The 101921-nt window shown below is 33.7% G+C and overlaps 6 protein-coding genes and 7 non-coding genes across 14 annotated transcripts; 7 read left to right on the forward strand and 6 right to left on the reverse strand.

Moving 5' to 3' along the window:
• Window positions 1–6882: 6882 nt before the first annotated feature.
• On the reverse strand, window positions 6883–7988 carry LOC133335497 (MIP18 family protein galla-1). Its single transcript, XM_061543772.1, has 4 exons — window positions 7785–7988; window positions 7609–7721; window positions 7059–7209; window positions 6883–6994 (listed from the first exon to the last, which is right to left on the reverse strand). The coding sequence occupies exons 1-4, from the start codon at window positions 7981–7983 to the stop codon at window positions 6897–6899; spliced, it is 561 nt and encodes a 186-aa protein (XP_061399756.1). The 5' UTR covers window positions 7984–7988; the 3' UTR covers window positions 6883–6896.
• Window positions 7989–17466: 9478 nt separating this feature from the next.
• LOC133335484 (maternal protein exuperantia) lies at window positions 17467–20789 on the forward strand. The gene is made up of 4 exons (XM_061543757.1): window positions 17467–17664; window positions 18651–18803; window positions 18870–19797; window positions 20439–20789. Exons 1-4 carry the CDS (start codon window positions 17467–17469, stop codon window positions 20786–20788), a joined length of 1629 nt encoding a protein of 542 aa, XP_061399741.1. The 3' UTR covers window position 20789.
• Window positions 20790–23527: 2738 nt separating this feature from the next.
• LOC133335501 (RING-box protein 2) lies at window positions 23528–60128 on the forward strand. The gene is made up of 2 exons (XM_061543776.1): window positions 23528–23687; window positions 59944–60128. The coding sequence occupies exons 1-2, from the start codon at window positions 23528–23530 to the stop codon at window positions 60123–60125; spliced, it is 342 nt and encodes a 113-aa protein (XP_061399760.1). The 3' UTR covers window positions 60126–60128.
• On the reverse strand, window positions 26858–36235 carry LOC133335511 (facilitated trehalose transporter Tret1). 2 transcript variants are annotated; one of them, XM_061543790.1, is made up of 7 exons: window positions 36155–36235; window positions 32568–33478; window positions 32350–32500; window positions 28641–28766; window positions 27600–28385; window positions 27254–27539; window positions 26858–27157 (listed from the first exon to the last, which is right to left on the reverse strand). In XM_061543790.1, the coding sequence occupies exons 1-7, from the start codon at window positions 36233–36235 to the stop codon at window positions 26970–26972; spliced, it is 2529 nt and encodes an 842-aa protein (XP_061399774.1). In that variant the 3' UTR covers window positions 26858–26969. The 2 variants fall into 2 exon arrangements, with proteins under 2 accessions (XP_061399774.1, XP_061399775.1); XM_061543791.1 differs by lacking the exons at window positions 32350–32500; window positions 32568–33478; window positions 36155–36235 and adding an exon at window positions 28856–28985.
• Window positions 60129–60751: 623 nt separating the features above from the next.
• On the reverse strand, window positions 60752–60824 carry Trnam-cau (transfer RNA methionine (anticodon CAU)). Its single transcript has one exon. It is a non-coding gene; the product is annotated as a tRNA-Met (tRNA).
• A 477-nt stretch (window positions 60825–61301) lies between these two features.
• Window positions 61302–61374, forward strand: Trnar-ucu (transfer RNA arginine (anticodon UCU)). Its single transcript has one exon. It is a non-coding gene; the product is annotated as a tRNA-Arg (tRNA).
• A 1242-nt stretch (window positions 61375–62616) lies between these two features.
• Window positions 62617–62689, reverse strand: Trnar-ucu (transfer RNA arginine (anticodon UCU)). The gene has a single exon. It is a non-coding gene; the product is annotated as a tRNA-Arg (tRNA).
• Window positions 62690–63400: 711 nt separating this feature from the next.
• On the forward strand, window positions 63401–63473 carry Trnar-ucu (transfer RNA arginine (anticodon UCU)). The gene has a single exon. It is a non-coding gene; the product is annotated as a tRNA-Arg (tRNA).
• Window positions 63474–64275: 802 nt separating this feature from the next.
• On the forward strand, window positions 64276–64348 carry Trnar-ucu (transfer RNA arginine (anticodon UCU)). The gene has a single exon. It is a non-coding gene; the product is annotated as a tRNA-Arg (tRNA).
• A 2478-nt stretch (window positions 64349–66826) lies between these two features.
• Trnar-ucu (transfer RNA arginine (anticodon UCU)) lies at window positions 66827–66899 on the forward strand. The gene has a single exon. It is a non-coding gene; the product is annotated as a tRNA-Arg (tRNA).
• A 132-nt stretch (window positions 66900–67031) lies between these two features.
• Window positions 67032–67104, reverse strand: Trnar-ccu (transfer RNA arginine (anticodon CCU)). Its single transcript has one exon. It is a non-coding gene; the product is annotated as a tRNA-Arg (tRNA).
• A 174-nt stretch (window positions 67105–67278) lies between these two features.
• LOC133335506 (small integral membrane protein 12-A) lies at window positions 67279–67725 on the reverse strand. The gene is made up of 2 exons (XM_061543782.1): window positions 67576–67725; window positions 67279–67426 (listed from the first exon to the last, which is right to left on the reverse strand). The coding sequence occupies exons 1-2, from the start codon at window positions 67703–67705 to the stop codon at window positions 67290–67292; spliced, it is 267 nt and encodes an 88-aa protein (XP_061399766.1). The 5' UTR covers window positions 67706–67725; the 3' UTR covers window positions 67279–67289.
• Window positions 67726–68964: 1239 nt separating this feature from the next.
• LOC133335485 (probable trafficking protein particle complex subunit 13 homolog) lies at window positions 68965–70517 on the forward strand. Its single transcript, XM_061543758.1, has 5 exons — window positions 68965–69007; window positions 69064–69448; window positions 69519–69831; window positions 69887–70015; window positions 70077–70517. The coding sequence occupies exons 1-5, from the start codon at window positions 68965–68967 to the stop codon at window positions 70515–70517; spliced, it is 1311 nt and encodes a 436-aa protein (XP_061399742.1).
• The last annotated feature ends 31404 nt before the right edge of the window (window positions 70518–101921 follow it).

Genomic DNA, 101921 nt, shown 5'->3' on the forward strand with positions numbered 1-101921 from the left:
GACCACAGAAAATTAAAATGCGTTTAGGCGTTAGAAGCGTTTAAAAGCCTTAAAATGCCTTTTTAGCCCACAGAAAATTAAAATGCTTTTTTTAAGCGTTAGAAGCGTTTAAAATTGACATCATCGTCCATAATAATATTTTTTGCAGACGAAATTGAAACCCATTTGACAATGAAGATATCAAAGGGTCTGACGAAACTAATAAATCATTTATGATATCTTTCATTATATTTTTCCTGGAATTTTTCCTTGTATTGCTCTCGCGTATGTTTCGATAGTCCTTGTTCCTGGCTTCAAGAGCTTCTTCGGACATTATACCAAGGTATCAGTTAATTGGGTGTTATTATTATTTGAGTTTGAAAACTTTCTGGGCGTGCTTCAATAATCCTAGCAATCATATGGTCCACTAAGCTTTGTAATGGTATTTCATCGAAATTATCAGTGACCGTGATGACACTAGGATAGCATTTTTTTCGCACAACGCAGTTTGTCGTAGCATGGATATATATCTTCCGATTTAAGGTAAATGGGGTACCAAAGTCCCTATATATCTTTCGATTTGCACGAAATTTGGTATAGCCTACTGAATTAGGTCCAGAATAATGTGTGCTAAGTTTCGTGAAAATCGGTTAAGATTTACAAATAGCTCCCATATATAGTTTCGCCCGATTTTAGGTAAATGGTACACCAAAGTTCCTGAAAATTATTTGATTTGCATGAATTTTGGCATAGCGTATTGAATTAAGTCTAGAATGACGTGTGCTAAGTTTCGTGAAAATCGGTTCAGATTTAGATATAGCTCCCATATATATTTTCGTCCGATTTAAGATAAATGGGGTACCAAAGTCTCTGAAAATCATTTGATTTGTACGAATTGTGGCATAGCGTATTGAATTAAGTCCAGAATGACGTGTGCTAAGTTTCGTGAAAATCGGTTCAGATTTAGATATAGCTTCCATATATAGTTTCACCCGATTTAAGGTAAATTGTGCACCAAAGTCTCTGCTAATCATTTTATTGGCATATATATATATATATATCGTAGCTTCCATATATAATTTCGAATTATTTATGTTTATTGTACACCACATAAACAATAGGTGTCTGATCGAGATTAAATTTTAAACAGTGCAGCATACGGAAGAGAGTGTGTCAAGTTGGCTTTTAATCGATTTACACAAATCTGTCCCACTGTGCGCAAACGACTCTAAACTTGCCCAAATGAAATGAAATTTAGCATAGATTCCATAAAGACATAAAAAACACATATTTAAGTTCGTTCAATTTCATGTCAAAATTCCTTTTCGGATACATATGTAGAATATACCCAAAGTGGTGAAGGGTATCATATAGTCGGCCCAGTCCGACTTTACTACTTTCCTTACTGGTTTTTAAATATACGTTTTCCATCTTTATACTTTTACTCAAAGCTAAATTGTACTAAACTTAGTACCATTTAGTACACATAATTACGCATTTTCAAAACCAACTCCATGTCTCATCCTACAATCTAATCCCTAATTTTAATTCCAAATTTTATGATTTCCGCTCACAGACAACGAAGTGTACCATATTTAGTACCATTAATTGTCCATAAGTACAAAATTCCAAAACTACCTTAATTCTGTAATTTTCCTTCCATCTCCATCCGTTAATTCTAATCCAAATTGTACAAAATTTTGTACCATTTAGTACACATAATGTCAAATTTTCCAAACTACTGACTTGTCTCAATCCTACACTCTAACTGTAGTACTAATTCAAAATTTCAGAATCACAGCTCTATCCGTTCACGCACAAAAAAAATTTTGCAAACTATTTGGTACCATTTAGTACTTTTTATACCCTTCACCACTCTGTGTTACAGGGTATTATGTCTTTGTGCATATGTTTGTAACAGGCAAAAGGAAACGAAATAGACACATGGTTCCTTTTGAGAATATACATAGAACCACTTTCTGAATCGATTTATGCATGTCCGTCCGTCTGTCCGTCTGTCCGTCTGTAGATGTTAAATTGTAAACAAAGTACAGGTCGCATTTATAATCCGATTTGAATGAAATTTGGCACAGGCCACTTATATGGCCCAAGGACGAACCCTATTGAAATTGGGAATAATCGGTTCAGATTTAGATATAGCTCCCATATATATATTTAACCGATTTAATGTAAACGATCCCTATATATCTTTCGATTTGCACGAAATTTGGTACAGCCTAATCATTTAGGTCTAGAATGATGCGTGCCAAGTTTCGTGAAAATCGGTCCAGATTTAGATATAGCTCCCATATATAGTTTCGTCCGATTTCATTTAAATGGTGCACCAAAGTCGCTATATATCTTTCGATTTGCACGAAATTTGGCACAACGTACTGAATTGAGTCTAGAATGATGTCTGCCAAGTTTCGTGAAAATCGGTCAAGATTTAGATATAGCTCCCATATATAGTTTCGTCCGATTTCATGTAAATGGTGCACCAAAGTCCCTATATATCTTTCGATTTGCACGAAATTTGGCATAACGTATTGAAGTGAGCCTAGAATGATGTCTGCCAAGTTTCGAGAAAATTGGTCCAGATTTCTATATAGCTCCCATATAGTTTCGTCCGATTTCATGTAAATGATGCACCAAAGTCCCTATATATTTTTCGATTTGCGCGAAATTTGGCATAACGTACTGAATTGAGCCTAGAGTGATGTCTGCCAAGTTTCGAGAAAATCGGTCCAGATTTCTATATAGCTCATATATATAGTTTCGTCCGATTTCATGTAAATGATGCACCAAAGTCACTATATATCTTTCGATTTGCACGAAATTTTGCACAACGTACTGAATTGAGCCTAGAGTGATGTCTGCCTTTTTTCGTGAAAATCGGTCCAGATTTAGATATAGCTCCCTTTTATTATAGATTGATTATAAGTAATTGACGCACCAAGGATCCAATAGGCTGATAGGAACAAAACGTTCTGAAATTAGTATAACCTAACCTGTGACAACTTTGTTTGAAATCGCTTAATATTTGGATAGAGCTTCCATATATATTTTCGCCCGATTTCAAGTAAATTGGGCATCAAACTCCTCATGTTAGTCAGGTTGACATCAAAGTTTGCACAACGTACAAAATTGAGCATAGAATTACGTAGTTGCGTTTTCTAGAAGTACAGACATAGCCCAACGGATGGCCTATTTATATTTGTTTGAAGTCGATTTACATACTTTATGGATAGATCTAGGTAGATTCATATTTAGATAAATATCACATATTTTATTTCATCCAATTTCATGTTAATAGTCCTGTAGTGGTGAAGGGTATCATATAGTCGGCCCCGTCCGACTTTACTACTTTCCTTACTGGTTGTTTTTATAATTAAGAATTTCCTAAACTACCTCAATCCTACACTCCAACAGGAATTTTAATTCAAAAATTCTGGAGTCCAGCTCAATCCGTTCTCAAATAATCAAGGTGTACCAAATATAGTACAATTTAGTACACATAAGTACTATGCTTCCATATCTCAATTCTATATTCCAACAGCAACCATTATTCCAAAATTTTAGGTTTCCAGCTCTCTACGTTCACCCAAATCCTAATTGTATTAAATCTAGTGCCGTTTAGTACTTTTCGTACACATAAATAAGAATTTGCAAAGATGTCTCTATAGCTCAATCTTCAACAGTAATCTTAATTTCAAATTTCAGGATTGTACTAAATTTGGTACCATATAGTACTTTTCGTACCAATAAGTAATTACCTCAATCCTACATTCAACAGTCATTTTTTTCACAATTTGAAGGCTCCAGCTCTATCTGTTCACGTAATTCCAACATGCACCAAATTTAGTACTTTTCGTACACATAAGTACGATTTTTGACAGCTAATTCAATCTTGTGCTCCAATAGTTGTCCTGATTCCGATTTTCCAAATTCCATCTCTATACACTCAACTAAATGCAAATAGTACCAAATTTAGTACCATTTTGTACTTTTTATAACATAAGTACGAATTTTTTAAAGCATTTCCATATATCAACACCACTTCCCAACCTGTATTCCATATAAAATTTCAAGATTATAGCTATATATGTTCAATATTTTTAATATATATAAAATTAGAACTAAATTTAGTAATTTTTAGTACTTTTAGTACACTAATAGGTCGGTTCCAAAAACCCTTTTGTACATTTTTCTAACTTTCCATCAGTGACCCACATTTCAAATTTCAGAATTCTAGCTCTTCCCGTTCGCCTAATACATAAGGTACCATTTTTGGTACATTTTAATACTTTTCGTACCGTTCTAGTTCGAATTTCCAAAAACCTAGCCTTATCTCACGCCTACACACCAACAACAACCCACACTCAAAATTTCAAGCTTCTAGCTTTTGCCGTTTCGTCTGGGCGATGATCTGTCAGTCAGTCACTCACTCACTCACTTAACACTAAGCTCTTTTATATATATAGATTTGTGGTACAGTATATATAGTATGGTGGTACAGTACCCTAAACAATGGATCTATACATCCTAGGAATAGAAAATAATTATATTACCAAATCCCAATATAGTAGACCCTGTGGAATATATTGCCATCAAATATCATACATTTTTCACATTACCTCTTCCGATAAATATACCATTACTGGGCATTAAAATCCCTCAACTGTACAACTCCACTTCTAATTTAATGCGGTTTTTTACCGTTACATTTTCTTCTTCTTCGAAGTACCAAAACAATAAATGCATTCTCAGCTGCCTTTGTTGTCTTTTCATAATGTCCATTTCCTTCCACATATTCCTTTGAGGCATACAATGAAGAATGTGCGTGTGAAGAAAATTTTATATTCTATATTTTCCATTAAGGATGGTCTCTATTTGTTTTTGTTCTTCTTTGTATTTTTGTTTCTTTTATTTTTACCATTGCCGCCAACCGACCAACCAACATGACCATTCTCATATTCCACAATCTGTACTTAAAATCTCTTTCTTAGGATTTTCTTCTTAATGTCGTTGCCGTCAGAATGGTCATAGTTTTTGCTTTAGGTTAGGTTGTCTTTTTTTCACCTCTCATCCTTATTTTTCTTAATTTCATTTGGGTTATTTTATTGAAAGAACGAACACGTGTGTGTAGTTACGTTCATGTGTGTGTGTGTTTTTTGGTTGCGGCTGCAGTTTTTATTATTACGCTTGCAAGTGCATTATACTTTAATTATGTTAAAAGCTTTCATTACTTCGTTCTTTTGGTTGTTGGTTGGTATTCTACTAAATTTTGTTCGCCAGCTCGCTCGATTTTTTTTTTGTGACTTCTTTTTTTGGTTTCTCACATAAAAGTTCTTTAAACTTTATGGAAGTGGGCTAAAGGAAATAAAATTTAGATATCTTCTTAAAAATTGTTTTGCTGTGGTTTTGTTTGATCTTCTAGCAATAGGTAGAACAATTCATGGAAATCCAATTTATAAGAAAGTTGATATAAGAGAAGAATAAAAGAATATGGAAAGGGATTTTTCCCAAAAATGTCTTATATTCCCCAAATTGGCTGGAACCATTAAAATAAAATAAATAAAGGGCTCGTCTTTATATAAGGGTTATATCAAACATAGACCGATATTAAACAGTTGCTGCCTTCGCAAGTACGTGCACCCCAGATAAACACCATTAGGCAGGTCGTAAAACCTAAAAATTGTCACTTTGTATACACCAATATTATATTGTATAACATAATCATATTGTATTGATTTGATTACACAATTAGATAATCGTAATTCTCTCTTCCATAATTTTCACTTACAAAAATGACAAATGACAATTTAGACATTTATATTGGAAAAGAGAAAAGGCTATATCAAGACCGATATATCCCATTTTTATCATTATTTGATTAGTTACACTATATGTGCGAAATATCAAACTCTATTGTGATTTATACTCCCAAAAAAATGTGTGTGGAAGACCATAAATTTCCAAGCACACCAGCACGCAATTATCACAAAAAACACTAACGGATCATCAGGTCCCAAGTAAGCTTGGACCACATGTGTTACAACTAATTTGATGGCGATACAGGTTTGTTCAAACGGCTGTCATCTAGCTGGACAGAAATTTTTAATATCGAAAGTTTCCTATCAAGACAATCAGATTTCATATGAAAAATAACGAAGATATTGTGTGGTTCCATTTTTAAAATTCCACAAAGTTCCAACATTTATTCAAGGTACTGTACTGGTTTCAACATTTATTCAAGGTACTGTACTGGTGATAAATACATCTCAACTCGTCGAATTCGAAGTGAACAAACATTGAATGCACACACATCTCTGCAAATAACCAAATAACGTACGCGAAAATCGTATTATTGAAACTATATACACTTATTATAATTGTAAAAAAATATTGCAGTTTTATAGTTTTATTAATTTTTCTTATCAAAAATCCACATAGACTACCCCTGCTGCTGCTTGTCTCTGTGATAAGACAACTTCATTCAGAAATTACGCGTGAAGCATGCCAATGAACGCCATATTGATTTAGTTCTACTTGCCTTACTCAATAGATATTGGTGGCACTTATTACCGGTAAGTCATTTTGTGTGCACACGACATTGTTTTTTTCTGTGTCGTCTTTACTAATACGACATCACTCATAAACACAAAGTGATTACTTTAAATAAAAAACAACTCGTATCAATTCAATTGGTATTACAACAAAAGAAAAACACAACTAGATAAAAAATATAAAAACAACAAATTTGTTATGGCGATTGGCGTAGTTCACGCACCAAATGGAAAAAAATATCTTAGTCTACCCCTTTCTAGGCACGTTTCAACGTGTCTTTGTAACACATTTACTACTCTAAACTAAATTAAGTTTTTGATGTTTTTAGAATTTGTGTTTCTTTTTTAATATCACTCTTCATCTTTTATGCAATTCTCCACTAATTTCCTTAAATTGGGATTTTCCATTGCCGCTGCGATTCTTTCTTTGTCATTAATTTGTTTATTAACTGCAAGAAAATACAAAACATAAATAATATTTCAAATCGCTAATCTCTAGTCTATACTACTTACTTTCTTCTTCGGTGTTGTGTGTGCCCTTTTTAATGAAAATGTCCAACTTAATGTTGTGCGGCAGACTTCTTTCCACCTTGATTCGTATACACAAGCCAATCAGTGTGGCCAAGGAACAATGGGGAACTGTGGGATTGAATTCAATGCGAACCTAAATGAAGAAAAATAATCAATTATTGCAATATATTCAATATATGAAAAAATGTTTTTGAACGAAAATATTATTACAGGCTTGGAAAGCTTATAACTCCATTTTGGTCGATGAATAAATAAACAGTTTAAAACATGTTACCATCCGCCTTAGACAATAGGATTATAAAAGATCACTGAAATCCAAGACCGTAAACGTTTTTCTATATGTGGGTCTATATTGATACTCGATTTTGATAAAAAGAAAAGTAAATTTATACCCCAAAGCCTACCTCATGTGGTATAAATACTACATCAACCCGGCACTTATCTTCAACATGTTCCCATGATTTTTCTTCAAGTGATTTTCCATGTATTTTTCAAATCGAAATGATCATCGAAAAATTACCCCAAAACTTACCACTGAAACTTTCGATTTGGTAGATGGCATTACAAATATACCATCTTCATAAATTACATTTAAATCTTCCAATGTAGCAGGTTTCTCTGGATCTCTTATTGTTCTCAAACAATCTACAACACAAAAGAATAAAATATATATTATTCATGAATAACACCAGTCACTGCATAACTTACCATAGACAGTCTCTTGTAAGTCTGTGGCATTTTTATAGCCCAATTCCTGCAGCAAGGCATCTTCACCCACATCAATGGTCTCATTTGAATTCAAAGACATTTCTGACGTTTTACTGGCCAACTGGTCTTCCGCTATGGCGGCGTTCGAATTCGTTGTGGAATCCGATTCAGACAATTTACGTTTTATAAAGGCCAACATAGTATTTAAGTAACAAAATTGTTGCAGCAATGTGGCGAGGTATTTCTTATCAGGGAATCGATATTTTGCCTGTAGTCTTTTGTATTATCTATTATCCAACTTTTGACGTAGCAATTGCACCAATATTTACCCAATTGTGTATTCGGTATGTGATGTATTTGTTCTCTATACCTATTGTATAATTAATTAAAAACAATTGAATATTTATAAATTTTTGTTATTTAAATACCTAAATACTTACTACCACTCAGCTGATGTGGTTTATTTAATTTTACAATGGCATGAGGCGAATTTAGCATAAAGAAACAGCTGTTTTTTCAGAACAGATGTTGTCGAGGCGAAAAAAGTTGATTGTTTTAACGGAAATTGTCCAAGCGAATTTATATATTGTCAAAGCTGTTAATATATGTTATTTTAATAAAAACTAAATCAAATATATATTTTAATTGAAGTTTAAAGCAGCTGTTTTGTTTATGGGCATAATGTCTATTGGTAACACTGGGTGACACACAAGATTTCATTGTTTAGAATGTGCATGTTAAAGAAAACTATCAATAAGAATAAAGATGAAAGGAATGTTCACAGACTTCGTCTTGGATTATATTGTTACGTTCTTGGATTTCACTTAAATCCCGTGTAGACGTTGTTTTATTTCCCGATACAATTCGTACCAAATAAAACGCAGGTTCTTTCGGATTACGATTATTACAATGATTTTATTCACACAACTTTACTTTGCACTTTACTTTACACGACGGTTTCAATTCGCGATCTGATTCACAACTGACTCACTGCCTTTCCATTCCCTCTATTTATATGAGCCCTGCCTGTCGCTACAGAAGTTTCTAGACGATCTGGTAACACCTAGATCACGAACAATCTAGCAATGCAACAAACACATTGAGTAACAATAACAACAAACTTACTGAGTGAACAATAACAACAACAAACTTGAGTAAACAAACTTACAATAACAACAACACATATACAGGCGAGGGAATAACAAAGAAAGAGGAATAACAACAACACATATACAGGCGAGGGAATAACAAAGAAAGAGGAATGACGTTTAACAAGAATTGTACGACAATAACAAAATAGAAAATGAAAGAGGAAATGGAAGGATGTAGAAAAATCTATACAGTGGTTGTTGTTGTGAAGTTATTCAAATAAACTGCGTTGTAGAAATTTACGTTACAATTCAAATTCTTAAATTAACGGAATTCATCTAAATTAACTTAAATCTAAAGTTATATTCGTAACATTGCCCCCCGCTTAAGCCTGTTCGTCCCGAATAGGCACAGTTCCCGTTCCGTAGGGGGTCAGCCGCTCCAAATGTACAACTTTCATCTTCGACCTGGGACTGTCGCTCCTCTGGATGCGATAAACGACGTCATTTATTTTCGTGACAATCTTGTAGGGTCCTTCCCAGTGCGTTTGCAATTTGGGGCATAGTCCTTTCTTTCGTTGTGGGTTGAACAATAGTACCAGTTGCCCTTCTTGAAACCCATCGGTATTTGCCGCTCGATCGTACCTTGCCTTCATGCGGTTGCTAACCATTTTTATTCGATGTCGGACTGCATCGTGGACTTTACTAAAAGAGTTTTGGCTGTCTTCATCTTGGTTCACATCGTCGTTTGGGGTAGCGCCGAATATCAAATCGCCAGGTAGCTTTAATTCATTTCCGAACAGAACTTTGGCTGGGGTCCGGGATGTGGAATCATGAATGGCCGATCTATAAGCCAATAAAAACTTTGGAATATGCTCATCCCAGTCTCGTTGGCCACTGTCCACCACTTTCCGTAGATGTTCTTCAAGGGTGCGATTGAATCTTTCCACCATGCCATCTGATTGTGGATGTAGGGGCGTCGTTCTGGTTTTCCTAATTCCGTAGGAGTCACACATTTCCTTGAAGATCGCTGATTCAAAATTCCTACCTTGATCGGAATGAACCTCAGATGGAACACCATAGCGACAAATCCAATTTTTGCTGAACACATCCACAATTGTCCTGGCTTCTTGATTTGGGATAGCATAAACCTCCGGCCATTTACTGAAGTAATCCATGACCACTAAGACATACCGGTTCCCAGAGTCGCTTGTGGGGAACGGCCCAGCTACATCCATTGCGATTCTTTCAAAAGGGGCTCCTGAATTATACTGCTGCATGTAGCCTCGACTCTTCCGTGTTGGACCTTTAGCTTTTATGCACCTTTCACAATTGGCGATCCAGTCGGCAATGGATTTTTGACAGCCGACCCAGTAGAATCTCTGCTTTACCTTTTCAGCGGTCTTTGCTATGCCAAGATGTCCTCCACTTGGCCCATCGTGAAACTCCGACAAGACATCTCTTATTTTGGAGTCTGGGACGACGATCAAGTTCCGGTGAGATTTACCGTCCTCACTTTCCCATTTGCGATATAGGCAGCCATCTTTTATAAGTAAACTGTCCCACTGGGCCCAATAGGATTTTAAAAGAGGGCTTTCGGAGGTAATTTCTTTGCGACTAGGTCGCTTGCCCGTTTCTATGGCCGAAATTACTTTGCCCAGAATGGGATCTCTTCGTTGTTCCGTCGACCAATCTTCACCCGACTCAAACTGCAATCGTCGGACATCAACGATATTCTCTTTGCACTCCGCCTTTGAGCAGTGCCTGTATTCTACCTTGCATGGCCGACGAGACAGGGAATCAGCATTACCGTGTTTTCCGCCTTCTCTGTGCTTGATTCTGTTTAACGGTGACTCATCGGTGGGCTGTTGAGCCATTCTTCTACCATCTTTCGTTGGAGGTGGTGACGATGACCTGGATCGTTTGCGCTTAGCTCTGCATTCGCGCGCAATATGACCTGCTTTATCGCAGTTGTAGCATCTAACCCTGGGCTTAGTCATCCCTACTAACTTTGTTTCTTCTATTACCTGCTTCATGGCGTCCTTGATCGAGTTAACGAGAGATTTGGGTTCGCAACCTTCGGTCTCCAGTTGGCGAATCTTGTGGGTCTGGGGCTTAACAATTATTCTTGCCGTCTCTTGGGCAAGGGCAAACGACACAGTTTCGGCAAACGACGCTTTTGGTGACGCATATGTTGCACATTTAATCTCAGGGTCACGTATGCCATTCACAAAGGTTTCGATTTTCATACGGTCCAGCAATGGGTGATTCTCTCCTGGATACGCCATTAGCACCAAACGTTCCACCTCAGCTGCAAAGTCTTGTAGCGTCTCGTTTGCCCTCTGTACTTTTCCCCTTAGTTCCATAAGGTAGATGTTTTGTTTATGTTCGCCACCGTACTTACGTTCCAGTGCAGCAATAACATCTTCATAGTTGCTTCTAGAAGCGACAGGAATACTCTGTATAACATCCGCAGCACTGCCCTTCAATGCCAGAAGTAGTGCAACCGCTTTGTCGCTGTCGTTCCACGAATTTCTAGAAGCCACTGTCTCGAACTGTAACTTGAAAACATTGAATGACGTAGAGCCGTCGAATACAGGAGGTTTGATTTTTAATGTGTTATCAGGAGCTCGCACCGGACCACCTTTAATTTCCAGTTCCGAAATTTTCTTCTCCAGATTCGTAAACCTGTGGTCGTGGGCCAGAAATTTCTCATCCACAGACAGAATCTTCTCGTCAACCGACTGCACTTTCTGATCCAACTCTTTAATTTGGATCTCCACGGTTTCCACTCTCCTTCCAATAACTTCTGTAATGTTTTCGAGTTTCTCGTTCATTACTCTCGAATTTTCGTCAAACATTCTACAATTCTCTGCCTTGAGTTCATCTAACTTTCTGGAATTCTCTTCGAACATACGTCTCGTGTTTTCTTCTAACTTTCTGGAATTCTCTTCGCTTCTTCTGGAATTTTCCTCAAACTTTCTGGCATTCTCTTCGAACATTCTAGCCAGCATTTCTCTCAAATCGTCAACCCTGGCAGCTACTGACGAGACTTCCCCACCGTTGGATTCGCCCATTTCCGATAAATCCACTTCATCCTTGCTGTCAAACTCATATGTATCGATGTTCATACCACGGCGCTCGAACTCATCCAACAGACGTTTTTGTAGCTCAGCCTTGTTGCCAGTAGAGGACAATTCCAATTTATTGAGCTCCTTCTTCAAGTCTTCCACTCGTAGATCCTTAAACTTCATCGTAGTATTATCGTAATCCCACTTCTGACACCAATTGTTACGTTCTTGGATTTCACTTAAATCCCGTGTAGACGTTGTTTTATTTCCCGATACAATTCGTACCAAATAAAACGCAGGTTCTTTCGGATTACGATTATTACAATGATTTTATTCACACAACTTTACTTTGCACTTTACTTTACACGACGGTTTCAATTCGCGATCTGATTCACAACTGACTCACTGCCTTTCCATTCCCTCTATTTATATGAGCCCTGCCTGTCGCTACAGAAGTTTCTAGACGATCTGGTAACACCTAGATCACGAACAATCTAGCAATGCAACAAACACATTGAGTAACAATAACAACAAACTTACTGAGTGAACAATAACAACAACAAACTTGAGTAAACAAACTTACAATAACAACAACACATATACAGGCGAGGGAATAACAAAGAAAGAGGAATAACAACAACACATATACAGGCGAGGGAATAACAAAGAAAGAGGAATGACGTTTAACAAGAATTGTACGACAATAACAAAATAGAAAATGAAAGAGGAAATGGAAGGATGTAGAAAAATCTATACAGTGGTTGTTGTTGTGAAGTTATTCAAATAAACTGCGTTGTAGAAATTTACGTTACAATTCAAATTCTTAAATTAACGGAATTCATCTAAATTAACTTAAATCTAAAGTTATATTCGTAACAATATGATTGATTAAATAAAGAAATAAGAACGGTATAAAATAGATAAATTTATATGCTCCGAAATATTTGTAAAATGTTAAATAACAAAATATTAATAGAATAATTAATAAATATCTAAAAAAATGAATTGAATCCGAATTTTTAAATTTAATTAAAAAAATTGTTTCTCATGAGTACGTACTAAAATCTACCTATAACGGTATTAATCAGTATTTTTATAATATTCTTGTCACGGTTTTAGGAAGAAAATCTAGTATTCAAATATCTGATTCAAAAGATGTCACATAAACGGAACAACTTGTGACAGTATTTGCACCTCTTCAACTACTAAACTCATATATCACCGTATTCACTGTGGACGCAACCCGTTCAAGTTGCAATATTCTTGGAGGTAGAAGAAACAGAACCAGTTAATGAATGACACCCCGCATGTATTCTGTTGCTACAACAACAACAAAAACTTGTAACAATTGTTTTTATTTAATATTTGAAATTTACGTATACAGTTTAATAGTGTACCTTTTCGAAATAGATCAGTATCAAACCTGTTTTAGACAAACTTGTTATAGTCTAAACCAGTGAGATAAATTTAGTTTAGTTTATTTTTATTTAGTGATATTTTTTCCAAACCTAGATTAAACTCGAAGCATAGTATCGGATCCGCCTATTATACCAAGATCATCGATGCGAAATTGGCGCACCTAAGAAAGACATACTCAATTTAATTAGGAAAACCGAACCTATCCGTCTATGGCAAGGGATGATTCGCCCTTGACAGGAGAGGATGACTTCCCCAACTCAAGGAGAATCAAATGACAAACCGATGCTACCGAAGTAGATGTTAGTGCCAATGATCTTTTAATTGAAGCAATGTTTTCACTTGTTAATAAATTTAAACGTTTTAATTTTATTTGATAATAAAATACGGCCCTTGGCCCAGCGAAACTGATGTTTAAATATTTCAACATCAATTAGTTTTGTTTTGTAAAAATGCTAAAAAGTGCACAAATGTACTAAAAACATATATTTTCTCATCTCTGATCATGACAGCAGTCAAGTGGTTACAAATGCAACCCTGTCAATTCACACTCTTATCAGAGTACAGAGTCAATACGACGTTGTCATTGAATAAGAAGTGTTGCTGCAATCGTGGTTGTTTATTTCTAGAACAAATTTCAACGGGATTTTTTCGGTTAAAATAATTAAAATTAATCAAAAGATAAAGAAAGTTTATGAGAAAAGGACAAAAACAAAGAGTATTCAAAGCAACATAGATTTCATCAAAGACTAAAAGGAGTGACAAGCAGTTGTTGCGGTAATAAAACCACATTTTTCCGTAAGTAATATAAACTGTTGACTCCCCCACTTGAACCGACCGACCGTTCGTTCGAACGACGACCAACCACATCATATGAGCGAGATTGATCCATGCAAAAACGCAAACGGTCAGGCAAATAAATAAAATTGCTACGTAAGGAAGAAAACCAGCAAGTCAACATATTTTTAAACGCCGCAACCAAGTCGAACGATAATAAAAACCATAGAGAGAGAAATGCCCCAGCATATCCTATGAAAATAGCTTGCTTAAAGCAGTGGGATGTGGGTGTTTTTCCACATGCAGAAATATCAACACATTTTCTTTGCCCTGTTTTGTAGTTTGCATAAAAACTACTTGTCTTGAATTATAACTATTTATTTGAGTCATAACAAAATAGGCTATGGAAATGTGCATTTATTTTTCTCTGCCACTTCAAAAATTCATTTGAAATTAGAAATTGAAAGCGTCTCCATCGTTTGAAACGTTGAAAAAGCAAGAAATAGTTTTTTTCTTTTGTTTGCGAATTGTTTCCGCGTGCCACCAACCGAAGATAAATGAAATCGAAATTGTCGACTTAAATGCAGAATTAATTTTAGTACATGGACTGAAGAAACAAGAAAGAAGGAGCTGTTGTGTGCAATTTTGGATTTCCCTCATTTACAATTTACTACCGGTATTTGTTAACCACAATTGGTGGATAGTTTCCACTCAAAAGAGAAACTTACGAGAAAACAAAACATTCCATTGGAATATCCTCTCCCTCTCTCTGTTTGAAATAGCTTAAAATCATGTGTTTGAAACGAGATAGCGTAAGTTGTAATATTCTTTTCAAATTTGCATATATTTTATCCCTTTTTGTTTAATTACTTTATTGTTGTCTTCTTGGAAATATTCCGTTATTGCTTTTAGTTCCAAAATTGCATATCATCACCTAGGTGAATAGTTGTGATCTTCATTTTCGTAAATTTATTTGTAAAACCTACAAGTATTGCATAAGACCTTTTTGCTGGTTCAAAATAGGATCTTTTCCAATTCTATTTAAAATTTTTATTTTAATAAAAAAAATTTCGTGAATAATTTATATTCACATTCGATAATTTGTGAAAAGTAATTTATAAATAATAAATATTATTGGTAAGTTTATATTTGAAAAAATAATTGAAATCAAATACAAAATGGAGATTGTGAGTTCATAAAATATTGGAATGAGATTTGAACTAAATTTTTCTTTTGTTTTTAATTTTCTAAGGCTGATAAAACAAGAGGTTCTTGCTTTAAAATTTAATATTTTATATTTACACCTAAATATTTTATTGTTAATTGAATCTGCGAGAGTATGGAAGATATTACAAAATTGTGATAAAACATACTACCAACTTATTTATTTGATTTTCTTAGATTGCAACAATAAACTGCATTGACGTGTTTTTTTTTTAATTTTACAGAAAAAAATAATTTATAAAATATTTTAAAAAGTTCTAATTAAAAAAAATTGAGTATACCTATTTATATTAATTTAAAAATAGTTTATCCTTCGCGTTTTTGAATGATCCCATGTCTATGCCTGAAGACCACTCTCTGGCATAAGCAGAAGTTATAAGCTAAGTAATTATCGGACTACAGAAGCTCACACTGCATTATAATTATATAATTATAATATATTGCCTTCTCTCTACAAGCTATGTATTTCTGAAGTCAGGAGAATGTGCACTATAGAGTGATAAATTTCAAGGTTCCATATTGTAACAAAAAATTAATGGGTCATGTTTCAAATCATTTTTATATTATTTGGCATTTATTTTTGAAGGTTATGTCTATTTAATTTTTAATGAATCCAAACTACTTTATACGCATGAAAAAAAATTTGTTTGTAAGTATAGGGCCCCGTCGAGGGCATTTTTTACATTCTTAACACATATAGTCCTTGCAGAAATCCATACTCCCTAAGATATTAGCCCACAAAGTCTTAACGGTCTTAATCCTGATTATAAAAATGTATTTTTTTGTGAAGTCCATTCTTTGATATGGGATTCCGAAATTGCCCTGATTACAAAAATATAATATTCTTATCAAATAAGTTCACACATTCCTTACACCAGGCCTTACACCAGACGTATGCCGAAAATTTTTTAATTTGTTAATAATGAGAGCTATGCAACAACTTTTCCTGCCGGAATTTTCTTTGAGAATCTCAAATTTTTATTGGAAATGTGACAATTACTGTTAACAAAAATGAAATAGGACGTAATTTTTGTTAAACCTATTTTTTAAATTTTCTAAGAGGCCAAATTAAAACTACCCTTAAAAATAGTGATGATATCTAAAATATTGTGAAATCCTCTTTAGACTTAAAATTTTACTCCGATCTGATTTTGCTCTGATATACTTTATAGGTTCCATAAGGCAGAGGGTGTAATTACTGAAATTTTGTATATACTTCTGCTGATGCATTACAGATGAAAACATCCTTTTAAAACAATTTATTTAAGTAAAAAATCGACTACTGGTGGACTATACATGTCCCTTATAGAAATATTTCTAATTTTTTATATTTATCTTCTAATAAAAGTTAAGAAGCTATTTCGTAAAATTCCATCGCAAATTTCTTATATCGGAATGTGCGAATTCAGTGGCATTGCTAAAACCGCTTATTTAAAACTTCTATAATAAACAAAGAAAAAAATATGGCAATTCCGAAAATCCCATTATCGCCTTTGGTATTGATATTGTAAACATGGGCTTCCCCATTTTCATCGAATGTTTTGTGTTTTTATCAGATTAATATTTAATTGACGGTATCAATTTTTCAGTTCTGTTGGTCTTACTACTCAAATTACTTAAATAGGTTCTCTGCCTTTGTGTAAACATTTTTCATTTTGCCTTACAAAGCAAAACACCCTTTTCGAGCTAACCAACGCTAATAACTCTCTGGTTTGGTCGCGTTTTGAGATCAACAAAAAATTATTAATAAGCACAAACTGTAAAATCCATAAAAATCATTTGAAACGGCGATAAGAGCAACAGTATTTTTTTGCACGACAATTTATTCACAAGTAAACGAAGGAACAACAAAGTTGGTCATCGGTGAGTTGTGCTCGCTCAGTGCTCTGGTGGATCAATTTCTATATTTCTTGTGGTTGTTGTCACAATTTTTGAAATTATTTCCATATTTTTATGATCTTTATGTGTTACTAATTTTTTTGTTTTTATTTTCTTTCCAGTTAATACTTTTTTAAAAATAACAGAACACATAGCTATTGAGTGTTTTGAAAGAAATTGCATTTGAAAAAGAGTAATTAATTTTGTTTCAACAAAAGAATTAACAAAATGGTCGCTTCATCTACAACACCAACAACAACAAATACAGCAGCGGCGACAACACCGCAACAAAACGGTGCTGAAACTGCTGTTGCTGCCACAACAAATGCCAACAACACCAACAATGTCACAACACCCCTACCAAAGGGCAAATACACTTTAGTTGGCATTGACATCGACACTACCGGACGCAGATTAATTGACGAGGTAAGTTTTTCCGTTCCTCCTCCAGTATACTATAATAGAATTAATGAAAATTATCTGTGTGAGTGTGTGCGAGTAATGTGCTCAGTGATCATTAATGCTAAATATTGCTCATTGGATTGTGTTTTTTAGTTCAGTGAGAACCAATTTAAAAAATTGGTTCTCACTGAAAAAGTCACGTTTTTGTTAGTTGTGTGCATTTTTTAATTGTATTTTGCTTTTCTTTATATTCATAAAGAAATTTTGATTTTTATAATAGCTTTTAGTAACGGAAATTGTCATAAGCTAAGAATAATATGCTTTGGGGATTCTAGAGTACCATGCCTTCGCGAAGAAGGAAGGGTTCACTTCATTCAAATATCTGATAATTGAAATCGACATTTTTAACGGGGAGCCGTATTTCTAATCATTAAGTAAGCGTATGAACTAGAATTGTTAAGTTCGCAGATCTTAGTATATCGGCTTCCAGAATTTCACTTGAGCCCGTATATAGCTACCAAAATCGGCTACAGTATCTAATTTAAAAATAATATTTTTTGAGGGTCTTTAAATAAATGCGTTGATGCTAATTAAATTAATATATTTTGACTAACTGCCTCATGTCTCGATTTAAAAAAAAATGGGGATTCCCCGCAATAGTCTCATTTCTAACGGGGAGCCGTATTTCTAATCATTAAGTAAGCGTATGAACTAGAATTGTTAAGTTCGCAGATCTTAGTATATCGGCTTCCAGAATTTCACTTGAGCCCGTATATAGCTACCAAAATCGGCTACAGTATCTAATTTAAAAATAATATTTTTTGAGGGTCTTTAAATAAATGCGTTGATGCTAATTAAATTAATATATTTTGACTAACTGCCTCATGTCTCGATTTAAAAAAAAAAAATGGGGATTCCCCGCAATAGTCTCATGACCTCACATTGTTAGTAGATTTGATGTCTACAACATTTTATTGATGCCATAAAATTGTATATTTTCCTTCTTTCAGATTGTTCAGCTGGCTGCCTATACTCCCATAGATCATTTTGAACAGTATATTATGCCATATATGAATTTAAATCCAGCTGCTCGTCAACGTCATCAAGTTCGTGTAATTTCCATTGGTTTCTATCGCATGCTCAAGTCAATGCAGACATACAAGGTAATTAAATGAGAGTTTTTTTTTGACAATTGTCGTCTTACTGAAATTTCCTCTATTGTTTTACAGATTATTAAATCAAAATCGGAAATCGCTGCTCTTAAAGATTTTCTCGCATGGCTCGAAGCTTTGAAAGCCAAAGATGCCACATCGCAAGGTATTATTCTATTGTATCATGAAGAGCGTAAATTCATTCCATATATGATTTTGGAATCGCTTAAAAAATATAACCTGCTGGACAGGTTTTTATTTACTGTTAAGTCATTCGCTAACGGTCTCAATTTGGCCAAGGCCAATGCCAATGAGTCCCTGCAACATTATACGCTACGAAAACTATCGAAGTTTTTGAAATCCAATGCCGTCAATAATGTTGAACTCAACAATAATAATGTAGCATCGTCCACCACAGAAGGTGCAGCTGCTGCTGCCAAAGATCAGCAGCTGCAGCAGCAACAACAACAACAAAAGACTAACAAGTCTAGTCAAAATAACAACAATGAACGTGAATTATTTGATGGAAGTGCCAGTGTGCGTGCCAAATTAGCCTATGAAGTTGCTTTGCATTTAAGTAATCAAGACTCCAAAGAAGATCTCGATTCACAAAATGCTCTCGATAAATTGTTAACGGCCATTAATCCTTATGCCCAAACCATTCAGTGTGATTTGGACGAATTACAAACACAAAACGAAAATCTGGAACGTCAAAATTCATTCCGTCCAGTATTTTTGAACTATTTTAAGTCAATACTTTACAATCGTGTGCGTGCTGTTAAATTCCGTATCATCTTGGCCGAACATGGTTATGATTTGCAAACTCTCAACGCCATTTGGACCGAGAAGAAACGTGATGGCCTTGTTGAAGTTTTGCAGGCCATTGAAGAGCTCAAGGATGAGGATAAAACAGAATTGGCTGATTTGTTTGATAGTTATTATGATCCAGCCAAGACGACTATTAAACCGATTGTTAAACCACTCAATCGTTCTCGTAATAGGCGTGGTAAGTAGATATTTTTTTGTTTTCCTTTTTTTCTTTTGTATTTTAATTTTATTTTATCTGAATTTTTGACATAAGAGGAAGAAAATATGAATTAATACTAGAATACTACAAGTAATTGTGGGCCTAAGAAATTTAACTGAACTCCGAGGGTCTTAAAACTAAATACATATATATATATATATATATATATTTTATTAGCATGAATATTTTTTTCTGGTTGAAAAATTTGGGTTTAACTTTCCGAGTGCCGAACCATGAGGCACTCTTATAAACACGCATAAATTTCTGTTAAAATTTAAAATTAGCGTAACACCAGTGTTTCTTTTTTAATTTTAGATTGTCATTGAATTTTAGATTCTAAATAATTTTTATATCAACATACACATGATTCATAATTAGTATACCGATTATGAATTTTAAATATTCATTCTGCGGTTTCAAAGCCGACTTTATAAATAATGAGACGGCGGTTTTTGAATATAAATACAAATTTGGAAATATGCATATTGTAGTTCCTAAAATAGGACTTCTTAGATTTTTTAAATTAACTAATTGTTTTAATAAAATCATTTAATAACAATTATCCTTAGCAATTTATAAAATATTTCAAAATTAATCCCTGGTTTCGTTTTTTTCCACAGTACGCAACAATGTTAGAAACGATGGTAAAGTAGCTCCTCTTGCTGCAAATGGTGCTCCTGTGGAGCAAGGTGCCGGTGGTGATAAACAACAAGCTAGTGGTGGTAATAATGCTAATTTGCCCGATTCCACAACAAAATCACCTAAAAATCGTGGCAAACGTAATCAGCGTTCTACTCAAAAGAACAATAACAACAACAATAACAATAGCACAAATAACAACAATGTGTTAATAAAAACAGAAACTCCAGTGGCAAATGATACTCCCACTGCAGCCGATGCAAATCAACAACAACAACAAACCAACAATGCAACTACTACGGCTCCAGTGGCTGTAGCGGCTTCAAATTAATTACAACAGCAAATGAAATACAACAAAATCAAAATATATATCAAAAGCCAGCCATTCAGCCACTAGAACAGAAGTGGAATTCTAGCCAACACTTTTTTTTCAAATCAATTAAATGCCATGCCCTAAATGTTGCTGCAACAGAGTTAACACAGAGTAAACCCAAATATGTAACTACATTATTATTCATAATTTTTATTTAAATATAGTTTTGTTAACTAACTTTAACTACAAATTGTTGTAGTTGTAGTAAATTATTATTTTTTATTAATTTTTAATTTTTTTTTTTTTATTATAATATTGTTAATTGCTTAAAAAAAAAAAAAAAAAAAAAAAACTACAAACATTGTCATTATATGATGCTGCTTAAAAACAAAAAACGACAAAGCGTTTTTCGTTAAGTGCCTTAAATTGTTTATATTATTAAATTTTCATTCAGTTGCTAAAATTTGTTTAAACAAAATGAAAAAAAAACTTGAGGAAATTTGAAATAATTTACCTTTAATTAATTTGATTTTCTTATTATTTTTTTGTCATTCTCTTAAATTTTAATTTGAATTTGATTTTCCTTTTTTTCTTAGAAGTATAAAACACACAAATTAAACATTTCAACCAAAAAACAAAAGATAAACAAATGAATTTTTAAAATCCAATTGGAAAATAGAAGCAAATGTTTAATTTGGTTACAAATAAAATTGAAATAGAATAAATGTAGATCGGAAGAGAAGACAAAGCAAAATATTTAGATTTGTTTCTAAACAATTGAATTTCTTTTTCAGGCCTATTTTTGTTGCCAATAGCATTTTTTATATTACAAACCATACAACATTTCTAGATATTTTGTTTTATTCCAGAGACGACTGATCACAAAAAATTACAGTAGTATATTTAATAAAACAACAACACTATTTTCATACTATGTACTATACATTTATATACATTTAGAAAAAAACATATTTATATTACACACTTCTCCACCATACAAACACACACATATATATTACATACAACAACCAACCATATATCTATTTTAACTGAGAATAATAAGAAATCTTTTACAACTATTTTTTGATTGAATATTTAAATAATAATAAAAATTAAAAAAAAAAACAATTTATATATAAATATGTGTTTTTATTAACGATTGTTGTACTTTTTTCCAGCACCCATACAAATGAATTCTCGAAGAAACAATTCTAAAAACTGAATTCCCAACAATATGGAATCAAATATTTTTCATTGATTTTTCAAATGGAGCAATATTGAGATTTTGCAAAATTCAAAACAAAATTAATTTCTGTTAATTATAAACTTGTTTTCTCATTTGTTGTTATAAATTATATTTCATTTTAATTGTGTAAACTTTTTATAACTTGATTCGTTGTGTATAAATATATACATTATATAAATTTAAAAATGTAGTTATTTAATATGGCCAAACGATAGCTTAAAATGGTTTTAGAAAGAGGAATTCAATTCATTTAATTTATTAACAAAAATAAGTAAAAAGAGGCATTTACCTATAGGTAAAATTAGTATCACTTCCGTATATTTTACGTTTGATCTAAAGGGAATAATATATACATACATTAATAGTACTCCAATATATTTGGTATAGATGTAAATGGAATATATCGGTCCACGCTTTGTAATAGCCTCCATGTAAACGTCCTGATCCATTTTCGAAGGTGGTTTGAATTTAGAATTTCGGATTTCCGGAGTAGTTCATGTATTGTTGTTTATGATATAATTAAGTGATATACTGTTAATTTTAACCTTGTGGAGTAGTCCATGTAAAGAAGTTTTTGGAATCGCTCATGGCCCTTTGGGCTAAGTTCTTGTTTATGAAATAAATTGAATTGAAAAAAATGTCAGTAGCAATTTTTCGGTATATACCCATTTTTTACACAGACCTCTTCCAAAGGTCCCACTTAATTTTTAAATGTCTTGTTATAAATCAACATATTAGCTGAATAGTCACAATTTTAGAAAGGTCCCTATCGATTCGAAGTACATTAAAAGGCATCAAAGTTCGCCGCGGACGAACTTAACCTCATATTTACTTGTTATGAGATAGACTTGTTACAATTTTGGCTACCTTTAATTAAATTTACCGTTAAATTATTGATCGATTGAATTTATTGCATATCATTAATTCTGTATAAATAATAACATCGAATAAATCCCGATCCATTTTCGGTATTTTAAGTTTTTAATCGCATTTCCAACCGAAGTGGTTCAAATTTAGAATTTCGGATTTCTGGTCAATAAAAATGTATTAATTTGCAGTATATGTATGCCCAATTTTTTACATTATTCTCTTGCAAAGGTACCGCTTAATGTTTAAATGTCTAGTTGTTAATTAACATCCTAGCTGACAATTTATAATTATAGAAAAGTCCCTAACGATTCAAATTATGAGTTATTTTTCTTTAATTGGTCGATTGATTTATTGTATATCTTTAATTCTGCACCAATAATAATATTATCAATAAGTATAAATCGGACATAATCAATATAACCATATAGTAGCTGTTTGTGTTATCATTTCACGTTGAATGCCACATTTCTCTTTGAGTACATAAGAAGAAGCATTGTTTTGTTTTCGTTTGGTTTTTTTTTGCACATTAATGCCATTATTCCAACGGTTGGCAGTGCGGGTTGTGTATTAGAGCTATTTTGTTGTAGTTTTTTGTTTAAACAAGTAAGAAATTAAGAGAAACAAAAAACAAAACTGGAGTTATGGATGATCAAAGTGAAAATTCCATGGATAAACAAATCGACGATAATGATGGCACCAAACCCGAAAAAATGTTCACCCTGAAAAAGTGGAATGCTGTGGCTATGTGGAGCTGGGATGTTGAATGTGATATTTGTGCTATTTGTCGCGTTCAAGTTATGGGTAAGTCGGTTTTTTTTTTGTTTATATTACTTCAAGTGCTAAACATGTAGATTCGGACATGTTAGAACATAATAGGAATAATAGAGTTGTGGACTCTGCAACTTGTTACATCCACCAACATTGGATTAGTCAATATTCGTTAAATGTAATTTTGTAAATGGAAGTTTTTACAATGATATCTGCAAAAAATCGTCCATTATTCCAAACTTACACTTTTAGTCGGCGACGCTTTCAATTTTCTAACCTCCATTCTAATTTTGCTGTTGATGTAACGGTTCCATGGCTTCCTTGTATTTTTGTTGAAGAAATGGAATTCTAAATGTGGAACACGACTAACTACCAGAATATTTTAAATGGACGGCCTTTCAATTGAAACATCTTTAAAATAGAAAATATTGAATGGGTGTATCACCAACGGATAGGGATTTAAGAATTTTACTACTTTTATAAGAAAGAAATCAACATGATGTCGCATCTCGTGTTACTTTATTACAAACCCCCCTTCAATAAGATTGAAGTTCGGTAATGGACTCTGATGATTATCTATCAATCTTTTCGAGATCGCGAACTGCTGTCTATGCAATCTTTAATTAAGTCCTTTGTGGGCATAATGTTGAAGGTCAGATAGCATTTATGATTTCATGGTAGTACCGTAAGTTACAGTGTATATTGAATGAGTTCGCAACATCTCGAGCTTTGCAAATCTGCAGTCCATATTTTAGGGGTCATACCTCCTATATACCGAACATATCGGTTTTTAGTATTTTGAAGGGTATGAACGAATTTCGCAACCGATGTCGCTTTAATTTGGCATTCCACACTTTTGGAATTAAAAAACTTCGACGGTAATGGGAATCTACACTAATTTAAGAATGTGAAATTTCATGTGAAAATCTCAACAACTCTTGAAGATATATTCGATTAATTGTGCTAGCATCAAACTTTAAACTCATTTTTATCCAAACAGCGTTTTTGCAAATGGCGGGCACAATAACTCAAAAGCTAATAATACGATCGATTCCAAATTTTAGGACGTTTCTCTGTGAGCGTGTATCTATCGTTTGAACGAGGGTAAATCCAATAACTTGGTTTGTGGTAAAAAATATGCGATTTTCCAAAAATATTTTTTCAAAGGTCCGCCATTTTGTTGATTTTTGATCGAAGTCAATAATCCTAGTTCATACGAGAGCCAGACATGTACTCATTCTAACACCCTTGGAATTTCCGGATTCCGATGTTCCAGTGAGGAGTTATCAAGCCCGCCATCAATAATAAGGACTTTTGTTTAATCCCATAAAACAATAACAAAAAAATTAGTAAATTATTTTTCTTTTCCTTTAAATCTTCCAATATATATATCTGCAAAGTTACAAACAAGCTTTGGTATTGATTTACTAGCCCAAGAAAATTTCAATTTAGGTCACTGTTTTGTATTTTAGGTATTTTAAAGGTTCACCTCATGGCGGAGTAAAAAATCATGCCGGTTGAAATTAACGAAGTTTTTATTGGGTAGATTTATAAGGAATTTGGGTAAGCCTATAGCAACGAGTTTTGGACCGGATCGACCTGTAATTCCCAACCATAAATCTAGAGTACAGTATAAACTTGATAATCCGAACCTCGACAATCCGGATTATTCGGTAATCCGGACTGCATTTCACAACCCATTGCGTATCCTATAATCCGGATTGATTGATCTATTTGACTCAAAAATCCGGATTTTTTATTTTAATAAAAAAATCGTTGCAAATTTAATTGAAAATGGTACCTATTATATTCAAAGTTCATATTTTTGAAATGAATAATTTTCATTTTTAATAAAAGCATAAAAATAATTAAATTATCACCAAATTAATATAAATTTAAACCAATTAATAAAACTCGATAATCCGGAAATCTCGGTAATCCGGATTGGGGTCTGCAATCAATTATCCGGATTAGCGAGTTTTTACTGTAGTTCATACTGAAACTGGGATAATTTGTGATAATTTAGAAATAATATTTTTATATCAATTCATAATTTATGTTTATGATTAATTTCGAAAATAATCTGCGTTAAGATTTCTGAAAGAAAATGTTTTTAAATGAAAAATTAATTCTGCTTAGAAATTTGTGTCAGTTGCTAAAGAAACATCTATACAAACAATATCTTCCCTTCAATCTAATTTGCAAACTTGCATCTGCCGCATGTTTAGTACAGCTATGCATATTTAATGACAATAAGTGGTTTGCTGATAAGAAACAAAATCTAGCATACGTCAATACCGTGAAAAATCAATATAAAAATGTAATTACGATGTAATTCTAATCAAACCAGTTCAATAAAAAAAACATCAACAATATTTACATAGTAAATATGTATAAAAAATTATATATGAATAATAACTATGTGCTATACTTACACAATGCTATTAATCTGACCCTTTCAAATAAAAAATGTTGTTGTTTACTGTTTCAGTTTATTTAAAACATTTAAAAAATAATTTATAATATAATTAAAATGGTATCTGTGTGTTGTTTATTGGTTTGTCTCCAAAATCTTTTCACATTAAAACATTTTATTATTATGTTTTTATTTTCTTAAACTTAACAATACATATTATTATAAGAAAAAAAAAAAGAGTTAGTTGATCATTTCTTATTATTTGTTTTTTGTTAATACAACAAATTATAATTAAAAAAATCTCTACGTTTACAGACTACAACTGCTCATCAAAATATCATATCATTGAAACCAATGATTATTAATACATGCATGCATACACAAACATATTCCTAAACAAATATGTAGGTACAGTGCGCGTATACGTTTTGTTTTTTTAGATAAATTATTTGAAATGTGTTAACATTAAAATACCAATTGTGTCATATTTAATAGCTTAATACAATAATAAAAATAATAATAATATTGACAATGAAAGCTAAGCTTTAAATACGATATGTTTTTTTCTTAGTTTTGCTAAAAAAGTTTCTTCAAAAAAACTAACTGCCTGTATATTTGATGGGCTTGATTGAGGATACTTTTGGGCCCACTAATCGTGGACTGGCTTACTACTTAAAAACTAATATTTGGTTTTTCTTTCTTTCCGTACAATAATTATTTCTCCTTCAAACGGGATCATATTATGAATGGCAAAGGTATATCGATTAGTATGGTGGTTGGAAGTCAAATGGTGCAGCGACAATTATGGCTTATTCTACTATACATCATGAGGATTTTTTATTCTAATTTTTGTTTGCATTTGTTATTGATATTCGTTTGCATCACATTATTCAGTTGGTTTACATGTTGAAAGACAATGGTTTGATATTGGCCACCGATGACATACGTCTGACACGTCCCATCATTTTACGTTCAATATCTTCCAGGGTCTTGCCTTGTGTTTCTGGCACATAGACGATAACAAAGAATAAGGCAATTACACAAACGACACCAAAGAGCCAAAATGCACCATGGCCACCAATGGATTCTGTAATAAAAAAATATAAATATATTTAAAATAATTGTATGAGTAAATCAAGGAAATATGTAATTTAAAAGAAGAAAAGTTTGGAACACAACCCACCAATCATATCGGGGAAAGTTTTGGTAACAATAAATGTACACGTCCAGTTAAATGCAGTGGCAACTGAAGCTGCTGAGCCACGAATTTTGGCTGGTAAAATTTCACCCATCATCAACCATGGTATGGGTCCAAAGCCCAATGAAAAGCCCAACACATATACCACAAAACTGGCCAATGGCAACCAACCCACATTTGATACATCCATTTCAGTGGCTTTGCAATAAAAGAAACCACCCAAAACGAATAGAGTAATGGTCATGGCCACCGAAGAAATATACAATAGGATCTGAAATATAAAGAAAATAATTAATTTTATACAACTAATAGAAGTTTTGGAATGACTTACCTTCCTGCCCAAACGATCAATCAACACAATGCCAATGAAGGTGGCGGCAAAATTCACAATACCCACAATAATGGTACAAATGTTACCATCAATAGTTGAACCAGCATCCTTGAAAATTTGCACCGTATAAAAGATGACCGCATTGATACCACTGAACTGTTGGAAGAACATCAGACCCAATGATATTGCCAATGGTTTCAAATTGTTGCGTTTCAACAGCTCCATCAATTGATTCTGTCTAGCCTGACGTTCATCATCGGCTTGAGAACGCAATAAACCCTTCAATTCTGGCTCAACATCAGCTTCCTTGCCACGCAACCATACCAACGCTTTGCGTGCCCTTTCCTCGCGATTACGTGAAACATACCAACGTGGTGTTTCGGGTATGACAAACATTAATATTAAAAATGGTACTGGTAATGCTCCACCAAGGAACGCCAACATTGACCAATCCATATAAGTACCAGCCACAAAACATAACAGTATACCAATATTACCAAATGCCGTTGGCAACAGACCCAATGTGCCACGTACTTCTGGTTGAATAGTTTCACCCAAATAGACTGGCAGAGATAGAGATGCTATACCGACACAGAAACCAGCTAAAGCACGGCCCGCCAAGACCATGGCAACATTTATGGCACAAGCAATCAAAAGCCATGATATTATAAAGGGTACAGCAATGGCGAGAATTGTATTACGTCGTCCCAAATATTCAATGAACGGTCCACCACAAATACCACCAGCAAGACCGGCTAAGGGCATTAGGCCACCAACCCAGGAAGCCTGAAAAGGGGAAATGGGAATAGTAAAAAATCAATTTAAAATTTTGTCATTTACAAATAAATGCGATGCGCTATTTTTTATTGGTTACAGTTTCCCTAATAAATTTGAATAATTGATTAGTTAATTAAATTTATCAGTTCCACAACCACCATAAAATATCAATTATCACACACTTTTTAATTACATTTTCCAGACAAAATTGTATTCACTCTGATTCACTAAATTTTTAATAACAAAAAAAAAATCACAACTTACCGTTTGTGGTGTTACTTCAAATGAGGTAATATTACGATCAGTCATAGAAACCAAGGCGGGTGAAGTGTAAGCCGATGAAAAGCCCACAACTAATGAGCCAAGTGAAACACTAAAGGCAGCCAACACCTGAAATAAAAAAGACAAAACAAATATTTTTTTAGTTCTTAAAAATTAAAAAAAATACAATAATTAATTCTTTTGTTAGGGAAATTAACCTGTGAAAATGTACACTTAGCAGCTGGTACATCATCCGGTAAATGGAACGACACATGGGTGTCGGCTCTCATTAATATTTTCATTTTCGTTTAAATATATTAAGTACTTGATGTGCCGGAAGAAAAAGGACATGAAACGATAACACCAAAAAATGATTTTTTCAAAAACGCGTAAACTATTTGCGTGTACGTTAGCTTTTCGAAAACAAAAACAAAATCCAAAAATACTACAAAACTGAAAGTAAGGTCACGCTTAAAAATTGGAATTCTTCCAAGTTGTTTGATCGCTCAAACAAAAAAAAAAAAAAACAATTTGTCCGGTTGTGTTTATGTGGAGACTCTAGTATTAGCCGTTGTAAATAGTTCGTTCGAAAGTTAAACAGGAACTGAACTGACTATTGTTCAGAATTTTATTTACAAAATCAATAAGATCTACTTTTGTACGACGTTTTGAAAAATTGAAATGCTTAAATAAATAATCCATTATTATGCGCTCTCCTCCTTCTCCAGTCGAACGAATGCAGTTGTCTCAATTTTTAGTCATAACTAATGTGACACAAACAATAATCAAAAATTGAGCGTAAACCGGAGAATAAGACTAGAATTTAAATTAGAATATTTGTTGAGTAAATCAAATCTATAAATGCTAATCAAATAAAAATCAATACATCACATTAGAGGTTGCCACATTTCGGTTTGGGGAAATGCGACCAAAATGTTTAAAAGGACAAACAAATGATTTTTTTATTTTAGACTCGAAGGATATCCGTACCAATTATAAGATTTTGGAAAATCATTATGAATCGGACTGAAGGAACAATATATAATCCGGTGACCTTCACTTCGTCTGAATACGCCTAGCAATTCTTTTCAGTACAGCTTCTAGTAAAAATGTAGTGTATATTAAAATTGTCATTCCATTTGCAAAGTTCTATGTAAATTTAGTCAGGTTTGTCTGTCTGTTTAAAATCACGATAGAACTCGAATTTTTTTGCTATTATTCCTTAAATGTTTGGTATTGGTAATGGTCGACGTTTTGGAATAGCCATCATATAACTATACTCCACAATATTTGGTATTTTGTGCAGGTTTTTCAATAGAAATGGCTCTAATTTCATATTTTTGGTTCTCATTGTATAGCTCCTACCAAAAATTATCAATATTGGTCCACTTTTTAATGGTACAAATATTACCATCAATAGTTGAACCAGCATCTTTGAAAATTTGCACCGTATAAAAGATTACTGCATTAATAATACTGAACTGTTGGAAGAACATCAGACCCAATGAAATTTCCAATGGTTTCAAATTGTTTAGGTTCTCCGAGTGTCCTAATAGAAATCAGCATTAGTACTTCGAGAACCAGTAAACACCCACACATTTATTTCCATTACAATGTTGGTCGAAAATGCCCAAAAATGGCAATGTTCTATTACAAGTTCCTTTATTTACAAATATTTCCCGCCCACCTCTCTCTCACACTATTTCTTTATAAATTATTTATCATCTTTCCTAATTGCATGCAGCTGTTACTGTAACTGCTGTGTTTAACAAACTAGATTGCTGATTGGATGTTTTGTGGCTCTCAGCAACTGTCAACCACCTCTAATCCCTGCTTTTTGTGTGAAAATTGTCTTTGTTTTCTTTAACTATTAAACATCACGCTGTGTTCGGATGCCTAATTGTAAAGTCCAAAGAAAATCAAAACAAAAAAATACAAAAATTTTAATACAAAAAGAGATAAGGTGTTGTACTACTACGCCACGACCACAACTGATGGCTGACTATTTTAAATAGTCAACAACAATAACATATTCAAAATATGATTTTGTTTTTGTATATAAATCTTCAGGCCAATGCATTCGTAATTGTTGCCTTTTTATTATTGTCTCTCCCCACACATTCCACATTAATTCGGTTGTTGTGCGGTTAGAAGCGGAAATTTCTATGTATGCTGTTTGTTCTTGTGAAAAGCTAAAGGATTTCTTTTTGGTTTTGATTTTGTTTTCTTTTTTCTTCAATGTTGTATCACTCAATTAAAATAACTGATATTGTTATTATTATTTGTTGCCAGCTGTACCAGACCACCACCAAATAAATGTAGATAACGCCACTCAAAAGTTCACACTGACACTGAAATTGTCTTCTCAGCGGAATCCTCATGTAAACCCCATCATCATTGCATCTTCCAGTCAGTAAGTCTGTCCAGCTGGAACCTTTGCTGTGTGTCTGATGCGAATTGAATGGTAATAATTCATCATCGTACGTAGTGATATTTATTACATTACTACCACCAGTTTATGACTTTGTTTGACAGGCGCCATAAAATGCATATCTATTCTTTTTTATTCAATTCGGGAAGATATGCATGTAAAGAAAGAGCTAACCGGCTATTCATTCCTTAATTGAATTAGAGGTCAATTAAATCAAAAGTAGTTTGTGTTGTGGCAAAGTGGGTGGGTGGGTATATTTTTGTGGCCGTGAATATTTTATTTATTTATTTATTTATTTTTTTATAGGAAACTATTAGAAAAATAAACTTAACTTAACGGATAAGTTTTTGTTTAGGTAATAATAAAAAATTGAATTTCTGGTGGGTGGGATAAAAGTAATTTTTTTAGTACTTTCCATAAATCTGTTTGTTATTCCTAATAATTACATAGTTTCCAATAGACTTGAGAATTTTTTAATATCGGAGATGGAAACTATGTGGTGATCCTCATAGCTTAAAAATTTTATCGTAAAATTACTAGAAAATTTGAAACTGACTAAACAATTTTCTAAACGAATATTTATAGATGTACGAGGGCTAATTTCATAATTCAAATTCGAATATTAATCATCAAAAATTTTGCTATTCTTTTTTTGTTAAATCATTTAAGACACACATCTTCTGTCTACGAAAAGTGGATTATTTTCTTGATATAGAGAACTAAAAAAGAAGAAACAGAATCCTATATTCATTTTTTATTTTATTTCAGATCGAGACTAATAATATCAAAATTTAATGGACGGACTAACATTCATTAGAGAGAGGCGGAAAGGCATATTTCTGAAAAAATTACAGTATATAAGATCGTGTACTGGAATACCGATCAAAAAATCAGGTTTATGGGACTGAGAAACCATAAAAAATGATGCATAATGTAAACTCATAGTTTCAAACCCTATGCATTTTTTGGCGATTGTATTTCTAAGCAACACAACCCATATGAAATAATCTCTATTTGTTTCCATGCATTTTACTATTACATTTATATGTGGGTCTAATGTACATTGTGTCGCTATGGCCAGAGACATCACGTGCCTCGAATACAGTTATTCATCAATTCAAAAGTCGAAGCGATAAGGAGGAGATTTCATCAGATTAATGGAAATGCATTTTCATTGGAATACACTGAACCCGATCAAAGGTCAGACACATGTACAAGGGGAATCTCTAATTAAATGTCTAGGGCCAATAAAAAAATTAGAAACTAAATTCAATATCTTACCTGAGTCCAAATAAAAATCGGATTTGTTGTTGGTCGATAAACTTCCAATTTGGGTTTACCATCTTCGGTGATTTGTCTAACAAATGGTACTGATTGGCGTAAATTTTCGCCCTTTTTACGGCCCATTTCATCCATTTCATAGAAACGTATACTGAAAGAACAGAATAATTTTTTGTCATTATTTAAAATTCATTGTAGTGAAATCTTTGATAGCTCACCTTTTCCTTGAATCTGTACTAATGGAACGTTGCTGTTGAAAATGTTGCCTCGACGACACGTAATCTTCTTCACTTTCACTTTCCAAATCTTTCAAATCGATAACCACTGGCTTTGTTATATCCTTGGGACGATATATCAAACGTTTGTGTTCCACATCATCGTTCTCTTCGTCGGTGTCTGTACTGGATCCTTGTAATACTTTTTCCAATTTAAACGAAACCCTTGGATCTAAACTTTGATGTTTGCGTCCTTGGAATTCACGACGATTTTTACGAAATTCCTCCTCCGATGAGGACTCTTTGAGTAGATCTTTTAGATATCGGGTTCCCTTCAAATCGAGTGATACATGTTTTTTTGATTGAAACTCGCGACGATTGTTGTCGTTGGCCAAAATCGTCTTCAAATCCTTAAGTATACCCCTGTGATCGACACTACTCACAGCCTTTTGTTGTTGAAATCCTGTACGACGCTCCTCGAAGCTATCGTCATCACTGCTCTCCTCGCCGCCCCGCTTCTCGAAAGACACCCGTGAACCTTTCAATGACGATTTACTACGTTGTAAATCTTCTGTGGACACCACACTGCGTGTGTGTTTATCACGATGCGAATGTGATGAGGGTGGTGGTGGTAGCGGCAATGGTAATGGTTCTTGAGTATTTTTCACCTTCGGATTGATGGGCAGAGGAGGTTCATTGATGTCATCTGCCTCGATGATGGGACCAAACTGTAGGGGAATTTCAGTCTCAAAACGTTGACGCTGTTGTTGTTGTAGTGTAGTGTGGACTGTTGGTCTGTTGTGTGCGGGAAATAGAAAAGGATCCTCGGGTAGAATCGTATCAAGACTTGTAGCGGTGTTTGATGTTGACAAAGTGGCTTCATCCAAATCGACACGCTGATAGGGTTGATCCTCCTATTTTAATAGGGTAATTGGCAAATGATTAAAATTGAATTATTTTTTTTACAGCGGCAGATTCAATTAAACTACCCTACTTGTTATTAAGCCGTCTTGTAATCTGTACTAAAGATTTTACATTTTCAGCTATTTATTAATTATTGAATTCAATTCAATAATGAAATAAATATTGCAAATTGATAAGATGATGGATGGATGCCGCATCAAACCCAACATGTTCGTTCGTTGTCGCTTTCATTTTGTAGAAAATTCTTTACAGATTTCATATTTTTTTAATTGATTTATAAAAAACCTCACAAGTATTGGTTGGTTGCAATTATGCACTTCATCATACTTGTTGACACATATATAAATATTTCAATCCTTTTTGTAAATCTCATTCTCTGACCATCAATAGTGTTGCGATTCTTATTGGGTTCATTGAATTTTAACGGCATTGGAAGAAGAAGAGGAATTATTCTTATCATCATTATTGACAATTTGTTATTATGTGACCGAATTTCTGAGTTCACATTTTTTTTTTTGTTTTGTATTTACGGAAATTTGAAAAACCAATTAAGCCTGTAATCAATGTCGTAACATCTTTAAGAGATTTATTAAAAACAAATTTGTATAAGAAGAAGAAAAATCACCTAACATATTAAACCATAACATGGATTGGGGAATACTTATAAGAGGAAAAGTAATGATGAATTAAAAATAGCGGTTATTTTTTATCACATCTCAACGGTTCATTATGGATCATACTTCGTATATTTTGTAGACTATCCTGATTTTTTATACCCTTCACTGTGATAAGATGAGTTCACAGGGTATTATGTCTTTTTGCATATGTTTGTAACAGGCAAAAGGAAACGAGATAGACACATGGATCCTTTTGAGAATATGCATAGAATCACTTTCTAAGTCGATTTATGCATGTCCGTACGTTCGTCTGTCTGTCCATGTTAAATTGTAAACAAAGTACAGGTCGCATTTGTGATCCGAATTGAATGAAATTTGGCACAGCTCATTCATTTGACCCAGAGACGAACCCTATTGAATTTGGGAAAAATCGGTTCAGATTTAGATGTAGCTCCCATATATATATTTTCGTCCGATTTTATGGTCATGGAACACCAAAGCCCCTTTATATCCTCCGATTTACACGAATTTTGGCCCAGCGTAATGAATTAAGACTAGAATGATGTGAGCCGATTGATATTTGTTAAATGATTTTGTGCAATTCTAAACAAACGACTCTATATCTGTCCTAATTAAAAAGTTCACATATTTTGCAGAATGGCATGTTTATCCAAAGTGGTGAAGGGTATCATATAGTCGGCGCTGTCCGACTTTACTACTTTCCTTACTGGTTTATAAATCAAGTTAAAAAGAAATTTTGGATTTGAATTTTGTTTTTTCTTTTGAGGAATATTATTGATAGAAAAAAAAATATATATATTTTTTTAGCCCTTTGTGGCCCAATGTTGCCCACAGGCAACAAAATGTTTTAGAGCTAATATTTAATATACTGCTAGTAGATATATATTCTTTAGATTACATACGTCAAGGCCTGATTATGGACGACACATATCACAAGAAAAATCTAAAAAATTCAAATTTTTGGTAAAGTTATGAGCTTTTTAATATGGAGAAGAGGGCAAAAATGTGTACAGTACTAATTTGTGTATACAGTCCAAATTATTTAACTCGCTTCGTATTTGAAATATACGAACTCTGCCGTCAGAATTATTTTTGATTCTTGTAAAACAGAATATAGAGAATAATTTAAAATTATTTTTTCATCGATTTTGCATTTGGTTTTCTTGATATTGGGCTTTTATTTTTCAGAAAGAATGTACTGTATCTCCCGAATGCAAGGATGTAGCGATGTCAAAATTTGTCCATATCCTGTCTAGGATAGTTGCATTAAATCTGTCAACTAAAAATTTGTCTATGATTACCGAAAAAAATTCGGGGCTCAAAGGGTTAAATCTGCAAATATTTATTTCTGAATTTATTGTTTTAAAAGACATGGTTTTTCGAAAACATTTTCAAAAAAATATTTTATAAATATATGTATATAAAATTTTTGAACAACAACTGTGAATTTTTAAAAAATTGTTAGACCTATCAGACCTATTACTAGTATTTTTAGTAAAAATTTCAAACTTTTAGTAACATTTAAATTTATATATATTTTTAAATTTTATGAATTTTAAATATTTTTTTTTTTAATTTTTCTATATTTGGAAATGTCGCTTGTTTTAATATGATATATATTAAATATCAATATTGTCAAACTTGAATTTGATTTTTTTGCCTCATATTCTCTTTCACAACAAATATGTGACTAATAAACTCATAACACCAGAAACATGCATAAATTACGATGTTTACATGAATACAACAAATATTTGTAATCTGTAACGAACAAACTAGTTTTATTTATCAATTAGCAATTAAAATTAAATTGGTTACTGATTGGTGATAGAGGAAATTGCTTTCATCAAAGGCCAAGGCCTTTACATATAAATAAAGTAAATAACACATTTTTTCATTAAAATTGTAATCAAAATTAATAGTCCTAAGCGACAACATGTTGTGTTTGATATGGCATCTTAATTTTTCTAAGAACTAATTTTTTTGTGAATAAAAATGTTAAAAATATACAATTTATTTCATACTCACCCTGGATAATCGATCCTTTATTTTGCCCATGGCATTTCCCAAGGGCTGATGCCCACTGCCACGATTATCTCTGCCACTCATTTTGTTTTTCCTCTGTTAAAGTCGGCTTCAATGTGCAATTCCGGTCAAATGTAAAAGTTGTCTCTTTATTTAATTTAAACTTCACTTGGTTGTATTGAAATGTTTATATATTTTCTTTAGTTTTTGTTTTGATTATTTTATTTCTTTGTATTTTAAATAACAACACCAGCAATAAAAATACGAAACGAAGACAACCACTGATTGATTCAAAATATGAACAATTTGTTTCAGAGTAATGGTTTTTGTCTCTGCTTAGCTAAGGGAATAAACAAAATAGAAGAGAATAAATAACAAATTTGAAATTAATTTTCTTATAAAGAGAACATTTTTAATTAAGAGAATATTTGTTTTGTTCTTTGCAATGGCGCAAAGAGTACATTTTACGAAGACGATGACATGTCTGGCAAATACCAGCAAACAAAAACAAAAATACATTAAACAAAAAATATACTGATTTAATTGTTATTATTTTTATTATGATTAATAAGACATTTGTTGTTTTTGCTGTTTTCCTTTTTTTTTGTAAAATTTTCGCCTACATTTGCAATATTTTCTGTCCATATGAGCAAAACAAACGAAACGTAGTTGTTAAATGTTTTCCTTAACCAATAAAAAAACACTATTCGTTTGGTTTTTAAAATTGCCTCCACAAAAACATTTTGAAAGTTGATTTGAAAATTTGTATATATTATTAAAACGATGTAAATTTTATTTTTATTAATATTTGAATGTTTTGTTCTTAATTGAGGATGTTCATTTTTATAATTTATTTAATAAAAAATGTTTTTAAGAATCTTATATGTATTTAATTTTTAAAATAAGTAATCTTATTGAACAATTTAAAATATAAAGGGCTATGATTTCAAATGAGTCCAAGAAGCCAGTTTTAATTAATATTTTTATTGTCTTATTTTTTATTTCCTATATATATTTTATAGACAATCTAGAATTTTGAGAAAATTTTTTTTTTATTGTGTTGAGAATTTCATACCCTAATTATTGTCAATAATTTTTTAAAGAATATTATATTGAAACACATTTCCAGAATATTAGAATACTTTTTCAATAAAAATCGGGGATTTGAGGGAAAAAGATTTTAATAAAAAATCGTAGATTTGTAAAATTAAAAATCGAGTTGATTTTCACAAAATAATAATAAAGAATATTATTCGAAGGACTTCCGGGCATAGTTTTTTTTTAGAATATTTTTCGAAGGGGAATCATTGACTTTTTTTATATAATTGTATAGTAAACAAGGAAGAACGACTTCAAGGTCGGCTGGGACATCTGAGAAGATGAAATACAAATACAGATGTATGGGGCATTTCCAAAAACACGGACCTTTACAATTTTTTACTGCCCGCAATGCGAAATTACATCCGTTTTGAAAATGAGGCTGGACCTTTATATACATGTTTCATCAACCCGGAATTTCAGAACCCGGAAATTTGACCATTATAAAAATGCGGTACCGTTAAAAAGAGACTATATCAAAACATAGACCTATATTTCGAAGAATTTTGTATCCACTAGCAACCACGAATGCCAAATAAAATTTACTTCGGCTGAAAAATACACCTACAACCATCAAAATATTCAAATTGTGTGAGAACTATATAAAGAGGCTATGTCTAAACATGGACATATTGAAAAACTTTTGCAAATACATTTTATACCCTTCAAGTACCCGATATGCCAAATATGGAAATAAGGGGACGGAAGTTTCCAAAATACTGAAAATTGGTAGGAAGGTCGAAGCAGTTTTGCAACCTCCAAATGGGACTTGAGTGTTATTTTGGTTATAAACCTAAACCGGCTTTAATCCTCCAATGCCAAATCTCAGTCACTACGATTGGAAAACAAGCATAGTATCATCACAATTATTGAACATTTTCTGGAAGAACCTGAAATTCTAAATTAAAGTCCAAATAAAAAATAATTCAAAATTATAAAAATTACATCGGTACCGTGATATGAGGGATATACAAAAACATTAGCTTATATTTCCTATTTTCAATACCAAAACATCCTAGCAGTAGCAGCAACTTATGTTCAAAATATCAAATCTTCATACAAAATATTACCAGACTTTTCGATATTTCAAAGGATGGACAATGTTACATCGGACATCGGTATAGTATTTTATTGAGATCCAGAGTATATATTCTTTATAGGGCCTCCAATTGATATTTCGAGGTATTGCAGAAGCACTGGCATACAAAATCGTAGCCCAAATGGTATAGTTTGGTATACATTTTTGGAATAAAAATATTTTCAAATTTTTTTTATATAATTTTGAAAATTTTGGCTCTTAATTCGAAATTTTAAATAATGCTATAGATACGTTTCTGACTTTAAGGTTCTAAAAATGACAGAGGATCTAAAAATCAATCGACATCTTACTTGTCAATATCACTGTTTTTTTTTGTAATATATGTATATTTTTGTGAATATATATTATTCGATCCAGACGAATGAGAAACATCTTTTTGTTATTGTTATTATTATTTGTTTTTGTTTGCTTTAAAGTCATGGTGTCATCGCCTGCGCCATTGTCTTTGTAAACAATTTAGTTTTATTAGCTAAATACTGTACGATATTTGCAGTTCACTTTTGTTTTTTTTTTGTTTTGCACACAAAACAAAAAAATTCTTTTACACGGCATTTTAGAATAAGTTTGAAAATAAGAAAAGATTTTAAACGACCGAAAAAACACATTGATTTGTCACATTTGTTGTTACATTCTATTTTCGTATACAATTTGAATTGGTTGCAACAATTCACGGTCTTGTCAGACGATCTGCAGTTGTAGTTTTTTTTTCACTATCACGTTTAGAAAGTCACAATTCGAAACAGTTTTTCTTTTTCATTTAGTTGTTGCTGTTGTTTTTCCGAAAACAATTTATTTTCTTTTCGATATTTTTTTTTATGGCATCGTGCCCTTGGCGCAAATTTTCGCCAACCAAACGTGAATGTGTCTAGAAAACCTCAAATAAATTGAAAAAAAAAAAGAATTTTCAATTTCATTACAAACGTCTATTTGTAGTTTTTTTATTCTGTTTTTGCGTTGCTTGCCTCTTGTTACGTAAATGCATTATTTTTTTCTTCATAGGAATATAAAAAATAAATATTTAACCGCATATTTTTCATACACCTTTTTATAATTTGTTTAGTTGTAATTTATTTGTTTTATTGCCTCACTTTATTGTGGGGTGCTGTTAATTTTTGTGTAGTAGTTAAATGCCGACCAACACCGTTAATTTATTTTTATTATTATTCGTAAAATATTGAGTTAGTTCGATTTATAATCAATCGCCAAGCATATTACGTTAATTTTTTAAAAAATCTGAACCAGATTTTCCGAACGGAATTAACATATTTATAATTTCCAAACGTCACATCGATCGCAGAAAGTGTTTAGGGCACGGCATAGAGGTTGGGTTTGGTTGTGGAATTGTAAGTCAAAGTGATTTTGCATTTTTTTTTTTGTGCTGCGGAACTTGAAATATTTGAAAAAATTCACGTTTTATTTGAACTCAGCAGTCAGCCGACTTTTTGTCTTGCCATATTATTTATTATTGTTGTTGTAATATTGAAATTCTGAAATTGTCACTGTTTAATAGTTATTATTTTTTTTGTATTAATTTTTTAAATATTTCTAATTTTTATTGAAATATTAGTTTTTTTTTCTATATTATAAAACAATTGAATGTCACAAATTTGTTTCACATTTTCCTTAGCACCAAATATTTGCACATTAGCTTTAACTGTTTACTACCGTTTGTTTTTTGTTTATCTAACTATTTATTATTCTTTATTTTATTTTTTTTTTTTCAAATTTTTATCTAAATTTGCGTTAATATTTTTTATCTTATATTTATTGGTAGTTTAATTTTATGCCTTTTGTGGCCAACACCACACTGCCTGTCTGCCAGTATCTTTTTTGACATTTACCTTTTTATTTTGTTTATCACTTATATCCAAACGGGAAACTAAAGCCAGAGACATGAATGTCAGTTGTTTATATAGTGAACGGTAGACGCGTCCGTCTCCGCCTCCTCCTTCTCACGAAAAATCAACAGCCGAACTCGATTTCTTGTAATTTACTCAGTCAACTACTCATTTACACAATCAAGAGAACAACAAACCCACAGAGCGGTACACCATTACCATTACAAAAAATATTGTACAAAACTTTTTTTTGTTAGTTGGAGATCTTCTCTCTTTGGTTCGTTAATGTGTGTATGTGTGTGTTTGCTAAATTACCAGAAAAATGCATTTCTTACATAGGGTTACCGTTACAGGGGTATTTGTAATAGAGGAGGGGTATAACTGTTGAACACTGGCAATGATGATTCCTCTGTGGCTATGACATTGAAACCAAAGACAAATCATGCCTATTGAAACGTCCAGAAGAGCCATAACTCAAAAAGCCACGTCAAGTTCGGTCAAATGTGAAGGAGCATCGAAAATGTGGAGCATCATTAATTTTTTTCTAAATGATTGTACGGTCAATGAGGAAGACTACCATGAAGTAATGTGCCGTATGAGTGCAGCAATTTGTCAGAAACGTACAGTTGGAACCCGTCTCGGATTTTGCACCAAGATAACGCACCAGCTCGCACTTAAATGCAAGTGCGTGACTCTTTGTCTCTTCTTTCCAAAATTGGAATATATACGCATATGTTTCCTAAACTAAACGCCAATCGGGTCTTCGAAACGAGCCGAACCCAACGAAAGTTTTTGTGGAAGAAGCAGTTGGAAGTAGTTCACGTGTGTCTTCGGCAGAAATTTCGTCTTTACTGCTTATAGGCAAGTCAATTCTGATATGTTCGGCTGAAAGATAAAATAAAAAAACCGAACAAGTGAAGAAGAAACGAATTATTATAATGCGAGTTTTCGCACACCGATCTTCAAAAACTTGAAATTGATGCATCATCTGTGACACTTGGGGCCGAATGACATATTTTTCCTCTCATATCAAGAAACAATGACATAACGAAGAAATGCACAAACGTACGTAGACCACAAACTTCGACCTTTACGTCATCCGACTCTGACTTGGAGCAGAATGACATCTTTTTCATCGTATATCAAGAAAAACGTCAGCCTCCATGAAACCCAGAATACAAATTACAGCCACTTCGCAGGGGAAATGCGACCAAAACCTTCAAAATATCAAAAAAGGCGGCTGGACCTTTATTTTGAACCTATGTCAAAAAATTAGCCTATATCAAAATTTTTTGCAAGCAACCGAAAATTTGGGACTCATTTATATGGGACAATACTAAAACATGGACCGATGTTGGTACGTATTGGTAGAACAAATTGACAACAAATGGGAACCCAAAATACTAAATTACTGTCAATCAGTAGTGTATTCCCTTAATTGTTCATACAATTCCCCCATTGCATTAACAATGGTGACGGTGGTTACCCTCTTTAATTAAATGCATTTGAATACAGAGAGAGAGAGAGAAGCCAATATTTCTGGCAAGAGCATTCATTCATTGCAACCAAATTAAATAAAATTCAAAACTTTGTGAAGAGAATTCATATAAGAATTCTTCGCGATCACATATTGAATTGAGAATAACGTATACGACATTGAGTACGGCATCTGTGATTAATGATGATGAAGAGGATGGGGGAAGAAAAACGAAACAATTAGAGGAATTGAATGAATGTTTGCGAACGAGTTGAGTTACTTACTCTACGAAAAAAAAACTTTGTTTCTGTTACAAGCTTCGTTACAAGCTCAAGGGCAACTGAAATTTATAAGAGAAATGCAAAAAGAAAGCAAAAGGAAACCACAAACAAGTCCATGAATAATAGGTGGCATTGTGTGAAATCACATTTACAGAATTCCCAAGAAATTTCTTTTATAAGAAACTGTTGCCATTGTTTTATGTCGTAAGAAAATGGAAATTTCCAGTTTTTTTTTTTATCGAAGAAGGTATTATTGGAATCAGAAGGTGTTGCTGAGAAATTTCATTCAAAGCTTCGAGATATTGCGTGAGATATTTAATGTTTTGCGCGTACATGTGGCTGATAAAGTGTTCCAGTGGAAGATTCAAGATCCCTCTTCAATATCGTTTTAAAAATTTAAGGCAAATGAATACAAAATATTGACATTTTAAAAAGTGTGACAATGGAAATAGAAATTAATCTCTAAAAATGCGCTTCGCATGTTTGCTTATTAGTTTCCTAATGATATGCATATAAGGTATTAAAGTCGGTTTTATTATTTGAATATCCGGTTCAAAAATTTAAAAAGCCGGATCTTTATTGCTCGAAATTAGTTTTTTGTGTACTTAGATATCCGAAATTTGACCTATTGCGAAATTTTCCTTTTGGGGGAATTTTACATCCCGCCGACCATGACCTCGATTTTGTCTCACAAGATTGTTTAAAACTTGCCTCCTTAGTGCTGTAGTCACTACTTGTGCTTCGACATAAAGTAAATTCGGCCATATATCCATCTCAAGCAGTGGTTTCACTGTATATTGTTAACACGTGCCGCAAATACATTGACAATGTAATAAACTACAATCGGAAATTTTGCTTGTATACCAAATCATGTGGAAATTCACACTTAAAAAAGAGAATGTATAAACATTAAGTTTTATTAATTGTATGCATGCATCTGATGGACCTTACAATTTATTATTCAAGTTCACCATTAATTATGACTCATTATATTCTCAAAATTTTCGCGAAAGTAAACTTTTTCTTATACCTTCGTATACGCCAGTCGGCTGACGGACTACAATTTGCATATTACACTTTTTTGAATATTTGACATGTTTTTATTTATATTTTTCTCTTGCATTGTGGTATGAATGAGATTTTTCTAAAAATATCCGATTTTCTGTTGTCGTTTTTGTTTTTTTCCACAGTTTTCCTTAAACATTTTAAAGAAATGCGCAAAAATATTATTTTTTTTCTCTTTAATGGCCAAAAAATAAAACGAAAATTTTTCCATTGATCTTTACAATACTTGTGGTTTGAATCTTCATTCATGTAAATTCCAGGGTGTCGTAGAGCTTTCACTTCAGATGGTCATTTTTCTTTTCAAAGTTGACTTTCTGGTACTCTCAAATGTGTATAATTCTAAAAAAAAAAAAGTATTTTTTTTCAACTTCCCTAAGTTCGATGTGCCAACGATATATATTTCAATATCTGTTTTTAAATTAATCTTAAAATGAAGATCATGATTTGATAAACTGGGATTATTTATTGAAACTGCCATTATTCCGAAATTCCCGAACGGACAACCAATAACTCTTTTTTTCGTCTTACCTTGATAAATATCGTCCAGCCTTCCTGTTTGTCCCACACAATGTACAAACAACAATAAGTGTCGCTAAATTGATTAACATTAACCGACAAATTTTTAAACATTCATGTTACAATTTAAATTTAAATAATTAGCAAAATGCGATTTCAGCAAAGTGTCGTCGTCGCCGTCTCATTAGCGTGCATTTTATTTGCATGTGTATGAATGTGTGTTTGATTGTTCGTTCACACAGCTGGTTTCTCTTCTCGTGTTGTTATTTTTTGTTTTCCACTTTATCTTGCTCACTTTGTAATGAGAGGAGGAGAATATATTAAGAGAGACATTTGCAAACAAGAGACGAGCCTCCAAACAACAACAGTTGACAGTCATTGCAGCAAACAATAATCGTCGTGCTTGTTGTTGCTGTTGTTTTACTTGTGTATGAACATTGCACTTAGCCATAATTGCAAACCTATACCAAAACAACAACAAAGTAAACCACAAGTCTGTTTCAGAGACACATGAGCAGCAGCAAACAGCAACAGCTAGAGGAGATTCAACGTAAAGATAGAGAATCAAACCAAAAATATATAAGTTGCATGACAAGCTTCAAGTTCGTATTGCAGGCATGCGATGCAAACATACACACATACAGATATTTTTGTATTTATATAAAAAGTAATATCGTATTTTGTTGTACTTCTCGTCTGTCCTAAAAATATAAGCGATGATATTTGCGGTTGACTTTCAGAGTGTGTTGCTAAGTATCTGGGTTACAATTGTTGGGGGAACTTACATAAACGCACGATTTTCATAAATGACTTCCACTTTGGGTCCGAATCAGGCGAGTAGGTAAATTTTTGTAAATGACAAAATCAAAATAAGTTTGTTTCATTTTATAAACAAGTCATATCTACAATGGCTTCCAGATTTGAATACCTATTCGTTGCATAAATCTAAAAGGTAATCAGTAGCAAGTAAAAACATCGCAGGGTTCGGCAAGCCAAATTTTTTAAAACTTCCACAGTGAAAATTAAAATTCGCTGGCAGGTTTATAAGAGGGCTATGAAATCTATATTGCTGTCAATAGATTTCTGTATCCTCTGAGAAAATTAAAAGAAAAAACAATTCCAGAAAATCAGGTTGGAAACGTTAACCAAAGGCTTTTAGCATATTGAAACTTGGCATGACCTGCAAGTGGGGACTCTGTCAAAATATTCATTTTTTAATTTCTTACATATCCTCGAATAATCACTTACGACTTCTTATTATCTTATAAAGTATACATGTATGGTCTGACAAGCTGGTCAAGTTCTAAGATAGACTACATCGATCCAAAATGTTAAATTATACCTGATGGGGATTATTTCTACGGGTAATTTTCGCGATATTTGTTGCTTTATAGCAATTTCAACCTTTTTTCCAATATGCGTCCGGTACTTTTTCCGATCTAATAAACTTACCTTAACATTCTCAAAACAAATTATCTTATCACATTTAAAAAACCTCCCACGTACCCTAAGTCTCTGTCTAATGTCGCCTAACTAAGTGCAAATAATCCCCATTTTTGTACCGATGTAGTGCAATGGGACACATGTGATTGGTTTCACATATCATTTAATTTCATATCAAATTATTGTCACCTCAGAAAAAAATCAGTATTCTTTTGCTTGCTGCTATTGTTCTCCAGCTTTAAATTCATTTGTATTCCTAGCCATACCACAGAATGAGGTGTTGTTGTTATATAAAATGTATTGTAAATGTAATATAATGTGTTTTGTGTGTTGTTGGGTAAATAACAGAACATTTATAGAAAGTGAGTCTTGTTAATATTTTCGATATTGAATTGCAAAAATGACATCAGATCAGATCATTTTGTAAAATGTCTCAGATTTTGTGTTGGAAGACTCGAGAAAAGATATCAAACTTTAATCTCTCTAGGGAAATGGAAAGGAAATTAAAAATTTTAGATCACTATATGAAGAAGTAAGAAGTGCAATGTATATTAAGAAACCTCGAAATGTTAACAGGGTACCCCATAATTTCTTGACCACAATAAAAAAAATGATTTAGCCAGGCCTGTATTTTGAAATCCCGATAGAGCTCGCAATATCTAAGATTGAGCTAGGATGTAACGGTAACCAAATATTCGGTATTTTGGAACGTTTTTCTACAGAATTGCGAGTAATTTGATATTTTGGGTAGCAATGGTTAAGGTTTGTAACTTTGAAGATATATTTTAAGATTTAAAGAAAAAGAAAAATAATTTACAAAACTTTTTTGTTATTGTTTTATGGGATTACAGAAAAGTCCTTATTTTTGATGGCGGGCATGATAACTCCTCACTGGAACATCGGAATCCAAAAATTGCAACGGTGTTAGAGGGTACATGTCTGGCTATCGTATTAAATAGGATTACTGACTTCACTTTAAAATTAACAAAATGGGGGACCTTTGAAAAAATGCTTTTGGAAATTCGCCTATTTTTGATCACAAACTTAATTCAAAACATGGAAGTTCTTCACCGATTGGCTTTATCATACGATAGCTACACACTTCCAGAGAAACGTGTCAAAATTTGGAACCGATTGGATTCGTAAAAACACTGCTTTGAGAAAAATGCGTCCCTTAATTGTTCGGCATCTTTGCAGCAGCGAAAAATGGCATGGACATCGCTCATGGGTATAGCTATGACATTGAAACCAAAGCCCAATTAACCAAATGGATATACCGGATTGAGGAGATAAACAAAAAATCGAAACTATACCAAAAACGCGTTTCAAAAGTGTTTTGATGATTGATCAAATCGATAGCATAAGTGTATTTTATCTAAGGGGTATTGCTTTCAAGGGGACAATAAAAATGTAAATAAAGGTTTAAAAGGGTTAATTTTTTATCAGATATCTTATAAACAAAAATCATCATTCCTGAAACTATAACATCCATAACACAAACACTGTTGTAGCCCAATGAAAAATGCATTGACATTAAATAACTGTTAAAAATAAATTAGCCTAGTTATTGTAAAACAAAACCTACCCTCTGATCCCTCCCTTTTCATGACTGAAAGCTCCAGTCTGTCCCACAAATATCAAACTAAAATAGGAAGTTGCGACTGGTCATAATGATGGCAGATTTAACAATGACATTGCCGGCGTTAGCGATAATGACAATCGCGTTATTACCATTGTTATTATTATTGTCATTGTTGTTGTGTTAACGTTTATTGTTATTATTATTTTTTATTTTTTTGTAGAGATAATTTTGTTTTACAACATGATCGCGATCGGTGGGCCCACATTGCACATTCGTTATATGGCTGACTTTTCTATTTAACTTGGTGCTGTTTTCATTTTGGTCGTCGTTGTTTTTGTTGTTGTTTGCAATTTAAGGTGAATAATGTAATGTGTTTGGTTGTTGTTGTTACGTTCATTTTTAATCCCCACTAAATATTTTAAAATTTATTCTAAACACTTCTAGAGCAAAAAAAAAAATAGGCAACGTATTCTCTTTGTTTACCTTGTGCCTTAGCTATGCAGTAAAAGTACCAAGTCGTTTTATAGAAAAAATTATGGCTAAGAGTCAGTGTTGTGGCGGCAGAACAGTTAAATGGTTACAGTATCCAGCTAAAAAATTTTTGACGTTTAGACTGATTTTTGAGAGTCTATTCTGAGACTTAGAGTAAAACATTATGGAGAACATTTCTGTAGAATATTCTGAGCACCTTTAGTCCCGTTTTGAATGAAACGGGGCTGGAAAAAGGGGACTGAAAAGACCCCTTCAATGAGTCGGTTGATAGTTAACGTTGTGTACCAAAATATTCCTCGATATTCTATCAGTATTAATGCCGAAGTAACTATATATCTAAAATGCAAGGATTTCAAGAAATCGAAAATTATCAAAATTCTTGAATATTGCCCCCCTTTTGAGGTTACCCCGACGTAAACTTTTAAAACGGCGGTACACGTGTCTTCATAATCTGTTGTAATTTCCCGGTAATTATTTTTTGTGTTGCACAGTGTTATCAATATTGATCCATTGGGTATAGCTCTGATATCCAATATTCTAATCTGAGGGTTTTTACTTTGCTATTTCTCCTGGCGATTTTCTGGACGTTTCCATTCATGGCATATGGGGTATATAATATTCAACTTATAAAATTAAGTTCTTCAAGCAGCTATTGTCCTGACCACGTCCTTGAATATAAAGCCCCTCACACATTTTGTTTTTAAGAATTTCACCCACTATATTCCGTCAGTCACAATACCTCTAGCCATATACTGTTGTCTATTACCAATACAAACTCAAAATTTAGTATAGGTGTGTCACTTCATATGTGTATGCAATTAACATGCCTCGATTGGGTGAAGCTATCGGAATCTAGGGCTTAACTGAAACTCAATATATTGTACATTAACATATATACAGTGGTGGTCATTGAATTAGAAACGCTGCTTTTACATCGGGTTTTTATAGCACCACGACTCCCATATAATAAAAATTAAGCAAGTATACACCAAATATTATAAATCGCGTTTCGTACTATATCATCTGGGTTAACTTTCAAACTTAGACTTATTCCTGAACAGGCCGAACTACATTTTCTCATTGAACCCAAAAATTCACTGGTCATATAATTAGAAACGATAACAAAAAATAAACTTTATTCCAAATTTGACCGAAAATGTAATAAGATAAAATTAAAATAATACAAAATTACTTAAAACTAAGCTTAATACTTCGTTGGGTAACCTTTATTTTTTATCACATCGGACAATCTCCGTGGCAAACTTTCAACCAAAGACCGGCAGCGTGAAGTTGGTATCGACTCCCAAACTTCTTTTATATTTCGAAAGTGCTCTTCATTATTTTTTGGAGTCTTCGGTTTTAACATTCTTTCGACATCTCCCCATAGGTTTTCGATTGGGTTTAGGTCCGGACTTTGTGGTGGCCAAGACAAAACCGCGGTATTCGTATCCATAAACCATTGCTTCACAACTCGGGAAGTATGCTTAGGATCGTTATCCTGTTGAAAAACGTATGTAACGGGCATATTTTCGAACGAGTACGGTTCCATTACATTCTTCAATATATTTTTATATTGATGCTGGTCCATTCGACCATCTATGCGGTATATGGGACCAACACCATACCAACTGAAGGCTCCCCATACCATCACATTTCCGCCGCCGTGTTTAATCGTCTTGATGGTGTATCTAGGATCCAAAGATTTGTTAAGCGGCCGTCTAACATAACATTTTCCATCTGATCCGAACAAATTAAACTTCGATTCGTCGCTCCAAAGAATTTTTTTCCAAAAATTAAGGGGTTTCTTCAGATGCTCTTTTGCAAACTGTAAGCGTTTCTTAATATTTTTGCTGGAAACGTGTGGTTTTTTTCGTGCAATGCATCCATGAAGACCAGCTTCTCTTAATCTACGTCGGATAGTTCTAGATGAAATATTCTGCGTAATTTGTGGAGTTACGATAGCATTTATTTCCGCAGAGGTCAAAAATGGATTGACTTTACTGGTTCTACAAATAACTCTATCATCGTGTTGAGTAGTTTTTCTTGGCTTTGGAATTCTTTCAGGGTTCTCATAACTTTCTGTATTTCGAAAACATTGTATTGCTCCAAAAACCATCTTTTTTGAACAGCAAAATCTATTCGCTATGGCAGACATCGACTGATTTTCTTCATAATAGCATCGTACAATCAACTCTCGAAGTGCTGGAGTGCATGACTTTTTTTTCCCCATATTTATGCTGAATTATTTCATAAATTAGTTAAATTTTATTTAAAAACTAAAAAAAATTAACTTACTTTGAAAGCGAAAACAATTTTCACAAATTATGAATGCGTTTCTAATTATATGACCACCCTTCAAACACACGTGTTGCAAAAACTTAGCTATTGTTGCAAACTGGTGCACGCGTTTATTTATATTTACACTTACAACAACATATTGAACTGCAGTGCGAACATAACGGGACTTACAAAAGAGAGAGACACTTTATAGGAAAGTTGTGCACAGAAATGCAAATTTGAAGTCATCGTTTCTAATTGTATGGCCGCCACTGTATATATATATAAATATATCTATATATGTGAATGAATAGATTCAAGTGTTATTTCAATTTCAAATTTATTTTTCAAAAAAGTCAATATATCAATGACTGACTGACTATCTGGTTAAATAATTGAATTTTAAAAACCCAACAACAACAACAATTTGTATGTACTTCAAATTACGTCTTTTTTCGCCTTACAAAATACACAAACACAGATGCACATCCGCAGAAAATGTGGGTAATGTATGACTATAACTGGGCAATAAATTTACAATTTGTAATTTATTTTCCTAATTTAAAGCTACTGGAATTGTTGGAGGATGGGAGGGGAGAATATGATTGATCTTTGTAAACGAGATTTTAAATTATGTAATATTTACTATTTAATAATAAATTATTTTAAATTACTCCCGATGTAAACAAATTAAAGTATTAAAAAAAATCTAAAGGTATTTTTATTAACACCGTATACAAATAGAAAAAAATGTGAAAGTCGAAAATAACGTTTTTATAACTGTCGCTCTATGTCGGAGGGGGATTCAGTTCTGTATTATGTTTGTAAATCCTCGAAATAGCTACATTTTTAAGGTTCCTATTCATCAGTCTTAGATCAGAGATTCAAACGATTCAAAACGGCCCCATCAACTCATCTTTCGGGTGAATCAGAACAAGTAAAAACGGCGTTAAGTTCCTATGAACCGAACTTTTTTAACCTCCATGCATATTTAAAATATGTCGGCAAATTGTCATAAAAGTAAGTAAATTGTCTGTATGTCGGTTATTAATGCTCTATGAAAATTAAATACCAAATTACAGCCACTCATAGTTAAAAACTGGAATAGGGACCCTAACATAAAGGGGACCACTGAATGGGGCCTATGTAAAAACATCGAGGGAAGCTTTTTAATTGGGAAATATTTTATCCAATGAGAATCTAAAATATAAGATTGCAGCTACTTTGGTTAAAGAATGTGTTCCAAATATCAACATTTGGAGGGACCGATTAAATAAGGAGCTACCCTAAAAATTAAATTCTCTTTTAAAGAGTGTTTTTTTAATGCATATTAGGGAATGAAAAAATGGCGGCTAAACCCGTATAAATACTAAATATGCAGTGGGCTTCATATGGGTCCAAAATACGAGTTCTGATAAAATAAAAACAATATTTTAATTTGTTCCTATACTTTTAAAGTAATTTCCCTTATGTCAGCATCATTTCAATCCTGTTTCGATCATCGAAACAAAAGCTGTTATCATTGTGCAAAATCCATTGTTGATTTTCCCACAAGTCTGTGCGATTCTGATGAACTGCTTCACGTAAACGTCGCATAAGTTCAAGGTAGTATTATTTATTGACCTTGTAGAAATTGACTCAATTTGACGAAATTGACGTGATATTTTCGGTATAGGCTCTTCTGTAAGATTCCATTGGGAAGATTGGGCTTTGGTTTCAATGTCATAGACATACACCCATGATTCATTCCCAGCTATGAACTTTTGTAATAAGGATTGTCGCTGTTTGTTTTGTTTGTTTGTCTTGTTTTTGCTTAAAAAGTCGCAATTTTGGAATATTCTTCGCTTCCGCAGGTTTCATGCCTAAAAGACCTGTAAAATGTTCTTTGTATGAGCCGAATGATATGCCAATAGCATTAGTAAACTCTTTGACAATTTATTTTTCTTTAATGTTTAGATCGTCGTCATTGAAATCAAATTTCAAATTGCAACCGTTTTTTTAATATTTGTAAGATGTTTTTCTTTCAATAAAATATTTTGCTTTGGTACTTATAACACTTGAATGTATCACAATGTTTTAAATTCAAAACCCTTATAGCCTTCAAACTGTCCATTAAAATAAGCCACTATTGCGTCATTTTTTTTTTTGTAATTTTTATTTTCTATAAAGACGCATTTTGCAAATAACATCAAATAAAAATTCCACAAATCAATGTTAATAAAATAAACATTTAAATAGCTGGGAATGCAAAATGTCATAAAAACGTCTGATTCTGTTGAGATTTCTAATAGTTTTTTTTTCTCAGGGAACTTGAGTAAGGGTTTAGCGGATGGCATATTTAATTTACAAATGCAAATACGTGTCAAATTATGTCTGTAAAGAATTGTTGATGGATAATTTATGGGAAAGGAATTTAAAATTTTTAAATATAATACATTTTTATTTAAAATGAGATGGGCGAAATTTTAACAGGATATTCGTTACACATATTAGATAAAGCCTTTGGTATCAAGAACAGTTTATACTTTTGAAACTCTATATTTTCGTTAAGATATTTTTCCCAGAATTTATTTTTAATTTGTTAAACAAAATGCTTCATATACCTATTACAACAAATGTATATTATTTAAGAGCTATTTGAGTCATCAGATGCAAATTTCTTTGTAATGCTTAAAGTTGGCCCTTCCAAGAAATAGTTCCATAGAAGCAATGCATTTTAATATTATAGTTATGATTCATGGATGTAAAGTTAAATATTTTTGTAAATTCATATTTTGTTTTATTCGATTTTCTAGAAAAAAGATCAATTGATGTTATGCAATAAATTTTCCATAAGCTATTGTTGTTGTTAATAATTTTGGAAATTTTCCATTCATTAAACAATATTTGAGGCCTCTTCATTACACACACAAATAACATGCAATAGGAAAGAGAATTGGAAACCAGAATAAAGCGAAAGGGCCAAAAGAAGATGTTTGTTTAAAGAATGCACACATATACACATACAAATACATATCAAAAATATGTACAGTGGCGAGCAAAAGTATTTCACATACTTTTGCTCATCATCTGAAGAGGTAAATTTCATCAAGAATAAATTGAATACAATGGAAGGGAAGAGGGCATAAATTTCGATCTACCCACAAACATTCTTATACTGACAGTTAATTATAATAATTTTTAACCTCACATGGAGCTATAATACATTTAAGTGAGTGATTTTGGCATTTTTGTATAAGGAATATATAAAAATTGACATTTTCCGACAAGGATATTTCGTAAACAATATGGAGCATGAAATACTTTTGGTAGCAACATTTTCCAAAGGCATCATTATATAGAAAAATAGGGCTACACATTTTTCGAACCTAACCTACCTAAAAAATGGGAAATCTAAACTATTATAATACCTCGAATTTAGACCAATATTGATAATTGTTGGTGTAAAAATGTAAAAATGTAAAAAAAGTTACAGATAATTTGGATGAAACACACTGTTCGAAATCTTCCAAATACAATAATATTAGGGTACCGACGTATGGAGGCTATAACTGAATATAGACTCATATCGATCATTTTTGGTAGGAAGGTTGTCTAAATGGTATGAAACCTAAATATCAAATGACAGTCAAATCGGTTTTAAAAACCCGTGTTCAAGATCCTCAAAAAATTAAAAATCGGGGGTAAAAAATTGTCTACACAGTGAGAAGCCAAAATATAAAATTACAGGCAATTCGGCTGGAAACCTTATAATGGGGGAAACTTCGATATATATTAAACATTTTTGATTGAGAATCTGAATATAAAATTGCAGCCAATTTGGTTGACGAATGTGTCCAAAATATTGACATTTGAGGGACCGTTTGATTTGCGGCTTACCTAAAAATTGCAGCAATATTCATGGATTTCGTAAAAAGATTTTCCTCCCAAATTACAACAAATTCGGTTGAACAACGTTCGCAAAATCCTCAATATACCGAATATTGGGTTTACCGCTATATAGGAACTATATGTGTACCGATATATCCCATTTTCAATACCAAAATTACTAGGAGTAGTAGGAATGTATGTAAATTGTTCATAACCTACACACATGAGAGGAACATTAACAATACCATAAAGAATTATGTCCCTCAGGCTGATTTTCATCCAATGAAAAAATGAAATACCAAGTTACAAGTAGTCTCAGCTTGGGTAATTGGTTTAGAACTGTCTATATGCCGAATATAGGGCGAGAATTTTTGAAGGGGTATATGACAAAACATGGACCTACATTGAACAATCTCTTCAAAAATTTGTTTAAACATAAAAAATAGGAATGGCAAATCATTTCAACATATGTTTAAAAATATTCCCAGGACCTTCAGCAAACCTACGGGTAAGGGAGACATTTTTAAGGGGGTTCAGCCAAAACATGGCTCTACAGTGAAATTTATTTACAAGAAATTCGAATTACAGTCACTTAACTTGAAAAATTGGGCCTCCGAAAAATGTACTTCATAACTCAAAGTTTTTTTCGTGATAATGCTAGTTCCAATTATGGAGGTTCGACACTCCATCTCATTTTGGAGGCCTATAATAACTTGAACAGATGCTTTATATATTGAAGACTTCAAACTGACCTTCTTTGAATTTTCTGTGCCAACATTTGACCAACACTGTAACAAAGACGAAATATATTCGAGTACATACATCATGCGAGAGACTATCATCATTCATCATTAACCAGTTTCCAAAAATATAAAACGATCGCAATGAAACAACAACAACATACTCTGTTGTTCCATTAACAACACCAACAAACACCCATGCAAGCCGTCGTCATGCACATACTATTAATTGCCGATGCTCTTTAATATCGAAATGTTGTTGTTGTTATTGGTAAAAATTGGTTGGCTATTTGCTGGTACTCTTGATGTTTGCTTGCTGGCTGGCTGACATGCTCGTGACGTTATTCAAGTGATTATCTACTTTCGGCACACTTCCCTCACCAGTCTTGATACCAAAGCAAAAACAAAACCAAATATTGGAAGACAAGCCCCCGTGCATGACGTCACGTAACTCTAACTGTGCTCTCTACTGGCGAACTTGTTTGACTTGAATTGGTATGGCGATGCTTCTTGGCTGCTGAATATGCTTCCATGTCAGAGGCTGGCAAAGGGGCCAACGAACGACCGACCAAGTATAATCACATCGGCACATGAAACAGCAACGGGTTCCGAATAAGACTTGGCGCTAAAGTCGTATGGCCCACAAATCATCTTTTATTTCATCATACAATCTTTTTGTGTCGTGTGAATATGAAAATGTGATTGTGTGTTTTTGTACTGGTGGGTAAATATGCGAGTGAGTGTATTTATACAAGCGATGAGACATGGCATAATGTGATGTCCAATGTGGTTGTTGCTGGTGGTTTGTAAATAAAGCCCCAACCAATGAGTGCGTACATTTTTTGTTTAAATTTTAGAATATGTATTTCTAATAAATACGGAACCATTCTCATGTGTAGCATGTGATATGGTATTGCAAACGGTTTTAATATATCCCATATGGTCTAGTGGCTAGGATATCTGGCTTTCACCCAGAAGGCCCGGGTTCGATTCCCGGTATGGGAAGTTTTTTTTTCTATTTTTTTTTTATTATTTTATTATATTTTCAATTATTACAAATGGGTTTATTGACCACAGTCAATAAATACAAAAAGTAAACAAATAAATAATAAAATTGTCATTGAAAAGTAACAAATTTGCAAATGGTTACATTGACTTCATCCGAGTGTATATTCTGTGTCATGTCAAGAGCAAACTCACTCAAAACTAAAACAAAAATGGCAGTCATATGACGCAATATTTCATCTCAGCATGCAATTAAATTCGTTCCAATAATGTTTTTTGATTGAATTTCAATTACAAGTAATTTGTTGACAGAACTAAAAAAGAAATTGAATATGTAACGTCGTTCGACCACCGACGAAACCACCGACCATTGCTTACGACACGAGCCGCACGTTGTCTTTTGAATAAAAAATTGGAAAAATTAAAAATATTCATAAAAAGCGCAAACAATTGAATTGTTCAGTACGCATTGCGATTTTATCAATTGAAAGCAAAGTAAATGATGATTTTTTTATACAGGGGATATGAACAAAATATTTCCGCAATTTAGTTCAATGAAGAAGTTTTTTAGCGGTAAAATGTTATATTTGAATTATATTTTATTAAGTTCTATAAAATCATCAAAAAATGTGCAAAATTGTTTTATTAATCATTATTATATTACTGATCGGAATCTTGTACATACAAGAGAATGTTTGATATTTAAAATTGAATATATCGATTATGTTTTGGTATAGCCTCCATAAACGGTTTTTAAGCGCATCTCCCTACATAATTCGTTGTAATTTGGCACTCATGCTTCTTGTAGAAATAAATATAGGTCATGTTTTAGTAAGGTCATCGTATGTATACACCCAATTTTTAGAAACTTTTCCTACAAATTATTCAATATAGGGTCATGTTTTGTCATATCCCCATATAAACATCGCGCGTCATTTTCGGTATTTTTAAGATTTTAAGGAGAAAACAATATTTGCAGAAAATATAGATGTATGACACATCCCTTATAAAGGTTCACTCCCATTTTTATACCCTCAGCCTTATGGCTAATGAGGGTATATACACTTTGATACAGTGAAAATGTCGAAATATTGGTTTCTTTGGACCAAATCCGTTTCAGAACATTTAGAGTCGATTTACACATGCCCGCCGTCCGTTGTCCGTCTGTTTGGCTGGCTGGTTCGCACGATAACTCTTGAAGGAATAATCAATTTCATCCAAACTTTGCAAATCTTAATATTTCTTCCAAACTTAGTTTAAGTTCGAAGATGGGGAATATCGGACCACTCCTTCTAGTACCTCCCCCATAAAATGGTCGAAATTGTGCTAAAAATGAATTTTATAATTACTTGCAAACCGACTATTCGATGTTAACGAAAAAAAATTTTGAAAACTATATACTGCATCTAAACGCAAAACAGGGTTATTTCATAGATCGGAAAAATATTCGTAAATCTATTCAGAATCTAATTCCAAGTAGATCCATAGGTAAACATTTTTCCTTGCTTGATTCTACCCACAAAATGTGAGGGAGTGAGCTATATATATATTTTTCTAGTATGATATATGTAATTGACATTTGCAATACCAAAAGAATGAATCAATTTGAATTTGATCAATTTTGCGTATGCATTTTATTCTGTAAATGAAAATAACAACGGACGTGACAACGGTCAGAACAACATTTTACTGTGTTGTTGTTTTATTTCGAAAATTAAAACCCCACTTATTTGCAAATTGCTTGCATAAAAGCCGCCACCGCATTTACCGCTTAAATCGTTCCCACAAATAGATCGAACGGACGACAGACGGACGGACAAACAAAAGAAATTAACACTTGATGTGTTGTGTTTTGTGAAAAAAAAACGCATACACCTTGTTAAACGCTTTTCGAACAAAACACGCGTAAGCATTATCGTGGTAAAATTCTTAGAATTTGGGAATTGGGAAATATGATTAATGTGAACGATCGACCGGTGATGGCGGCGGTGGACTGGACGATTGGTGCTGGCTGAGTCACTGACCGAACAACCGATCCGTTTGGCTCAAGTTAAGCCCAGCTCTATTCCATCAAAAAAACATAACAACTTGTCTTCATTGAAATTTTAGTAGGCACACATTCGTGTATTTTGTTTTTATTATTTTGGCAAAATATGAATGGCCAAAGTGAAAAGTGTTTTGATAATTTGTTTTTGTGGACGTTTGCTTTTTTTTTTTACAGCAAGTCCGTGAAATGGCATATCCATTAATGAATGCAAAGAAAAATATTATTCCTTTCCTCCTCCACCAGCTGTCCTCCATGCGACCATTGCTCTCCGGTTTGTTTTTTATTATTTTTTCTGCTTCTTCTTTGAAAGTCACCCGCCTCAGAATTTTGCTTTTAGCCAACAAACGTGTAAATATGCACGTTTCCCAAAGCCCAAACCGTCCGCCGTTTACCCACCCAGTGATTTAAATGAAATGTTTTCAAAAAGTTTCAATCAATTTAATTTTCTTTCTATTTACATTTTTATTTTCTTATTTCATTTATTGTCATCGTCGTCTTTTAAATTTGTTAAATTGATACAATAACAACAACAATTGTAATATGCATACAACAAAATATTCACAAGTATTTCATCAACATAGGGAGGTGTGTTTCTTATTTACCCCCAAATGATCAAGTCGGAACGACAACAAGTCGGAACCACATTGAGGGTGGTGGGGCGCCGCCTCTATCAATTACAGGCGATCTGTAAGAAACAACAGTCATCATTGCCATCATGTGATGATGGATGATAAAATATATTACATACCAAAATAGCAAAAACAAAAAACAACAACAAATATTCAATGCTATGTATGCATTTGTAGTATTTGCGTCACCACCTAGCCAAAGGGGGCCAAACACTTGCAATTGGCTCTTGGCCACTGTGGATTTCGCAAAAAGAAATTGTCGCTAAATTTACTCTAGAATTTGTAGATATATATACATACATATAAATATATACATTCTTCTATGAAATATTCTTCGAATTACATGAATTCATTAGAGTGAAGTTCGAAAGAATGTGGGTATAGAATCAAATATTTTTGAATGGGCGTGTAAGGGCATAATAGAAATTAGTTTGCAGTTTTTGGCCTGAAATGAGAGCAGTCGAATACCTATACTCAAAAATTGAACCTAACAGAATTTTCCATCCTGACACATCATCAACATGGGCATGATGGGGCTTTTAGAATTAAATTGGTATAATTATACCTTTCACCATAAGATGGAGTGTATAATAAATTTGTCATTCCGATCGCAACACCTTGAAATATACACCGGAGAATAAAATTCTATGTCCACTTAACCTTGTTCGTCTGTTGAAATCGCGATAGAGGTAGCAACGTTTTAGATTGATCTTTGAAATTCTACACATATACTGTTACTACTACCAGTATGTTTGGAACCAACAATGGGATATATTGGTCCATGATTTGGTGTAGCGCACATATTTAGGGACTTTTTAAACCGTATTGATATATCCTTGGGTACTACCCTCAGCCTTATGGCTAATGAGGGTGTATACACTTTGACACGGTGAAAATGTGCCTCATCGAAATATTAGTTCTAGACCCCATGTTTCTTTGGACCAAATTTGTTTCAGAAAATTGTGATTTCATCCAGGCCTAAATGCGGGTTATAGTTCACCTATAGTTCATTATCGAACCCTACGTTCTAGTTTCTTATATCGATATCCTCCGCAGGTGAAATGATTACAACAGAGTCTTAGAATCAAACCCGAAACGCGGAACAAATTACATAACTATTTTAATATAAAAAAGGGGGTTATATGGGGACTACCCCAAAAAGGGGGGCGAATATTAATAATTTTGGTGGGGAGATTTGTTCCCATATACGACTACAAAATTCGGTTGAAAAACGCGCTCAATAACCCCAAAATACCGAAAATTGGGGGTACCCTTATATGGGGGCTATCCGAAAATATTGACCTATATTCATAATTTTTTGTGGAGAGATTTGATACCTATTAATATCTCAAAATACTAAATTACAGCCAATTCAGTGGTAAAATACGATAAAAACCCCCAAAATACTGGAAATTATGAGGTACCCTTATATGGGGGCTATCCAAAAAAATTGACCTGTATTCATAATTGTTTGTGGAGATTTTGTACCTACTAAGATCTCAAAATACGAAATTACAGCCAATTCGGTGGAAAAATACGATCAAAACCCCCAAAATACCGAAAATTGGGGGTACCCCTATTTGGGGCTATCCGAAAAAATTGACCTATATTCATAATTTTTTTGTGGAGAGATTTGGTACTTATTAAGAACTCAAAATACTATATTACAGCCAATTCGGTGGAAAGGTTCGGTGGGAGGTTCCTTTATATGGGGGCTACCAGAAAAAGTGGGCCTATATTCATTCATATTTTTTGTGGAGGCATTTAGAACTCAATAAACCAAATATCAGCGAATTCGGCTGAAAAACGCGCTCAAGAACCGCAAAATATCGAAAATTATGCGGTACCGTTATATGGGAGCTATGCCTAATCGTGTAAAATACTATGAATTTGAATAATTTTCAAATAAAGTGTTTAGTTGAAATGACAACCCGCAAAAATTCGCGATCAATAAAGTTCATCATTTCAAATTTCCCCTTCTTCGCTAGTTTCGATATACGAGTATACCAAGCAATATATTCGTTTATACAAAACGTACTATTGTAACTATGTCAACAAATCAGGAACCTAAGATTGAAATGTGAATTGAAGTTCAATGTCGACGCTGATTGACGTTGGACTCTTTCTGAGCTCTAAGAAAATCATTTACATGTAAAAACTAGCCATCAAATGGCAAATTTTGCAACAGGGGAGGAATTTCTTGAAACTTGGAATATGACAAAATATTTAGATTTGTACTACTAATTGAATATAATTAAAGTATTGACAAGAGATTTTTTCTGTGGAAAAATATTTTAATATTTTTTTCGTTTATTTTTGTTTTCCCATTTCAGATGCCTGCTTACGTTGTCAAGCGGAAAACAAACGTGATGTCTTGGGTCGCCAGGATTGTGTTGTGGTATGGGGTGAATGTAATCACTCTTTCCATCATTGTTGTATGTCCCTCTGGGTAAAACAAAACAATCGTTGTCCATTATGCCAGCAGGAATGGTCCATACAACGTATGGGTAAATAATTCCAATTCGCAACCATACAAGCCATGCGATCGATATATTATGTTATTGGAAGAAGATCTTGCCTGCTTAGAGCAACTACATATATTAATATTTAGCTTAAAATAAGATACCGAATTAAGAAAAGACAACAAATCTACCGAAAAAATTGAATTGAATATACGATCTGGTCATCCTATTAAGAAATGAGTTAGTTTTATATTTAAATGAAGAAAAAGAAACAACACTGAATGAATCTGAAATAAATATTACACATTTTAAGATATGCGAGTTATTTTCCAGCACAGTGAAGAGGTATGTACGTATATAAATTGAATTGTAACATATGACAGATATATCATACACATCCCCTGTAATCTTCCTACATAATTTCCTTAATAACAAACACCTAAAGTACACAACACGTCCCTAATCTGAGAACAAATCATATTTAAGTAACTCCTTTAGAAGCATCTCCTTTTAGAAGAACACCAAACAAATATCAACATCACTGTTAGAAATCAATCGTTATTTCAGCAATTTTGTGTATATTCTCTTATTTTAATACACTCTCATTCAAAAGTAGCCTTACACACTAAAAATATTTATTTATTAAAATTTATTTCAATACAATTTTACAAAAAACGAATGCCCCGGGTGAGGCTCGAACTCACGACCTTAAGATTATGAGACTTACGCGCTGCCTACTGCGCCACCGAGGCTATGTGTGCTACCTGGAATTGGATTTATATGAGTCATGTAACAATGTTAGAAATCTAGAATGTTTCTGTTTCCAATAACAACAACAATGACCCATTAAATGTATACAATTTATTATGTAAATAAAACTGTATAAACAAAAACGGAACCTCATTAAATGTTTCGAAACGAATAAAATTTATGATGAAATAATATTTTTATTATTCAGAATAACAATTCATTTATTTGTAATAATTAATTATTAAAACAAATATTAATTTTTGTTGTAATATGTTATTGATAATATAATAATTAACAACTAATGTTAAATATTAATTAATAATAAGTATATTTGGTCAATCTTTTGTTGTTGGATTTACACATGTATTAGCTTCTAATAGAATAGTAAACATTTAAGTTTTTTTTTATTTTATAGAAATTTTATAAAAATGTTTCAGTCTCAAATTTGTACGACGTTCTGTGGCAGCGTCCCGCAACATGTCCCTTTGGCGCAGAGGATAGCGCGTTGGACTTCTAATCCAAAGGTCGCGGGTTCGATCCCCGCAAGGGATGGCAATTGTTAAAATCCTTTTATTACAATCAAAGTATAATTATTAAATAATTTTTTTACAGTCAAGCACAAAAGTGTAAATCTAAATTATTGAAATTGAAAGTGCAGGTAGACAATAACATATCTGTCCCTCATTTATATAAATTTAAATAATTTCATGATTCAAGCGAAGGTTTCCATTTCATAAGATCATGATTTCTCACTAATTATAACCCTGGAGCAGATTCAGATTCAAATGCTTGATTTTGGAATCGCAATATAATAGAATATGAGGTGTTATTTTCAAATTTCAAGACCATAATCAATTTCTAAAATTTTGCATTACAAAATCTGGAAGTTGGTGTTCTATATCGCCTCTCCAAATTTTTCCTGAAGGTCTTTAAATGACGCTGTGTTGCTGGCGTATACCCTTCAAATTGCCCCAATGGTGTTAAATCATATGATTTCCGTGACCAAGAGATAAAAACCAATCGGAAAAATTTCTTGTAACATTTTCAGATCAATATTCATCACATATCTCTCGAAACTTCCATATTTTCGTAAGAATAAGGTGAAATGATGTTGCCAGACCAAAAAACAGCATCAAACAATCATTCGTTCTCAACAATAACTCTTGTAGTTTCCGTACCTCAGATGCGACAATTTTGCATATTTAGCTACCGAGCTGGAAATAATCCTCCACAGTCAGAATGATTTTTTCTATAGAAATACGGATAATTTCTATAAATTTAAAGGATCCAATCAGCAAAAACGCGATGATCGATCGGTCGTTTTGGGTTCGAGTGTTAACTGAACTTTAATTATTTAGTTTAGCAAACTGTAATTTTCACCCTTTATGTAGTTAGTTTTAATATGTTGAAGGCTGTGTTCCAGCTTTAGAAAACTCCAAAAACGCATATTGTTTAATGTGTCCAATATAATACAATTTTCCACAAAAACTCTCAAATGAATTTATGTAGGGTTTTTAGGTAGTTGTTTTACTCTATACATTATACATTATACAGGATTTCGTTAAACCAGTAGGTTAAAATTGTCAATTCAATTGGATATATTTCAAATAAATCCTCATAAAGTATGTTAATCCGGTAAAAAGTCATTTAATAGAGGTAACTCCTGGTTTTACATATGATTTAGTTTAATATGAAAAGCCTTTTTAGTAAGTGCGCGGGAACACAACTAATGTATGTCAAACTATTTTTTAGATTGCCCCAGTTTCTTCCATCTTATCTAAAATACAATCTTCCCATCCCTTGCGGGGATCGAACCCGCGACCTTTGGATTAGAAGTCCAACGCGCTATCCACTGCGCCAAAGGGACACATATCTTAACCCTTTGCCAACCCCTCACAGCAAATAATCGATAAAAAAAGCTGGGCTCAGGTCATTCTATAAATAGGATAAGGTCAAATCATAGATTATTCTTAATGTGCTTTAACATCAGAAAAAATGGCTATAAGTCAGAACCAACAATAAAGGTATCCAGCCGCAGCAAAAAAATCAATAAATATATGACAACTTTGGACTTTAAGTTTCACCGGCGGTCCTTAGGTCTTACATTGCCTAGGCTTTGATTAAGCCGACTTCAGAGGACTTTTTCCCTTGGGCATCAACTTGTGTGGCCAAATTTACAAAAAAAAAATCTTCAACATACCCTTGTCAAAAAATATTCGAAAGGAGATAAAAGCCTATAGAAGAAATGTTTTAATTTTGTATCTCGATTTTCTAGATTAAAATTAAGGATTCTTGAAGTTTTTGTCCTTATTTATACAGATTCGGATCTATTAATTACACTTTCTCAATTTTGTATTTTGACTGCAACAAGTTCTTAGATTAGAATTGTGGTTCTAAAATATAGTACACCGATAAAACTCCAAATATATTTATTATATTTTATAGGCTTATATTTGATTCTACTTTTTAAATCTTGCAGAAGAGCATCTTTGATTCAGTAGAACTTTGAAGAAGTTATTTTTATTCTTCCTCAATTTGGGAATTAATGTGAGACTTTTTGCACGGCATGTTCTCAACTGTCCCTTTGGCGCAGAGGATAGCGCGTTGGACTTCTAATCCAAAGGTCGCGGGTTCGATCCCCGCAAGGGATGTAAAACATAATTTATACTACTTCCAATAAGTAGCATAAATATTTCGTTAAATCGGAAGCAAAACAAAAACAAGTTTAAAAGAATACTCAAAAATTAATAGCCTCGTTTTGCAAAATATCTCGATGGTTTAAATAATAAAGAAGGGTCATCGACCTGAAATTAGTATAATATATAGAGTTCGATGACCTTATTAGCAATCAAATACAAATAAGTTTAAAATTATTACTATTTTATAACATACGTGAGAAAATCAATGTTAAGTAACTTATAATGTTAATACGTCGTTGATATATAGAAAGTATTTAATACTTATCCAAATATCAAAATTTACTTATATTTAAACATATTCACAGTGGAAAGAATCCGCACAAATACTTGTCCACTTTGGGAGAAGGTACTATTTTGTACAATATGTACTATAAAGGTACTATTTTGTGTGAGAAAATCCTTATAGAACATTTTAATTAAACAACATTTTAATTAAATGTCCCGTCACTTGATTATGGACCTGTAATTTTGACCACTAAATATTTATTATAACGCACAAACTGTTCGATTCCCCACATTTTGAATATGTATTTTTTAATATCAAATTCATTAAAATTATATCTTTATCCCATATTCGTAGCATTCTAAACAAATATTGAACAAAAATGCTAATAACTTAACCAGAATATTACATTAAAAAAAACAACAAATTCAATATTTTATATGGCAGCAAACATTCATAATATTTTTTTGAAAAAAAAAAATATTGCTAACATTCTGAATCGCTGTTTGATGTTTAGCAACCCGTACAACTGTCCCTTTGGCGCAGAGGATAGCGCGTTGGACTTCTAATCCAAAGGTCGCGGGTTCGATCCCCGCAAGGGATGACATGAAAATTGTGTTTTTTAGTAATATTCAAAATCGAATTTCGGCATTAGAAAAAGTATACATATCAATAACATAATTAATATGTATGTTAAATCTGATTCTGAAGAATAGAATTAAAAATCGATGCTAATGAGATGTTGAAGCACATGGTTTAACCCTACGAAAGCACCTATATTATGTCATAATTTATTTAATGAGAAATTGAGGGATAGAAGTGTATAGTAAAATTTAGTAATAACTTTTTCATGACCCCGAAATATTCGACGGAAGCTATATACAGATTAAGTCAAGATTAAAACAGAATTTTTAGATTGAACACGGAGAATAATAATTAAGGGGATATCCTCCCCCATTTTCAAGATTTTCATTGGACTGATAAATGAATACATGTTAAGTTGCACATATATAATTTAAGACTTAAGGTAACGCCCCCATTTTCGATTTTATTTTTTCAAGATTTTCAATGGGCTGGTGAATCAATACTAATGCTTGTTCAGGTTTGTAACTTTGCACATACATATATATTTGAAGATTTAAAAGAAAAGAAAAATAATTTACAACAAAATTTTGTAATTGTTTTGTTGTTGTTTTTTGTAATTAATGGCGGGCATGATAACTCCTCACTGGAACATCGGAATCGGAAAATTCCAACTGTGTTCGAAAGAGTACATGTCTGGCTCTCGTATGAAGTAGGATTATTGTCTTCGCTCTAAAATTAACAAAATGGAGGACCTTTGAAAAAATATTTTTGGGAAATCGCCGATTTTTTACCAAAAACCAAGTTAAAAAATAAGGAAGATATTCATCGATTGGCTTTATCGTAGTTCATACGATAGCTATACACTCACAGAGAAACGTGTAAAAATTTGGAATCGATTGGGTTATTAGTTTTTGAGTTATCATGCCCGCCATTCGCAAAAGAGAAAAACGCGTTTAAAGTTTGAGAAGCCCTTTAGCCGTCACTTGATGCTGACACAATAAATCGGCTATATCTTCAAGAGTTCTTGAGATTTTCATTTGAAATTTTGTAGGGACATTCTTGAATTAGTGTAGATTCGAATTAAATCAAAAAAATGTTTGACCCCGAGAATGGGGGGGTCCCCTTAAAAGTGAAGAAAAATAATTTGCAAATTTTGGTTTTTGTTGTTGTTTTGGTTGGATTAAAGAAAAATCCTTATTTTTGATGGCGGGCTTGACAAAATGGCGGACCTTCTATTTTTTTTTTTTTTTTTTTTTTGGGAAATTCACATATTTTTGCGTTTAAAGTTTGAGAATCACTCTTCCCGTCACTTGATACTGACACAATAAATCAGCTATATCTTTAAGCGTTCTTGAGGTTTTCATTTGTAATTTTTAGGAACATTCTTAAATTAGTGTATATTCGAATTTAATAAAAAACGAAATTACATGTTTTTGACACCCTTAAGTCACTAGAAGACTTGGATCTTTTAAGAATATGTTTTTAAGTTATTAGAGGACTTGAATTTGTTTAAATATGTTTTTAACTTGTTAGAATGCTGGATTTAAAAAAAAGTCCAGTTCCTAGAATATCTGAATTTTGTGCATTTTTTTAAAAAAGTAGTTTTTCAAGTTCCTGGCGTGGATTTTTTAAAAATATGTTTTTAAGTTCCTGTAAGGCGTATACATTTCAAAAAAATGTTTTTTTTTTAAGTTCCTGGAAGTCGTGAAAAAATATGTTTTAAATACCTGGCATTATACTCCTCCCTAAAGAGTTGATCAACATTTATTAATAATTGCAGCCGATTCGGTTAAAAACCATTCCCATAATATTTAAATTACCGAATATTGAGGGGCACCGTTTTATGAGGCCATACCAAAACATGGACTCATAAATCAAATCTCTATCTTAAACATATACAAAAGGACATGGCTACACCGGCGAAGAATTCAATTCAGGGAAATATTTCGTGGTGTTGTAAACGGAATGGTGGAGGCTGGAAGAAATTGTATTCCCTACCCTCTTTTGGGAAGAATCATGACGTTTCATTCATATTTTTATTTACTCGATATTGTATTTTAGTAATATGTTAAAAAAACTCAAATAAATACAACAACGTGTACATATTTTGTGTATGAGGGGACAAGCCGCTATCTACAGTGTTGTTTTTTGGTGTTCACCTCAATCTATACTGCCTTGTGTTATTTTCTCATGGATATGCCCTTTTAAACAATGTAACATCAATTTTAAAAACTTTATGCTTATGAATACCTTCCATACCAAATTCATTCAGATATTTTTTATCCACAAAAAATGTCTCTAATTTTCTTAATTTGATATAAAATAATTTTTTTGCAAATAAATTCTTAAAACTACACTAAGAATATCCAAATAGTAACTGGTAACCAAATACAAGCATAACCCTGTAAGGCATTTTTAGTTGTTTGCGAACCACCCTGTTTTAATGGCAAGTAAAGCTCGGGTATCAAATGTGGCATTGGCGAATCACCCAACAACTGTCCCTTTGGCGCAGAGGATAGCGCGTTGGACTTCTAATCCAAAGGTCGCGGGTTCGATCCCCGCAAGGGATGACACCTTTCAACAAAGGCTTTCAATTTTTTTTAATCACATATTCAAAAATATTCTTACTTAGAACGATATTATTTAAGATTAATATATTTTATTAAAAATTAATTTAAAATAATTAAAAAGAATTACTGTTTTACCCCAGATGGGACTCGAACCCACAATCCCCGGCTTAGGAGGCCGATGCCTTATCCATTAGGCCACTGGGGCGGTGATTGCTCCCAGCCTAAATCAACATATAAACTTTTTCGATTAAAATTTACAAAAAAATACAAAAACAAAATTGATTTCTAAGAACTCTTCTTTTTTTGTTTAATTACTTAATAATAACAAGAACAAGCAACACATGTTTTCGTCCACGAAAACAACTGGACATTGTTTTGATCACAATTTAGCTAGATTTTTTTTTGCAGGGAAGGTGATAAGTTTCGTTCTAATACATTTTCCTTTAGACGCAATTTGTCAACTTGAGCTGCATTAGAATCGGCTAAGTCTTCAGCCAAACGTTCGGCACGTAATTCTTGGATGGATTCTGTAATAGAGATATAAAAATGATGAATGATGAAATTGGAATAACTTATTAATTATTTATATAGCCATGTGAATTGATTTTTGTTGCCTCTATTGATCTAACTTCATTTGCGAAATATTTACACAATCTCTTCCAGACTTCTAACTTACTGCTATATGGTGTATATTTATCGGACAGCAGACTTTCCAAATTATAACCAATGAAACCCACAACGCCGGCAAACGGTAATGTTATATAGACCGCATTTCTGCGTAATAAAGCCATAATAATTGGCCACATTCTTGAAAATTTAATTAATTATTTAATTCCGATAAAAACAAACAATATCGCGAAATTCCGTAGAGTTACAATAGTCGAAAAATATCAACAGCCGGATTAGGGGTTTGAAAATCGATATGTGTATTTACATTTTATAACAGCTGATCGCCAATGTTGCCACTCTGCATGGGCAGTGGGAAATAGTGGCATTACGCTACATTTACATTGGACATATGTGGCCTGTTCCCGTACTGCAAGAGTCTATTAATTTTTACTATTTTCTTCGATATCATAAAGGAAAAATTGTTATCGTACTAAAGAATTGTACATTCTTGCAGGTTCTGGAACAGACTAATATAAGAAGGAAATAGAATAAGTAAAAAAATATGATTAAACATTTCAGCATTTTTCCAACTAAACTGCATTATCATTGTATGACTTTAGGCTATATTTTTTCATTCTAGTCGAGCATAATATTCGAAGTTTCGGAAATATAATAAAATTCTATGCTGGTTTTGGTAAGATCCTTCTTAAAAAACAGGGTTCTATTTTTTAGTAAAGGACCCATATAAAAGAATACATCGATTTCAGTTTCTACTCATGGGATAATTATACAAGGTAGTCTCATGCAGTCATATATTTCCAATTTTTTCATACATTTGCTTTTGACAACATTCAGCTCTCAAAATTTAAACGAATATATCTTCCTTCGATGTTAAAAGCAACATTGCGTTTCTCAAATTTCCATCGATGTATATACTAAGCGGATGAAAAAATGTTGCATTTTTCAGCTGACTTTCAATAAGGAGAAACCGGGAAATACGTACTTGGCGAAATAAATTTCAAATTATTTCAAATAAAAATTTGAGCTAATCTTATTTTTTATTAAAGAATTCTGTTAAAATTTTTCTCCTTGTAAAAAAGTGTGAAAGTGAAAGTAATTTTTGAATGATCTCAAAGCTGGTAAAAAAACTTTATTTTTAGGATTTCTATAATCCACATCATAGACGAGAAATTTAACTACTCATGTCATCATGTAAACACAGGCATAGCTGTCGCCGGCATATAAATTGACCGGCTTTGCTGTCACATGAACAGCTGATATTCATAAATAAACGGTCATTCTGCTTTCTTCCAACATTCATAACAGCAATTTAGTTGATGATTTTGCTTTGCGTTAAGCTTTTATTGCCTATTCTTTATATTTTCATTCTTCAAGTTTGGAGAGCCCATTGGCAGAAAGAAGTTGTTTTCATAGCTAAATCCAGGAATAACTCAACATGAATCCTCTTGATCAAGGAGAACATTTACTGGCATTGAAAGGTATTTCTTTAACTACCATTGAAATAAAAAAAAACTAATGTTATTTTTTATAATAGTAATGCGCCTGACACGTCCCACTCTGGTTGCACCCCAAGTGATTTCATGTGAGCCCCGAGATTTGCCACAGTTTAGTCTTAAGCAAGTCTTGGAATCTGAGGCATCCATTGCCGGTGCTGAGACCTTGGCGGCTGGACAATTTATGCTCTTACCACAGTCATTTGGTAATATTTATTTGGGTGAGACATTTTCCAGTTACATTTGTGTACACAATTGTACCTCACATCCCGTGGAGGGTGTGACCGTCAAGGCTGACCTGCAATCGAACAATACTCGCATAAATTTGCCTATGCATGAAAATAAGACCAAACCGGCAACATTGGGGCCCGATGAAACGCTGGATGATACAATACGCTATGAGGTTAAGGAGATTGGAACTCATATGTAAGGACAATATTAAAAAGTATTTATACTTTTTTTCAATATTCATTTATATTTTATCTTCAATTTATAGATTGGTTTGTGAAGTGAACTATACAACGCCAGCTGGTTTGGCCACCTATTTCCGTAAATTCTTTAAATTCCAAGTACTCAAGCCTCTTGATGTAAAGACGAAGTTCTATAATGCCGAAATGGATGAAATCTATTTGGAGGCCCAGATACAAAATATTACCACAGGTCCGTTTTGTTTGGAAAAGGTTGAACTTGATAGTTCAGATCAGTATACGGTTACCTCTTTGAATACTCTGCCAAATGGTGAATCTGTATTCACCTCCAAGAATATGCTACAGCCAAATAATAGTTGTCAATTTTTGTATTGCATAAAGGTAAGTAATGAAATACTTTAAAAACAAATATGACCAAAAATTATTTATATTTTAGCCCAAACCCGAAATTGCCAAGGACATTAAGGCATTGAGGGCTGCTAATACAGTGGGTAAATTGGACATTGTGTGGCGTTCGAATTTGGGTGAAAAGGGACGTTTGCAAACCAGTCAACTACAACGTTTGGTATGCTTAAAAAATACAGTATATATTTTTTCATAGCAATAATTCATTTTTGTTATTTCAGCCTTTTGAATATAAAGATGTACGTCTAGAGGTTATTGATGCCATGAATATTGTTAAAATTGGTGAACCCTTTACATTTACTTGCCGTGTTACAAACACTGCTGAAAGGCCTATGGATCTAATGGTAAAATTGCCAACACCATTAGATTACAATTGCCCTTATACCGGGTCAGCGGAATTTAGTATAGGTGTTATTGATCCGGGGCAATATCGTGAATTCCCATTGACAATATGTCCTTCGAAATTGGGTTTGGTAAAAGTAACACCATTGATATTTATTAATACCCTATTACAAGAACAATATACCATTGAGAAAGTGGTAGATGTTTTTGTCGTCGACACTGACTATCACGAAGATGAATCATTCCAAATTAATAAATTTGTACGTTATGATAATGCCCCTAAGATTGAAAATCAATCTATGCAATTGCAAGTGGTATAGAATTCCAGAAAAAAATCAGTTTTATTAGATTACTAAGTGGTTAGAAGATTAAAATTATAAACTTAAATATATTAATATTTATTATGAAAATAAAAATGTCCATGTACATATAAAAAATAATTTACTTTCCTCATTTTCTTAAAACAATTTAATTTGTTATGAAATATAATTAGAAAACACGATGTTAAAGTAATATTTATATTTTCAGAGACCCTAATGTAAAATATCGAATATTAATTTTTATTTTAATGCTTCATTTAGTTAGATAATATAATAACATGCATATATAAAGTTTAGATGAGAAGGTATAGTTTCTCGTGATAAATTCTTTGAGTTCAGGAATGAAATAAGCCTTCATCTTCCTTATAGAGACATTTCTTGATAATTTAATACGAGTGTTAATTCAAAAAAGGTAAAGAATAATTTTCAAATACGTCAAAACAATATTTCCATTTCCGACGTATTTCTAATCATGGTGTTGGGTCGGATGGGAGCCATATTCGATACTCTGCACCACTTTGGATATATAATAGGTCTCTAAGAATCGTATTTTAATATATAAAAAATTATTCATATACATAAACTAGACACGACGGTTATGCACTTGATTGGGAAGTGTATGTCAATTTTCAGGGACAAATGTTGAGCCTTTGGGGTACTATTTACATGAAATTGGATGAAAATATCGTGCCATATTCGCCAAAAAAAAAAAACGTAACCCTCAAATTTTAAATTTTACAGCTAGGTTTTTTTAATTTAAATTATAGATTTAAAACAATTTTAGTATTATAACAAAACTATAGTTCTAAATTTCGAAATAATATCTTTATTAAATCCGAATTTATTAAAAAAAAAACATTTTCCTGTAAAATTTCAAATTTGAGGGTTACCTTTTTTTGGAGAATATGACTCGATATATAAAATTTCAAAATTTCAAATTTACAGTCTCTTTACCTTTTTTGGAGAATATCAAATCTGATATATATTTAAATTTGCACATGATGACAACCCAATTCAATACGTTATGCTAATTTACGTGTTAATCGGACAGGCGTGGTGTCTTTGGAGCCTCATTTACATTAAATAGGATTATTTAAAGCAATATAGACACACTTTGTTTTAGACTCAATTCATATCTCTCCTGAAACATTGTCATAAAAAATCTCTATATTTTCTTTTCTAATTAAGCCCCACCCCAAAAAAAAAAAACTCTTTATCCCAAATCCCAAAAATACCTGTTTTGCATTTGTAAACCACAATGCTGCATATTTCGATACTTTGGCACGCATTTTTTTCGTAGAGACAACAAATCGTAAAAATAGAAATTAGAGCAGACAACAAAAAGCATAACAGCGAAAAGCAATTATTTTTTTGCTGCAGCCGCTGCACCCCAGAACATAATAAGAGCATTTTCAATAACAGCAGACATTTCAAATATAATTGCTGTAATAAATTAAAAAAAAATCGAATTCACAATGACGTTTTGATGTTTCTGGCAACATTTGTGTGTGTCGTTGTTGTTTGTGCTGAGGAAGTACAACCCTGTCTGTGAGATTGCCATCTCTGACAAGTTGACAATTCAATTGTAACGGTACTTCGTGTGTTTATATTTTTTGTGAAAGGGCGGTTGTCAGATGATTGGCAGTGGCTTTCGTTCTTCTTTCTTTTTTATTAATTATGAATAATTTAATGAAGAAAATATTTGAAATAAATCGACATTTCTTTGTTTTTCGGGCAATGTATGCAAACGGATTATCGAATTAATTAACGTATTACGGGACGGTTAATAAAATGTGGAACTCTTTTAAGGTGCGTTTGAAAACTTTACGAACATTCATGTTATCGGTAGAAACGTCGGTCGCGAGTGATCATAAAAGGACAATTATTGGTTTGTTTATGTTTTGCAAACAATTGAACGCATAATAGTAGGTGGACTTCATGAAATTGCAGCTGATAGTGGTGGTGTGTGCCTACACAGGACTTGTGTAGTTAAGATTAGTATGTCAATGGGACATACTACAAGGTAAATTGTAATTTACTTTTCTTATTACCCATTACTAATTATAAAAATTATATTTCGTGTGTTTTAGGTAAGTTGTGTCTTACTGAAATAACAGTTGATGTCCTTATAACCAGTGTGAACTGTCCGAAAATCAAATCTAAACACAGTTTAAAAACCCGAGACAAAATATTAACTGAAGATATTACAAATTGGCTAATGAAGGTGTAAGTTAAATCAAGAGGACGTTTTTACTTTTATCATCCCCAAACGAAACGTTCAATCTTAGGCGGAAGAAGAGGGCACATTATTGTATGTACATCCGTTTTGAACCAAAGTATGCCCAACCCAAAAGTGCTCAGGGTTACCGTTGTGTGACTTTTTAACCTTTGTGCGACTCGTCTTCCATATTTTTGTTAAGTTTTATATCCCTTTTTATGTGTAAATTCAAACATATTTGGATTCCTTTACGCCATTTTTGAGATCCAAGGGTATCTGACATATTCTCGAAACAGTTTTATTTTGCGAGATTTTTTAAGAAAACGACTTTTTGTGCAATTTTTTTTAAAATTCCCAGCAGTACACTTACCGTGTCTTTATAATGTTTGAGTATTGTGCTTATCGGTCTAATCCTTTTGTTAACTCCCCACAAAGAATTACAATTTTGAGAAATTGTAAATCGGTCCATACCTTCTGGTAGCCCCCTTTGTATGTAACATGCAAAGTTTATAAATTTTGAAAATTTTGCGATATATGTCAAGGCTAATGAAGTATATATTTTGACATCATTTCAGAAAAAATTCAAATGGTTTTAATGTTTACCAAACCAAAATCGTGTGTTGAGTTTGACCCAAGCAAACTTTAATATTTATACTAACGATTTATACTATTGCAGATTATGGGACCATTATCTCTGGTACCACACCAATAAAACGCAGGAAATCTAAAGGCAACACCAAATAATTTTTTTACCTTACAATAATGTAAGGAATATTGGAAACTGCATGTAGATAAAAGTCTTGCTTACCGCACAGTTCGTGTTTTCAATTTTAATTCCAATTATATATCGACGAAAAATTAGATTACAACAACAAAATCATCTTTCAAATTAAATTCTCTGTCAACTTTAAAGACGGATTTCTCAGGAAGCATGGATTTCCATAACTAAACTTAATTGATGGGGTATTAAATATGCCTTAATTAAATATAGGGATATATGCATATATAAAAATTTATGAATTTTAACCTCTTCCAATTTTAGTCCTTTCCTTATAGGTTGTAAAATAAAACACCTTGGCATGGGCTTACTACGCTTTTGTGCGTTTCTTGTAACATAGGAAGGTCGATAATATAGGCAAATAGTTACTGTTCGCGATTTGATTGAAAACAACGTAATTGTGTTTGACAATGGGTACATATTTATATAAAATTTCGTGCGATTTTATATAAATAATGTTTCAAAATGGTAACTTCTGCACGAACAACTCCAAATGCTTGCGTGGACGATGGCATAAAATTGATTTTGAATCTGTTCTGGTTTTTGTAAAGCTCATATATACAAATTTACGAATCTGATTCATCACATATGGATTGTTTCATTATATGTCAGATTGATTGATACATCATATTCCTAACCACATAATAAATTTGCTATGTATTTAAAATATTCCCAAAGTTATATTATCCTATAAATTTATAATACGCATTGGAAAAAATACTTAAACAAAAACGAATCGTCAACTACACCCAAACTGTCTAAATGTAGTTTACAAGCTATCCGATTGTATCATCATCTTCACATCACATCCTGTACCTCGTACTCGTACATGGTTGTCAAGTTATTTTTTAATGTGCCCACCTTTTTTATATTATTTTATATCGCATCACATCGTATACAGACGGAAAATGAGTGCATTAACGTCTTGATTGAATGCCAAGCTATGCTCCATTTGACGACAGTTTGACTGCAATTAACGACGACGCGTTCCAACGTCAAGTGACGTCGAAATCTGCGTGTCTAAATGCCTTTAGAAATACTCTGTATGTGTAGTTGCTGCTGCTGTTGTTGTTGTAGTTTTGTGTTCCCGTATTGTGATATCTCTGGCAAAGAGGAAAACAAAAATACAAAAACGATACGACAGACAAGCCAGGCACATTTGCTTTAATTGGTGTAAGAGCTCCACCAAAAGCGGTCAACATCAAACAATTTCATTACAAATACATACACAAACATACGTATCTATACAGGTACAGAAGAACAGCTAGCTATGTCTGAAGTTCACGTCCAACCGTTTTTCCCATACAATGGAAATGATCTTTTGCCATTTCGCCAGGGTTGGTGAGACTTGGTCAATGGAGGGTTATTCATTCGGGGCCTGGTCGAAAAGTATATTATTTTAAAGAAACTTTTTCTGAACTGAAACAAAGTAGTATAATATGGATTGAACGAAAATATATAATAGTACTTATGCTTAGTAGTTTTGAGGGAGATAAATTTGCCGGACAGTTTTATAGTTAGATAGAAGTATAAGATTATTTAATTATGTAAATCAATCAATTTCAATTTCTTTCTTGCGGAAAATATGGATATTTGTACAAAATAGATTATATTTATATACAGGAGGTTAGGAATTTATAATTCCTTACCTCCTGTATTATGGATTATTCTTTTTTATATAATACATGTAGTTCGATTATGTATACCCGATATTTTATATCTATTGAAGCCTAAGGTAGGCATAAAACCTGTCTACAGATGACATTGAAAACGTCAGCTATCTACAAACCATATGAAATACGGTATATCAAGAAAATGTATTCTATTTATAGGTATAACTTAGCCCTATTATTGATTAAAGTCATGAAGAAGATCAAAGATCAGAAATTTCTTCTGTCTAAAAAATACTAGGGAGAGCTTTCTCAAAGACATGTAAAGAATTTATTTTTATAGAAGACCCAGAGAAAATCTATTCTATTTATTGCGTAATGACATCATTTTAATTCATGTCTCCGTTAGAAGACTTATCGAAGCTCCATGAAACACTATTTTTGTCTGCCTGTTGAAACCACTAACTGGTATGATATTTTATATTGGTATGGGATATATCGGTCCATTCAGCAACGTAGCCAGATGGTAAAATACTCCTTCATATTTTAATTTTTAATGTAGGTCTACGTATTGTTATAGCCCTCATTATGGGGCCGCCCATCATCGGTATTGAAAAGGTATTATCTGCATTTTTCAACCGAAGTGACTTAAATGTTGACTTTTTAGGTTCGTGGAGGGTGAAAATATATTTGCTGAAGATACAGGTTTCAAAAAATAATATATATATATTGAAGGTTCCGAATCCAAATCTTCAACCAAATATACTATATTTAAGTACAATGTACGTTCATATTTGAAATATCAATTTAAACTAATTAATTTTTTTATAACATTAAATCAGATGTAATCTGCAACTCATTTTTTGTAGATGGATAGAAGTCATTAACTAATGAACGATGCATTTCCACAGAAAATCCGTATCGGATTTATCTATAATGTCATATCTATAAATGACCTGTAATCGTTATTTTCTTTTTTTAGATAGAAGATTCATATACAGAATTACTATTTAGACCTCTTGAAGCCAAGTAATCTTCTTTTGCATATGAAAGTCTTATAGAAATTTATCTAGGCTTCTATGTTTATGCCCATAGATATTTAAAATTAATTCTAAGAAGAAGAAATCTATAACAACGAAAGTCTTTATATGGTTTTCTATTTATGAAATACCAACACACATACGTCTGCAATGACGAGCAGGTTAAATAGTTTCCTGCATACGGAATACATACTAATCTAAATATATTCCAATGTCCTGCTGACATGACGAATCTTCGGAGGCTTTTTTAAGAATACCTGTAGGATTATTTAAATCAAAATAAGGATTTCTTCTGTAGAATAGTTTATTTTTATAAAATAGCTGTAATTTGTCCACTGGGTTTTTAAAACGCCCATAGAAATATAACTATATTTATACGATGGAAATCCTCTGGTCAGACAATTTACAATGTAGGTCCTCTGTGCAGGACATTTACAATGTAGATGACACAGCCTCCACTTCATGGTGGAGGGTATACAAAAAGCAGAACTGTTGAATTAACGACATATTTTCTTCTTCCTACATACCAAATTGCGAGGCCTTAACCTACCTCACTACCGAACCTGCCTTTATTGGTGAACTTATTTAATTGTTGTTACCATTGCTCTCCATTTCCTTTTTTCGGATGCGATTCTTTTTCTCAACTGTAAACCAAAAAGGAGATATTAAAGCAATAGCTGCATCAGCATTAAGAAGTATTAACTTAATCATTAAAGCTATGTGATGGCCACTGAAATTAGACGACCTCTTATTTTAAAGTTTTTTATTATTTGTTGTGCGTTTTACGTTTTGAGCTCGTGTTTGTGGTAGTGTTGTTGCTGTTGTAACTGTTGCATATTGTGATGCATTTAAGTTCTGTATTTTATTATTGTTGCTTGTTGATGTTGTGATTCCTAATGGCTAAAAATTGAAATGTTTGCTCCGGACGCTAAGCTGTTGAGAGGTTGATTTCATTTAGCAGCAGTGTAGCATTGTTGTTGTTGCTGTTGTTATTGGGTTATTTTTCGCATTATTTGTTTGTTTGTATTTTCGCAATTCTGTAATTTACGACTTCTGAAACATTTATGTGTTAAGTGTTGCTTGAGCATGCAATTAAACTTTTTTTTTTGCAAAATGACTGGCTGGCTGAACGAACACATGAAATCAGAAAAAAACGTTCATGTGTCGTTCGTCCGTCCATCCGCTTGTTGTTTGTTTTTCAAGTGCAAATCTTAGTGTTGTTTTTGTGTGGTTGATGTTGCCTTTGTTTGTATTAGAGATGCTGGCGCTGAATTAACGTTCGTTGTTCGTCTGTCCATTCAATGGTAGGTTTATTGCGCCTTTTGTTCAATCTCTAATGGGAGGCGCTTCATTTAGCTGTGGCAGCCATCATAGTACACTGGCCAATATATCGAGAGGCTTTAGGTGGTATTCGAGAGGAGCTAATTGCATGTGTGACAGTGTAAAATTGTTTTATTTTATTTAATGTAAAATCGGTGTATTGCTCGTCATATGGAGACAGTGAATGGATCGGAAATTGTGGAAGTAATATTATTTTGAATAAAATAGCACAAGAGGCTTTAAAATAAACAATATTAAGTTTGTTGGTTTGAATTATAATTTTATTTTATTACAGCAATAATACAATCTCATTCCAGCATATATTTCATGATTTCATTTAAAGGACCTTCATTATTATTCAGTCCACAAAATTGTCTAAAATTGGTAAAAATGTGGATTATTTATTCTCAATATTTCGCAGCAGTTAACAACTTTTTTTTGGAAAGTCACTTGAATTACCCTTCATACAAAGCTGGCAGGATACTGTTCTGGTCCATGTTCATTTTGAAAGTTCATACAGCCAATTGTAATTACCTGAAATACATGCATTCCACCATCCATCCACCGTTAAATGGATGCATGTAGCCGAGTGTTGAATATTTTAAAAATCAAAATAATTACGAATAACTATGGTTGGACAATCTATGGCATTTGACCGATTTCACGTTGTTGGATGTGTTGGCTGTGTGTGTTTGTTTATTGCCTTCCAAGATAATTGGCGATACCAATAAAAAATATATTTAATAACAGCAATAAAGTAGGACGATTTCAAATTCTATAAAAAATGGCAAGGTGGATATTTATGTATTCAATGTAAGTTCGTATTTGAAATATCAATTTAAACTAATTAATTTCTTCTTTTTTATAGGATTAGATCAAATGTAATCAGCAACTCATTTCGTGTAGATGGATAGAAGTAATTAATTAATGAACGACACGTTTCTACAGAAGATCTATAGAGAATTACTATTTAGACCAATTAGACAAATTAATCTTGATTTGAATATGGATGCCCTATAGAAATTGATCTAGGCTTTAATGTGTATGCCCATAGACCTTTATAATTAAGTCTGTTCTGAGAAGAAGAAATTTATAACAATGGAAGTCTTTATATGGTCTTCTAACACACATACATATATACCTGGACGTCTGCATGGACGAGCAGGGTAAATAGTTTTCTCCATACGGAAGACATACGTAATCTAAATATATTCCAATGTCCTGCTGATATGACGAATCTTCGGAGGCTTTTTAAGACTTGTAGGATTATTTTAATCAATTGGAGGCTTTAAGGATTTCTTCTGTAGAAAAGTTTATTTCTATAAAATAACTGTAAGACCTATCTATCCATGTATGTGTCTATCAGACCTCCAAATGTCTTCCTATTGAACAAGTTCACATCTCTGTAGAAATTGTAGAAAGTATCATATCTAGAAAAAAATTGAAACATTTCTATGAAAATTTCCATCTATAAACGGTCTCTTTAAAATCGTATTTAATCGAGGGATTTTAGAATACATTCAAACCGTCATTCTGGTTATGCTATGGAAATTATTTCTTCATGTGTGGACAATCCATATCCATTTCCTACGTTTAATCTGCTTTTGTATGGGTTCCTAGTTTGTTAGGTTTACAGCAGTAGGTTACTTATGGTGTTGGGACGGAATGTTCTGCATATGATCCTGAGGCATCTGTTTATGAATACCTGTAGCTTTTGCGTGATGGTATTTGACACATGCCAGGTTTCACTGCCGTATAGCAGAATATTTTATGCATGGGTTTCCTGGATATATGTGAGCTTCTATATACACCTTGTAGTCGGCCGAATGCCGCTCTCGATTTTGTTAGCCTTTTAATTACGCCTATTTAAGCAACACCAGTTGTTTTTACAGTGATTCCGTGATAGCAGAAGCTATCGACGTATTCAATTGTTTGGTCTTTTTTTGGAGAGGATTACTTGAAAGAAAGTTAAGGCCTGTTGAAGGTATGTCTGTAAAAATCATGTAAAATTGTTCTGTATATATATAACTGATTTAAAGAAGGACTAGTGTTGACGATAAGTATATCACCTAGATGTCGGGACGTCATTTTGGGACTAAGTAGGTATTTCATCACTTGTAATATTTCTCATACGCTTAGGTCAGTTACCTGCCGCAAAATTTTTAGTAGACAGAGTCATCTCCTCTAAAGTGGGTCTTAACAATGGAAGGAGTACTTTCATATTGCAATAAAAATTATATTGGACCCACAGGATATAGACAAAAAATTTTTCCCCAAAATAAAAAAAAAATAGTATTCTGCTTAGTATCAGAATATAGAGCAAAAACAATAAAAAATCTGCAATAAAAAATAAGGAAGGAACAACAGACGCCGAATGAAAGCTTTTTCACTGATATTAAAAACAACAGCAGCAACAACGGCAAAAAACGGCCAACAAAATAAACATTCTCTACATAAATGGTAGCAATTTGTAACACGCCACAGCGGGGAGTCAATGTCGGTTGGCTTGGAATCGGTTTTTGTGGTTGTTGTTTTTGTTATTGGCAAAAAATGCGAAATATCGAAATGGACAATGTTAGAGGAGAGAGATCACATTGAATGGGAGCATGCCGCGCGTTTTTTATTTTCAACTTATGTTCGGAATGATCGTGCCTGGGTCGGGACAGAAATCAAATTGAAACACAAACTATGAGACTCTATCGACAATATCAATCGACAATCCTTAATGTTGCAGCGGTTTGCCAATGTTTGCTGCTGTTTGGAGTCAATCGGATTTTTTTTTTTGTTTTTGGCTTCTGTGGCATTGTTTGTCTGAATTTGTTGTTGTCAGTGGGGGTATAAATGAGCTGTGCAATATGATCTTGTAAAGGCCCCCCAGTAAGCAATTGTGGTTTAAGTTAAGTTAAAGCAACAACATCAACGAAACGACAACGAAACAATAAAAACTGAACATTGCAGGTAGCGTGTAACAATCTTCAGCGAAATGCTACTGTTACAAGCCAAGTGGAGGGCGGAAGCTACAAATAGATTTCACAAGGCATCAGGCCCACAAAATAGACAGGCGATCGAACGGAGAAACGAACGTATTAATGTGGTCGGTCGATCGGTCACAGGGACGACTAACATTGATCCATGGCCGGCCTGCCCGATGGTCGGAACGATGTGTGGTGGTGTAGACACCAAAGAAACAAAACAGTTATTGCCCACTTTGTAGCCCGATCACAGCAATCTTTATGTTGTATCTACATGTAAAATGTCGTAACGACAATTAACGATATCGCCAATTGGCACGCACAACCGACCAGCCAACGCACTGCACTCCTGCCAGTATCGTTGGCTAAAAAAATGTATATATGTATGCATATCCTAGGTTAAGCGAAAAGTGTTGTTGTTGCTGGTAAAAGGAAATTCATTTACTCTTCAACATTGTTGACAATTCACGTTGATTGTGCCACAATTTGCCAACTAATATCCATAAGTCTGAGGGAAAATCCTAATGAAAATTCACCATGTCTACCATGAGGAGTTCCTGTTTTTTGTGTGTGTTGGAAACGGTAGTCTTGGGCTTTCATATTATTTTTCACTTGGGTTTATAATAAGCCAACGCAAAAAAATTCGTAGTGCTTGTTGACATTTTATTTTTCGTCGTGAATAACAGACTCTAGAGTGACCAGCTAGGAATAAATTTAAAGTTTGCTTGTTATAAGGGTTTTCAGCTAAGATCCGCATCCATATTTCTTCGAATAGTATTCTTATCATGTCTTTTTATACAGAAAAAATATCTACTGCAGAATTGGGGAATTGAAGGAACCCATGGCCTATTAAGGAAAATAAAGATATGTTGCAATAGAAGATCCTATATATCCGAAAAGAGGGGAATGTCAAAGAGTAAATCTTTACGGCCAAAACCCAGCAAATCGAATTCTACAAACCGCAGCACTACGTTAATTTTTTTCCAAAGACAATAAAGGCGGTGGTTTTTATATTTTTTCCAAATCTAGCCCTAAGCGTATTTTACATACTCCTCTTGGATGCATAGGACTTCCAAAAAGCATCGTCATCTTTCTCAATTGGTCCTCAATTTTGGCAGCGGTTGACATCCTTCCTTCTTAGTGACTCTATATCTTACCATTCCTATATTGTGTTATCCTCCTTTAATAAATAAATAAAGTGCCAAGGCTTGTTTATTAGAATATCAGGTGGCTTCTGATGTAATTCATCGCTCTCGGGGCTTATTGGAAGTGTGTCAATATTTTCCAATATTTACATTGTTTATCAAGACTTAAGAATTTTGATTTGTATACCCTTCATCACACTGTGGTGCAGGGTATTATACATTTGTAACAGCCAAAACGAATCGAGGTAGGCCCATGGTTCCTTTTGAGAATATGCATAATATGCATTTGAATCGAACGATTGGAGAAAATCGGACGATTGGGGAAAATCGGTTCAGATTTAGATATAGCTCCCATATATATTTTCGTCCGATTTTTTGCAATTGGCGTACCAAACTCCCATTATTCCTCCGATTGAGACAAAATTTTGCACAGAGTACTGAATTAGGTCTAGATTTATATACTAGATATAGCTCTCACATATAGTTTCGCCCGATTTTATGTAAATTGAGCACCATACTGCCATTATTGGTCCTATTGTGACACAATTTTGCACAGAGTACTGAATTAGGTCCAGATTTATGTATTCGAAGTTCTGTTGAAATCGGTTTAGATTTAGATAAAGCTCTCATATGTAGTTTCGTCCGATTTTTTGTAAATGGTGCACCAAACTCCCAATATTGCTCCGATTAAGACAGAATTTTGCACAGAGTACTAAATTAGGTCAAGATTGAGGTATGTAAAGTTTTTTTTTTTTGGAATCGTCCGATTTTATGTAAATGGAGAACTGTACAGTCAATGTTTTCGATTGAGACAAAATTTTGCATACCGTATTGAAGTTACTACAGATTGGTATGTGTATGGGTTCTTTTAATTTAGTTCAAATCTCTTCAATTAGTTAATTTCATCCGATTTCATTTCAATTGTCCTCCCAAGATGACATGTATATTCTATCTAAAGGATATTGTGCATATGAGCATGTCTTGTGTGTACCCAAAGTGGTGAAGGGTATCATATAGTCTGCCCGACCGACTTTTGAACTTTCCTTACTGGTTTTTTTAATTAAAAGGTTGAGATGTTGCCAAAGTCCTCAGCGAACCTATTTGTGATTTCTTTCTTTGGGTAATATATGCATGTTTACAAATTTTCCTGGAATAATCCGATATATCGAGCCCTATTGACAAATGTGTGAAGCCAGAATAACCCGAATTTTATGCTCAATCCATATCGAAATTTGGCCACCTCATTATACAAAACCTATTTCCCAAATCTCCTAATGTCGCAGCATGTTTTCCAAAATATGTACGCAACTCTATGCCGCTCTATGAGTTTAGATGACAGCGAATATTGCCTGTATGAATGTTGGTGTGTGTGTGTGCTTAACAAAAAAAGTCGGAGATATATTGTCGTCTAAAATAAAATTTCGGTTAAACACAGTACAGTACATCGTACTATACGAATGGAGTACGATCGATGTACGTATTATTTTGTTCCTAGGCAATTAATCAAAATGGACACTTGTGTATTGCGTGCCATTGCTCAATTAATATCCAGCTACAAGCTTAGATTTGTGTATGCGGATGTCTTGTAATGTTTTTTGGTTTGCCTCGGCTAGATGATGCTGTTGGTGTTGTTGGTATGTTATTCCTATTGTTGCACCATTGCTGCCTGGTAGTTGTTTCGTTGTTATTAGGTTTTTAGTAAGCGGACTCTTTCTCTCGTCCCAAATAACAACACACAACAATCTCCCAAACAAACCAAAGTGTTAAGCCGCATCCCCGTATATTAAATTGTCAAAAGACAGAACGTGGGACGTAAAACAATTACAACGAACAAAATTTGAACATACATCAAAATTGTGAAAATTGTTATTTGAAAGACAAAAAAATTACAACGTCGGTGGTTTTACTTTTTTTCTTTGCCCCTGTGCCATGGCTTTAAATCTTCGCCATGTGCAAAATGTGGCAAAAATATTAATTTAGAAAGTATGACAGATGGGCGTTGGGGATGATCTAATTTAAATTCACCATATTCAATTACCGGCAAATGAATTCAGTGGCAATGTTGGATCTGACGGCTTTTTATGGTATTTTAATATTTCAAGATGCAGCTGAAAAAATTCGAATTATATACTTCGATGCGAAGTTAAAGGCTTCTCTCATCGAAAAAAATCTGTAAGGTCGTGCCCACCAATTATAACCTATTTTATTTAATTTCACTATAAAGCTTCTATCGTCGATAAACGGACTTCAAAGCCTCCTATAGTCGATATAAGGTCGATAAAAGGCGTATAGAGATTTCTATAGCCGATGCAAGGTATTCAATATTTGATGTAGCAGAATCGCCCGCTCCATAATTTTTTTTAAACTTCTTCCCACATTCCAATCAAATTACATACAAGGTTTTCATTCCCACCAACTAACTATAACCTATTTTATTTAGTTTCTCATAAAACAAAAAACGCATAGAAAATCTTTTCGAAAATATCTTTTTACACATTTAATCGCCTGGTTGTATTTATTTCGCAAATATTTTTATGTTTTATTCTTTTTCACCTAGCAGTTGAACAGTTAACTGCAACATGACCTTTTTTGCCCGGGACAATAGTAGTTGTCCTAGTATGTTTATTTTTTGTTTGCCTTATCTCCCATTGAAGTCGTATTTAATCTCTACCAAATTTGATGTTAAGGAAACTATAAATATTTTTAATGCTCTGTGCCGCCGACCTGAGTCTAGAGGCGACAGCGAAGGTATTTTAGTTTTGTCGCCCATAACTAAAAGTGATAAAAACGAGGTTAAGCCTTAAGCTGGGCTGTGTGCATATTTTTCGCATAGTCAATGGTGTGTGTATAATAGGGTGACAGTGGAATCTTTTGGAATGTTTGCATATTTTAAATGCAAAATACTACCAAAACAAACAACTTTACTCTTTGGAGAACACTTCTTACTCGTGCGAATCCTTAAAAAGTATCTTTAAAAAAATCCACGCCTTGTGCGAATCCTTAAAAAGTATCTTTAAAAAAGATTCACGCCTTGTGCGAATCCTTAAAAAGTATCTTTAAAAAAATCCACGCCTTGTGCGAATCCTTAAAAAGTATCTTTAAAAAAATCCACGCCTTGTGCGAATCCTTAAAAAGTATCTTTAAAAAAATCCACGCCTTGTGCGAATCCTTAAAAAGTATCTTTAAAAAAATCCACGCCTTGTGCGAATCCTCAAAAAGTATCTTAAAAAAAGCCACGCCTTGTGCGAATCCTTAAAAAGTAGCTTTAAAAAAATCCACGACTTGTGCGAATCCTTAAAAAGTATCTTAAAAAAATCCACGCCTTGTGCGAATCCTTAAAAAGTATCTTTAAAAAATCCACGCCTTGTGCGAATCCTTAAAAAGTATCTTTAAAAAAATCCACGCCTTGTGCGAATCCTTAAAAAGTATCTTTAAAAAAATCCACGCCTTGTGCGAATCCTTAAAAAGTATCTTGAAAAAAAATCCACATCTTGTGGGAATCCTTAAAAAGTAGCTTTAAAAAAATCCACGACTTGTGCGAATCCTTAAAAAGTTTCTTTAAAAATCCTCGTCTTGTGTGAATCCTTAAAAAGTATCTTTAAAAAAAACCCACGCCTTGTGCGAATCCTTAAAAAGTATCTTTAAAAAAATCCACGCCTTGTGCGAATCCTTAAAAAGTATCTTTAAAAAAATCCACGCCTTGTGCGAATCCTTAAAAAGTATCTTTAAAAAATCCACGCCTTGTGCGAATCCTTAAAAAGTATCTTTAAAAAATCCACGCCTTGTGCGAATCCTTAAAAAGTATCTTTAAAAAAATCCACGCCTTGTGCGAATCCTTAAAAAGTTTCTTTAAAAATCCTCGTCTTGTGCGAAACCTTAAAAAGTATCTTTAAAAAAATCCACGTCTTGTGCGAATCATTAAAAAGTATCTTTAAAAAAATCCACGTCTTGTGCGAATCATTAAAAAGTATCTTTAAAAAAATCCACGCCTTGTGCGAATCCTTAAAAAGTATCTGTAAAAAAATCCACGCCTTGAGCGAATCCTTAAAAAGTATCTTTAAAAAAATCCACGCCTTGTGCGAATCCTTAAAAAGTTTCTTTAAAAATCCTCGTCTTGTGCGAAACCTTAAAAAGTATCTTTAAAAAAAATCCACGTCTTGTGCGAGTCATTAAAAAGTATCTTTAAAAAAATCCACGTCTTGTGCGAATCATTAAATGGTATCTTTAAACAAATCCACGTCTTGTGGGAATCCTTAAAAAAGTAGCTTTAAAAAAAATCCACGACTTGTGCGAATCCTTAAAAAGTATCTTTAAAAAAAATCCACGCCTTGTGCGAATCCTTAAAAAGAATCTTTAAAAAATCCACGACTTGTGCGAATCTTTAAAAAGTATCTTTAAAAAAAATCCACGCCTTGTGCGAATCCTTAAAAAGTATCTTTAAAAAAATCCACGTCTTGTGGGAATCCTTAAAAAAGTAGCTTTTAAAAAATCCACGCCTTGTGCGAATCCTTAAAAAGTATCTTTAAAAAAAATCCACGCCTTGTGCGAATCCTTAAAAAGTATCTTTAAAAAAAATCCAGGCCTTGTGCGAATCCTTAAAAAGTATCTTTAAAAAAATCCACGCCTTGTGCGAATCCTTAAAACGTATCTTTATAAAAATCCACGCCTTGTGCGAATCGTTAAAAAGTATCTTGAAAAAAATCCACGTCTTGTGCGATTAAACCTTAATCCGGAGTCAATGACCCTTAATCCGGATTAAACCTTAATACGGGGTCAATGACCCTTAATCCGGATTAATCCTTAATACGGGGTCAATGACCCTTAATCCGGGGTCAATGACCCTTAATCCGGGTCAATGACCCTTAATCCGGGGTCACTGACCCTTAATCCGGGGTCACTGACCCTTAATCCGGGGTCACTGACCCTTAATCCGGGGTCACTTACCCTTAATCCGGGGTCACTGACCCTTAATCCGGGGTCAATGACATTTAATCCGGGGTCAATGACCCTTAATCCGGGGTCAGTGACACTTAATCCGGGGTCAGTGACACTTAATCCGGATTAAATATTAATCCGAGGTCAGTGACCCTTAATCCGGATTAAACCTTAATCCGGGGTCAATGACCCTTAATCCGGGGTTTATGGCCTTTAATCCGGGGTCAGTGACACTTAATCCGGGGTCAGTGACACTTAATCCGGATTAACTCTTAATCCTAGGTCAATGACCCTTAATCCGGTGTCAGTGCCCTTAATCCGGTTTAAATCTTAATCCGGGGTCAAAGACCCTTAATCCGGATTAAATCTTAATCCGGCATCCGGATTAAGTGTCATTGAGCCGGATTAAACTTTAATCCGGATTAAGGGTCATTGACCCCGGATTAAGGTTTAATCCGGATTAACGGTCATTGACCCCGGATTAAGATTTAATCCGGATTAAGGGTCATTGACCCCGGATTAAGGGTCAGTGACCCCGGATTAAGGTTCATTGACCTCGGATTAAGTGTTAATCCGGATTAAGTGTCACTGACCCCGGATTAATATTTAATCCGGTTCATTGACCCCGGATTAAGATTTAATCCGGTCCATTGACCCCGGATTAAGGTTTAATCCGGATTAAGGGTCATTGACCCCGGATTAAGGATTAATCCGGATTAAGGGTCATTGACGCCGAATTAAGGGTCAGTGACCCCGGATAAAGGGTCATTGACCTCGGATTAGGAGTTAATCCGGATTAAGTGTCACTGACCCTGGATTAATATTTAATCCCGTCATTGACCCCGGATTAAGGGTCATTGACCCCGGATTAAGATTTAATCCGGATTAAGGGTCATTGACCCCGGATTAAGGGTCAGTGACCCCGGATTATGTGTCATTGACCTCGGATTAAGTGTTAATCCGGATTAAGTGTCACTGACCCGGATTAATATTTAATCCGGTCCATTGACCCCGGATTAAGGTTTAATCCCGATAAAGGGTCATTGACCCCGGATTAAGATTTAATCCGGATTAAGGGTCATTGACCCCGAATTAAGGGTCAGTGACCCCGGATAAAGGGCCATTGACCTCGGACTAAGAGTTAATCCGGATTAAGTGTCACTGACCCCGGATTAATATTTAATCCGGTCCATTGACACCGGATTAAGGTATAATCCGGATTAAGGGTCATTGACCCCGGATTAAGGTTTAATCCGGATTAAGGGTCATTGACCCTGGATTAAGTGTCACTGGCCCCGGATTAATATTTAATCCGGTCCATTGACACCGGATTAAGGTATAATCCGGATTAAGGGTCATTGACCCCGGATTAAGTGTCACTGACCCGGATTAATATTTAATCCGGTCCATTGACCCCGGATTAAGGTTTAATCCCGATAAAGGGTCATTGACCCCGGATTAAGATTTAATTTGGATTAAGGGTCATTGACCCCGAATTAAGGGTCAGTGACACCGGATAAAGGGCCATTGACCTCGGACTAAGAGTTAATCCGGATTAAGTGTCACTGACCCCGGATTAATATTTAATCCGGTCCATTGACACCGGATTAAGGTATAATCCGGATTAAGGGTCATTGACCCCGGATTAAGGTTTAATCCGGATTAAGGGTCATTGACCCCGGATTAAGTGTCACTGACCCCGGATTAAGATTTAATACGTGGTCATTGACCCCGGATTAAGGGTCATTGGCCCCGGATTATCATTTAATTTTTAAAATATAATTTTTAAGGATTCGTGGGTTTTTTTAAAGATAATTTTTAAGGATTCTCACAAGGCGTGCATTTTTTTAAAGATACCTTTTAAGGATTCGCACAAGGCGTGGATTTTTTTAAAGATACCTTTTAAGGATTCGCACAAGGCGAGGATTTTTTAAAGATACTTTTTAAGGATTCGCACAAGGCGTGGATTTTTTTAAAGATACTCATTAAGGATTCGCACAAGGCGTGGATTTTTTTAAAGATACTTTTTAAGGATTCGCACAAGGCGTGGATTTTTTTAAAGATACTTTTTAAGGATTCGCACAAGCATGGATTTTTTTAAAGATACTTTTTAAGGATTCGCACAAGTCGTAGATTTTTTTAAAGATACTTTTTAAGGATTCGCACAAGGCGTGGATTTTTTTAAAGATACTTTTTAAGGATTCGCACAAGGCGTGGATTTTTTTAAAGATACTTTTTAAGGATTCGCACAAGGCGTGGATTTTTTTAAAAATACTTTTTAAGGATTCGCACAAGGCGTGGATTTTTTTAAAGATACTTTTTAAGGATTCGCACAAGGCTTGGATTTTTTTAATGATACTTTTTAAGGATTCGCACAAGGCGTGGATTTTTTTAAAGATACTTTTTAAGGATTCGCACAAGGCGTGGATTTTTTTAAGGATTCGCACAAGGCGTGGATTTTTTAAAGATACTGTTTAAGGATTCGCACAAGGCGTGGATTTTTTGAAAGATACTGTTTAAGGATTCGCACAAGGCGTGGATTTTTTTAAAGATACTTTTTAAGGATTCGCGCAAGGCGTGGATTTTTTTAAAGATACTTTTTAAGGATTCGCACAAGGCGTGGATTTTTTTAAAGATACTTTTTAAGGATTCGCACAAGGCGTGGATTTTTTTAAAGATACTTTTTAAGGATTCGCACAAGGCGTGGATTTTTTTAAAGATACTTTTTAAGGATTCGCACAAGGCGTGGATTTTTTTAAAGATACTTTTTAAGGATTCGCACAAGGCGTGGATTTTTTTAAAGATACGTTTTAAGGATTCGCACAAGGCGTGGATTTTTTTAAAGATACTTTTTAAGGATTCGCACAAGGCGTGGATTTTTTTAAAGATACTTTTTAAGGATTCGCACAAGGCGTGGATTTTTTAAAGATACTTTTTAAGGATTCGCACAAGGCGTGGATTTTTTTAAAGATACTTTTTAAGGATTCGCACAAGGCGTGGATTTTTTTAAAGATACTTTTTAAGGATTCGCACAAGGCGTGGGTTTTTTTAAAGATACTTTTTAAGGATTCGCACAAGGCGTGGATTTTTTTAAAGATACTTTTTAAGTCGTGGATTTTTTTAAAGATACTTTTAAAGGATTCGCACAAGGCGTGGATTTTTGTAAAGATACTTTTTAAGGCGTGGATTTTTGTAAAGATACTTTTTAAGGCGTGGATTTTTTTAAAATACTTTTTTGGATTCGCACAAGCCGTGGATTTTTTTTAAAGATACTTTTACTTTCGCACAAGCCGTGGTTTTTTTTAAAGATACTTTTTTGGATTCGCACAAGCCGTGGATTTTTTAAAGTTACTTTTTTGGATTCGCACAAGCCGTGGATTTTTTTAAAGATACTCGTCCTTCTGGGTTCTAATACCTGCCAAGGGCTTTTATCTTCATACGAAATTTTCCAGCCTTCAGTATCCGCATTTTGTTGCGTGGTCAAATTGATTCAACATCTACCATAGACTCACTCTAATATCTACGCAAATCTGGAGATGTGATCTGTTTTTCTTTTATTTTTGACTTTGTCGTAGGGTACTACGCACACACATTCATGAATTGGTTGACCGGCCACCTTCTGGTTATACCCCATGTAACAATGTCACAATCTGTGATTCATTGTGTGTTAGCACAGTTGGACGACAAACACTTTCATATATATCAATATGTATGAATATAGTATGTACGTATGTACAATATTGCCCCGGTGGTAAGTACAAGTACACACAACTTGTACGGCAATATGGGGACGGCCAGGCCGGGCCAAGCAAAAGATCAGTACATTAATTCCTACATCTGTATGTACACGGCGAGTATGTCCTCGTTTTGGCTATGGTAAATAAATAAAATTGTCTCTTGGGTGTTATGAATATAAATAAATTATGTTATCTGCTGGCTGGTCAGTTGGCACCGCACCAATACCACACCGAAAAAGAAGGAACGGGAAGATATACAACCTACCAAAATAAAATCTATGTTTGACTTGGAGTTGTTGATTAATTCGTTCAGATAGTAAGAGATATATATACAATATATGCATATGTAGACCCTGTTTTCAGCTGGACACCCCCTCCTTCTCCTTTCCTCCTCCTCCTCTCTTTTGTCGCTTGAAAAGAGTAATCACAAAATATATATGCCACGCCAACAAAGAACAAAGATTTCTTACAGATTACCAAACAGGACAGCCCGGTAACAAATTCTAATTATTATTCATGCAAAAATACCAAATAAATCTCCTCGATTCTTTACTGCAGATCTTAAGAGATTATGTTGTTTTACAATTTTATCTGCAATAGCAGAACTCACATACTCAATCATTTATCCCGGCCCCTCTCTCTCTCTCTCTCTCTCTCAAAACAATCGAGTTGAATTTAAAATTACATGAAGAAAAAAAATCAAATATATTTGTTTTTGTCGTTTTTTGTTGTATACTGGCACGATGACATGTTACTTATGGTCGGTCCAGTCGATTTGACCAACAACATTATCATCAGTATCATATCATGCACTCCACCCCTTGCCGTATGCATCGACGACTAGCTAATGATGTGCCGAGTACTCGGAATGACTGATGACCATGGCCATTTGTTATAACTTTAATTGCGCGAATGTTGCCTTAGTGCAGCGACATTTTCTTCCAACAAGTAAATTATTATGAGAAGTTCTGAGCAAAAAAACGAAACAAATCTTTTCAACAATTGTTTCAAGGGGATCATGAAACAACAGAAAAACAGGGGGCTGGCATAGAGGTATAATCCCCCAAATTGCAGTCGTTAAAGTCGGATTATTAACTGGCCACAAAAAACAAATAACTTTGACTGCAATAAATGTGTTGTCATTCACGCATCACGATGCGTCGTCGTCTTCTCCTTTTGTTTTTTCGTTGATTTCCTCTTACACAGATTTAGGTGTTTTTCTTTGCATTCAGGCCAGTGAGAAAACAATTATCCTCACTTCCTTGGAAGTGAGTACTCACACACACAGTGAGTACAAGAATCAATTAGAAGGCAGTACCTGGTTTTATGCTTAAAGCTAAATTAAGTTAAATTATCAGATACACCAAGATTTTTTTTTGTGAGTTACTCAGCAATGAGTGTCCTGCCTGATACACCTGACGACAAGGCAAGAGGAAGAAATGCTTAAGGATAAAATAATTTTCTTTCGTTGTTCTGGTCGACTATTGTTAACCCTAACGGAATTTATTAAACTATTCACAATGCTAAATAAAAAACCAGTAAGGAAAGTAGTAAAGTCGGACTGGGCCGACTATATGACACCCTTCACCACTTTGGGTATATCCAACAGATGGAATCCTAACAGACGTCGCATTTTTGAAGGACCATTAACATGAAATTAAATATGTCATTCTGAAACCTATACTAAATTTTAGTCAGATATAGAGTTGCTTCTTACAATGGGACAAAATTATGTAAATAAATTTAAAGCAAAACCAATTTCATCGAAACTTGCCACATGTTAGGTTACACTTATTTCAGTATGTTTTTTCATTCGGCCACATTTTGAGTTCTTTAAAAACTTATAAATCCAAATTTCGTGCAAATCGAAGGATATATAGGGGCTTTGGTGCACCATTTACATATAATCGGATGAAAATTATATATGGGTGCTATATCTAAATCTAAACCAACTTTCACGATATTTAAAATACATCTTTCTAGACTTAATTCAGAATGTTATGCCAAATTTCGTGCAAATCGAAGGATATATAGGGTCTTTGTTGCACTATTTACCTAAAATCGGACGAAAATATGTATGGGGACTATATCTAAATCTGAACCGATTTTCACGAAATTTTACACACATCGTTCTAGGCTTAATTCAGAATGCTAAGCCAAATTTCGTGCAAATCGAAGGATATATAGGGACTTTGGTGCACTATTTAACTAAAATCGGACGAAAATATATCTGAACCGATTTTCACGAAATTTAACACACATCTTTCTAGACTTAAGTCAGTACGCTATGCCAAATTTCGTGCAAATCGAAGGATATATAGGGACTTTTGTGCACTATTTACCTAAAACCGGACGAAAATATGTATGGGAGCTATATCTAAATTGTACACACATCGTTCTAGGCTTAATTCAGAAAGCTATGCCAAATTTCGTGCAAATCGAAGGATATATAGGGACTTTGGTTAAGTTAACTGTGCCAAATTTCATCTAAATCTGATCACAAATCCGACCTGTACTTTGTTAACAAAAATACATGGACACACGGACGGACGGACAGACGGACATGCATAAGTCGACTTAAAAAGTGATTCTATGCATATTCTCAAAAGGAACCATGTGTCTGTCTCGTTTCGTTTTGCCTGTTACAAAAATATATAATACCCTAATTTAAGGTCTTTAAAAATATTTTTTATTTAAATTAGTGCTTATAAAAAATCCACGCTAATGGAAAATCCTTAAAAAAAAATATATATATTTTTTTTTAAACCGCGTTTATTGAAGTCCCTTAAAAAAATTCGTTCTTGAAGGCCCTTAAAAATTTTCTAAAATAGCACCCAATATTTTCATTTTCAGTGCTAGTGTGAACATGCGGCCACAGCCCACAAATTGATCCTGTCGATTATCCTGATAAGAAAAAATGATACAAATCAAATTTTTGAATTCAGTGGCCCACAATCTAGAGACGCTGAAAGTTTCGTCCCACAATTCGAAAAAAATAATTACAGCACTATTCGGGTTAAAAACTATAACAATTAATGAACCGTATCGAACGGAATGACCAACCTTAAAGATGTTTCTTTCTTGATTATTATAAAAAACTAAGTAGTAGCATGATGGATGCCAAAAAATCCTGATGTTTCTTCCCATTCGAACAATGCAAAACTGAAATAAAGAAATCTCATGGAACAGCAAAAAATGAAACTCATCCATAATTTCACATTAACTGTCTCTAACCAACGGCGGATACTTACTGACTTGCACATGCTTGATGGCTAGTCAAATGATGATGTAAGTGAACCCATAATTATGTCCGATATGATGACGACTCTGTATGCAATGTCCATAATTTGTCAGACCATTTGTTCCTCTTTTTGATTTTTTGGGAACCTTCTTTGGTATTTTTTTGTTGCCTTGTACGTCATATCTTCCATACATTTTAAGCTCTTTGGGAGACAGGGATACTGATTGTTTTGGAGGTCGAACCAGTGATTTTTTTTCTTCATGGTAATTGTTGTTGCTGTTGTCGAATGCAATAGCTCATTAGTGTCCACCACTGGGGGCCAGAGATGCAAAGAAATGAAATGAAACCAAAACAAAGTAAAACAAAAATGGGAATTTGGAATGGAAATGAATGATGTAAAATGGCGCAGTAAAGTCAAGCTATTGCTGATGCTGCTGCTGATAATGATGATGGAGACAGAAAGACGGACAGACAGACAGTCAGTGATGGTGATGCATCTTGCATTTGCCATTTGTATGGACCATAAATAGAATTATAATGGCCCTCAATTAATCATTGCAATTAAACGAGTGAAATAAAGAAAAGGAAATGGATGGGAGAAATCACAGAGGGGAGGAGGGTTTCGAGCTTTTTAACAATTTCAAATATCTTTCAAATAAGTTTGAAGAATGATCATTTGTTTGCATTAAAAATTGTTTTGGTTTTGTTTCCTACATTTAGGTTTTGTTGTATAACATTTCCTAGAATTAATGAAGAGGAGCATCTTAGTAGAGAATAGGCTTGTTATTGAAGTAACGGGTAAGGTACTTGTAGATATTCTACGACTGATTATTATTAGGTAATTTTGTTAATACACTTATAGCATACACAACTATGTTATGAGGGTATTAATTTACTACGAAATATTGGTCCTAGACCCATCTGGGAAAGCTTAATAAATCTAGGAGTTTATAGTCACTTGTTTCCTATAAATTGTAATTTAAATTCATTAAGAGGACTCAGGACCTTCCATGGATTTTAAAAAATTGTTTATTACATAGGCGTGGATTTGTTTAAAAAACATGCTTGAAAATAATTTTTAAGGACCTTCCATAGTTGTCGACCGTAAAAAAAATTAAGGACCTTCCATATGCGCCAATCGTTAAAACTATTATTTTAAGAAACTTTTAAAGACATCAGAAAAAATTTCGTGACGATCGATCGTCACCATAGTCCTTAAAAATTATTTTTAAACATTAAAAAAATTCACGCCTACGTAATAAACAATTTTTTTTAAATCCATGGAAGGTCCTTAAAAAATATTTTAAAAACATCAAGCTTATAGAGGGCCCTTAAAATGTTTATTAAAAAATTCACGCTTGTGGACGTTCTTTAAAATATTTTTTCAAATCCCTACTTATGGAAGGACTTTAAAAATATTAAAAAAAAAAGTTGAAATTAATCTACGCCTATGGAAGGTCTTTAATTTTTTTTTTTTTTTTTTGAAAAAGATGAAATTATTCTACGCCATTAAAAGACATGTTTAATTAAATCAAGGATCAATGAAGGTTCTTAAAAATAGGGTTTAAAAATCCACGCTTATTGAAGGTCTTTGAAAATCATCTCAACATACTTCAGTAATTTCGGATTCTCCTGTTGCACGTTCTGGGAACCTAGGGCTTCCCCAAGCAACGTCATTTAACTCAATTTCTCCTTCTATTAGTTTCTTTAATCATTTAATTGTTTTATATTCCAGCTTAGTATATGATTCGCCTGATGTGATGGGGTTTGCTATCTATCGTATCCTAGAAAAAAACCTCTTTGAACTTTTGAAGTAGTTGGGACCTTTGCTTATTCAGTGTTACTAATTTCCTCTGGGTGGCGCTATCTTCTGCCAATCATATTTTGTATTTTCCTCATGTGTTGATGTTGAAACCAAGGTTGGAGCAGGGGACTTCAAATACATTTTATTTGTCCTTCTGATTGACCTGCTATAGCCTGTGCTATGTGATGGGGCTGCCATCTATCGTAGTCTAATAACAACTTATTAAATTTTTTACAATGGTTGGTGTCCTTGCTTCCTAAGTGTTGTTGTTTTCCTCTGGGTGATGCTATCCTGCCATTCCCATTTTCTGTTGATATTGAAATGGTTGATTTCTTAGAATATCAGGGTCCTTCGGATGCATTTCTTTTGAAGAGGGATGTAAACTCCGGAGGGTTTCGAGCCTGACACCGATCGGTTTGTAGTGTGGCACACTATCCACCTCAAGAAAAGATTGCACTTAGGTATGAATGTCCTTGTATGCTTTGCAATTTTAGACATTTTCTCGTATAATTGATAAGAACATCCTCCACATTTCCGTATTTGAAATTCGAAATGTAAAATCCTTGGTTATAAATAATTACATTGATATCAATGCGGCATTTCTATAAGATACTAATTGCAAAAAATCTGAAGATTTCCTTATTGTTTTCTTCTTCATATCACCTCCACTAAAATTGTTATATGATAGCCTTAAACTTTTGCAATTCTCAGATTTTGATAAGGATATTTCAATTGTCGAAATCAATAAATCAGATTGGACACAAAAACATTCGTCCCCTGACTTGAGAATGGACATTTAATACGCGCTCTTCGTAAATTGTTGTCGTTCATTTGGAAGAGACGACATGGTCAACATTCGTCGTCGTCGTTCAGAAAATCTGTAGGTGTAAACATATCAACCGTCAAATGAGCGTTGCATCCTTCCATTCAGCGGCAACCATATATCGACACAAATGTATGGATAGATGGATGGATGAATGGACAGGGACAGGACGCCTTACACGGAAACTGTATGTAGATCATTTAACACAAAAGATGCAATTCATTGAGTTAATGGGTTTTAGTTGAGTGAGAGGGAAAGAGGGGGGTTGTCGGTGGTGGTCGGGGATGTTGGCGGCGGTAAAACTTGAGTGAATGCATCATCGTCGTGGTCGTCATCATCAACATCATTCGTCCATCCATCCATCTATCCGTCCATCCACACGAAGCACGGCTAAGGCTTAAGTGCCACATTTGTGTCGGCTACCTATTGAGTGCAAGTGATGCTGGCAACTTAAGTTTCAACAGAGCCTGGCTTTGTTCTTCTTAATGTTTCGAACTCTGCCAGGTATCATTTGCTTATGCAGATGCACTCGTGTTGATGTGAAACTCCATAAAACAGTGGTTTCCTAAGCAGTTGGTTACTATAGTCGTGTTGTGTCTTAGTTTTGCATTCCATTGCAACCACTGTAACTCCACTATTTTTTTTAGTTTTTTTGTTGCCGCATTCACAGAAGCTTCAGTCATGAACGATTATTTTGCCATATTTGCATTTAATTGATGTGCAAACAGGACGTAGACGTCAACGAGATATGTTTAAATGCCAAAGCTTTTGCTGGTTGGCTTGCTGGTTGTCCTGATCTGGACCTCGTGAGCCTCTGACTCTACAAAGATGTTTCAGTCGCCGTTTTTTTAATGTGCGTGAGTTTGACTTTTATTTGGAGTACAACTACGAATTGACAGAATACTACTATCCGAGGGTAGTGGGAAGGCAACTGAAGTCCGCTATCGATAAAATAGAAAACCGAAAAGTAAAGCCTATGGCCAGAAATAAATGACAACAATGTCTAGCAGTGACAGTCGTATTAACATCCCAATGAGAATGAAACGAAGAATAGAACAACGGAATAGAGTAGGAAGCAAAAGTACAGTGAAATAAAAAACGACGACGACAACAACAACAACAATGAAAAACATCAACTACATCCGGAGGTAAATTTTCATTGATGGTGTATAGACAAACAGACACACACACGGTGAAGCTCCTTCAAGCTTTTGTCTATTTCTCTGGATCTAACACCGACGCTAACTTCTTACAAAGTTGTATATCTTTTGTCATTCTTCGTCCTGCAGCCATTTGTGATATTGATTCTTTCTTACTTCGGGGGGAAATTCAATATTAGAGGGTTGTTAATGGTCATGGTTTTTGCACAGTGGTTTTGTATACTATTCCATGCTTGGTCCACGCTTGGTATTTTGAAGATTTTAGCTTTAATTAGGCTTTTTGGGCTAATAGGTCGAGACAGAGCTTGTGGAAGGTGCTTATCAATCTTCTTAGAAAATGCACTCTAATATCGCCATCTTACTCGCTTCGTTAATCATTTCACTGATTTTTATTCCACCTAAGTTGATGATTGGTCTGCTAGGTAATGGGGCTGCCATCTATTGTAGCCTAGAAAAAAGCCTACTTGAATTTTTGAAGTGGTTGGTGTCTTTGCTTATTACGTGCTACCATTTTCCTGTGATCTCCGTTATCGGAGATCACGTGAGCTCGCCAACAGCTGATGACAACATAGAAGGGCGAAGGAAATGAATATGGTGTATAATTTCAAATCCCCTTCAGAGAAGTTGCTGCTGCTGTCCGTATGACGAATTTTTAGGTTTTCGACTGTCAAAAAGGTGTAAACGTCGAAAACGTCATATACCTGTATAAAATGTAATAAATGTAGAAAACGTCATTTATTCGAATATTATTACCATATGGCGTTATTTTCGTTAAAAATACATATTATTTTTACATATATCTGTCTGTTCCTTACTAGAACTAATACCAAGTTCTAAACTTTTTGGAGAATTTTTTTTTTTGAAATTTTATATGGATTTTAGTAAAGCATACGTAATTTCCAAATTCATTAATGGAAATAGGTATTTTGTCAAAAACCTAATGGTTTTGGGTGGGTTTCCGACGTTTCTAACATATGTAATATACGTCGAAAATGTATGTCATTTACGTCACTGTTTCTGACGGACCATCTCTGCTGCTGCCCAATCATCCCAATGGAAAAGTGCAGAAGAGCCGGGACCGAAAAGAGCATGTCAAGTTCGGTGAAATGAAGAGATTTTGCTCTTCCAGCTCTTCAGTGGGAAGAAGAATAACTCCAGCTCTTCTATGGGAAGAAGACCTCCAGCTCTTCTATGGGAAGAAGACCTCCAGCTCTTCTATGGGAAGAAGACCTCCAGCTGTTCTATGAAAAGAAGAAGACCTCCCGCTCTTCTATGGGAAGAAGAAGACCTCCAGCTTTTCTATGGGAAGAAGTCCTCCAGCTCTTCTATGGGAAGAAGACCTCCAGCTGTTCTATGGGAAGAAGACATCCAGCTGGAGGTCACTGTTTTTTTTTTTTTTACCGTACGATGCAGCTCTGCAATGGCGGAATGGCGTCAGGAACGCACAGAATGGTGGAAACTCCAATCCACAATTTTGCACGACGACAGCGCGAACATCGATGCTTTTGGGTGATTTTCATGCTTTAAACACCATATGCACCGAAAGAATGGATTTTTAAAGAACATTTTTTCCATGGACCAACAAGGCATACATTTTTTAAATAATATTTTTTCAAGGGTCAAAAAGTTATTGCAGCAATAATGAACAATCTAGCCAAGACATACATGTTCTTCATTAATATTATTTCCATGAAATATTTCTTTCAATTTTTTATTTTCATCATTTATCTGCATTAATAACCTTTAACATATTCCAAACTCCCATTGTCTTTCGTTGATGGTTTCGTGTCAAAGTACAAGTCATTATTTTTATTTTGTTAAAACAAGTTAATGGAATTTTGCATTGTTTTATGGAGTTTCGGAAAAAAATAAACCCCCAACTAAATTATTTAAATTAAGAATGAAAATCAATAATGGCATGGCTTCTAATTTAAAAGCACTGTGCCATTATTGAAGCCATGCCACTACGTACACACAACAATGGCAGGAGCTATAACAGCCAGCAACACACAACAATCGCAGCAACATCAACAGCAATTGCAAAACGACTGTTGCTTGTCACTATTGTAGATTTTTTCGTTAACAAAATGACATAATTGCCTGGCAGTCGAAATGGCAGCAGCAACAACAACAACGAAAATAAAACGAAAGCTTCTCCCAGCAAACATACATGGCCCACTTCAGTTTTCAGGCGCATGCAACACCGCAGCAGCAGTTTACGCTGTTTGTTGTAAGCAACTACAGATGGATGTGTTTGTCCGGTTGTTGTTTTTGTTTTTGTTTTGTTGCTGTTGAATGTTTGGCTAAATGTGTTGTTGTGCTGTAGTTTATTCTGTTAACATTTTCATTCTAAATTGACACAATGACAGATGAACCGAAAAACAATAACAATGAACAGACAACAACTAAAAAAATCCAAATCAGAACAACAGCAACAACAACAAAAATATAACATTGAACGGCAGCAATTGCTGTTAAGATTTTTTTTCTACACAAAAAAATTTAAGGAGGGTAACTAGACCAAATGAAAGAAAAGGAAAAAAAATAGATACTCCATAGCAACATCTTGTCTGCAACGCAGTTTTGTTGTTGTTGTTTTTTCTTTCAAATATTCAAAATCATTTCAATTGACTAACACGAACACCACACCACCGCCAGCATTAAAAACATCACTTGAGAAAGTTTTTTGTGGTTTGTCTGTTCGGTCGTCATGAATTCTTCCTTGGCGAAGCGATAAGTCCAGTCATTGATTATTATGGTTAATTGAATTCCGATATTTTCACAAAATTATTGACTTTGTAATTTTCTTCTGCTCCTCGTCCTTCTCTTGGACAACAATGTGCACTTGTTGTTGTCTTTATTTTTTATTGTTGTTGTGGTTTTGCGGTGGTGCATTTGGTTTGATTGCCTGAACAGAAAAAAATGAATAAAACCAATCGAGCCCCAGTAAACATTTGAATTTCTTTGATTCGCCCAATTGGAATTGTAAATAAGTTGAAGTTGTTGGAGGCAATTGTAGTTTTTTTATTTTAGTTGTTGTTAAGAAGGGGAAGGATTCCGTGAACGTTGAATATTATTTTGGAGTAAAATTTGAGTAAAGCATCTGCAAGGGGTTTTTTATATTAACTAAGAACTCAGAAACTCGAAAATCATTGAGACTAAAGGGTGAGAATTTTCTCATACCAGGGGGAGGAGGTCTTTTCCAGGGACAGAACCTGTCACTTTCATACCTTGATTGCATACTAGGGCTACTAAATATCTTTCTGGCTTAAGAATGACATTTCGAAACAACTCTAGTTTAGTAAAAACAATCCGATTTTTCTAATTTTTTTTTCAATTTTTTCGTTATTTGATCCGGGACTTCGGGTACGGGTAGCCGGTTCTACGGATCCGGTTAATATACCTTAAAGTGTATTGGTTTCAGACCCCAAGTTCCTTTGAACCAAATCCGTTTCAGATAATTTGGAGTCGATTTTCATATCTCCGTCTGTCTATCTGCCCGGCCGGCTGGTGCGCACGATAAATCTCGAAGGGAGTAACCGATTTCAAGCAAACCTTACATATCGTAATATTTCTTCCAAACTTAGTTGAACTTCGAAGATGGAGGGATATCGGTCCACTCCTTTTGGAACTTCCCCCAACAAATTGTCAAAATTGTGCTAAAAATTAATTTTATATCATGTTAACGGACTATCCGATTTGAACCAAACTTTGTACAAGTTCTTATCATTACCAATCCTAGATCAAGTCCGAAGGTGAGACCCATCCGAGATCTCTTTGATAAAAACATATACTCTATATATATATAAAGCGAATAATAAAACCTGTGTGTAATTCCAAAGACCTCCGCAAATTATACGTTGAGGATACACATCTGTCGCCAACACCGACTGATGTGTACCCTCACACTTAACATGACCAGTTTTGTCGAAAAAGCAGGGACACATTTGGTTCGAAATTTTTCTTCCACGAAAATAATTCGTTGGATTTGACTCTTCGTCTTCGAAGACCCACATAGTCGATTACTGTTTTGATTCGGGCTCATACGTAATTCCATAGATTGATCGTGAAGTCCGTCTTCTACATTTTTTACATCAAACGACTCGAGCCTTTTTTGGACGGATTATTACCAATCTCGGCATCTACACATGATGTAGGCATTACAGGAGATAGCCTTACCCAGAGGAAAACAGCAAAACTAAATAAGCAGGGACCCCAACCATTCCATAAAATTCATAGAGACGTTGTTTCTAGGGAATGATAGATGGCAGCCACATCACCTAAGACAGTATTCAGCATACCAATCGTACCTTACTGGAATAAAAACTAACACAAGGATTAATCCCATAGATCCATAATTGCTCACTTGAGGTAATCTTATAGAGGATCGAGAAATACCTCTTCTGCATGTCGACTCGAGCCGTTTTTTGGAGTGATTATTACCAATCTCGGCATCAATGTAGATATGACAGGAAATTCAAAGAGACATTGTTTCTAGGGAATGATAGATGGCGGACCCATCACCTAAGACAGTATACAACAGACCAATTGTACTTAGCGATCGAGAAATAACTCTTCTACATTTCTTTACATCAATCGAATTGAGCCTTTTTTGACTGAT

This window comes from Musca vetustissima, unplaced genomic scaffold (genome assembly GCF_032173495.1).
Source record: "Musca vetustissima isolate MV318-11 ecotype Yass unplaced genomic scaffold, APGP_CSIRO_Mvet_v1 utg9639, whole genome shotgun sequence".
Taxonomy (NCBI): domain Eukaryota; kingdom Metazoa; phylum Arthropoda; class Insecta; order Diptera; family Muscidae; genus Musca; species Musca vetustissima.

Bases quoted from the DNA above. Each gene is read 5' to 3' on its own strand.
- LOC133335497 (XM_061543772.1), bottom strand. From the start codon at position 7,983: ATGTTGGCCTTTATAAAACGTAAATTGTCTGAATCGGATTCCACAACG. The intron at 7,722-7,784 runs GTAAGTTATGCA...TTTGTGTTGTAG, and splicing joins CTTACAAGAGACTGTCTATG to ATTGTTTGAGAACAATAAGA. The intron at 6,995-7,058 runs GTAAGTAGTATA...ATTTTCTTGCAG, and splicing joins ACACAACACCGAAGAAGAAA to TTAATAAACAAATTAATGAC.
- LOC133335484 (XM_061543757.1), top strand. From the start codon at position 17,467: ATGGTCGCTTCATCTACAACACCAACAACAACAAATACAGCAGCGGCG. The intron at 17,665-18,650 runs GTAAGTTTTTCC...TCCTTCTTTCAG, and splicing joins GACGCAGATTAATTGACGAG to ATTGTTCAGCTGGCTGCCTA. The intron at 19,798-20,438 runs GTAAGTAGATAT...TTTTTTCCACAG, and splicing joins TCGTTCTCGTAATAGGCGTG to TACGCAACAATGTTAGAAAC.
- LOC133335501 (XM_061543776.1), top strand. From the start codon at position 23,528: ATGGATGATCAAAGTGAAAATTCCATGGATAAACAAATCGACGATAAT. The intron at 23,688-59,943 runs GTAAGTCGGTTT...TTCCCATTTCAG, and splicing joins TTGTCGCGTTCAAGTTATGG to ATGCCTGCTTACGTTGTCAA.
- LOC133335511 (XM_061543790.1), bottom strand. From the start codon at position 36,235: ATGAGTGGCAGAGATAATCGTGGCAGTGGGCATCAGCCCTTGGGAAAT. The intron at 32,501-32,567 runs GTGAGCTATCAA...CTGTTCTTTCAG, and splicing joins AGTACAGATTCAAGGAAAAG to TATACGTTTCTATGAAATGG. The intron at 27,158-27,253 runs GTGGGTTGTGTT...TTTTTATTACAG, and splicing joins AACTTTCCCCGATATGATTG to AATCCATTGGTGGCCATGGT.
- LOC133335506 (XM_061543782.1), bottom strand. From the start codon at position 67,705: ATGTGGCCAATTATTATGGCTTTATTACGCAGAAATGCGGTCTATATA. The intron at 67,427-67,575 runs GTAAGTTAGAAG...TCTCTATTACAG, and splicing joins TAAATATACACCATATAGCA to AATCCATCCAAGAATTACGT.
- LOC133335485 (XM_061543758.1), top strand. From the start codon at position 68,965: ATGAATCCTCTTGATCAAGGAGAACATTTACTGGCATTGAAAG. The intron at 69,449-69,518 runs GTAAGGACAATA...TTCAATTTATAG, and splicing joins AAGGAGATTGGAACTCATAT to ATTGGTTTGTGAAGTGAACT. The intron at 69,832-69,886 runs GTAAGTAATGAA...TTTATATTTTAG, and splicing joins AATTTTTGTATTGCATAAAG to CCCAAACCCGAAATTGCCAA.